We start from the raw sequence: 144,179 nt of genomic DNA on the forward strand, positions 1-144,179 counted from the left end.
ACAGCACATCGTTTATGTATTTCTTGTAGTGTTCGACATGCATGATGCAGGGCACCTGCACACCGTTCTGCGTGTATGGGGCGTAGTACCTATCAGAGAGCTTGAGCTTGGGTGTCACGCTTCTGTAATAGTCCAGCTGCTCGGGGCTCATGGGCTCGTACACAGACAAGAGCTGTTCCTCTTGAGTCGTGGGGGGCCTGATCACATCGTGGACTGCGTCCAAGGCATACTGCTTAACACAGGCACACACGGGCACATAGGGTGTGTATGTCTTCTGAACGTTATCCTCGTTAACACACTGCAGGGGCATATCCTCGATGCTGGTGTAAGCGATGACATTGTCAAAGCCGCCCGGCAAGATGTCCACTGGTAGATTCAGCGGTCTCACCAGGGCCCCGTACAACGGGCGCGCTGTCGTATTCTCGGGCTGCGGGCGGATCTCCTGGCACAGCTCTGGGTACGGGATGGCGCAACTCACTACCGTGTTGTAAGGTCCCACTACGGGTGTGTTGTCACGTAGTGTAGAAAAGATGGGAGATGTGTTGATCATGGGCTGGGGCACTGGTCGTTCCCAAGGGGGAGTCGCGCAGGGCTCCCCCCGGCGCACAGAGTGTTCGTTGAAGCTATCGATGTTGCACCGGCTCCGCTGCTCGTCGCAAGAGTCGTATAGGGCGCGCCGCTCGGCGCTCTTTTGCTCGTACAGCACATCACGGGCAATCTCCTGGAGGGGCCGGGATCCACCATCATAGTTGTAGACGAGCGGCAGCTTGTAAACACGCGCCCGCATCTTAATGGTCACGGGGCTCTCGGAGGACATCAACCGTTCTATCTCATCCATGCTGGGCCAAAGCCACGCATCACCCAGGTGTTTAACGTACAAGTCGTTGAGCTTGTCGGCAGAACGATACTCCATGTTACAGTCCCGCAAGGAAATATGTGCGGCTGCGCGCATTCTCTTCAGGTCCTCCAGAGTCTCGGTGCCGTACAGGGGTTCCTCAAATGACCTCTGTGAGACGCGTAGCTCCTCGGCTACCTGTTCGAGCAGCTCGTCACGCAGTTGTGCGACGCTATGGCGCTGCCCCGTCCTGGGATCATTGACCGGCACACCGCCTTCCAAACAACGGTTCAGCAACTCGCGCTCCGACATGATGGCGACCATATCGGTCCACTCCCGGAGGCTGCGTAGAGGAACAGGCGTGTGTGTGGGTTCGAACCGCACACGCTTCGCCAGAGGTGAAGCTTCGTTATCAAGGGGTCGCTTGGTAGACACCGGACTAGTAACGATGGAACATGACGGACCGGTGCCTATGGAGTAGGGACTGCTAGACGGGCTGTTATCGTAGTCCACCAATGGCCTAACGGGCCTCGTTGGACTTTCAGTCAGGGGCCGCTGCACCGGAGAGCCCGCAACGGGGCTGTTAGACCGGGGCCGTGTACTGTAGCTGTAGTCCGCCAGCGGACTGTCAGATGTCATCAGAGTCTCGGTCAGGGGCCTCGTCGGGCTTTGCCTGGCTCGCACCAGAGGGCTGTCTGGGCCGTCGGGTATCATCAGAGTCCTGGTCGGGGATCTCGACGGGCTTTGCCTGGCTCGCACCATAGGACTGTCTGGGCTGACGGGCGTCATTGGACCTTTGGTCAGTGGCCGTCGCACCGGGGAGCTGCCGTCTGTGTTGGGGCTTGCCATTAGAGGGCTGTCTTCATCCAGTGGCCCTCTCGAGCTGCCGTCCATGCTGGGGCTCGCCACCGGAGGGCTGTCGTCATTTAGTGGTCTTCTCGGACTTTCACACAGGGGCTGTTGCACCGGGGCGCTGTTGTCCGTGTTGGATCGTCTTTGGATCTCCATCTCAGCGCTCTCCTCAATCGCCAAGAGACTTTCCTCCAAGGGCCGCTGAGGCGACGGGCTACGCTGTGTGGGACTATGTACAGCCCTCACCAACAGCTGACACAATCTGTTCTTGTTACGCTTCATGCCCGTGGTAGGCGACATGGGGGATATTTCCAATTCATCACACTTGTTGCGAATGTCCTCTATGGGGATCTTCATGCACTTTGTAACGGTTTCGGGTGCCGTGATGGTGGGAGAACTGCCCGTTAGCTTCTTGCACAGCTCTGCGTGGGTGTACGGGCGCCCGGTATCTTCATTTCTCACATCGATGTTACGTTCTTTGCACATGGCGACCACTTGTCTCATAGACACTCACGCATACTTGGAATACTTTGGACGCTGCTGCTGCTGCTGCTGCTGCTGCTGCTGCTGCTGCTGCTGCTGCTGCTGCTGCTGCTGCTGCTGCTGCTGCTGCTGCTGCTGCTGCTGCTGCTGGCCACCGCGGGCCGATGCGAGGCTGATGTAACGGTACTGGTCTGCGGTGAGCCCGACCCAACCGGTTTGACACCGGACTGTACAAATGCACAATCACACTGATGAACAACCAGACGTACTCAGCCCAGCTGGCTATCCGTATCATAGACAGGGACATTAAGTACATGCTCACTAACGAGTAACGTCTATGTGCACCTCAACAGTACCCAGCTTGTACGTTGCCACGAACTTGATTAGGTCACCTACGTACATTCGCACACCCTCTTGGCCAATTTTAGGATGCGGTCGGAGGATACCTCAGCGTGGTACTCGGGGCGCTTGTGGCCGTACCAAAGCGGTACGTCTTTGTCTTGAAGCCCTCAATACACATGGACATGCTAACCTGCTTCTCCAGCACAGCGTCAATAGTCATAGTGCCCGGCTTGAAACCCCGGCACATGGCGGAAAAGTCGGCAGTGGGTAGAATGAAGCAGCCGTGGTACCGAACGTCACGAGGGCGCTCAAACTCCGGGGCATACGTCTCCACGGCCGTGATAAAGGTGACACTGCTACCACCCTGCGCGCCCACCTGCACCTCAAATTGCATGGGCTCCGCTCCATGAAGCTTGAAACAAACGCGTGAACCCTTACGCACTGTCTTAAAGTCACGTGCTGTGTGCTGCCCCAGGCCCACGTAGAGCGCGTCAGTGGGCGCGTCGTACTTGTACGTATCGAAGCCCTCGGCGTGTAGATTGGCCGAGATGTCAAAGTCAAAGTCAAAGTCAGCTTTATTGTCAATTTCTCCACATGCCAAAGACACACAAAGAAACCGAAATTTCGTTCCCCCCTATCCCACGGTGACAAGACATGGCTCACAACAGACAAACAAGTAAACAAGTATAACAAAAGTGTGCTGAATAAATAATGAATAAATAACACAACAATAAATAAATAAATAAATAAGAGGAGCAGAAAAAAAGGAGCAAGTGCGCGTACAGCAGACATTCCCGAAAATAGCGCAACAGTGCCGCACGCTACGCAGAAGGGGGTAGCGAGTGGGGGGGAGTGGACTTCAGCGGGCAAGTGCTGTTCTGGGCGTCGAAGCGAGCAAAGAAGCGGTTCAGATCGTTCAGCAGACGGACGTCGCCCTCACAGCTCCTCGGCGCGGGCTTGTAGTCCGTGATGGTCTGAATGCCCCGCCAAAGGCTACGTGTGTCCTTGCTGTCCTTGAAGTGGGTGGAGACCTTGCACGAGAACGCCTTCTTCGCTTCTTTGATGCCTCGGGACAGGTCGGCCCTCGCTGTCCTCAAGCCAGCCTCATCCCCCGCGCTGAAAGCCTTGTCCCTGGCCCTCAACAGTCTGAGGACAGCCCCCGTCAGCCACGGCTTCCAGTTCGCACGAGTGACGACGGATTTCGAGCAAGTCACATCATCGATGCACTTCGTGATGTAAGAGGTAACAGAGTCAGTATACTCCTCTATGTCCGTCCAATCGTTGTAGGTGGCTGCCTGCTTAAACAAGTCCCAGTCAGTGGTGTCGAAGCAGTCACGAAGTGCATCGGAGGCACCCTCTGGCCACACTCGAACCTGCCTCCGAATCGGCCTGGATGCCTTTACCAATTGTCTGTATGCGGGCAAAAGCAAAACGGTGAGATATTCAGAAAGCCCCAGATGGGGAAGGGGGGTGGCTTTGAAAGCTCCCTTTTGCGCCGAGTAGACTAGGTCCAGGAAGCTGTCTCCACGTGTCGGAAAGGGAACATGCTGGTGAAGCCTCGGGAAAACAGACTTCAGGTTGGCATGATTGAAGTCTCCAGCGAAGATGGTGAAACCGTCAGGGTGCGCTGTTTGCTGTTCACTGACAGCCTGGTACAGTTCACCAAGCGCCGCGATCCTGTCTCCTTCGATGTTGGAAGGCGGGATGTATACCGCGACTAGCAGAATCGCGGTAAATTCCCTCGGCAGATAAAAAGGACGGCACTTAATGATCACAAACTCCACAAGCGGCGAGCAGTGCTTACATACCACCACAGAGTCCCGGCACCATTCTTCTCGGATGTAGACGCATATTCCACCTCCACGCAACTTTCCCCCTCGTACAATGGCACGGTCCGCCCGATAGCACGCTAGCCGCTCCAGATGCACTGCAGAGTCCGGAATGTTGTCACTCAACCAGGTCTCGGTGAACACGAGCACACAGCAGTTCCGCACCGTCCGGTTCGTAGACCTCAGCAGGCGAACGTAATCCATTTTGTTGTCCAGCGATCGAACATTCGCCAGAAGAATGGAGGGCACCGCCGGTCGCGCTGGGTTGGCCGCCAGCCTGGCCCGGACGTCGTTCATGACGTGCACAAACCGCATACCCGTTTCCGAGATACGAAAGTACACTGTGTCGGCGTTGGCGTACAACAGTTCGATCAGGGATTTGATTCTGTTGGGGTGAGTGCTCTCTGCATAAAACAGCATTTTTTAAAGGCATGGAGTTGTGCGTTATACCCAAGGCAAGGCACATGTGTGCCAAGTGCCGCAACGTACTCCAGCGGCCCATACAACTGGGATGCGGACATCGCGTGTGTGAAGAGTACATGGACGAGGCCATGTGTCCTACGTGCGGTTGTGCAGTGGAGGAGCAGTTTCCCAACATAGCTATGGGCATGGAGGTCACAGCCATGCCGGCTAAATGCAAGCACAGCGGGTGTGACTGGGTCGGCACAGTGGACGACTACCACCGGGACCATGAGAACCGGTGCAATCACGAACTCATATCGTGCTCGCACTGCAACGCCGCCGCGGTCAAGAGAGCGCACTGGTGCGTTAACCGGGAGTCTATGGTGGAGGCTCAGAGGCTGACAGGCCTGTTGTTGCCCTTCCTGTCCGAAGAAGTGCAGAAGCTAAAGGGCCTGCTCGAAGACCAGATGGCCGTTAACAGATCCCTGGCCACACACCTGTGCGAACTTCAGGCCACTGTGTACTCAGGCACCATGGTGTGGATCGTGGAAGACCTTGACACGCGCAGGAGGCTGGGGCCTGAGCACATAACGTTGCACCCGTTCTACTCCAGTCGCATGGGCTACAAGATGTGCCTGCGCTTGTACCCGAACGGCGAAGGGCCTGGCAACGGCACGCACATATCCCTCTTTCTCGTCATGCTCCAGGGGCCCTATGACACGCTGCTGATATGGCCATGCCGATTGAGGGTCTGGTTTGAAGTACTGGGCAACGGAGGGGTGCTTCTCGGAGCGACCTCATTTACACCCAGCCCCAATGACCAGGCGGTCCAGAGGCCCACGGGCCACTCCAACACACCCATCGGATGCGCACGTATGTGCCCCCTTAATTCCCGGTACCTCGTCGGAGGCCGCCTGTACATCAGGGTGACCACCGAATAACGTTTGATTCCTAATAAAAGGCACCTGTTTGGTTGGTTATGTGTCATCAAACAATGTCTTTGAGTGTGTTTCTGGCTCCCGATAGACAGCAGTTTGGTGACTCCGGGGGCAGTACCCATGTACTCCTCACCGGTGGGGCATACATAATAGATGACCACAAGGTGTCGGAGCTGTGGCACTTTCTAGAGCGCACTAGCGAACCCATACACTGGGCAGAATGCAGGCCCCACGATACAATGCTCACTATAGATGTGGACCTCAGAGCGTCCGAAACAGAAGAACACCTATACACGCTAGACTCCCATGTTATGCCTGTGCATAGAGAGGTTGTGCACTTGCTCGGGCAATGCGTGATGGGGGGCATCAGGTCCGAGGACTGCTCGTTTGTGCTGCTGGAGAAACTGGACCACGCCGGGGAGGTGGCCCGACCGATCCGGTGTGACTCACAGGGCAACGTGAAGCAGGGGTTCCACATGCAGTACACAAAGATATTTGCCGACACACACGCTCTAACCGAATACATAATAAAGCCCCTGGCTACAAAGTTTCCTGACGTAGACACCCTCAGCTGTAGCAATGCTTGGTTGCTGTACGGTGCGTGCAAGCCCAACGGCACGGCGTACACCGTTACAGGCCAGTATGAGGCCAACGGGCGACCCGTCGAGGGAGCGCCATGGGATGGCTACCGCTTCCCGAGCTCGGGCAACCTGGCCGTCGGCCCTGACGAGGCGCCCGTTACGCTGTTGGGCAAGATGCTGTCGGTCGTGCCGTACGGTCGCTTCAGGTACAAGCGTAGGCTCGTGTGCACCGTGTCCCAAGCCCCGCAGCAGCAACAGCGGCTCTTGCAGCAGCCCATGGAAATAGAGACGCCCGCCCCTCAGGACAGAACGAGGTTTACGGACATCGAGCGTTTGGTGAATATGCTGCCCGAGCGCGCGGCTGAAGACCGTAACGTGTGGCTCAAGGTAGGCTTCTGCCTCCACCAGCTCACTGAGGGCAGCCAGGACGGCCTGCGGCTGTGGATGTCCTTCAGCGCTAGATGTGCTCGAAAGTTTGATGCGGGTACGTGCCATGACATGTGGGAGCGTCAGATGAGGCCCAATATGTACATAATAGGCACACTGCGGTACCTGGCCAAGCAGTACAGTTCCCAGGAGTACGACGAGTGGACGCACCAGAGATGGATGGCCACCGACAGGCTCAAGCTGACACACGTGGGGCTGGCAAATATCATGTACAGTGCTCTGGCCACACACTATGTGTGTGCCAACATCAAAACCGAAGTGTGGTACAAGTTCCAGGGCTCTGTGTGGAACGAAAAGGGTATGAACGTGGTGCGTAGCCTAATATCGTCTGAGACAGGCCCCATACACACGGTGCTTAACAAGTACCTGTCCATGGTGGCGGCTGAGTTGGTGCCGCAGCCCGACGAGGGGTACCTCAAAGCGCTTCACCGCACCACTGCACAGCTGGGTTCGTCACCGTTCAAGTCGAGCGTGATGCGCGAGTGCGCTGAACTGTTTTACGTCGAAGCGCCTCAACACAAATCCCAACATCATAGCCTTCTGTAACGGCGTGTTTGACTTCAAGAACAGGGTGTTCAGGCAGGGTGAACCCGAGGACATGCTGTCGCACACCCTGCCCGTGCCTTACACTCAAGTGGGATACGGTCGGTACGTGGACGAGATCCTGGCCGCGGCCACCCTGGACCCCACCACCAACACGTACAACGTGTGCGAGCTACTGGATGCTATAGTCGATGTGGCCAATACCATGACAGTTAATGTTAGGTTCAAAATCAGCAAAAGGATCAGCAGACAAAACCAGTGAGGCAGAATATTGAGTCTTTTCTCGCGGGGAGTGCATTCAGACTTACAGCAACCCGACTACACTAAAAATCTGTTTTACACTCCTCGCTCTTTTTATTTGGAATGCCCTACCCACAGTGTGAGACGATTAGCCCTTAAGGGGGGGCTTCGTCTCGTAAGAAAAGAAACAAAAAGTAACGCACAAATTGTTGCGTGCAGATATGGCTATATCAGCAAAACAGTTTAAGCGATATTCCGAGAGATAAAAAGAGAAAGTGACATTCTTTAAGGAAGCTCAGAAGGTTCATGACGCATTGTTTGACGTGTTGTTTTCACGATCTGTTCTGGTGGACGCTGAGCTGTCAGCAGCATCTTGTTTGACACAACCGTCATCTCGCCCCTGACCCAGCCGTAATCCTTCTGTTCTGTTGTACAAGATAAGAATAAGAAAGGCAAAGCAGCAAGCATACTGAACAGTAATATTGTGAATAAGTACTCATTAGAGAACGCATGATAACATATATATATATATACAATTTTTCTAACAATTCCCCCCTGTTTATCATAAGTTCTCGGGGACTAACTTATCACCCATATGGCCACTTCAAAAGATTTTCAGCCAAGAGATCACATTTCGCAAGAACTAACTTACACTTGGGAGGAAATTGAGTCTTAATCATCAAAGCCAGAGTCACGAAACAAATCGGACAGGTTTACCACAATGGATTCGCTGACAGAGTCGTCACTAGAGAAAGAACTCCCGTCGATCGAAAGGTCATCCCTTTGGAGTAACGGAAAAGTCTCAGCTGGTGGAGAGATAGCAGTTGTAATTAGCTTAATAATTAAGGATCGGAGACAAGGAATGCAGCAACATCCACACAGGGTCAAAATGGCAGAGAAAACGGCAATGGAGACCAGGACCGAGGAAACCAGGGTGCGGTACTTTCCGAACACATTCAACCAGTCGGTCCAAACCTCTGTGTTCACCCCACTGTGTTCCTTCATCCTCCCATTCAAGGTCCTCAGACCCTCAAAGGCCCGGGACAGGCTTCCGTCGGCTGCAGTATTATTTGGAATAAATGTGCAACATTGCTCACCAAACATGGCGCAGACACCGCCCTCTTTTGAGAGTAGCATGTCAAGGGCCATTCGATTCTGGAAAGCCATGAGGGAAGTAGCGGCCAGTTGGGAGTGGACCGCCTTGAAACTCGCCTCGGTCCAGTTTCCAAGCCTCTGCACGTTGTAGTGGATGTAGTTAATCCTGTCAACATTTTTGTTAAGAGTACACCACCAACACAGGGCGGATTCAAAACCAGCTGCTATCTGATTCACCAGCTTATACTCATCCGGTACTCCTCTAGGAACACCAATGGCGTCTATGTAAGTTGGATTAACTGCGCCCTGCCATTCGGCGTTTCGCTTCGTTCTCGGCCAGTATTCGGGCACTACAGACTTAGCAAAAGATGTTAGATCATAAGACATTGGTATCAAATGAACAGGAAACAATAGGCCTACCAAAGCGCAAATTCCAGAGCTGTTTAAAGGCAACCTATCATAAAGTTTTTTACTATTACACCAAAACCAAATATCACTACGAGCAATGGGCAAAAAGGGGCAGTGACATTGGTCATGGACCCACACCATGGAGTAGGTAGGGCGCCGAGCTTCTCACCGGTACCAGGTAATCTAATGCATGTAAAATTACCCTTATCTACATCGGACGAAAAAAGGGGTTTATATTTTGTCATAGAGGCAACAGGGTAAACCTTATCCCATTTAAAACAATCATGAGTGGGTGAAATGGATGAGTTTAACATTAAAACAACAGCACACTTAGGAACTATATTTGCAAGTATTTTCAAAAGAGGTCTTGGACCCATACATGCAATGCAACTGGTGTTAGCCATTTTTGCGGCTTGCTCAGCCATAAGAAGCCAGTTGTTGATTTGACCGCTTATTCCTGTGGAAGCTACAAAATAGCCTTTTCATAGGTAAAATAATAGAAGAAGATGTATTAGGAGCCACAGTAAACATTAATGAGTTATTGTAAGTCCAAGACAAAAGCCATGGTGCGCAAGTTGGAACGCGGACGGTTTCTGGTGTACAAACAACATGATCAAAAGGGGATTTTGTGTTGCCCTTATGTCTAGCAATTTTTCCCCATGAGCCATATTGATTAGAATCAGCGTTGGTAGTTGCCCGAGAGAAGAATGTTCGAGGCTCATGGTACTCCATCCCTCCAAATAAAATAACCCCCGAAAAAAAATACAATGGTAACACAAACCAGCAAAAGCAACCAAAAACACATGGCAGACTTTGCACAGGCCACAGCCGGATTAAAGTACTCACCAAATGGCTCTCTAATGCTCATGTTTTTGGATCTCCTCAGAGTCAACACCCTGAGCTTCGGGTTGGTGTCTTGGAAATTGGCTTCTGCTAGCTTTCGTGTCAACCCTGGATCTTGGCACCAGGATCAGGCACTATTACCAGACTTTGCTCACCTTCCGTACTTAGGTTGGGTCTGCGGAGATCACCTTTTTACAATAAGATAAATGCAGAAAACAAATAAATGCAGAAAAAAAACAATATTTTTCCCTTCACATTTATGTAATTGGATATAAACAATATGTATTGTCTGAAGCGGATACAATGGAGTCGGGAACTTTCCTCTCTGAGGTCTTAAATTGCCTCGTGAAAAAGCTGCAAAACCGTATGTCGTATAAATAGCTTCAACTTGTTTCACCATACCCCCCGTCGAGACATGGGTGACCCCATGACTCGAAATAGCAGCCCATTTGATACGAGGCAAGACAGGTTTGCCCAAAGGTCACACAAAAAGACCATCAGTGTTTTTAGTTGCACCCCGTTTTTTCCAAGAGAGTCGTTCCTGGGAGGGGCTCTGAGACTGCATGTCAAGCAACACATCAGGGGAGATGTGTGACATCGAATCATGATCAGTGAGAGACGAGAGGACATGGAGCAGGCCTTCTGCAGCGGCCTTAGCGGATTTGTCAGCAAAAGCATTACCAAGAGAAACAGGATCAGATCTTGCAGTGTGAGCAGCACATTTGCAAACCGCCACCTTTAAAGGTAGCTGGACAGCGTCCAAAAGTTGAGTTAGTAATGTGGAATGGGTGACGGGCTTCCCTGTAGAAGTTATCATGCCACGGTTGCTCCACTGCTGAGCAAAAACGTGCACTGTAGCAAAACCATACTGACTATCAGTCCAGATAGTGACGGACTTGTTTGCAAACAATTTGCAGGCCCCAGTCAAAGCAATGAGCTCAGCGGCCTGTGCTGACATATAGGATGGCAGTTTAGCAGCCTCCAAGACTTCGTCGGCAGTAACAATGGCATACCCAGTAAGGGTCACACCAGATTCATTTGCTTAGAAGACCCATCAACAAAACCCACATGACCATCTGGCAGAGGCGTATCTTCCAAATCAGGCCGAGCCTTTGCAATCTGTTGGGCAGCATCGACACAATCATGGAATCCGCCGTCGTCAGGAAGGGGAATGAGAGTGGCAGGATTGAGAGCAGCTGAGACAGCAACGTAGCCATGCAAGAAAGATGACATGCAGGCGACAGAAAAGTCACTCACTCACTCACTCACTCACTCACTCACTCACTCACTCACTCACTCACTCACTCACTCACTCACTCACTCACTCACTCACTCACTCACTCACTCACTCACTCACTCACTCACTCACTCAATCTGACAATCAATTAATCAATCAATCAATCACACAGGTGTTAACTAATTTGTAATTATATTGCAAGCAATTCCTAATCCTACTTTACCTTTGTATAAGGCACAGGTGTCAAATTGTGCTTCATATTCATGTCATTACTCGAATTGCAAATTATCTTCCCTCTTAATAATGTTGTAAGTTTAAATATTAGACCAGTTTGTATTTGTCTGATTTGAAAGCGAGTTACTCGTCAGCTTGTTTTGCAACTCCCACAATATGAGGCGCTCACACATCTACTCGGGTATGACAGTCATACCGGCCCTCCAAAAGAAGCCATGACTACACCGCGGCCCTTGAACAAATGAGTTTGACACCCCTGGCACAAGGGATAGCCTTCTCATTGATCAATCGCGTATCTTAAATCATGCTTTTCCTCCTTTGAAGCGACTATGTACTTCAAACCCAAACGGCACCATTTTATAGGGAAAAATTTGTCGAATTTATTCGTTGTCGACATAATACTGGTCGCAAATTTTCATGTACTTCAAACCCAAACGGCACCATTTTATAGGGAAAAATTTGTCGAATTTATTCGTTGTCGACATAATACTGGTCGCAAATTTGCATGTAGAGCATTTTTCAGTTGTTGATCATAGACATCAGTTGAACACTCTTTCTGGTCTGTGTCTAAAGTCTTCAAACAACTTATCTTGTTTTTGTTTAGTTCGGCCAATGTCTGTGTAATTTGCTCTACGTTGGAATTTTATTTTTATCCTGCCCAATAGTTGGTCAATTTGTATTTGTAATGGCACCCTGTTATATTCCAATGGACGGCCCTGGAGATCAAAAGGACTCCAGGCGCCTTTAACGCTTGCCCAATGTTTGGTTAAGGATACCATGAAAACCTGTTGTACTTCATCACCTCTCAAATTATAGGAAGCAATGAGTTGTTTAATTTGGAGTACAAAGACGGAAAGGATGGTTCGCTTTGCCGTGCCACAACATCTGTCTTTGTAATTTGATAATTTTTCTCATCTTCATTCATCACATTCTTAGCTGCGATTCTTAAGCGAGCTCACGCTGACACTGTGTCATCATCTTCCTGTCTGTGCAACAGCAAGTTCTTTTTTATCTTTTCTTCGTCTTCCTTATCTTTCAATTTTCCTCTCATCTGGGAAAATGAGAATGTAATTTTGCTTTTTAATTTTTAATTTTAAGTCTTGCAAAATTGCTATATCCTTACTGCACCGAGATAAACTATTAAACATATCTTTAAACAAAAACAATCTACGCTCCTGCAGAGACTCTTCAAAATGGGACCCAAATGTCAGATTACAAATCAAACCTCCTCCTTCACTCTCACATTTTTTGATAGAACAGTCTAATTAGCTAGACACTGTCATATCGTACTAAATAATGGCCTGCAAATTAAATATAATGTTGTTGCTGTGGTCCCTCAAAACATGTGACTAGAATTTGGACAATTACTAACCCCCATCAATTGATAAATTATCTCCTCACTAAAGTCCTAGCCTGTTAACCTATCTGCATCAAGAAGACATTTGCAATGTAGGGGATTAGAGAATAATAATAACACCATTGATTTCTAATCATTAATCTAATTTTATCCAGTTCTACAATGTATGTTTTCTCTTACTCTCACATTTTTATAAGGGTTGGGCACTCTCCTCGTCGGATGAGTTTCTGCCCACAACCGTCATATTATTCTATAATTTCTAATTTTTACATTTAACAATGCAAATCTGATAAACCATTGTCTAGCACACCGTTTTCGTGCACCAATTTAGCGCAATTCCAACCTTTATAACGAACTGATACACAAAGACAAACATACACAGAAACAAACACACGGGCCCACAACATAGACATGACAATCTTCCCAGCTGATAACAAGGGTGGGGGGAGCAACTGAAGTGCGGAGAGCCTCGCCACCGCCACGTCGCATAATGCAACCACCTCTGTCCAAAATATGCATTTGTCAAGATATTTTATATTTTCGGTGTCGACCCCTTGCATTTTAATTCATGTCGGGGTAGCGGCTTTTGTTTGCTCGTTGATTTTCCCATGGTTTATTTCTCTAAATTTCGGAGTTGGCAATTCGAATGGCACCTACAGTGTCCGAAAGCCAATTTAATTCACAGGACAGTGGTAAAATATTCAGTGGTAAGTCTCCTTTCCTCTGCTTCCACACAAAGCCACTGTCTACAATCCTGTTTTATATAAAGGAGAGCTCAAATGAGATCACTCTCAGTCAAACCATACACACACACACACAATGCACACTCTTATCGTCTCACAGGCAAGCAGGGGAGTCCGCCCTCCCGTGGATTTTAACAAACTCTTTAACCTTCCTATTGTGTAATAAAAAACTTATTTTTTATTTTCTGTCATGGATAAAGAAGCCAAACCAGCTAAACAAGAGTTAAGAAAAACACCACAGATGGCAGCAGAAAGCTAACACATTAGGAAGGTTAAGTTAGGAGGCCCCACGACACCTCAGCGGAATTTAACTGCTCCAAATTACCTGTACTTCTTTAGAAAACAGATGGGTCCGCTCTCCCATGGAATTTAACTGATTTATCAGTCAGGGGACTCCGTCATCCCAGCGGAATTTACTGTTTCTAATTGCATTTGATAGGGTCTAGAATTGTCAAGGTTTTAAGTGACCTCTTGTCACTGCACTTTCATTACTTTCAACAGAATCAAGATTCGTACTCACAGTCTGCTGGGCCTTCTCCTCGGATGATCTCGTCAACCACTCCGGCATCCAGCTGACTGATCGAGTCAGCCCCGTGAAAAGGGTTTCCTCTATATGCCTTGGCCAAGGACTTGTCCTGGGTCGAAAAGTCAGCTGGAATCCCGAAATAGGTCTATTGAGACCCCGGAACGAGCCCCCAAAAATCTGTTAGGTTCAAAATCAGCAAAAGGATCAGCAGACAAAACCAGTGAGGCAGAATATTGAGTCTTTTCTCGCGAGGAGTGCATTCAGACTTACAGCAATCCGACTACACAAAAAATCTGTTTTACACTCCTCGCTCTTTTTATTTGGAATGCCCTACCCACAGTGTGAGACGATTAGCCCTTAAGGGGGGGGAAAGAGATTGTGGCTTCGTCTCGTAAGAAAAGAAACAAAAAGTAACGCACAAATTGTTGCGTGCAGATATGGCTATATCAGCAAAACAGTTTAAGCGATATTCCGAGAGATAAAAAGAGAAAGTGACATTCTTTAAGGAAGATCAGAAGGTTCATGACGCATTGTTTGACGTGTTGTTTTCACGATCTGTTCTGGTGGACGCTGAGCTGTCAGCAGCATCTTGTTTGACACAACCGTCATCTCGCCCCTGACCCAGCCGTAATCCTTCTGTTCTGTTGTACAAGATAAGAATAAGCAAGGCAAAGCAGCAAGCATACTGAACAGTAATATTGTGAATAAGTACTCATTAGAGAACGCATGATAACATATATATACAATTTTTCTAACAGTTAAGCAGCCACTGTATGAGGTCATAAGGTTCTACAACACCACGTTCCCTGATATGAAGGTGCGTGAATATTTCCTCAGACAGGTGTGCCAAGTGTTTGTTGGTGGCAACCATGACAAAGTGTGCCTATTCTGGACGGGCAGCGGAAACAACGGCAAAACAGTCACGCAGACGCTATTCGAGAAAATGCTAGGAAGTTTTGCAGTCAAGTTGAGCACCACAGTGCTCACGGGCCGCAAGCCATGCGTCACGAGCACAAGCCCTGAACTGGCGCGACTAAGGAGCGGTGTGCGTTGGGCCGTCATGGAGGAGCCCAACAACGACGAGACCATACACCCGGGCCCCCTCAAGAGCATGACAGGCAATGACACGTTCTTCGCCCGCGACCTGTGGTGCTCAGGCAAAGAGACGACCGAAATCGTGCCCATGTTCAAGCTGCACTGCATCTGCAACACACTGCCTGACATTAAGATGGCCAATATGGCCACATGGAACAGAGTGCGCGTGGTTCCATTTGAGGCCGTGTTTGTGAGTGGCGAACGGCTGGAAGAGGTGCGCCGCGAGGTGCCCATAGAGCAGCGTGACTATGTCCAGGTTATGGACAAGCATTTTGTGGACAAGATCCCCCTGCTGACTGCGCCCATGGCGTGGCTGCTGGTACAGATCTGGGGTGTGCTACAGGGCGAGCCTGTCGATGCGTATAAAACGCCCTGCAAGGTGTTGCAGGTGACCAAGGACTACGAGGAATCCAATAACTACGTACGCACGTTTGCCGACACCATGATAATCAGGGAGCCCGGGGCGTCCGTGACTGACTTAGACCTGTACCGAGAGTTTAAGACCTACATGACCACATACGGCATGGCCATGACTGCGGGCTACTCCATAGTTAAAGTCATCAAAGACATTACCTTGTACCTGAAGTGCCGGTACGATAAAAGGAGTGGTCGGCTCCTGGACGTGACCATACGAGACATGGCCAGAGGCTAAAGATTCGAATTACAATGTTTAACAACATGCCTTGTACAATCATGCGCATTATGGACAAGATCACCTTGCTGACTACACTGATGCTGCTTGTGCCCAGCTCGGTGTGTTACAACCACACAGAGGGGATGCCAATTGTCCACGGCCATGTCGTGTGCATGTGCGTCTACATTGAAATGTGTGGAGCGAGGCCACCACACATGCATGCAGTCCGGTATCGTTCACTCATATCAGGTGTACGCCATGTGGCCTGTGATGGTGAGCTGTGTTCTAGGAGTGACTGCCTGTGCGGCCGGGATCCTGGCGTACGTCTACTGCTGCCGTCCACCGTTACCGGGTGCGTTGCGTGATTACGAGTTTGATTATGAGTCTGACGAGTCTCTTGGTTAACATCCTTAATGAGAAAAATATGTTGTGTTATCCTGTATGAATAAATATGTAAACCACATGTTTGACACTGTGACATCTTTTCCCACATGCTAGAACAAGGACACAACATAGTCACTGTAATATATTTATTGAACATCCATCCATCCATCCATCCATCTTCTTCCGCTTATCCGGGGTCGGGTCGCGGGGGCAACAGCTTCAGGAGGGACTCCCAGACTTCCCTCTCCTCAGCCACTTCATCCAGCTCATCCCGGGGGATCCCAAGGCGTTCCCAGGCCAGCTGAGAGACATAGTCTCTCCAGCGCGTCCTGGGTCGTCCCCGGGGTCTCCTACCGGTGGGACATGTATTTATTGAACATTGCAACAATATTTGTTACGGTTTTTGGGTGTGAGAACAATCTGGGGCATGCCACACAGGGACTCATCTATGGTGATGTCATGTTTATTCAGCCAGTCAAGCCAAGTGTACATGGCTGGGGTATCCATAAGTCTCACAGTAGAGTCGATGAGCTGTTGACGTTGATCAGGGTAATGCGTGTGATACCACACGATCAGTCCGAGGACCCGTCCAAGTGCGCCAATGTTTGGTTCTTCCTGTAGATGGTCCAGGAGGTGATCAGTTAGGTCCACCAGTATAAAGTTTGGATCACCCGGCACACCCGGGGCAGTCGCATTTACCACAGTCGTCACAAGTTGTCGCCACATGCTGTACGAAAATGGAAACGTCACAATGTCATGTGCAGGGGTTGGGTTCTTGTTGCAATACACCCCATGTTAACAGAGGCACGTAAGATGACATTCTGTCTACCCCTGAGGTATCCTCATAGCCATGGTAGACACGAGATAAAATACAACACCCTCTTGGCAAGGCTACAGCCGCGGGGCTCGGTGCAATCGGGCAATGTTGTTGAGTACTATGAACATGGTAGCGCAGTACCAGCAGATCCGATTCCTCTCTAAGGGAATCATGTGCTGCAGCAGGTCGTTGGCGTGGCCCAGTGACACAAACAACCCAGGCATCTAATTAAAACAACAAGGCTATAGATAAAAAGTCATGTACCGCAACGAGTTGTTCTCATGTACGTACACACCTGTCACAATTAATACTGCGCAGATGCCCGACCACTCACCCACCAGCTACACCGCAGTCAACGCTAACAGGTTCGCAACGCCACACAGTGAGGACCAACGCCTCACAAGTGTTGGCCAGGAGATAATACTGGATGGTATGGATGATTTCCGCATTTATAATCCACTGGAAAAAGGTGACAACGTTCTGAACATGATCAAAGCTGTGATCAAGACCAATTCGGACGATATGAAAATCAAAATTCTGCTCAGGGACAACGACAGGGCCACTGAGGTAATTATAACAGAGTTTGGCACCACACGCATCAGCAACGACTATGTATTTGTCGATGGAACCAACCTGTGGAGGGTTGAGAGCGCCACTACCGACGGCGCCGTGTTCGATGTGATGCTGGTTGGTGGGAATGACACTACCCACACCTACCAGGTCCACTCCCTGGAGCATTCGTACATTGTATCCCGTAACATGATTGTATGATATGGGTAATATTTGAATGTGCACTATGTCGCCTACTCGACTCAATATTAAAAGGATGTCTGTCACAAAGTCTTTCTACACCCTCGGTCTGATGTCAGCTGATGGACACTTGGTGCCTTACCGAGATGGGGCTTTCGGACTACAGCATAGGGAGAGTTACAGTGTCGTTGTAACCAATGGACACCTAACACTCCAAGCAAATGCAGACATATATATAGACGACAAGCACATAGGTTGCTTTCGGATCAAGGCAGCAAACATGATTACGGTTACACGTCCTGTGTATAAGCAACGCATGTTGACCTTCTACCAGACCGGCAGCGCCGAGGCGATGGCGGCTGGGCTCAGCACGACTCACGTGGGAAGGGTGAAGGTGGTGGTGCACCAGGAGCGCAAATACGGCACGTGCCTTGAGAGGGACGACTCTGAGAGCGACGCCCTTGTGAGCGATGGCTGTGGTGGTACGGGCCTGGGCGCCCACTCTAGCCAGAACTTCAGCCAGGTGGGGTCCATCACATGGGATGTGCAACCGCACGTTTTGGAGGCGCGCATGTGCCTCCGTGACGCCCCGGTTCACCGGGCAGTGGTGCCCTTGTAGATACAGGCCCAGCAACTGCCATGTTGGATTGCTGTATCTGCCCGGTTACAGTATTTGCTATTATGTAGTGCTGTGACCATACGGTCTGTATAGTGAGGTCCATCACATGTCGATGGCATATCGTAATAAAAGCATATTCCCTATACTCTTGTCTGTCATTTATTATACCTGGTGCCCCCATGACGTATATGTGAAAAAAAATGCCATTGGTTCGACGAACGATTAACGTGCCCTTGAGCGTATTGTCCCGGCGGTATGGTGACGACCACATGTCCAGGTCTCTGATTACCAAGCACATAATGGTCACGCAGTACAACAAATACTGCGAGGGTGTGCCTCATAGCATAGTGTCAACCATCCGGGACATTAACATAGTCAGTGTCACGGGCTGCGCTATAAATGGCCGGGGTGTCCAGGTGCCGGTCGAGTACACCGTGGACGTCCAGGTGCCCATGGAGGATGGCACGGCTGTCATGCGGTCGCGTCTATTTTTCCGGTTTTCTGTCTCGTCGGTGTCGTAACTTTACTTCCTGTTTTATTTTGTCATCCCTTCCGTTTCAGTTCGTGTTTCCTTCCTCGGTGTTTGGTTGTCTTGTCTTCCCCGATCCCGATTGTGGCACCGGCGTGATTGGCGCTAATTGTCAGCACCTGCCTCCCAGCCCTTTTGTGTGTATTTAGTCCGCGTCTTCCCCTTGTCTTGTGCCAGTGTGTCTTGCCTCGTCCCGACCACCAGCGATTCTTTGACGTCCGAGCTCTCAGTAAGATTCCTCCTTTTTGTCTCGCCACAGAGCGACGTTTTTTGTTAGTGCCTTGATCCCCATAGCCTTTTTGTCTCGCCACAGAGCGACGCCTTTTGTTAGTGCCTTGATCCCCATAGCCTTTTTGTCTCGCCCCAGTGCGACGCTTTTGTTTGAACTTTTTGCCACGTGTTTCCCTCGCAAGAGGCGTTTTGAGTTGTACTTTTGATCAGTGTGTGTGCTGGAATAAATCAGAGAAAGAAACGACTCTGCATCCGAGTCCTCCGCCTTGTTCCCTGCATGACAACGGCCACGGTGGCCTACATCTTTGACACGGGCGTGTACGCCGTGTCCCAGCTCAAGCATATCCTGGTGGTGCACGAGGCGACCGAGGACGGCAAGCTCGGGTGCTGCGGAATCCCGTGCCGTGTCGGCCAGCCCATAGACTACAGTCCGATACACTGGAAACTGGGCCGCGACAACCAGGATTTCGTTTTCCTCATAGTGTCCAAACACAGGTGTATTTAAAAGATGTTACCTCAGGTTGGTTCCTCCTACGCTAACCCAGCTATCGCCGGCCAACCGGCCTATGCCCTGGTCTCTTTCTTGGCCGCGGGTTTTAACGAGAGCATGTCTCTCGAGCTGGACGCCCTGTCTGCTGAGGTCCCGGCCGCGGCGGACAGGCTGGCGGCCATGGCTGCGCGCCTCAGGTCGCAGAGCGTTTTTGCGGTGTGCAAAGTACGGGGTGTGGCTGAGTCAGCAGACGCGGCCGCGGCCATCGCCAGGGATATTGTACGTAACACAGACAACAGTCTGCCCGTGTACACCGTAAGGATGGGACACCCGTTCCCCATCACCACAAAGGCCGGAATGCCCACCGAAGTGGCGAAGGTGTCCATGGACTGGGAGTGTTCCGAGACGTTAGAGGCGGCCCGGCGCCGCGTGGAGGAGACGCAGAGGAGGGAGAAGCGTGAGATCGCTGAGCGCGAGGAAGAGCTCAGGGCCAGCGCAGCGTCTACAGATCCGCCTCCCGAGAAGGTGCCTGGTACCAAAGAACATTACGTGAGCCTCAGGTACTCATATGCTTATTACAGGCAGCAGGAGGACACGTACCAGCGCAAGGCCGATGAAATGAAGGTCATACACACAAACATCCTGGCTGACATTAAGGCCCTGGGCGATTCGCCTCACAAGTCTGGGTTCATGGCCGAGTTTAATGAGAAACTGGCAGCCCACGTGGACGTGGACCCCATGTTCAGGTATCTGGGCATGGATTTGTAAAAAGATGGACGTGTCCGTAGCCACGCTCAGGGCAAGGAACGACCCCACGCTAAACAGGTTGATCGAAGAGTACCCGGCGTCCTTTACGCTCAAGGTCTTGCAACGCTCCGACGCCACGGACCAGCCTCTGGCCGTGGTGTTCAGGGAGCTGGAAACGGCCAACGCGGAGAAGCTGGCAGCCGCTAAACTAAAGTGGCAGGCACGCGTAACACCCACTGCGGCGGCCGCTCTGGTCACGGCCGTTCCCTGGTACCCGGAGGCTGGCGACATGGGTGTGCTGTCCACGCGCGACCACGAGACATGCGGCGAGCGTAGCGGGCACGCAGGTGGAACGTACTACTTGCTGCAGCCCACAACGCAACGACGCTATGACCCGGAAAATCCCGTGTACTACATCCTGAGAGACAAAAGAGTGGTTTTGGAGACCGAGGCCATGTACAAGGCAGCTGCCAGGTACCTGGGCTACCCAGTGCATCGTCCGCGCGTCTCGGCCCTAGCGGCAGCCAAGCTCATGTTCAACGCCTTGTTTGTTGACGTAGACCTGAGCGCGTACGTATCGCGCCTAGTGGACCAGGGCTGCGGGGTGCGCAACCTGCCCGCGGCCTGGGCCAATCTATATCCTCTACTGGAAGCCGACCACACTCATAGGGCTGGGTTCATACGTCAGGAATACGCTGGACCGCAGGACGCATTTATAACATCGGGGGCTCATGGAGAGTACGCTGCGCTGACCGACGCCTCAGCGCAGGCCCAGTTAGAGCAGAAGTTGGCTAGCCTTCGGGAAATGGCTCGGCAGCTCTACCCGGCCATAGAGGATGATGTAGCCAATGGCCGCATACCCAAGCGAATACCACTCACCATGGCACGTAGTGTGCCATGGCCGGGTCCGCTGCCAAGCGTACCAGGTACAACCAGCCCCATGCCGTACCGCGCCGAGGAGCCCACTGAGCGGCAGATGGACGGTCCCGAGGAGGTTATAGAGTCTCTAAGGAGGATCATATTTACCAGGCTGTACCTCGGTAATGGCGTAGTCTGCGTTGGGTGTCGCGCTGCCATCACAGAGGGGCGGCCCGTGATTTCGGCCGGACGTAGCTACTGTTCGGTGGACTGCTGCGTGAGGCGCACACCGCCCACCTAATTCTAAATGGACAATGACCGACGTAAACAAGACACGCAGTATTGTGTTGTGCTCAGGTTTAGCTAGGCCGTGGCCCTTGTCAACGGCGACCCGGCTATTCCGCCAGGGTCATGGACCGCCGACATCAACGTGGCCGCGTGTGTTTACTCGGGGCCCATGTGCCGCTGCATCACCGTGTGGGAGCGGCCCGCTGTGTGGTGGAACTGAGGAGGCTGTGCTTTAGATGTATAATCTTTGAACGGGGCTCGCATATGTACGCATATGTGAGAGCCGTCACATGAAAACAAGATGATGATATCTGGTGCCCTGCTCGCCACCAAAACGAGCTTCAGGCACGAAACACCCAGGATCCCCAAGGTGACAAGGGGCCCCCGGCCCAGGCCCACCTCAACTCTAAAGACGCAGCGGGTTTTTGTGGATGTGGCCAAAGAAGCCTGGCGCGTAGCCAACAATGATTACGTCTCTCTCAAACACCCCAACTATGCCGCATCGTCGGTGCACACTGTGGCTATGCCCGATGTGACCTTGGCGCTCGTGGCAAGGAGTCCCATAGACCCAGGCGGTGCCCACGCTGTAGTGCTGGGCCGTTCCCCGGTACGCGGCTCCATTAATGTCACGTCCCACGGCAACAAGCCCTTTATCGACGGTGTCAAGTTCACAGACATCTCTCACCAGCAGACGGAAGGACACGAGGCAAGCGACAAGCAGCTGTACTCACGTCAGGCTATCACCGGGGGCATGCCTCTAGTGCCAGAGTCGGTGGGGCCCGGCAGTCGTATTGTACCGTTGGCCGACACTCACGTGTACGGGGTGCCTGACATGGCGAGTCGCAGATTCCACAGGCCCACACTGGGCGTAGGACACTACATACAGGAGCGTGTGTCGGTTGATGGCGCCTATGCGCCCCCGGGCATCGTAGCCAAGAGGCAGTTGTATAGGCCTACCACCGTGCAGAAGGCCATTAGCCAGTTGGAGAGCGTTAGTGTGAGTCGCACTGCCACACCCACCGACGTGGTGGCGCAGAGGGCGTATTCACATGTCATGGCGCACACCTTCATTGTGGAGGCACAGGTCCACGCTTCGGCCAATGCCAACCCCGCTACAGCCGCTGTGCACATTTACAAGGAGCCTCCCATGCTGGCGGCATGCAGAGTCAATAAACAAACGATGACCCATGGCCAGTCGTTCCTTGACAGGGGTGTGATGTCCTAGGCGGTGCAGTCATCGCACCCCTCTATGTCGTCCTCTCTAGCTTTGTTTTTGCTGTTCTCTACGTACCTTATGAGCGTACGCTGGTTGGACCACATGATGTAACACCATACAATCAGCATAATAAAACCCAGTGTAACTAAAACTGTTTTCATGACTGCTATTTTAAAGCGTGTCGGGTCTTTAAAAGATGGCGTCAACTGTAACCCTGTTTCGCACTCAGATAGACCGCGATGGTGCAGCCGTGCCCACCGACGCGCCGTGCGCATGCGGCTGGTGCAGCGCATTTACAGGACGTAGGGAGTGTCCCATGCACAACCGGGTGCGCGACTGGGAATTGGGGCAAGCCTCGTGCTGCAGCGGCTTCTGCACTTCCCAGCCCACGTGCATGGCAGCCAGCACCAGGGACGGCCAGATTGGCCTGAGCTCAAAGGGCATCAACCCTGTGATAGGTGCACAGTTCCATGGAAGGGCCCCCCAGCTTGCACTCACGTACAAGATGGAGTATGTAGACACAGAGAATCAATTGAGTCGCTCCACTGACCTGTTTGGCTCTCGTAGTGACAATGCCACTTCAATGCTCACACTCAACACAAACTACTGTAGCGTGGCCACACGCACCGCTGATGGTACCATCACATCTAAGATAACTGGTCCCGGTTCAAACTGGTGCAGCAAATGGTACAACAACCTACACCCGCCCAACAATGATGCCTTCATCCAGGGCTACTGCGTGCGCAACCCGACCTCGGCGGACTGCAAGTGCGCCATGCGGACACGCGATCCCGCCTACGCAAAAGTCAAAGCCATGAAGGTGTTTAACGACGGTTGTTGGTATGCCCCATGCGCAGACTCCGTCAACCAGCTGCTGCCTAGTGCGGTGCGCAAGCCCACGTGCCCGGCAAATGTATGTGAAGTTGCCCATCAGATGGTGGATACTGGTGCTGTAACCATCGAAGACGTAAAGAACATTATCAACTGCAACTTTGACGGCCACGGGCCCAAGCCGCTGCCCCCACCTCCACCAACACCCCCGTCCCCACCCCCACCTCCACCTCCGGCGCCAGCGCCAGCACCAGTGCCGGCGCCTGTGCCTGCGCCTGCGCCTCCAATTCAGCCCATGTCCATGCTGATACCCTTGATAATTGGGACCGTGACTATTGTGCTGGTACTGGTAGCCTTCTCGTGAGATAGCGATCACATAGGTACTGAGCAAAAGAGAGCAAGGTGTCTGACGCGGGACCCATGTGTATCCACACGGCCATAATGGCGCCAAAGATATCACAGCGGCAGCCCTCGCTCGCGAGAACATACTCCTCGTAGACTGTGAGCGGCCTGGGGCCCACCACCCTGACTAATCACGCGTTGTGTGAGATGTTGTTTCACCCGGCCAAACGCACGCTCCAAGAGACAGTTCAGCCTAATGAAAACGGCTGCACCATGAGTCACCCACTCCACGATGAGGCTGTGGATCGCGTCCTGGTAAAATACAACACTACTCAACTCCAGTTTATGTGCAGCGATCCGGATATTGTGATCATGGACAGGGGCAGAGCCGTTGACAAAGCGGCCATAGTGGCCAGACTCTCGGGCTCACCGCAGACCACTACCGTTACATCAGCCTCGCATCGGCCCGCGGTGGCCAGCACCAGCAGCAGCAGCAGCAGCAGCAGCAGCAGCAGCAGCAGCAGCAGCAGCAGCAGCAGCAGCAGCAGCAGCAGCAGCAGCAGCAGCAGCAGCAGCAGCAGCAGCAGCAGCAGCAGCAGCAGCAGCAGCAGCAGCAGCAGCAGCAGCAGCAGCAGCAGCAGCAGCAGCAGCAGCAGCAGCAGCAGCAGCAGCAGCAGCGTCCAACGTATTCCAAGTATGCGTGAGTGCATGAGAACGATGTCTATGAGACAAGTGGTCGCCATGTGCAAAGAACGTAACATCGATGTGAGAAATGAAGATACCGGGCGCCCGTACACCCACGCAGAGCTGTGCAAAAAGCTAACGGGCAGTTCTCCCACCATCACGGTACCCGAAACGGGACTGGTGGTGGACCCGGCGCCCGCAAACAGTCTAGTGTACATTAAGATGCCTATGCTGCATAACACAGTTCGCGCAGCCCACGGTGTCACGTACAGCTTTGTGGCCGTGCAAGACTCTGTTCCGGGCACTTACAAGCCTGTGGATCCGGAGCACTATGTCGTCTGTCACACCCCTCCGAAGGACATTGCAGTGCAGCTGTCGCCCATCGACGGTTGGGGCCCGGACATCAAGTGGACACTGTTTGTGTCGCTGTCCGCGTACAGCACCACAAACACACCGGTGTTTTGCTCATGACGAGAGACTGTATTCGAATCTCCCCGATCGACAGTGCGCATACGAGATGTACAAAGGCCTCGGGGCATCGCCTGTACAAGTTGAGTCTCCCCAATCGACAGTGCGCATATGCGATGTACAAAGGCCTTGGGACATCGCCTGTACAAGTTGAATCTCCCCAATCGACAGTGCGCATGTGTGATGTACAAAGGCCTCGCTACATCGTATAGGCACTACCATGGCAACACCCAAGAGGAACCGATCCAACCTCTATAAGACATACACCACGTGCATGCGGAATACGCGGCACGACATAGCGGAGTATGCCCGAAGAAAAGGATTGGAGACCACTATTAACGGTCGGGATATGACAAAGTCCGAGATGTGCGCCATGCTGTTTACGGATCGGGTACCGCAACAACGGGTGAGCATAGACAATGCCGTTAGGACTCACAGTCTGGGGCAATTGCAGAACATCCATCCATCCATCCATCCATCTTCTTCCGCTTATCCGGGGTCGGGTCGCGGGGGCAGCAGCTTTAGGAGGGACTCCCAGACTTCCCTCTCCCCAGCGATTTCATCCAGCTCATCCCGGGGGATCCCAAGGCGTTCCCAGGCCAGCTGAGAGACATAGTCTCTCCAGCGCGTCCTGGGTCGTCCCCGGGGTCTCCTACCGGTGGGACATGCCCGGAACACCTCCCCAGGGAGGCGTCCAGGAGGCATCCTGATAAGATGACCGAGCCACCTCATCTGGCTCCTCTCAACGTGGATGAGTAGCGACTCTACTCCGAGTCTCTCCCGGATGACCGAGCTTCTCACCCTATCTCTAAGGGAGAGCCCGGACATCCTGCGGAGAAAACTCATTTCGGCCGCTTGTATCCGAGATCTCGTTCTTTCGGTCACGACCCATAGCTCGTGACCATAGGTGAGGGTAGGAGCGTAAATCGACCGGTAAATTGAGAGCTTTGCCTTTTGGCTCAGCTCTCTCTTCACCACAACGGACCGGTACAGGGTCCGCATTACTGCCGACGCTGCACCGATCCGCCTGTCGATCTCACGCTCCATCCTCCGCTCACTCGTGAACAAGACTCCAAGATACTTGAACTCCTCCACTTGGGTCAGGATCTCATCCCCGATCCGGAGAGGGCATTCCACCCTTTTCCAATCGAGGACCATGGACTCGGATTTGGAGGTGCTGACCCTCATCCCGACCGCTTCACACTCGGCTGCGAACCGTTCCAGCGAGAGCTGGAGATCACGGCCTGACGAAGCCAACAGCACCACGTCATCTGCAAAAAGCAGAGATGCGATGCTGAGGTCCCCAAACCGGACCCCCTCAACGCCTCGGCTGCGCCTAGAAATTCTGTCCATAAAAATTATGAACAGAATCGGTGACAAAGGGCAGCCTTGGCGGAGTCCAACCCTCACTGGGAACGAATCCGACTTACTGCCGGAAATGCGGACCAGACTCTGGCATCTGTGATACAGGGACCGAACCGCCCTTATCAGTTGGCTCGGCACCCCGTACTCCCGAAGCACCCTCCACAGAAGCTCCCGAGGGACACGGTCGAACGCCTTCTCCAAGTCCACAAAACACATGTGGACTGGTTGGGCGAACTCCCATGCACCCTCGAGGATCCTGCCGAGGGTGTAGAGCTGGTCCACTGTTCCACGGCCAGGACGAAAGCCACACTGCTCCTCCTGAATCCGAGGTTCGACCTCCCGACGGACCCTCCTCTAAAGCACCCCTGAATAGACCTTACCAGGGAGGCTGAGGAGTGTGATTCCCCTGTAATTGGAACACACCCTCCGGTCCCCCTTCTTAAAGAGGGGAACCACCACCCCAGTCTGCCAATCCAGAGGCACTGTCCCCGATGTCCACGCAACGTTGTAGAGGCGTGTCAGCCATGACAGCCCCACAACATCCAGAGCCTTTAAGAACTCTGGGCGGATCTCATCCACCCCCGGGGCCTTGCCACCGAGGAGTTTTTTAACTACCTCAGTGACTTCGACCCCAGAGATTGGAGAATCCGCCTCAGAGTCTCCAGGCCCTGCTTCCTCAATGGAAGGCGTGTAGGTGGAATTGAGGAGGTCTTCGAAGTATTCTCCCCACCGACTCACGACGTCCCGAGTCGAGGTCAGCAGCACGCCATCCCCACTGTAAACAGTGTTGACGTTGCACTGCTTCCCCCTCCTGAGTCGCCAGATGGTGGACCAGAATTTCCTCGAAGCCGTCCGAAAGTCATTCTCCATGGCCTCACCGAACTCCTCCCACGCCCGGGTTTTTGCCTCAGCAACCGCCGAAGCCGCGTTCCCCTTGGCCATCCGGTACCTGTCAGCTGCCTCCGGAGTCCCGCAGGCCAAAACGGCCCGATAGGACTCCTTCTTCAGCTTGACGGCATCCCTTACCGCCGGTGTCCACCAGCGGGATCGGGGATTGCCGCCACGACAGGCACCAACGACCTTACGGCCACAGCTCCGGACGGCCGCCTCAACAATGGAGGCGCGGAACATGGTCCACTCAGACTCAATGTCCCCCGCCTCCCCCGGGACGTAGGAAAAGCTCTGCCGGAGGTGGGAGTTGAAGCTCTTCCTGACAGGAGATTCTGCCAGACGTTCCCAGCAGACCCTCACAGAGCATTTGGGTCTGCCAGGTCGGACCGGCATCTTTTCCCACCATCGGAGCCAACCCACCACCAGGTGGTGATCAGTTTACAGCTCCGCCCCTCTCTTCACCCGAGTGTCCAAAACATGCGGCCGCAAATCCGATGACACGACTACAAAATCGATCATCGAACTGCGGCCTAGGGTGTCCTGGTGCCAAGTGCACACATGGACACCCTTATGTTTGAACATGGTGTTCATTATTGAAAATCCGTGTCGAGCACAGAAGTCCAACAATAGAACACCGCTCGGGTTCAGATCAGGGGGGCCGTTCCTCCCAATCACGCCCTTCCAGGTCTCACTGTCATTGCCCACGTGAGCATTGAAGTCACCCAGTAGAACGATAGAGTCCCCAGAAGGAGCGCTCTCCAGCACTTCCTCCAGGGACCCCAAGAAGGGTGGGTACTCTGAGCTGCCGTTTGGTGCATAGACACAAACAACAGTCAGGACCCGTCCCCCCACCCAAAGGCGGAGGGAGGCTACCCTCTCGTTCACCGGGGTGAACCCCAATGTGCAGGCGCCCAGCCGGGGGGCAATAAGTATACCCACACCTGCTCGACGCCTCTCACCGTGAGCAACTCCAGAGTGGAAGAGAGTCGAGCCCCTCTCGAGAGGGCTTGTACCGGAACCCAAACTGTGCGTGGAGGCTAGTCCGACTATATCTAGTCGGAATCTTTCTGCCTCGCACACCAGCTCGGGCTCCTTTCCAGCCAGAGGGGTGACACTCCATGTCCCAAGAGCCAGCTTCTGCAGCCGGGGATCAGACCGCCAAGGTCCCTGCCTTTGGCTGCCGCCCAGCTCACATTGCACCCGACCCCTTCGGCCCCTCCCACAGGTGGTGAGCCCATGGGAAGTGGGACCCACGTTTCCATTTCGGGCTATGCCCGGCCGGGCCCCATGGGCGAAGGCCCGGCCACCAGACGCTCGCCTTCGAGCCCCGCCTCCAGGCCTGGCTCCAGAGGGAGGCCCCGGTGACCCGCGTCCGGGCGAGGGAAAACAAAGTCCATTTATGTTTTTCATCATAAGGGGCTTGGGTGAGCCGTGCTTTGTCTGACCCCTCACCTAGGACCCGTTTGCCATGGGTGACCCTACCAGGGGCATGAAGCCCCCGACAACATGGCTCCTAGGATCATAGGAGCACGCAAACCCCTCCACCACGATAAGGTGACGACTCGCGGAGGGGAACATGTTGCAGAACATGTGCACGGAAAAGGGCATCCCTTACCTGAATGAGCGAGGCATGCCCCTGACTAAGCACGCGTTGTGTGAGATGTTGTTTCACCCGGCCGAACGCACGCTCCAAGAGACAGTTCAGCCTAATGAAAACGGCTGCACCATGAGTCACCCACTCCACGATGAGGCTGTGGATCGCGTCCTGGTAAAATACAACACTACTCAACTCCAGTTTATGTGCAGCGATACGGATATTGTGATCATGGACAGGGGCAGAGCCGTTGACAAAGCTGCCATGGTGGCCAGACTCTCGGGCTCACCGCAGACCAGTACCGTTACATCAGCCTCGCATCGGCCCGCGGTGGCCAGCACCAGCAGCAGCAGCAGCAGCAGCAGCAGCAGCAGCAGCAGCAGCAGCAGCAGCAGCAGCAGCAGCAGCAGCAGCAGCAGCAGCAGCAGCAGCAGCAGCAGCAGCAGCAGCAGCAGCAGCAGCAGCAGCAGCAGCAGCAGCAGCAGCAGCAGCAGCAGCAGCAGCAGCAGCAGCAGCAGCAGCAGCGTCCAACGTATTCCAAGTATGCGTGAGTGCATGAGAACGATGTCTATGAGACAAGTGGTCGCCATGTGCAAAGAACGTAACGTCGATGTGAGAAATGAAGATACCGGGCGCCCGTACACCCACACAGAGCTGTGCAAGAAGCTAACGGGCAGTTCTCCCACCATCACGGTACACGAAACGGGACTGGTGGTGGACCCGGCGCCCGCAAACAGTCTAGTGTACATTAAGATGCCCCACACTATGCTGCATAACACAGTTCGCGCAGCCCACGGTGTCACGTACAGCTTTGTGGCACATGCTCTGCAATTGCCCCAGACTGTGAGTCCTAACGGCATTGTCTATGCTCACCCGTTGTTGCGGTACCCGATCCGTAAACAGCATGGCGCACATCTCGGACTTTGTCATATCCCGACCGTTAATAGTGGTCTCCAATCCTGTTCTTCGGGCATACTCGGGTATGTCGTGCCGCGTATTCCGCATGCACGTGGTGTATGTCGTATAGAGGTTGGATCGGTTCCTCTTGGGTGTTGCCATGGTAGTGCCTATACGATGTAGCGAGGCCTTTGTACATCACACATGCGCACTGTCGATTGGGGAGATTCAACTTGTACAGGCGATGCCCCGAGGCCTTTGTACATCGCATATGCGCACTGTCGATTGGGGAGACTCAACTTGTACAGGCGATGCCCCGAGGCCTTTGTACATCTCGTATGCGCACTGTCGATCGGGGAGATTCGAATACAGTCTCTCGTCATGAGCAAAACACCGGTGTGTTTGTGGTGCTGTACGCGGACAGCGACACAAACAGTGTCCAGTTGATGTCCGGGCCCCAACCGTCGATGGGCGACAGCTGCACTGCAATGTCCTTCGGAGGGGTGTGACAGACGACATAACGCTCCGGATCCACAGGCTTGTAAGTGCCCGGAACAGAGTCTTGCACGGCCACAAAGCTGTACGTGACACCTTGGGCTGCGCAAACTGTGTTATGCAGCATAGTGTGGGGCATCTTAATGTACACTAGACTGTTTGCGGGCGCCGGGTCCACCACCAGTCCCGTTTCGGGTACCGTGATGGTGGGAGAACTGCCCGTTAGCTTCTTGCACAGCTCTGCGTGGGTGTACGGGCGCCCGGTATCTTCATTTCTCACATCGATGTTACGTTCTTTGCACATGGCGACCACTTGTCTCATAGACATCGTTCTCATGTGAGAAAAAATGTGTGTTTCGTGTTAAATGTACCGTCCAAATCGTCTCCGAGAATCGCATACGACAGAAGTACACTATTGGGACTTAGAAGCAACAACTGCACAAAGGATATATCCGGAGTTAACTTTGCCATGGATCGCGAAACTCTTCGCGTTCTTGGAATAACGTCCCGAGACAAAGGAACCTCCGAGGCAGCGGGCTCCCCCTCCCCCACCAGCCGACACTGGAAGCAGCTGAAGCGGCGGTGGAGTCTGAGCACACGCCGGAGGAGAAGGCGAGGTTCCCGAGCCGGCATCACACACCGACTGAAGAGAAACCCTCACAAAACAGCACTTCCATCTATTCTCCTTTCAAACGTGCGGTCGTTGGAAAATAAAATGGACTATCTCAAGCTGGACTTAACTACAGAACGAAAGGTGAGAGAATGCAACGCGATCATCCTCACAGAGACGTGGCTTCACAACAACGTTCTGGACAGCGCCATTAAATTGGATGGGTTTACAACTTTCCGCGCGGACAGAAACCACGCCAGCACGGGTAAATCTCGAGGAGGTGGTGTGTGCATTTACATTAACAACAACTGGTGTACAAACGCTGTAGTTACTACAAGTCACTGCTCAGAGAACATTGAGTTTTTAACCCTCAACTGCCGTCCATTCTACCTACCGCGTGAATTCAATACCGTCAACATCACAGCTGTTTACGTCCCCCCCAGCGCTAACACAAAGGACGCACTCTCCATACTGTACAAGTCTGTGAGTACACTACAGAACACACACCCGGATTTGGTCTGCATAATCGCTGGCGATTTCAACCAGGCCAAATTGAAAACAGTAATGCCACACTTCCACAAGTGTGTGAACTTTGCAACAAGGGGAGAAAACACACTTGACCAGGTCTACACAAACATCAGACAGGCCTTCAGAGCGGTTCCCCACCCCCACCTGGGTTCATCAGACCATCTCTCTGTTATGCTAATTCCAGCCTACAGACCTCTGTTGACGAGAAGCAAACCAACTGTGAAGCAGATCAGGGCCTGGCCAGAGGGCTCCACAGCAGCTCTACAGGACTGTTTTGAACGCACAGACTGGTCTGTCTTCAGGGAGGCGGCCACCACCAACCAGGACGTCAACCTCACCGAATACACAGACTCTGTAACTGGATACATAACGAAGTGCATGGAAGATGTAACCGTCACCAAAGACATTACAGTGAGAGCAAATGAAAAACCCTGGTTCACCAGGGAGGTACGTGAGCTCCTGAGGGCACGCAATGCTGCTTTCAAGTCTGGGGACAAGGAGGCCCTCAAGACTGCTAGGGCCAACTTGCACCGGGGTGTGAGAGTAGCCAAGCGTGCATATGGTCAAAAAATCAACTCACACTTCACAGACACAAAAAACCCAAGACGCCTGTGGCAAGGCATCCAGTCAGTCACAGACTACAAACCATCCCCCCCACCGTGTGAGGACAACATAGACTTCCTCAACTCTCTCAACACCTTCTTCAGCCGGTTTGAAGAAAACAACACCACAACACCCACAAAAACCCCAGTACACCCAGACAGCACAACACTTCAACTGGACCCAGCGGAAGTGAAGAGGACCCTACTCAAGGTGAACCCCAGGAAAGCTGCAGATCCAGACAACATACCCGGGCGCGTGCTCAGAGACTGTGCAGACTCACTCACTGACGTCCTCACAGACATCTACAACACCTCTCTGAACCAAGCCATCATACCAGCAATTTTCAAAGCTACCACCATCGTACCACTACCCAAGAAGTCACCAGCATCATCACTGAATGACTACAGACCCATAGCACTCACTTCCATCATGATGAAGTGCTTTGAGAGACTGGTGAAGGCCCACTTAACATCCACCCTCCCCACTACTCTGGACCCATACCAATTTGCCTACCGCCCCAAGCGCTCCACTGATGACGCCATAGCAACAGCACTCCACCTCTGCCTGGCTCATCTGGAGAACAAAAACAGTCACGCGCGGATGCTGTTCATTGACTTCAGCTCTGCGTTCAACACAGTCATCCCCCAACATCTGGTGAATAAGCTGAGTACAATAGGCGTCAGCACTTCACTGTGCAACTGGCTGCTGGACTTTCTAACGAACAGACCGCAGACAGTCAGAGTCGGAAACAACTCCTCAGCGACCACCGTCATAAACACCGGGGTGCCACAAGGATGTGTGCTATCCCCCCTGCTGTTCACGCTGATGACCCACGACTGCTCTGCCAGATTTGAAACGAATCACATCATCAAATTTGCAGATGACACAACAGTGGTGGGCCTCATCAAAGACAACGATGACTCAGCATACAGAGAGGAGGTACAGCAACTCATCACCTGGTGTGATAGGAACAATCTGCTTCTCAACGTAAACAAAACGAAAGAAATCACTGTGGACTTCAGAAAGAAACAACCAACACACATCCCACTCATCATCAACGGCAGTCCAGTAGAGTCTGTGAAAAGCACAAAGTTCCTGGGAGTGCACATCACTGATGACCTCTCATGGACTACCAACATCACTGCGCTGGTCAAGAAGGCACAGACACGACTCCGCTTCCTGAGAAGGATGAGAAGAGCCGACCTCCCCACCTCTGCTCTCACCACCTTCTACAGAGGTGCTATTGAGAGCATCCTGACCAGCAGCGTCTCTCTTTGGCATGGCAGCTGCCTAGCTGCAGACAAAAAGGCGGTGCAGAGGGTGGTGAGGACAGCAGAAAAGATCATCAGGTCACCCCTTCCAGCCATTCAGGAACTGTACACTTCACACTGTACCAAGAGGGCAATGAACATCATCAAAGACACTACTCATCCTGCACACAGACTGTTCTCCCTTCTACCATCAGGGAAGCGGTACCGCAACCTGCGGTCCCGCACAAGCAGACTGAGTAACAGCTTCTTTCCTCAAGCCATCAGACTCATGAACACACTGAGGAAAACCACTTGAACATTCCAAAGTCACCATGCCACTTGGCACTTTACTCTTGCACCTTATATACAGTTATACACTTTTTCACTTTACTTCTATGACCACTGATTGTACTTCTGCTGCTGTGTATGTATGTGTGTGTGTGTGGGTCTGTATTGTCAATACTCTTATTACACACCGTGTGTGTGTGTGTGCGTGTGTGTGAATGTGTGAGAGAGTATTTTATTGTATAGTACTGCACATGTTTATCAGCATGTTAGTGTTTGAATGACTGCAATGTGTAAGTGTGCATTGTCTATGTTTATGTTGTGAATGAATATGTCAGAGAAAGAAATTGTAAATTCAGTATGAGTAAGTTAGCTGTGTGTGTGTGTGTTGTGTGTATGTGTGTGTGAGAAAGAAAGAGATTTATGTCAATGTCTTATTTAAATGTTTTTAGTTAAACTGCACATTGGAGACTGGTCAAACGCAATTTCAAACTTCTGTGGTAACCCTGTTACACAGGATTTTTGACAATAAAGTAAACTTGAACTTGAACTTGAACTTGAACTCATGCACTCACGCATACTTGGAATACGTTGGACGCTGCTGCTGCTGCTGCTGCTGCTGCTGCTGCTGCTGCTGCTGCTGCTGCTGCTGCTGCTGCTGCTGCTGCTGCTGCTGCTGCTGCTGCTGCTGCTGCTGCTGCTGCTGCTGCTGCTGCTGCTGCTGCTGCTGCTGCTGCTGCTGCTGCTGGCCACCGCGGGCCGATGCGAGGCTGATGTAACGATACTGGTTTGCGGTGAGCCCAAGAGTCTGGCCACTATGGCCGCTTTGTCAACGGCTCTGCCCCTGTCCATGATCACAATATCCGGATCGCTGCACATAAACTGGAGTTGAGTAGTGTTGTATTTTACCAGGACGCGATCCACAGCCTCATCGTGGAGTGGGTGACTCATGGTGCAGTCGTTTTCATTAGGCTGAACTGTCTCTTGGAGCGTGCGTTCGGCCGGGTGAAACAACATCTCACACGACGCGTGCTTAGTCAGGGGCATGCCTCGCTCATTCAGGTAAGGGATGCCCTTTTCCGTGCACATGTTCTGCAATTGCCCCAGACTGTGAGTCCTTACGGCATTGTCTATGCTCACCCGTTGTCGCGGTACCCGATCCGTAAACAGCATGGCGCACATCTCGGACTTTGTCATATCCCGACCGTTAATAGTGGTCTCCAATCCTTTTCTTCGGGCATACTCTGCTATGTTGTGCCGCGTATTCCGCATGCACGTGGTGTATGTCGTATAGAGGTTGGATCGGTTCCTCTTGGGTGTTGCCATGGTAGTGCCTATACGATGTACCGAGGCCTTTGTACATCACACATGCGCACTGTCGATTGGGGAGATTCAACTTGCACAGGCGATGCCCCGAGGCCTTTGTACATCGCATATGCGCACTGTCGATTGGGGAGACTCAACTTGTACAGGCGATGCCCCGAGGCCTTTGTACATCTCGTATGCGCACTGTCGATCGGGGAGATTCGAATACAGTCTCTCGTCATGAGCAAAACACCGGTGTGTTTGTGGTGCTGTACGCGGACAGCGACACAAACAGTGTCCACTTGATGTCCGGGCCCCAACCGTCGATGGGCGACAGCTGCACTGCAATGTCCTTCGGAGGGGTGTGACAGACGACATAGTGCTCCGGATCCACAGGCTTGTAAGTGTCCGGAACAGAGTCTTGCACGGCCACAAAGCTGTACGTGACACCGTGGGCTGCGCGAACTGTGTTATGCAGCATAGTGTGGGGCATCTTAATGTACATTAGACTGTTTGCGGGCGCCGGGTCCACCACCAGTCCCGTTTCGGGTACCGTGATGGTGGGAGAACTGCCCGTTAGCTTCTTGCACAGCTCTGCGTGGGTGTACGGGCGCCCGGTATCTTCATTTCTCACATCGATGTCACGTTCTTTGCACATGGCGACCACTTGTCTCATAGACATCGTTCTCATGCACTCACGCATACTTGGAATACGTTGGACGCTGCTGCTGCTGCTGCTGCTGCTGCTGCTGCTGCTGCTGCTGCTGCTGCTGCTGCTGCTGGCCACCGCGGGCCGATGCGAGGCTGATGTAACGGTACTGGTCTGCGGTGAGCCCGAGAGTCTGGCCACTATGGCCGCTTTGTCAACGGCTCTGCCCCTGTCCATGATCACAATATCCGGATCGCTGCACATAAACTGGAGTTGAGTAGTGTTGTATTTTACCAGGACGCGATCCACAGCCTCATCGTGGAGTGGGTGACTCATGGTGCAGTCGTTTTCATTAGGCTGAACTGTCTCTTGGAGCGTGCGTTCGGCCGGGTGAAACAACATCTCACACAATGCGTGCTTAGTCAGGGGCATGCCTCGCTCATTCAGGTAAGGGATGCCCTTTTCCGTGCACATGTTCTGCAATTGCCCCAGACTGTGAGTCCTAACGGCATTGTCTATGCTCACCCGTTGTTGCGGTACCCGATCCGTAAACAGCATGGCGCACATCTCGGACTTTGTCATATCCCGACCGTTAATAGTGGTCTCCAATCCTTTTCTTCGGGCATACTCCGCTATGTCGTGCCGCGTATTCCGCATGCACGTGGTGTATGTCGTATAGAGGTTGGATCGGTTCCTCTTGGGTGTTGCCATGGTAGTGCCTATACGATGTACCGAGGCCTTTGTACATCACACATGCGCACTGTCGATTGGGGAGATTCAACTTGTACAGGCGATGCCCCGAGGCCTTTGTACATCGCATATGCGCACTGTCGATTGGGGAGATTCAACTTGTACAGGCGATGCCCCGAGGCCTTTGTACATCTCGTATGCGCACTGTCGATCGGGGAGATTCGAATACAGTCTCTCGTCATGAGCTAAACACCGGTGTGTTTGTGGTGCTGTACGCGGACAGCGACACAAACAGTGTCCACTTGATGTCCGGGCCCCAACCGTCGATGGGCGACAGCTGCACTGCAATGTCCTTCGGAGGGGTGTAACAGACGACATAGTGCTCCGGATCCACAGGCTTGTAAGTGCCCGGAACAGAGTCTTGCACGGCCACAAAGCTGTACGTGACACCGTGGGCTGCGTGAACTGTGTTATGCAGCATAGTGTGGGGCATCTTAATGTACACTAGACTGTTTGCGGGCGCCGGGTCCACCACCAGTCCCTTGAACACAATTGCGATGCAGCTGTGCCCCTGCATCATTTGTGGTAGGTGCATGGTTGCTCTGTCTGATGTGCCGACCAAAGCTAACAGCATGTTGTTTTCTTACTCACACCCTCTGCTTGAAAGAGTGTCCACAGTCAAAATTGGCCTCCATGAGGTTGTTAGCTATCATCCACCGTTTGATGACCGCACACAGTTGCTCTCTGGACATGTCTAGGAAGTGCAGGAACCGTATGGCGTCTTCGCGGGTGGTTGTGACAAAGTTAGCCATGAGGTTCAAAGGGCGCATGCTGCTGACCCACTTGGCGCACTGCCTCATCAGGCTCTCCGTAGTACGTGTGGAATCCGGCACGTGTGGCTTGAGCCGAGTCACCAGCAACTTGATGAGCACCCACTCTTCCATATCCACGCAACGCTGGCCCACCTTGAGCCTCCTCAAGTCCCCGGCCGGGCCCAAACTCACATCCCTGAGACAGAAGTCACCGCGCGCCGGGTTATACATGCCGTAGTAGCCCACCGGCGACGCCATAAACCGCCGCTTACGCTCGGCCCCGCGGTCGGCCGGATCACTGCCCCACTGCAGCATGTGTGTGGCGTTGCTGCGCTGTAGAATCAGGTTGGCGTCGTACAGCCACACCTGGTACGTGTCGCGGTCCCAGAAGCCCTCATAAAGGTCCAGCACCCCAGCCTGGTGATCGCTCAAGGTAGCACCCTCGGCATACATCTGGATAAGACGCTTCAATACCTTCAGCTGCACAGGACGCGGCATGCGCACCATCTCCGTGGCTTCCCGGTGACCCGACAGGATGTCATTCAGTAGCGCTGGCGCGGCCCTAGTATCTCGCCGGGTGCATATGGCGGCCACGCTCAGGTAATGTTCTTTGGCACACACCAAGTTGTTAGAGTAATACTCGTCGTCCACCAGCTTGCCCGTGGCGTGGGGATCCGTGGTTACCAGCATGCTGTTCCCGATATCCGAGGGGACCACGTAGGCAACGTGGTCCGAAAAATTGCGCACGGGCACTCGGTGCGCCCACATGTACCAGAGCTCGGGTACCACGTCGACGCCCCACCCCACCAGGTTGGAGCCCATAAGCGCTTTGGCCTTCACCTTGGCCGACGGTGCTACGTACTGGCGGCGCTGTACCACCGGCCACTCGCCCCTGCACGTGTACTCACAGTCGGTATACTGGCACTTGCGGGAGCCGTCCACCTGGCGGCGATTGCGGGCCTTCATAAATACACAGCGGCCACCTTGAACAGGTACTCCACATGTTTGATCTCCACGTCTTTGTCCATGGCCGTGCGCAGCATGTCCAGGTCCAGAGACTCATCGTCTGTGCGGCCCACGGCCACCACCATGTGCACGTGGACCACAAGCCGTGCCTCACCCAGTATCAGGCGTGTGTAATCATGGGACCGGGCGCGCACGGCCCGGTAGATGGCCTGGAAGGTTTCGGTAAAGTTCCAGTGGGGTGTGAGTATGAACAGGTCCGTGACATCGCGCATGGTGAAGCCCTCGGCCACGGCCCGGCTGCCCAGCACCAGCGCTACGTCAGAGCCGTCCACGTTACGCTCGTGGTTGAACCGATCTAGCATCTTCTGGGCGCGCGCCGAGTCGGCGCCCGTTAGCACCATGAAGCGCGTGGGCCGTTTGACGCCACCGTACGTGGCGCCTGTCACCATAGTCCAACCGCCGTTCCGCAGCAACTGAGAAAACAGCGCCACGCCCGTGCCGCGCACCACGTCACAGTACACAAAGCTCTTCCTAGCAACCCCCAGTTGCGACATCACATAGTCGAACTTGACGCTGTAGTTGGCCAGGTTGCCCTGGGTGGGCAGGGCCGCCAGTGACGCTTTGCGCGTGCTGGTGAAGATGGTGTTGGTGCGCTGGTCTTCGGCCACCGCGCTCAGGTATACGCCCCGCTGGTACGCCGACATCTTCAGCTTGACCACCTTGAAGGGCAGACCGTCTATACGTCGGCCGCGGTAGCGCACCCTGATGCCGCTGCTCTTGCCTAGCACATATGACACACGCCCCTTGGCCGTCCTCATAAAGTCCTTCTCTGCACCCCGGACAAAGTTGCCCGCGCCCGTAAAGAATCGCGACTTGTCCACGGGCTCTGGCAAAATCAGGTTCATGACATCCACGATCTCGTCGGCGCGGTCCGCCATGGGCGTGCCCGACAGAGGCACCTTCTTGGCCCCACGCACCAACTTCATGAACATCAGCAGCGAGCGGTACGCCGCATTGTCCTCCCTCAGGTTGTGCACCTCGTCCACGATGATGAGGTACCGCTCGTACGTGGTGGCCAGTAGGCCCCGCGACACGCGGTTACACCACGCGGCGAAGCGGTCGTATGTGGTGAAGCGGAAGAACTGCTCCACAGACCGCCGCTCCCGACGCCACGAGCTGTTGCACTTATCGAGCAGCTCGGACCGGAAGTTGCGCATTAGGCCCTCGCCGCGCGTGATCACCAGCACCCCTCTGAGGTACTTGGCGGCGCACTGGGCTATGGCCACGGCTGTGCACGTCTTACCGGTGCCCATTTCGTGAAAGAGCAGCAGCTCGTTATAGGGCGTCTCGGGACTCAGGAAGCGCGCCAGGTACTCCTGCTGCACAAAGTCATCCTCGGGGTCCAGGCCGCCCTCTAGCCTAATGTCCCCATGGACCCCAAAGCGCCGCTCCTCGATATCCGGGTACAGCGACAGGAAAACCTCCATTTTGTTTTGATCATTCGCAGATGAGATCCCTGAACCGGCCAAAGTCCACCGGCTCCCGAATGCTGTCGTAGATGCGCAGTGCCGTGAAGTACGTGTTAGTTTGGGTCTTGTCGGAACGCACACGCAGCACACGCCACGCGCCGTCCGCAAAGGCGCACTCGACCACGCAGCCGGCCATGCCCGGGTCCCACGCCAACACCTGAGCAAAAGGCTCCGTGGCTGCGTGCAGGTACAGCCCCGCGCACTGGGCGTCGATGGGCACCAGCTTGAAGTCCACCGTGTTCTTTTCGGGAGGCTTGTACTTTACCACGGACACGTCACGCCCACCGTAGTAGGGCTCCTCGTTGGACTGGAACAGAAAGCCGTCGCAGTCGGACCGGTCGGCATACGCCTCGTAGAGTGCTTCAAACTCCGACAATGGCACAAACACTTTAACCGTGACACGCAGGGGCCCGTGGTGACAACGCGCCACCACACGTGCAGCCTCAAGCCCGCTGTCCAAAGTGTAGTCAGCCACGTGGGTACCGCACACATACACCGCATCAAAGATGTACAGGTCCTGGCCGCAGTGCTCACAATCTACCAGGGTGTCCGTCAGGTGCAGGCCGCAGGGCCTCTCAAACCGCTCCTCGGTCAGTTGCCATATGGTCGCGCAACGGTCCATGACGTACACGTGGTCACGCCCATCTATGTACAGCATATACCGGGTGCCGTCAGCCTTCCATGTGGCGCGCCCGTCAGCGCCCAGCCTCACCACCTCGGAATAATTATGTCTGCTCATCGATACGGGCATGCAGCCGGGAAACTGGTCACGGTAGCGATAGCCCACGGCTCCTGTGATGACGCGTGTTATCTCAGCGCACAGCTCCACGTCGTGCACGGCCCCTAGGCCCAGCTTGTGTGTGGACGTCTCACAGTGGGCCGGTACGCATGTCACAGGCAGCTCAGGCAGCCATGCCGGCAAGTCGGCCGCCACTAACAGTGTGCGGGCGTTGTACTTGATGCACAGGGTCTTAACATACTCCTCCCTGTAGATGCCCGGAGGTCTGGCCTCTGCAAAGAGGCGGATGGCGTCATGCACCGACATCTTGCGGCACTCCACCAGGTAGCAGCACACCAGGTAACCAGTGCGATTGAAGCCGTATGTGCAGTGCACATACACCGGGCCTTGAGCGGCCTGACACAGGCCCAAGAAAGTGCGCTCCGCTCTGGGGCTGGGGCACTGGTTGTGTCCCTTGCAGCGTATCTTGTGATAGCACGAGCCCAGGGCTTTGCCATTGTAATAGCGTGTGGTGTTGGTTAGGTCTATCACGGCCCCATATGTGTAAGGCCTTGTAGTGGTTCGCGAGGGGAATGTGCTTGTCGTAGCGACTGTCAAGAAATGTTTTACCTGGGGTTATGAACCCGCAGATTGTGAAACCTTGGGCTGGACACTTGGCCCAGCCATGTGGAGGCAACATACCAGACATTGTTCATACCCTAGTAGTTACCACTTTTGTCTTGCACCTCTAAACACAACCCTTCAGACATCCAGTGTTGCATTTCGCTTAATCAAAATATGTGCCCAGACTCAAAGAGGGTGCACATCAGAAGTATCTTTATTTATTGTTCAAATCAGTAGCAAATGTTTCAGCAGTCATTCAAAGTATCGCGAAACAAGGACACATTCCTTTTCATGCGGCAGTCTTTCTCCATTATGTCGGTCATCCGGGCCCGCACATCGGACAAGTCAGCGAAAAAGTGGGTATCGGTCAGATTGTCGCAGAAAGCCGCGGCAGACGTTTTCAGGAGATTGTGTTTTGCCTGTAGCTCGGCAAGCTGGGCCTGGACCCGGCGAAGTTTGGTGGAGCTGTTGTCCGCCGTCCGATGCCGCTTCAGCTTGATACGAAGGCTCTCTTTGGTCAAATGCTCGTATGCCAACTCAACCTGAAGCTCGTCCCGCTGCTTGATGGCTGTTTCGGCCTCAGCGCAAGCCAGGGCTGTCACGCCCGTGCCACAGCACGCTCGGCCTGCACTTTGCTCGGCCACACCCCTTTCGTTACCATAATGTCTGTCACCTGCTTCCTATTGTTACCCTGTGTATTTAAGCCCTGCCCGTGTGTTTCTCCCTGTCGGTGTCTACTGTTGTGTCCATTCCTGTTCGTGCCCAGTGTTCCTGTTCGTGTCATCTGGTTTTCCCTCGGTCTGTCTGAAGGCTCACGGTCAGAATTTTAATCTTGTCCAAGGGGACTTCATGTCGGTCAGTCTGTCTGTTTTGCTGGCCGTGAGTCTTCCTCCCGTCTGTGTCGTTCGTTCCCCACCTGCCTCCCTTCCAACTCCTTTTCCCTGCAATAAATCCTGGTTCAAGCTGCATTTGGTCGCCCTGGCTCAACTCATTCCTGACAGAAGACACCGACCATCACAGCGACCAGCGCTTGGACCAACCCTTTGCCGGCTCCCGCAACTGTTGCATGGTCGCCAAGGAGATGAGTTCAAGCGACGCAAGATGCACGGTTGCCCCCCCCCAAAACAGATCCGACGGCGCGGATGTTGCGGCCGCCACTTGTTCCGGCGGCGCGGATCCAGCGGCTGTCACCGTCGGCCTTCAACGGTGCATGACGCACGGCCGCCCCCCGACCCAGTCCCGACGGCGCGGATGCTGCGGCCGCCACCAGTTCCGGCGGCGCGGATCCAGCGGCCGTCACCCCGTCGGCTTCAACGGCGCATGACGCACGGCCGCCCCCCGATCCAATCCCGACGGCGCGGATGCTGCGGCCGCCACCAGTTCCGGCGGCGTGGATCCAGCGGCCGTCACCCAGTCGGCCTTCGGCGGTGTGTGACATGCGGCCACCTCCCCATTTCCTCCCGGCTCTTGTTGGACAGTCTTGGACTTTTTCTTTTTTGGGACGTCGGGAGCCGTCCCTTGTGGGAGGGGTACTGTCACGCCCGTGCCACAGCACGCTCGGCCTGCACTTTGCTCGGCCACACCCCTTTCGTTACCATAATGTCTGTCACCTGCTTCCTATTGTTACCCTGTGTATTTAAGCCCTGCCCGTGTGTTTCTCCCTGTCGGTGTCTACTGTTGTGTCCATTCCTGTTCGTGCCCAGTGTTCCTGTTCGTGTCATCTGGTTTTCCCTCGGTCTGTCTGAAGGCTCACGGTCAGAATTTTAATCTTGTCCAAGGGGACTTCATGTCGGTCAGTCTGTCTGTTTTGCTGGCCGTGAGTCTTCCTCCCGTCTGTGTCGTTCGTTCCCCACCTGCCTCCCTTCCAACTCCTTTTCCCTGCAATAAATCCTGGTTCAAGCTGCATTTGGTCGCCCTGGCTCAACTCATTCCTGACAAGGGCATGTCGCCGCTCAAGAACCAGTTTCTCCGCACATACCTTGGCCATCTGGTTACCGGTGCCGTGCAACTGCAACATTAGCTGCTGTTTCCCCTTGTAGTGTTCGGCCTGCAGCCGTTGCTCCAGGTTACACAGGTCCCGACTGTGACGCAGCGCGCATCGCTCCTCGGTTTCACAGATGGCATCGGCTACCCGTCGCTCAGACTCGGCGAGGCACTCCTTCACCATGCGATCCGGATCATACACCTTCTGTACGTCCCCGAGGTACATTGTGGTCCGGCACACCGGACAACGGTAGTCGGTGTTGCAGATAGCAACGTCGGTTTCAATGCACTGCTGGCAAAATAGATGGCTGCACGGAGTAACAACAATAGATGTCATGGTCTCCAAACAAATGCTGCAGGGAAAAGGCGTAGACTCCATGGTGAAAGGAATGTTTCCCCTACCCATGTATTCACTCCACAACCAGCCGATTGGCAATATTCAAATATTGTTACCCCACAATTGGATGTTGATCAACATTCAATTGTTGTTGTGTTATTGTTTACCCTAACGCTCCAGACATTATTTACACCCCGAGTTAATATGTAGTGTTAATCGACATTTGTACTCGCACTCAAAGCAGACGTACATCAGAATCATTTTCCATGTTTATTGTTTAAAGCAGCAGCAGCAAATGTTTCAGTAGTTATTCAAAGTATTGTGAAACAAGGCATGTGCCTGTGCCGGCAGTAGGCTAACACCGCCATGATTAAGAGGAACACCTCGGCCGCTAACATGTAAGGGATCAGGTACTGTAGGGACCTACTTTCCGGGGGGTCCTTACATGTGATGACAGAACGATCCACCTCTTCCTCTTGGTTACGCTGCCCCACGGGTGTAGTGCGACTGACTGGAGGGTCCTTACATGGGATGACAAAAAGGTCCACCTCTTCATCTTGGCCACGATGCCCCACAGGTGCAGTGCGACTGCATGTGTAAGTCCCGTTGTCAGAGCATGTTATGGGATCCCGGAAAAGCAGGCTGTCATCCTCACGTAGTGCAGTAGTGTTGGCCCATCTACCGTAGCAATTCACTCTGCCGGAGCCGCAACGCTTCAGAATAACGGCGGCCCCGTTATGCAGCCCTCTGTACCAGGTTAAGAACAAGTACTTGACATTAGCCACCTTGTCCGCCATGCATGGTATCATCACATTACGTGTGCCCTGCAGGACATGGACCGCGGGGAGAGCACTTGTTCCTGAGAGGATAGTCAGAAATAACACAACCACCTTCATTGTAGCTAGGGTGTTTTATTCCCAAAACAGTCAGAACATTCATGTTATTCAAATAATCAGAGAGAGTATATAGCTGCCCACGCCACACACCAATCCCACGACAAACATACGGGATATTGCGGTCACAGATATAACCGGTCTGCAACTAACGAGAGAGAGTATACAGACACCGCCCACACCAGACACCAATCCCGCGACAAAGACTCGGGCTACCGTGGTCATAGACATGGGTGGTCTACGACCACGCTCCAACTGTGTCCAGTCCAGGTCCGCTGGTAGCTTGTCCACGAGCATGGTTATTATATCAGGGCAACATTCAGGTTGCGCAGACAGACACTGCACATATATCTCCACACTGGCGTAAACCAAAGCCACCACACGTCCTATGTTGGGATCATCGGCCAGCACAAAGTCGATGATGCTGGCTACGACACTGACGTTGCCTGTGTTCAACACATCACTCACTACCCCAGAGAACATGTGTGTCCCGTTGAGCATTTTGGCCACCTCTTCGCAGCTGTGTATCAGAGCGGCCTTAAGTGTAGGGCTGACTAGCGACGGTCTGTAGTCCTCCCGAGTCACCCCGTGGATAAGAGGCGCCAGGCCACGGGTCCTGAGCACATGATCCGCATAGCCATACACTACATCCTTTGTGACAGACATTTTACCTGTAGTCCTACGGTACACCGGTAGTATATATTCATATTTTATTTCAAGCAACATTATGTGGGATAGCTTTCTTGTATCGGTGTATGGCCACCCCACTGTATATCGCCAATACAATAACGGTAGACGTTTCAATAGATACAATATATGGCAGTGGCCCAGGACATGGTCCTGATGTGTGCACACCATATGGTGTGCACACAGACTATGCATAGTGTTCATCACGCCCATACCATATAATAACAGTGTTATGGCCACACCATGGGCAGAATGTCGTCTCTGTGACCGCATATCGGGCATGGGTATCATGTTGTGACTAAGCCTGACAATATAGGTGTAATGACTGTCCTGCTAGTCACACCATGGGCATATTGTATACATCGGTCGCATTATGGATGGGCATACTAGTCGTTCAATAGCTGGGTGTACTCAGGATGTTTGACCACGTGCTCCTGCAGCTCTCTTAGATACTGCCTCATGACAATTTGCTTCAAACTGTTTTCAAAGATCTCGGCTAGCAGTGACTCGGACCGCACCACAGAAAAGTACTCAGGACCCGGTCTGACGCCCAGCCCGGCCATAACGTGCAGACACTTCTTGATCTCGTGCTGTGTCTCTGACACGTATGAGAGATAGAGCGAATAGTCCCACGGTAAGGTCCTGACCTCGTGCACGACGTTGGGCAGGTGGGGAGCCCGGGCGTAAAGGGTGGCCAAGATGTCAGACAATCCCTTAAAGTCGTTAGCCCTAAAGTGCGCCTCTAGGTCCTGATCCCGGGCAGGCATGGGCACCCTGAGCGTGTTCACCCTGTACGACAAGTACGTGAGCAGGTACGCCAGATCCACAGCCAGCGATCCTGGTGGCTTATAGTCCGCTGCCATGATTACGTACCACAGGCAGCTTACGCAATTATAGGTGGTGTACAAGCCATCCGTTACGTTGAACCGGGCCACTAGGTTAGCCATGGCCGTAACCATGGATTCCGTGTTCCAGTAGGTCTGCGGGATGTACACCTGGAGCACCTCTAAGGGTACCCAACCAGTGTTTACAAAGTCAGCCATGGACATACTGTCGTAGCTCAAGACAGTGTTCAGTGTCTCCAGACTGTAGTTACCGAGCACGGCGTGGTAGTCCGGTGACCACGACATGATAATGTAATGTAGCAGGTACTGGTTGTCCACTTGGGTGGTTGTCACATCGTAGTGTCTCGCGAACGCCACTACGGCCAGGCTCATGCCAGCGTGAATCAGAAACATCATGTCCTCTGCGCTGATAAGAGGCATTTCGTGGGATGCCACGTGCACCAGGGCGTGTTCAGGCCACGTGTTAACCATGTGCCGCGACAGGGTGCTGGCGCCCACTTGTGCACCCGTGTCCATGTGCATTAGGAAAAAGTTTACCACCTCAGGATCGTAGCCCCTGGGCGCCAGGGCGAGGTTGGCCAGGGTCATGCCGTTTCCCGTTACCATGTACCAGTCGAACGGCGCCATGTGCGTGAGGGCCTCTAACATGTTGGCTTGTGCTGCGGCCTGCACCACGTTGAATCCGTGAGGGTCAAACGTGGTACTGAGCGATGACTAATCGAGTATGCCGTGCTGCACGCAGTATTGGAACGTGTCGGGTTTAGTCCTCAACAGGGTAAATACGTCCCCGGGCACAGCGCCCATTTCGATGGCCCTAACGGCTGCCATGTCGTCTGGCAGAAGAGGCAGCAGTAGTTGCAGACACTCAACGGTGCTCATACCGTGCTGTGCGCACAGCTGCGGCACCAGGTCCTCGGCCAGGCCGGACATCAGGCTGTCGTAGACCTCCTCTATGTCTATCATCACTTTTAAGAACCACAAAGGTATTTGAATTCCCCCACAGCGAACCTAGATGTGTGAACACACTGAACATGGGGGTGGAAAAGAGCTAGACGTGGTTGTAGAATTATCCGGGTACATGGGTACCAATAGGAAAAGTGTAACAATGAATAGCGGAACTATACTGCAGTGTGTTGTTTTGTGGTCAGTGGCCTGTGGAGTGCAGCCATCGGAGGGAGCCAATATGGGACAAACAAAGGTGGATTATGGCATGGACGCTTTCTGCAAGTGCGAGCTGGACGAGAATGCGGCGATGTCGAATGTGGTGCAGGTGTCATGGCAAAAGCGTATGTGGAAGGAATCATATGTTAATATAGGGTCATACAGCCGGGACCATGGACAGCACATCAACGAGCCTTACCAAGGCAAGGCGATCCTCAGCGACACGTCCCTCAACTCAACATCTCTAACCCTACGAAACGTCACATGGACAGATGCAGGTTGTTATACCTGCATCTTTAACATGTTTCCGATGGCCTCCAAACGCAAAGAGACCTGCTGCATCAATGTGGAAGGTAAGACTAACGCTCTAATGACCTGTGCAGTTTGTTAATGGCTGTTGCATCCCGTAGGAATCTCTGACGTGGACGCAATGACATATCAACCAGCCAGCGGGCCCAATGAAACCACAACGGTTGTGTTCAGCTGCTCCGCCACCGGGAAACCGGCACCCGCCATCACCATGTTATTATACAAGGCCACTTTGCTAAACAGGAGTATGTCCACCACAGTATATAACAAGGACAGCACTGTCAGCATAGCTAAGAATGTCACCATACTGGTGGAGAGGGGAAAACACAACTATGTAGGGTGTGCGGCGCGAAGCAGCAATCAAAGGAGGACAGTGAGGGTCCCCATCCCCTGGGATGTCAGCAACCAAGAGGAGGAAGACACAGGTATGTACACATTACAGTCACGACGTTTCATTGAAATGGTAATTAAACATTCCACTTTCTTAGTACAGGCATGTCTGCCCATTACACTAAAGTCAAGATATAAGTATGGGTTAAACCAACCCTCTAAATACAGGTTGCCCGGAACAAGAGCCATTTCTATTATAATCATAGCGTGACTGAGCCTTGACGGTATGGTTGTGGTTACTGTCAGCCTAGTCACACTATGGGCATATTATGAACATCAACACAATGGGCATAATGTTATGGCTCACACTGACTTATGAATGCCTGAGTCTGGGTTGTTATGTTTAATTGTAAACATATTACATCTCATGTGTCGATTTGAAGTAGCCTGTGCTGTGTTTGGTAGATGCTTTTCTTTTTTTCCAGGGTAAGGACCGCCCAATACAGGAGTCATTCCTATTGTGATCATTGTGTGACTAGACCATAATAGTATGGTTGTAGTAGCTACTCTGCCTAGTCACACCATGGGCATAGTACGGGCATCCGACTTAGTATAGGCTTCATATCACATCTCATGTTTGAATTTATAGTACACAATGCAGTGTTTGGTAGATGAGTAAACGTTATTGTTCTTCTTCTTCAAAGCAGGAGGAACACCACCCAGAACAGGAAACATTCCTATTGCGATCGTCGTGCTTGGTGTAATGGTCTTTATAGTCTAGGGGTCTGCATACCTATGTCTGAATGTGTTTCTGGCATCGGTGTGAGGCAACAGGTGGTTCAAGAGAGGGGCCCACATCGTGCCCACTATCAACAGCCAGTTATTACTAAGGGCACAGCTGATGAATGGTGATTTAATGTACATGTGTGACAATAACAATAAAGATCTTTATTGTCTTGGGACATAGCCATTGTATCTATCGAAACACCATACTACGGGTATTGCATACATTGGGACATGACAGCCGTCTGTTATATCCATATCCGTGGTGTATGTGGAGACCCGTTTTAGGCCACCAGTTGCATCACGCCAGTGGGCTTAGTTCTGTCATGTATCATTGACACGTATAGGGTTATGTTCCCGCCGAGCATGGTCACGGTGCCATCCCCGTTGGACGTGAGGACAAATTGTATGTTGTAGCTGGCAGGTAGGTCCTGGTTCACTCTGAGGATGTGGAAGCCGTTAAATATGCACACGGGCCCCAAGGTGACGACCGGGGAGAGCAACGTGTTTCTCGACAGGCCATTCTCCAGAGCCATGATAACCAGCTTGTGTTCATTAGCCACATCAGACGTCTTCACAACGAGCATCTACGACACCAAGACCTGGTCCGTGGTGTACATGGGGCCCATCGCAACTGTGCTATGCTCGCCCTCAAGCAGCACCGTGGTAAACATGTTATTGTCTATGGATAGTGTGTCATTGGTGAACGCGGGCGCAAACGTGTGCATGCGCCACTGACTGATCATGATGTTTTATATACCCCAAAGTCAATATGCCGTTTGCCCACCGATGTGGCCACTTCAGGCCTAAGGGCTCCCACAGCTAGGTTGCGTAGTGTGAGCATGTGCTGATACGCCTGCCCCATGCGCCCCTTGTACATGATGGACGGGGTTACATCCGACATCTGTGACACGCCCTGCCGCGGAGTGAAGTGGTAGATAAAGTTTACGACAAAGTCCTCGTTCACGTCTGACAAGGTCGACACCAGCCAGTCCAGGGGAGAGCGCCCGTTCACGGGGCTCACCATGTTCAAGTTGTACTTGCGGACCACTGCCTTGAGGAGCTCCATGTCCTGCAGACTCATGAGGGCCATAACCACGGCGCCACGCACACCCCCGGTCAATTCGACATCGCGTACCATAGTCAGGTAGCGTACCGCCGCTCTGTTACCCACGTCGGCCGCTAGCCAGATCAGGTCGACATCAATATCCATGCCATGCTCCTCCACCAAGGCCGTCAGCATGACCGCGTCGTCGGTTGCGACGGCTACACGGGCCAGCCTGTTGACATCATAGTCCATCAGCCTGATGAGATGTGAGGCCAGGGGCAACAGGTTCAGCGCCACCGCCAAGGCCACCGCGTCCAGACCTGTGGTCGGAGAAAAGCCCAGGTCGACTCTGTCCAGGGTCGACACCACATGCACCGCGACAGGGTGCCCCACATGCTCCTTAGCCATGAGGGCCTGGAAGGCCTGGCTGGTCATGGACAGAGTGTGCTCGGTGGCCGCCTGAAAGATGGGCATGGCCACAAATTCCTTGTCCTCGGCCGTTAGCACATTGTCAAACACATCTACCATAAATGTGTGGTCCGCGCGGTCGACGTGATTGACGTCCGAGCCGGCCCGCAGCAAGACCCGTGCCATCTCCACATCACGCACGGCCGAGAACAGTGGCGTTCTGCCGGTGCGGTCTTCAGCCGTCATGTCAGCGCCGGCGGCCAATAGGGCGTGCACGGCCTGAACATCACGCGCGCAGTGCAGAGCCGTTTCACCGCTGGTGTTGATGGCATTCACTCTGATGTCTGCAGTCCTGAGAAGATGTTCCAACACGTCCCAGGACTCTTCGGCAGCCGAGAGCAGGGGCAGGTGATGCCCGTGCACATGTCCAGTGTTGGGATCAGCACCCATGTCTAACAGAGCTGCCACTGCTGCGGTATTGCCCGTGTCCACAGCCACCTGCAGGGGCGTTACACCATCGGGCCCAAACTCGTTCACCAGGTCAGTGTACGAACTGTCAGGCACACCACCCTCTTCAATGAGGTCAAGCAGTGAGTCCATCCTTTTTCTAACATTTATCAGGCTTTCTATGTACTGTTTCTCATCGCGGTCTCAGTACAACAGGGCGCTATAATCCATTATACAGCCAACATAAAATGCTGGCCATAGATTTGGTGTGGAACGGCACACCACAGCAGGCCCACTTGCACGCTATGCAGACGTACGATGAGTTTGTCCTAGAGACGGCGCGGCGGAACAACACCCACCCCCGTTTTATGGTTATGGAGGGGGTCCGCAACATGCAGGAGCTGCTGGTCAACAGGGGGTCGATAACAGTATATGACGCCCTGCCGTATGCGTGGCGGGTTAACGGCTTCGAACCGCTGCCGGACTTTACGCGCATACAGGCCGAGGATACGCGTCTCCTGCTGAAGGAACTACTCGTTGTAACTAACCAGATGTGGTTAGGCATGCCCAACAGGTTCTATGCCATCACGGTGCCCCAGGGCCTGGTGACTAACGTTGATGACGTGTTAAGGAGGACGGCAGAGATCACGGGCAGGCTCCAGCGGTTGCTGGACATAGCGCCGTGGGTGCCCGTGCCTGAGGCCGTTACCACGGTGCGCTACGGGGACACGGAAGAGCTGCACGTGCAGATGGGTGTGGAGCTAGTAACCCAGCTCCAGGACAAGCGCGTAACCAGACTGTTGGACCTGGCCACAGCGAGCCAACACACCCCTCACCTGCAGTGTAAAGACTTTTTCAAATCTATGCCGGGCTTTAGGCCCAGTGAACAATGGATCACCACGGCGGCCGACAAGTATCCCCCCGACATGCTGGTCAACAAGTACAACCCGGAGCGCGAGGGCCTACGCGGGCTGGCCAACCCGTACAACAGCTATTACGAGGCGGCCATACAGTACGATGGCACCAGGCGTGTGTCTAGCATAGACATACCTAAAGAGAGTCAGAGGCACGTGGACAAGGATGAGTGCATATGGAGGGCGTACGGCTGTCTGAGGGCTTACATGTCGGTTGACATGGCCAGCCCTACTGACCTGATTGCGCGCATCCCGGTGGAGCTCGGACAGCCAGCAGAGGTTAGCACGTTTGTGGACTTTGTGCTCAACGACCGTGTAACCAGGGCTACTTTTGCCGTGGACGAGTCCAACGTGCCTCACAGGGCTAGGCCTATCATCTATATGCACCTAGTGGGCTCGAGTCGGGTCATGAGCCTGTCTCTTATCTCGGGCGACCGGGCCGTGCTCAAGTTCAGGGTGCGGGACAATTCGATCATGATGTTCCTCAGGGACTGTTTTGACATCATGTGGCAGCGCTATGAGAGTTACCGGCACGAGTGCCTGGCCTTCTACACGCTGTATGGGGACGGTACAGTGCAGTGGGGAGCCTTGTCCCAGGCCGCGACGACCGCGGCGCCTAGGCGCGCTACCGGCCGCATCGGATCACTGAGGAGTGCCGAGCCCGAAGTCTTTGTCAACACGTACAGCAGACACTGCGTGAACCTACCGCGTATCGTGGACGACCAGGAAGCCCAGAATATAGTCCAGGACAACACGCCCGCGCATGTTATGGAATGGCCCCTGTACGGCGAGACGACAAAGCGTAAGTACGCGTGCACGCACAATGCCAGGAACCCATTCCCGGGCGTTCACGAGAATAAGATCGAAGCCAACAAGGCCAGGTTCCCGTTCGTACCATGTTGCTACGCTGTAGACCAGATGAATAAGACGGGTGGTGGCTGGAAGCGGTACGCCCAGTCCCGCCCTCAGCCCGCAGCGGTGGCCGGGCCGCCCTTCGCCACGGATGTGCCCGACAACGTCAAGAGGCTGCTGGGTGACGACGTCAAACTGGGTGAACACAGGGCCCCGCTGTTCCAGCTACTGAGCCTACCCCTGTCTGATGTGCGGCGGGTGCTGCTGGATGACAGACTGCGCGCTATGTGCTACCAGGAGTTCAGCGCCATATGCCCGGACGATTCGTACATGGAGGAGCCGGCACAATTCCTGCAGAGAACCATCGGCTACGAGGGTGTGTTTAAGGCCGAGGTGTTTTACAGGGTCGTCGAGTACCTCAAGAACACGTTGGTGTACGTGTTAGACAAAGGTGGGTTTGTCGTGCCGCCCAACAAACGTGGGCATCTCAAGTACATGCCCGAAAACGACCGCATCACGCTATTGTTTGCCCACGACAATGACACATACAGTTTGCTAGAGCGCACTTCAGAGATGGCAGCGTCCATCCATGCCATGTTCATGGACACGTGTAACGTGTTTGCAAACGGCAAGCGCGCCGCGCCTATGAAACGGCTTACGGGGGTGATAGGCCAAATTGTGGACCGGTACGGCAAGTGCAGGCACGTGAGGCTGGCGCAGGGGCGCGACCAGTATGTTAAGCCGTGTCCGCCATACGCTGTGTACATCGACGCCACTATGGCCACGGAGCACCGGGTGCGTACCTTTGATAACGAGCACCGTGAGGCCCGCAAGCACCTCAACATCCTTAGGCACATGTACGCTAAAGCAGGTGCGCCGGCCGACCTGAACACATTCATGTCACAGTGGCCCAGAAACCATGATTAGGAACGGTAGGTTCTACAGCCCGCACCTGGACACCTTTATAGCAAAACTCAGGGTGGAGGTGACAAACGGCACGTTTCGGGATCCCGGGCCCGAGCCGCACGTGTACGAACAGCCCAATGATTTTGTCGAGTCCACTGTGTTCTCCACACACACCTTCAAAGGGTCAGATTACGACCACAGCAAACTAGAAATACATAACAGCCTGGACAACACCACCCGGGACACCCCCCCCCCTTCATGTTCATGTTGAGCGACGACACCATGTGCCTGGTGCAGAACTGTGGCACCAACATGGCCACGTGCGCCCGTGTGTGTGCAGAGTGGCGGGCAACACACCGCAACGTGGCCGCAACCGACAACCCCGCGGACACCGTGGCCATGCAGGCCCAGACGGATTACATGTGGAGTAACAGACAGCTGCTGCAGATGGACACGCGCGGCGTGTTCCAGGGTACCTTCTCTACCGGGGTGGCTGTAGTCTCAGATATAGCGGGAAACCAATATCTGGCTCTCCTGGAGGTGTGATATGCCCCCTCCCCCAGTGAGATGTCGCGGAAGCCGCACTGGAGGGCACGGTACCGCACCAACACGATCGTATAGGCTATCACGGTCATTGGAACCTTTATCTCGCCGGGCGACCGGGGCCTTGTAGCTACCGTTAGTCAGCGCCGAGGCCGTGTATTTACAACATTGCTAGGAAAAAAATGGAGAAGGCCTTAGCAGACATAGTGGCGGGCCGCTTCGTACCGCAGCCCTGGATGGAGTCGCACGCCAATGAGCTCCTCAACGCTATAGTGGTGTCACCCTACGGCGAGGAGCAGCTACAGGACTGGTGCGTACGTTTCAACACCACACCGGACCTGGCGCTTGCCGAGATTGATGTGCCTCTGGATGTACCTGATCACTTAGTGGTGCAGGCCGTGCGCCTGGGCTGTCGTGCATCTAACCTGTTTGACATGATTAGGGAGCGTCCGGGCGCTTTCGACACGTGTATTTGCGAGAATAGCATAGACAGCGTTCAATGGTACTGTAGACGAGCAGGGATATAACATCCTGTGGCACCTGGCCACCAGGCAGATGCTGGCTACTCTTGAGACGGTGCATGGGATAGACTGGTACGCTCTGGACCCAGACGACCTCACCCTTATGGATGCCACTCTGCTGGCCGACGGACGCCCTTCCACTGTTGTGCCTTTTTTCCTCAGGTATGTAGACATGTATGCGGTGGTGCCCGGCCTGGGCATCACCACGGTGGAGCAGGCGGCGCGCCGCTGGCCGGACCAAGCCCTGGTATACCTGGCGAGCACAGCCGTCGCCATGTCCGTAGATATGTTTGGCCACATGCTGGAGAGGAAAGACGTGCCGTTGGCCGTGGTTACATGGGTGGGATGGTTCAACCTTCTCAGAGATGTGTACAAGGATCTCTCACTGATGCACGTAATGGCCACACACTGGGACCCTACTTACACGACAATCTTTGATGCGGTCGACCTGCATACGCTCAACACGGTCAATAGCGGCCGGGGTACATACATGGTTAATGTGGTAGCCTCGGGCCAGGTGCCCGTCTTTGTGTTTAAGCGCTATGTGCCAAAGACGTACTGGGAGGTTGTGGATGCGCATGGCCAAAGTCTACTAGTGACACTCATGTACAACCTGATTCAGGCCAGCAGCCTCTATGAAATAGACACCATGACCAACCTGGTCAACGTACTGAATGTCATTTGCCGAGAAGCCTTCGACCTGGTGGAGCAAGAGGCCAGTGGGGTGTACGTGGTGGATGCCGTCACAGGCCTGTTGACGTTTTTGTCCTTCAGAGTCAACACACACGCCGCACCCATGCCTCCTGTGCACCCGGATCTCAACGAAGACGCTGTCGCGTTGGCCGCCCACTTTGAAGAGGTAGACATGCCCGGGGTGTCCACAATCCTGAGCAACTTGGAACAACAGCTTATTGGCAGAGTGGACCAGATCCCTCTTACCTTGCGCAGCCAGCACAGGCTAACCTACCATGCCTTCCTGTCTTCAGTAGCACGATTGCAAAATGCAATGGTAGAATGCCTCAACACACTGGGTGCAGCTGGTGTCACTATGGACTTTAAGTACCTACATAATGTGAGCCCCATACTGGCAGATTGGTTCCATCGACAAATACATAGTCGTTGCTGATGCGTGTGGTGCCAAACTCTGTTATAATTACCTCAGTGGCCCTGTCGTTGTCCCTGAGCAGAATTTTGATTTTCATATCGTCCGAATTGGTCTTGATCACAGCTTTGATCATGTTCAGAACGTTGTCACCTTTTTCCAGTGGATTATAAATGCGGAAATCATCCATACCATCCAATATTATCTCCTGGCCAACACTTGTGAGGCGTTGGTCCTCACTGTGTGGCGTTGCGAACCTGTTAGCGTTGACTGCGGTGTAGCTGGTGGGTGAGTGGTCGGGCATCTGCGCAGTATTAATTGTGACAGGTGTGTACGTACATGAGAACAACTCGTTGCGGTACATGACTTTTTATCTATAGCCTTGTTGTTTTAATTAGATGCCTGGGTTGTTTGTGTCACTGGGCCACGCCAACGACCTGCTGCAGCACATGATTCCCTTAGAGAGGAATCGGATCTGCTGGTACTGCGCTACCATGTTTATAGTACTCAACAACATTGCCCGATTGCACCGAGCCCCGCGGCTGTAGCCTTGCCAAGAGGGTGTTGTATTTTATCTCGTGTCTACCACGGCTATGAGGATACCTCAGGGGTAGACAGAATGTCATCTTACGTGCCTCTGTTAACATGGGGTGTATTGCAACAAGAACCCAACCCCTGCACATGACATTGTGACGTTTCCATTTTCGTACAGCATGTGGCGACAACTTGTGACGACTGTGGTAAATGCGACTGCCCCGGGTGTGCCGGGTGATCCAAACTTTATACTGGTGGACCTAACTGATCACCTCCTGGACCATCTACAGGAAGAACCAAACATTGGCGCACTTGGACGGGTCCTCGGACTGATCGTGTGGTATCACACGCATTACCCTGATCAACGTCAACAGCTCATCGACTCTACTGTGAGACTTATGGATACCCCAGCCATGTACACTTGGCTTGACTGGCTGAATAAACATGACATCACCATAGATGAGTCCCTGTGTGGCATGCCCCAGATTGTTCTCACACCCAAAAACCGTAACAAATATTGTTGCAATGTTCAATAAATACATGTCCCACCGGTAGGAGACCCCGGGGACAACCCAGGACGCGCTGGAGAGACTATGTCTCTCAGCTGGCCTGGGAACGCCTTGGGATCCCCCGGGATGAGCTGGATGAAGTGGCTGAGGAGAGGGAAGTCTGGGAGTCCCTCCTGAAGCTGTTGCCCCCGCGACCCGACCCCGGATAAGCGGAAGAAGATGGATGGATGGATGGATGGATGTTCAATAAATATATTACAGTGACTATGTTGTGTCCTTGTTCTAGCATGTGGGAAAAGATGTCACAGTGTCAAACATGTGGTTTACATATTTATTCATACAGGATAACACAACATATTTTTCTCATTAAGGATGTTAACCAAGAGACTCGTCAGACTCATAATCAAACTCGTAATCACGCAACGCACCCGGTAACGGTGGACGGCAGCAGTAGACGTACGCCAGGATCCCGGCCGCACAGGCAGTCACTCCTAGAACACAGCTCACCATCACAGGCCACATGGCGTACACCTGATATGAGTGAACGATACCGGACTGCATGCATGTGTGGTGGCCCAGAGGCCACCACACAGTCGCTCCACACATTTCAATGTAGACGCACATGCACACGACATGGCCGTGGACAATTGGCATCCCCTCTGTGTGGTTGTAACACACCGAGCTGGGCACAAGCAGCATCAGTGTAGTCAGCAAGGTGATCTTGTCCATAATGCGCATGATTGTACAAGGCATGTTGTTCAACATTGTAATTCGAATCTTTAGCCTCTGGCCATGTCTCGTATGGTCACGTCCAGGAGCCGACCACTCCTTTTATCGTACCGGCACTTCAGGTACAAGGTAATGTCTTTGATGACTTTAACTATGGAGTAGCCCACAGTCATGGCCATGCCGTATGTGGTCATGTAGGTCTTAAACTCTCGGTACAGGTCTAAGTCAGTCACGGACGCCCCGGGCTCCCTGATTATCATGGTGTCGGCAAACGTGCGTACGTAGTTATTGGATTCCTCGTAGTCCTTGGTCACCTGCAACACCTTGCAGGGCGTTTTATACGCATCGGCAGGCTCGCCCTGTAGCACACCCCAGATCTGTACCAGCAGCCACGCCATGGGCGCAGTCAGCAGGGGGATCTTGTCCACAAAATGCTTGTCCATAACCTGGACATAGTCACGCTGCTCTATGGGCACCTCGCGGCGCACCTCTTCCAGCCGTTCGCCACTCACAAACACGGCCTCAAATGGAACCACGCGCACTCTGTTCCATGTGGCCATATCGGCCATCTTAATGTCAGGCAGTGTGTTGCAGATGCAGTGCAGCTTGAACATGGGCACGATTTCGGTTGTCTCTTTGCCTGAGCACCACAGGTCGCGGGCGAAGAACGTGTCATTGCCTGTCATGCTCTTGAGGGGGCCCGGGTGTATGGTCTCGTCGTTGTTGGGCTCCTCCATGACGGCCCAACGCACACCGCTCCTTAGTCGCGCCAGTTCAGGGTTTGTGCTCGTGACGCATGGCTTGCGGCCCGTGAGCACTGTGGTGCTCAACTTGACTGCAAAACTTCCTAGCATTTTCTCGAATAGCGTCTGCGTGACTGTTTTGCCGTTGTTTCCGCTGCCCGTCCAGAATAGGCACACTTTGTCATGGTTGCCACCAACAAACACTTGGCACACCTGTCTGAGGAAATATTCACGCACCTTCATATCAGGGAACGTGGTGTTGTAGAACCTTATGACCTCATACAGTGGCTGCTTAACTGTTAGAAAAATTGTATATATATGTTATCATGCGTTCTCTAATGAGTACTTATTCACAATATTACTGTTCAGTATGCTTGCTGCTTTGCCTTGCTTATTCTTATCTTGTACAACAGAACAGAAGGATTACGGCTGGGTCAGGGGCGAGATGACGGTTGTGTCAAACAAGATGCTGCTGACAGCTCAGCGTCCACCAGAACAGATCGTGAAAACAACACGTCAAACAATGCGTCATGAACCTTCTGATCTTCCTTAAAGAACGTCACTTTCTCTTTTTATCTCTCGGAATATCGCTTAAACTGTTTTGCTGATATAGCCATATCTGCACGCAACAATTTGTGCGTTACTTTTTGTTTCTTTTCTTACGAGACGAAGCCACAATCTCTTTCCCCCCCCTTAAGGGCTAATCGTCTCACACTGTGGGTAGGGCATTCCAAATAAAAAGAGCGAGGAGTGTAAAACAGATTTTTTGTGTAGTCGGATTGCTGTAAGTCTGAATGCACTCCTCGCGAGAAAAGACTCAATATTCTGCCTCACTGGTTTTGTCTGCTGATCCTTTTGCTGATTTTGAACCTAACAGATTTTTGGGGGCTCGTTCCGGGGTCTCAATAGACCTATTTCGGGATTCCAGCTGACTTTTCGACCCAGGACAAGTCCTTGGCCAAGGCATATAGAGGAAACCCTTTTCACGGGGCTGACTCGATCAGTCAGCTGGATGCCGGAGTGGTTGACGAGATCATCCGAGGAGAAGGCCCAGCAGACTGTGAGTACGAATCTTGATTCTGTTGAAAGTAATGAAAGTGCAGTGACAAGAGGTCACTTAAAACCTTGACAATTCTAGACCCTATCAAATGCAATTAGAAACAGTAAATTCCGCTGGGATGACGGAGTCCCCTGACTGATAAGTCAGTTAAATTCCATGGGAGAGCGGACCCATCTGTTCTCTAAAGAAGTACAGGTAATTTGGAGCAGTTAAATTCCGCTGAGGTGTCGTGGGGCCTCCTAACTTAACCTTCCTAATGTGTTAGCTTTCTGCTGCCATCTGTGGTGTTTTTCTTAACTCTTGTTTAGCTGGTTTGGCTTCTTTATCCATGACAGATAGGTTTTATATCTACTTTAAGAATAAGGCAAAAATAAGTTTTTTATTACACAATAGGAAGGTTAAAGAGTTTGTTAAAATCCACGGGAGGGCGGACTCCCCTGCTTGCCTGTGAGACGATAAGAGTGTGCATTGTGTGTGTGTGTGTGTATGGTTTGACTGAGAGTGATCTCATTTGAGCTCTCCTTTATATAAAACAGGATTGTAGACAGTGGCTTTGTGTGGAAGCAGAGGAAAGGAGACTTACCACTGAATATTTTACCACTGTCCTGTGAATTAAATTGGCTTTCGGACACTGTAGGTGCCATTCGAATTGCCAACTCCGAAATTTAGAGAAATAAACCATGGGAAAATCAACGAGCAAACAAAAGCCGCTACCCCGACATGAATTAAAATGCAAGGGGTCGACACCGAAAATATAAAATATCTTGACAAATGCATATTTTGGACAGAGGTGGTTGCATTATGCGACGTGGCGGTGGCGAGGCTCTCCGCACTTCAGTTGCTCCCCCCACCCTTGTTATCAGCTGGGAAGATTGTCATGTCTATGTTGTGGGCCCGTGTGTTTGTTTCTGTGTATGTTTGTCTTTGTGTATCAGTTCGTTATAAAGGTTGGAATTGCGCTAAATTGGTGCACGAAAACGGTGTGCTAGACAATGGTTTATCAGATTTGCATTGTTAAATGTAAAAATTAGAAATTATAGAATAATATGACGGTTGTGGGCAGAAACTCATCCGACGAGGAGAGTGCCCAACCCTTATAAAAATGTGAGAGTAAGAGAAAACATACATTGTAGAACTGGATAAAATTAGATTAATGATTAGAAATCAATGGTGTTATTATTATTCTCTAATCCCCTACATTGCAAATGTCTTCTTGATGCAGATAGGTTAACAGGCTAGGACTTTAGTGAGGAGATAATTTATCAATTGATGGGGGTTAGTAATTGTCCAAATTCTAGACTATACAAGGACACATGTAAGGACAAGTCAAAGATTTGGATCACTTAGAGTGAAAAACAACATTGCAAGGGGGGCACTTTTTATCAAAAGAACACCAAGTATTAAGTAGTGGGCATTCGTGATTGGGATTGAATTAAGGATAAAATTAGGTCAATGATTAGAAATCAATGGTGCTCTACACAAAAAGGCTTAAATTTTAATGGGGAAATATTTGGAGTACTGACCCCCTCTCTGCACGTTGTTGGTCTACATAGGTCATGGGCCTAGTTTATTTGGTTTTGATTGTGGTTTGGGTTTATTTTGTTTATTGTTAAGGTGTTCCTTGTTATTCTCTTATCCCCTGCATTGCAAATGTCTTCTTGATGCAGATAGGTTAACAGGCTGGGACTTTAGTGAGGAGATAATTTGTCGATTGATGGGGGTTAGTAATTGTCCAAATTCTAGTCACATGTTTTGAGGGACCACAGCAACAACATTATATTTAATTTCCAGGCCATTATTTAGTACGATATGACAGTGTCTAGCTAATTAGACTGTTCTATCAAAAAATGTGAGAGTGAAGGAGGAGGTTTGATTTGTAATCTGACATTTGGGTCCCATTTTCAAGAGTCTCTGCAGGAGCGTAGATTGTTTTTGTTTAAAGATATGTTTAACAGTTTATCTCGGTGCAGTAAGGATATAGCAATTTTGCAAGACTTAAAATTAAAAATTAAAAAGCAAAATTACATTCTCATTTTCCCAGATGAGAGGAAAATTGAAAGATAAGGAAGACGAAGAAAAGATAAAAAAGAACTTGCTGTTGCACAGACAGGAAGATGATGACACAGTGTCAGCGTGAGCTCGCTTAAGAATCGCAGCTAAGAATGTGATGAATGAAGATGAGAAAAATTATCAAATTACAAAGACAGATGTTGTGGCACGGCAAAGCGAACCATCCTTTCCGTCTTTGTACTCCAAATTAAACAACTCATTGCTTCCTATAATTTGAGAGGTGATGAAGTACAACAGGTTTTCATGGTATCCTTAACCAAACATTGGGCAAGCGTTAAAGGCGCCTGGAGTCCTTTTGATCTCCAGGGCCGTCCATTGGAATATAACAGGGTGCCATTACAAATACAAATTGACCAACTATTGGGCAGGATAAAAATAAAATTCCAACGTAGAGCAAATTACACAGACATTGGCCGAACTAAACAAAAACAAGATAAGTTGTTTGAAGACTTTAGACACAGACCAGAAAGAGTGTTCAACTGATGTCTATGATCAACAACTGAAAAATGCTCTACATGCAAATTTGCGACCAGTATTATGTCGACAACGAATAAATTCGACAAATTTTTCCCTATAAAATGGTGCCGTTTGGGTTTGAAGTACATGAAAATTTGCGACCAGTATTATGTCGACAACGACTAAATTAGACAAATTTTTCCCTATAAAATGGTGCCGTTTGGGTTTGAAGTACATAGTCGCTTCAAAGGAGGAAAAGCATGATTTAAGATACACGATTGATCAATGAGAAGGCTATCCCTTGTGCCAGGGGTGTCAAACTCATTTGTTCAAGGGCCGCGGTGTAGTCATGGCTTCTTTTGGAGGGCCGGTATGACTGTCATACCCGAGTAGATGTGTGAGCGCCTCATATTGTGGGAGTTGCAAAACAAGCTGACGAGTAACTCGCTTTCAAATCAGACAAATACAAACTGGTCTAATATTTAAACTTACAACATTATTAAGAGGGAAGATAATTTGCAATTCGAGTAATGACATGAATATGAAGCACAATTTGACACCTGTGCCTTATACAAAGGTAAAGTAGGATTAGGAATTGCTTGCAATATAATTACAAATTAGTTAACACCTGTGTGATTGATTGATTGATTAATTGATTGTCAGATTGAGTGAGTGAGTGAGTGAGTGAGTGAGTGAGTGAGTGAGTGAGTGAGTGAGTGAGTGAGTGAGTGAGTGAGTGAGTGAGTGAGTGACTTTTCTGTCGCCTGCATGTCATCTTTCTTGCATGGCTACGTTGCTGTCTCAGCTGCTCTCAATCCTGCCACTCTCATTCCCCTTCCTGACGACGGCGGATTCCATGATTGTGTCGATGCTGCCCAACAGATTGCACAGGCTCGGCCTGATTTGGAAGATACGCCTCTGCCAGATGGTCATGTGGGTTTTGTTGATGGGTCTTCTAAGAAAATGAATCTGGTGTGACCCTTACTGGGTATGCCATTGTTACTGCCGACGAAGTCTTGGAGGCTGCTAAACTGCCATCCTATATGTCAGCACAGGCCGCTGAGCTCATTGCTTTGACTGGGGCCTGCAAATTGTTTGCAAACAAGTCCGTCACTATCTGGACTGATAGTCAGTATGGTTTTGCTACAGTGCACGTTTTTGCTCAGCAGTGGAGCAACCGTGGCATGATAACTTCTACAGGGAAGCCCGTCACCCATTCCACATTACTAACTCAACTTTTGGACGCTGTCCAGCTACCTTTAAAGGTGGCGGTTTGCAAATGTGCTGCTCACACTGCAAGATCTGATCCTGTTTCTCTTGGTAATGCTTTTGCTGACAAATCCGCTAAGGCCGCTGCAGAAGGCCTGCTCCATGTCCTCTCGTCTCTCACTGATCATGATTCGATGTCACACATCTCCCCTGATGTGTTGCTTGACATGCAGTCTCAGAGCCCCTCCCAGGAACGACTCTCTTGGAAAAAACGGGGTGCAACTAAAAACACTGATGGTCTTTTTGTGTGACCTTTGGGCAAACCTGTCTTGCCTCGTAACTTGTTCAAATGGGCTGCTATTTCGAGTCATGGGGTCACCCATGTCTCGACGGGGGGTATGGTGAAACAAGTTGAAGCTATTTATACGACATACGGTTTTTCAGCTTTTTCACGAGGCAATTTAAGACCTCAGAGAGGAAAGTTCCCGACTCCATTGTATCCGCTTCAGACAATACATATTGTTTATATCCAATTACATAAATGTGAAGGGAAAAATATTGTTTTTTTTCTGCATTTATTTGTTTTCTGCATTTATCTTATTGTAAAAAGGTGATCTCCGCAGACCCAACCTAAGTACGGAAGGTGAGCAAAGTCTGGTAATAGTGCCTGATCCTGGTGCCAAGATCCAGGGTTGACACGAAAGCTAGCAGAAGCCAATTTCCAAGACACCAACCCGAAGCTCAGGGTGTTGACTCTGAGGAGATCCAAAAACATGAGCATTAGAGAGCCATTTGGTGAGTACTTTAATCCGGCTGTGGCCTGTGCAAAGTCTGCCATGTGTTTTTGGTTGCTTTTGCTGGTTTGTGTTACCATTGTATTTTTTTTCGGGGGTTATTTTATTTGGAGGGATGGAGTACCATGAGCCTCGAACATTCTTCTCTCGGGCAACTACCAACGCTGATTCTAATCAATATGGCTCATGGGGAAAAATTGCTAGACATAAGGGCAACACAAAATCCCCTTTTGATCATGTTGTTTGTACACCAGAAACCGTCCGCGTTCCAACTTGCGCACCATGGCTTTTGTCTTGGACTTACAATAACTCATTAATGTTTACTGTGGCTCCTAATACATCTTCTTCTATTATTTTACCTATGAAAAGGCTATTTTGTAGCTTCCACAGGAATAAGCGGTCAAATCAACAACTGGCTTCTTATGGCTGAGCAAGCCGCAAAAATGGCTAACACCAGTTGCATTGCATGTATGGGTCCAAGACCTCTTTTGAAAATACTTGCAAATATAGTTCCTAAGTGTGCTGTTGTTTTAATGTTAAACTCATCCATTTCACCCACTCATGATTGTTTTAAATGGGATAAGGTTTACCCTGTTGCCTCTATGACAAAATATAAACCCCTTTTTTTGTCCGATGTAGATAAGGGTAATTTTACATGCATTAGATTACCTGGTACCGGTGAGAAGCTCGGCGCCCTACCTACTCCATGGTGTGGGTCCATGACCAATGTCACTGCCCCTTTTTGCCCATTGCTCGTAGTGATATTTGGTTTTGGTGTAATAGTAAAAAACTTTATGATAGGTTGCCTTTAAACAGCTCTGGAATTTGCGCTTTGGTAGGCCTATTGTTTCCTGTTCATTTGATACCAATGTCTTATGATCTAACATCTTTTGCTAAGTCCGTAGTGCCCGAATACTGTCCGAGAACGAAGCGAAACGCCGAATGGCAGGGCGCAGTTAATCCAACTTACATAGACGCCATTGGTGTTCCTAGAGGAGTACCGGATGAGTATAAGCTGGTGAATCAGATAGCAGCTGGTTTTGAATCCGCCCTGTGTTGGTGGTGTACTCTTAACAAAAATGTTGACAGGATTAACTACATCCACTACAACGTGCAGAGGCTTGGAAACTGGACCGAGGCGAGTTTCAAGGCGGTCCACTCCCAACTGGCCGCTACTTCCCTCATGGCTTTCCAGAATCGAATGGCCCTTGACATGCTACTCTCAAAAGAGGGCGGTGTCTGCGCCATGTTTGGTGAGCAATGTTGCACATTTATTCCAAATAATACTGCAGCCGGCGGAAGCCTGTCCCGGGCCTTTGAGGGTCTGAGGACCTTGAATGGGAGGATGAAGGAACACAGTGGGGTGAACACAGAGGTTTGGACCGACTGGTTGAATGTGTTCGGAAAGTACCGCACCCTGGTTTCCTCGGTCCTGGTCTCCATTGCCGTTTTCTCTGCCATTTTGACCCTGTGTGGATGTTGCTGCATTCCTTGTCTCCGATCCTTAATTATTAAGCTAATTACAACTGCTATCTCTCCACCAGCTGAGACTTTTCCGTTACTCCAAAGGGATGACCTTTCGATCGACGGGAGTTCTTTCTCTAGTGACGACTCTGTCAGCGAATCCATTGTGGTAAACCTGTCCGATTTGTTTCGTGACTCTGGCTTTGATGATTAAGACTCAATTTCCTCCCAAGTGTAAGTTAGTTCTTGCGAAATGTGATCTCTTGGCTGAAAATCTTTTGAAGTGGCCATATGGGTGATAAGTTAGTCCCCGAGAACTTATGATAAACAGGGGGGAATTGTTAGAAAAATTGTATATATATATGTTATCATGCGTTCTCTAATGAGTACTTATTCACAATATTACTGTTCAGTATGCTTGCTGCTTTGCCTTTCTTATTCTTATCTTGTACAACAGAACAGAAGGATTACGGCTGGGTCAGGGGCGAGATGACGGTTGTGTCAAACAAGATGCTGCTGACAGCTCAGCGTCCACCAGAACAGATTGTGAAAACAACACGTCAAACAATGCGTCATGAACCTTCTGATCGTCCTTAAAGAATGTCACTTTCTCTTTTTATCTCTCGGAATATCGCTTAAACTGTTTTGCTGATATAGCCATATCTGCACGCAACAATTTGTGCGTTACTTTTTGTTTCTTTTCTTACGAGACGAAGCCCCCCCTTAAGGGCTAATCGTCTCACACTGTGGGTAGGGCATTCCAAATAAAAAGAGCGAGGAGTGTAAAACAGATTTTTAGTGTAGTCGGATTGCTGTAAGTCTGAATGCACTCCCCGCGAGAAAAGACTCAATATTCTGCCTCACTGGTTTTGTCTGCTGATCCTTTTGCTGATTTTGAACCTAACATTAACTGTCATGGTATTGGCCACATCGACTATAGCATCCAGTAGCTCGCACACGTTGTACGTGTTGGTGGTGGGGTCCAGGGTGGCCGCGGCCAGGATCTCGTCCACGTACCGACCGTATCCCACTTGAGTGTAAGGCACGGGCAGGGTGTGCGACAGCATGTCCTCGGGTTCACCCTGCCTGAACACCCTGTTCTTGAAGTCAAACACGCCGTTACAGAAGGCTATGATGTTGGGATTTGTGTCGAGGCGCTTCGACGTAAAACAGTTCAGCGCACTCGCGCATCACGCTCGACTTGAACGGTGACGAACCCAGCTGTGCAGTGGTGCGGTGAAGCGCTTTGAGGTACCCCTCGTCGGGCTGCTGCACCAACTCGGCCGCCACCATGGACAGGTACTTGTTAAGCACCGTGTGTATGGGGCCTGTCTCAGACGATATTAGGCTACGCACCACGTTCATACCCTTTTCGTTCCACACAGAGCCCTGGAACTTGTACCACACTTCGGTTTTGATGTTGGCACACACATAGTGTGTGGCCAGAGCACTGTACATGATATTTGCCAGCCCCACGTGTGTCAGCTTGAGCCTGTCGGTGGCCATCCATGTCTGGTGCGTCCACTCGTCGTACTCCTGGGAACTGTACTGCTTGGCCAGGTACCGCAGTGTGCCTATTGTGTACATATTGGGCCTCATCTGACGCTCCCACATGTCATGGCACGTACCCGCATCAAACTTTCGAGCACATCTAGCGCTGAAGGACATCCACAGCCGCAGGCCGTCCTGGCTGCCCTCAGTGAGCTGGTGGAGGCAGAAGCCTACCTTGAGCCACACGTTACGGTCTTCAGCCGCGCGCTCGGGCAGCATATTCACCAAACGCTCGATGTCCGTAAACCTCGTTCTGTCCTGAGGGGCGGGCGTCTCTATTTTCATGGGCTGCTGCAAGAGCCGCTGTTGCTGCTGCGGGGCTTGGGACACGGTGCACACGAGCCTACGCTTGTACCTGAAGCGACCGTACGGCACGACCGACAGCATCTTGCCCAACAGCGTAACGGGCGCCTCGTCAGGGCCGACGGCCAGGTTGCCAGAGCTCGGGAAGCGGTAGCCATCCCATGGCGCTCCCTCGACGGGTCGCCCGTTGGCCTCATACTGGCCCGTAACGGTGTACGCCGTGCCGTTGGGCTTGCACGCACCGTACAGCAACCAAGCATTGCTACAGCTGAGGGTGTCTACGTCAGGAAACTTTGTAGCCAGGGGCTTTATTATGTATTCGGTTAGAGCGTGTGTGTCGGCAAATATCTTTGTGTACTGCATGTGGAACCCCTGCTTCACGTTGCCCTGTGAGTCACACCGGATCGGTCGGGCCACCTCCCCGGCGTGGTCCAGTTTCTCCAGCAGCACAAACGAGCAGTCCTCGGACCTGATGCCCCCCATCACGCATTGCCCGAGCAAGTGCACAACCTCTCTATGCACAGGCATAACATGGGAGTCTAGCGTGTATAGGTGTTCTTCTGTTTCGGACGCTCTGAGGTCCACATCTATAGTGAGCATTGTATCGTGGGGCCTGCATTCTGCCCAGTGTATGGGTTCGCTAGTGCGCTCTAGAAAGTGCCACAGCTCCGACACCTTGTGGTCATCTATTATGTATGCCCCACCGGTGAGGAGTACATGGGTACTGCCCCCGGAGTCACCAAACTGCTGTCTATCGGGAGCCAGAAACACACTCAAAGACATTGTTTTATGACACATAACCAACCAAACAGGTGCCTTTTATTAGGAATCAAACGTTATTCGGTGGTCACCCTGATGTACAGGCGGCCTCCGACGAGGTACCGGGAATTCAGGGGGCACATACGTGCGCATCCGATGGGTGTGTTGGAGTGGCCCGTGGGCCTCTGGACCGCCTGGTCATTGGGGCTGGGTGTAAATGAGGTCGCTCCGAGAAGCACCCCTCCGTTGCCCAGTACTTCAAACCAGACCCTCAATCGGCATGGCCATATCAGCAGCGTGTCATAGGGCCCCTGGAGCATGACGAGAAAGAGGGATATGTGCGTGCCGTTGCCAGGCCCTTCGCCGTTCGGGTACAAGCGCAGGCACATCTTGTAGCCCATGCGACTGGAGTAGAACGGGAGCAACGTTATGTGCTCAGGCCCCAGCCTCCTGCGCGTGTCAAGGTCTTCCACGATCCACACCATGGTGCCTGAGTACACAGTGGCCTGAAGTTCGCACAGGTGTGTGGCCAGGGATCTGTTAACGGCCATCTGGTCTTCGAGCAGGCCCTTTTGCTTCTGCACTTCTTCGGACAGGAAGGGCAACAACAGGCCTGTCAGCCTCTGAGCCTCCACCATAGACTCCCGGTTAACGCACCAGTGCGCTCTCTTGACCGCGGCGGCGTTGCAGTGCGAGCACGATATGAGTTCGTGATTGCACCGGTTCTCATGGTCCCGGTGGTAGTCGTCCACTGTGCCGACCCAGTCACACCCGCTGTGCTTGCATTTAGCCGGCATGGCTGTGACCTCCATGCCCATAGCTATGTTGGGAAACTGCTCCTCCACTGCACAACCGCACGTAGGACACATGGCCTCGTCCATGCACTCTTCACACACGCGATGTCCGCATCCCAGTTGTATGGGCCGCTGGAGTACGTTGCGGCACTTGGCACACATGTGCCTTGCCTTGGGTATAACGCACAACTCCATGCCTTTAAAAAATGCTGTTTTATGCAGAGAGCACTCACCCCAACAGAATCAAATCCCTGATCGAACTGTTGTACGCCAACGCCGACACAGTGTACTTTCGTATCTCGGAAACGGGTATGCGGTTTGTGCACGTCATGAACGACGTCCGGGCCAGGCTGGCGGCCAACCCAGCGCGACCGGCGGTGCCCTCCATTCTTCTGGCGAATGTTCGATCGCTGGACAACAAAATGGATTACGTTCGCCTGCTGAGGTCTACGAACCGGACGGTGCGGAACTGCTGTGTGCTCGTGTTCACCGAGACCTGGTTGAGTGACAACATTCCGGACTCTGCAGTGCATCTGGAGCGGCTAGCGTGCTATCGGGCGGACCGTGCCATTGTACGAGGGGGAAAGTCGCGTGGAGGTGGAATATGCGTCTACATCCGAGAAGAATGGTGCCGGGACTCTGTGGTGGTATGTAAGCACTGCTCGCCGCTTGTGGAGTTTGTGATCATTAAGTGCCGTCCTTTTTATCTGCCGAGGGAATTTACCGCGATTCTGCTAGTCGCGGTATACATCCCGCCTTCCAACATCGAAGGAGACAGGATCGCGGCGCTTGGTGAACTGTACCAGGCTGTCAGTGAACAGCAAACAGCGCACCCTGACGGTTTCACCATCTTCGCTGGAGACTTCAATCATGCCAACCTGAAGTCTGTTTTCCCGAGGCTTCACCAGCATGTTCCCTTTCCGACACGTGGAGACAGCTTCCTGGACCTAGTCTACTCGGCGCAAAAGGGAGCTTTCAAAGCCACCCCCCTTCCCCATCTGGGGCTTTCTGAATATCTCACCGTTTTGCTTTTGCCCGCATACAGACAATTGGTAAAGGCATCCAGGCCGATTCGGAGGCAGGTTCGAGTGTGGCCAGAGGGTGCCTCCGATGCACTTCGTGACTACTTCGACACCACTGACTGGGACTTGTTTAAGCAGGCAGCCACCTACAACGATTGGACGGACATAGAGGAGTATACTGACTCTGTTACCTCTTACATCACGAAGTGCATCGATGATGTGACTTGCTCGAAATCCGTCGTCACTCGTGCGAACTGGAAGCCGTGGCTGACGGGGGCTGTCCTCAGACTGTTGAGGGCCAGGGACAAGGCTTTCAGCGCGGGGGATGAGGCTGGCTTGAGGACAGCGAGGGCCGACCTGTCCCGAGGCATCAAAGAAGCGAAGAAGGCGTTCTCGTGCAAGGTCTCCACCCACTTCAAGGACAGCAAGGACACACGTAGCCTTTGGCGGGGCATTCAGACCATCACGGACTACAAGCCCGCGCCGAGGAGCTGTGAGGGCGACGTCCGTCTGCTGAACGATCTGAACCGCTTCTTTGCTCGCTTCGACGCCCAGAACAGCACTTGCCCGCTGAAGTCCACTCCCCCCCCCACTCGCTACCCCCTTCTGCGTAGCGTGCGGCACTGTTGCGCTATTTTCGGGAATGTCTGCTGTACGCGCACTTGCTCCTTTTTTTCTGCTCCTCTTATTTATTTATTTATTGTTGTGTTATTTATTCATTATTTATTCAGCACACTTTTGTTATACTTGTTTACTTGTTTGTCTGTTGTGAGCCATGTCTTGTCACCGTGGGATAGGGGGGAACGAAATTTCGGTTTCTTTGTGTGTCTTTGGCATGTGGAGAAATTGACAATAAAGCTGACTTTGACTTTGACTTTGACATCTCGGCCAATCTACACGCCGAGGGCTTCGATACGTACAAGTACGACGCGCCCACTGACGCGCTCTACGTGGGCCTGGGGCAGCACACAGCACGTGACTTTAAGACAGTGCGTAAGGGTTCACGCGTTTGTTTCAAGCTTCATGGAGCGGAGCCCATGCAATTTGAGGTGCAGGTGGGCGCGCAGGGTGGTAGCAGTGTCACCTTTATCACGGCCGTGGAGACGTATGCCCCGGAGTTTGAGCGCCCTCGTGACGTTCGGTACCACGGCTGCTTCATTCTACCCACTGCCGACTTTTCCGCCATGTGCCGGGGTTTCAAGCCGGGCACTATGACTATTGACGCTGTGCTGGAGAAGCAGGTTAGCATGTCCATGTGTATTGAGGGCTTCAAGACAAAGACGTACCGCTTTGGTACGGCCACAAGCGCCCCGAGTACCACGCTGAGGTATCCTCCGACCGCATCCTAAAATTGGCCAAGAGGGTGTGCGAATGTACGTAGGTGACCTAATCAAGTTCGTGGCAACGTACAAGCTGGGTACTGTTGAGGTGCACATAGACGTTACTCGTTAGTGAGCATGTACTTAATGTCCCTGTCTATGATACGGATAGCCAGCTGGGCTGAGTACGTCTGGTTGTTCATCAGTGTGATTGTGCATTTGTACAGTCCGGTGTCAAACCGGTTGGGTCGGGCTCACCGCAGACCAGTACCGTTACATCAGCCTCGCATCGGCCCGCGGTGGCCAGCAGCAGCAGGAGCAGCAGCAGCAGCAGCAGCAGCAGCAGCAGCAGCAGCAGCAGCAGCAGCAGCAGCAGCAGCGTCCAAAGTATTCCAAGTATGCGTGAGTGTCTATGAGACAAGTGGTCGCCATGTGCAAAGAACGTAACATCGATGTGAGAAATGAAGATACCGGGCGCCCGTACACCCACGCAGAGCTGTGCAAGAAGCTAACGGGCAGTTCTCCCACCATCACGGCACCCGAAACCGTTACAAAGTGCATGAAGATCCCCATAGAGGACATTCGCAACAAGTGTGATGAATTGGAAATATCCCCCATGTCGCCTACCACGGGCATGAAGCGTAACAAGAACAGATTGTGTCAGCTGTTGGTGAGGGCTGTACATAGTCCCACACAGCGTAGCCCGTCGCCTCAGCGGCCCTTGGAGGAAAGTCTCTTGGCGATTGAGGAGAGCGCTGAGATGGAGATCCAAAGATGATCCAACACGGACAACAGCGCCCCGGTGCAACAGCCCCTGTGTGAAAGTCCGAGAAGACCACTAAATGACGACAGCCCTCCGGTGGCGAGCCCCAGCATGGACGGCAGCTCGAGAGGGCCACTGGATGAAGACAGCCCTCTAATGGCAAGCCCCAACACGGACGGCAGCTCCCCGGTGCGACGGCCACTGACCAAAGGTCCAATGACGCCCGTCAGCCCAGACAGTCCTATGGTGCGAGCCAGGCAAAGCCCGTCGAGATCCCCGACCAGGACTCTGATGATACCCGACGGCCCAGACAGCCCTCTGGTGCGAGCCAGGCAAAGCCCGACGAGGCCCCTGACCGAGACTCTGATGACATCTGACAGTCCGCTGGCGGACTACAGCTACAGTACACGGCCCCGGTCTAACAGCCCCGTTGCGGGCTCTCCGGTGCAGCGGCCCCTGACTGAAAGTCCAACGAGGCCCGTTAGGCCATTGGTGGACTACGATAACAGCCCGTCTAGCAGTCCCTACTCCATAGGCACCGGTCCGTCATGTTCCATCGTTACTAGTCCGGTGTCTACCAAGCGACCCCTTGATAACGAAGCTTCACCTCTGGCGAAGCGTGTGCGGTTCGAACCCACGCACACGCCTGTTCCTCTACGCAGCCTCCGGGAGTGGACCGATATGGTCGCCATCATGTCGGAGCGCGAGTTGCTGAACCGTTGTTTGGAAGGCGGTGTGCCGGTCAATGATCCCAGGACGGGGCAGCGCCATAGCGTCGCACAACTGCGTGACGAGCTGCTCGAACAGGTAGCCGAGGAGCTACGCGTCTCACAGAGGTCATTTGAGGAACCCCTGTACGGCACCGAGACTCTGGAGGACCTGAAGAGAATGCGCGCAGCCGCACATATTTCCTTGCGGGACTGTAACATGGAGTATCGTTCTGCCGACAAGCTCAACGACTTGTACGTTAAACACCTGGGTGATGCGTGGCTTTGGCCCAGCATGGATGAGATAGAACGGTTGATGTCCTCCGAGAGCCCCGTGACCATTAAGATGCGGGCGCGTGTTTACAAGCTGCCGCTCGTCTACAACTATGATGGTGGATCCCGGCCCCTCCAGGAGATTGCCCGTGATGTGCTGTACGAGCAAAAGAGCGCCGAGCGGCGCGCCCTATACGACTCTTGCGACGAGCAGCGGAGCCGGTGCAACATCGATAGCTTCAACGAACACTCTGTGCGCCGGGGGGAGCCCTGCGCGACTCCCCCTTGGGAACGACCAGTGCCCCAGCCCATGATCAACACATCTCCCATCTTTTCTACACTACGTGACAACACACCCGTAGTGGGACCTTACAACACGGTAGTGAGTTGCGCCATCCCGTACCCAGAGCTGTGCCAGGAGATCCGCCCGCAGCCCGAGAATACGACAGCGCGCCCGTTGTACGGGGCCCTGGTGAGGCCGCTGAATCTACCAGTGGACATCTTGCCGGGCGGCTTTGACAATGTCATCGCTTACACCAGCATCGAGGATATGCCCCTGCAGTGTGTTAACGAGGATAACGTTCAGAAGACATACACACCCTATGTGCCCGTGTGTGCCTGTGTTAAGCAGTATGCCTTGGACGCAGTCCACGATGTGATCAGGCCCCCCACGACTCAAGAGGAACAGCTCTTGTCTGTGTACGAGCCCATGAGCCCCGAGCAGCTGGACTATTACAGAAGCGTGACACCCAAGCTCAAGCTCTCTGATAGGTACTACGCCCCATACACGCAGAATGGTGTCCAGGTGCCCTGCATCATGCATGTCGAACACTACAAGAAATACATAAACGATGTGCTGTACACTTACGATAAGCGTTGTGGTGCAGACTGGCGAGTGCTACTGGCCCACGGCAGTGTGGGGCAAAATCAGGACTGTGTGCCCGCATCCCCCGTGCCCCCACCCCTGACGCCACGCGGCTCTCCCAGACCAATGTCTCTCGAGTCCTCGCCATTATCCCCTGTGCCAATGTCCCCTCCTATATCCACGGTGCCCATGACCCCGGGCCATTCTCCCAACTACTCGCTGCCGATCGACGGGCTCATAGACGTCGCCCACTCGCCATCGATCGACGATCTGACGCCGCTACCGCCCTTGCTGTCGCCCCTGCGGGAGCCGGACATCGACGTCACCGTTGCGGACTTCTTTAACTGGACTGAACGGGACAACGATGTCCACACCGAGTGGCTGGCCGACGGGCAAAAGGCACACACGGCTCATGCCCTGCTAACGGCGCTGGGCTATGATGTGCCAGCGGGTATCTCGGTCAAGGATTACTTGCGCCGGTTCACCATCAGAGACTTTAACGAGTTGTTTCTCAAACTGGACTCCAACGGCCGCGTGTTCCAGCGGCCGTTGGATCTCAAAGTGTACGACAGTTACTTCTTTATGTTGGAGACCATGCTGGATTATATGGATACTGAGACGGGCACTGTGCGGACCACGGAGCAGTTTCAGGCGTACGTGCGCCTCAACCCCCGCCGTAACATCAGGATGCGTGACTGCCCAGAGTTCAGTGCCGTTATGGACATGTTGGAACGCGACCTGGAGGAGCGCATCTTCCAGCCGCGAATGGCCTCCCTGGACTGTTATGAAAATGGCGACACCGCCCAGGCGGTGTCTGTTGACCTCAGCGTGAACCTGAGTGACCTGTTTACCCCTGCGCAGCACGCGCTCAACGAGGCAGACTTTCTGGCTGACTACCGGGCCCCGACCCTAACGCAGTGGGATTAGAAAAAATGCGTCCCTCGCTGTTGTCATGTCACAATTACGTCATATCAAAACTCAAACGTGTATCTGATGCCCAGGTGTACATGTTTATCCTAGAGACAGCCGCTGTGATAATTGAGTTCACGACTGCTGGGCACACTACTCATCTCGAAAAGTATAAAAGTATTGTACATTGTGTTTATGAAACTAATAAATGGACATATGAAGAGGAATTCCGTGTGGCTCTCTTTAATGACGAGGTGTGGTACAGTAGGCAGGATGTTCAGCCGCAGCTGCAGCAAAAGCAACCGGGTGATGCAAGACGCATAGTCCGGTTTGTGGATCAGCTGCACAGCTATGTGTACCTGTATCAGGGCATAGGTGACAGCAGGTTCCCGGTGCACATCCCCAACACAGTGTTATCGGGCATAAAGGGCCACCTCGAACGATACCGCATAGCGCATGATGCAGTTACGTTACAGCAGGTACTGTCCGTCCTCAAGATGCAGAATCACGTCAAGTATTACAACTGCGCCGCGGTTATCTACCGGATGTTGACGGGTCGCTCAGAGACGCTGCCCCAGTCCGTGGTCGAGGGCGTGCAGGCGGACATCGGCAGCCTGGCCGCTGAGCTCTCGTGCCGCGCGGACGTATGGCAGCTATGCTCCCAGGCCGGTGCCACATATGTATTTTTCCAGCTGTTGCGGCACAACGGCCACGAGTACAACAGCCACACGTTTGTGCCGGCCAAGACGCTGTCCAAGAAGCAGAAGCAGGACGCAGCATGCCATGCTCTGTGCAAGCACATGTCGTGGACCTTCTGGCCGTTGTGACAACTCTGCGTGTAATAGTGTACGTCCGGTAAGGATGACACTGCGTACATGATTGTTGCCACCCATTGGCCAAGACAAACCGCCAGTATTCCTTTCAGCTACACATCGGTATTCCACAGCCACCCCGATGACACTCTGGATAGTGTTCTGAATGTGTCGACTGTGGAAAACAATGTACCTCTAAATAAAAAGGATGTTGTGTGTGTCATTATTATCAGTGCCTACATTATGCCAAATAGACGCCATACAGGAGTGAAATATATATATACTTGTACACACTGAGTCAATACAATAACCAATGAATATTGTGACAATATTACAACCGACAACAATAACCAGCTGGAATATGTGTTGCACAACTAGGGTAATTGATCCACGTTCGGCGGATATGCACAGCAAGTGGTACACACCACCTATAGCGATGCGCCCATCCGACGCTACCGTGGGCACAATCCCACCTTGGCCAACCGCAGGTGTGTCGCCAAAGCAAAAGCCATGAAGGTGTGGTAGTACTTTGGTGCTCATGGCGTATTAACCGGGAGTATATTAAAAGCGATGAAGACCCCGTTGTTGTTAATACTGTCCATATTGGTGGTCTGCAATGGGGTGCTAGTGTCTGGCATCACTGGGTGTGAAACTGTCCACAAAGATGTAACAGATGCTCTGATGTGCATGAAAAACGCATATGATGACGGCCTGGGGTTACATTATAAGAGTCTGACGCCAAACCCGTCTAATCCCTTTACTGAAGAATATGTCTACATGATTGCAGCCAATAATCCCTATTATTGCTATCTGTTGAGAGAAACGGTTAACAGACTGTTGGGCTATACCTACGGTTATGTGACTGCACCAGATGACAAGGACAAGTTGTCCATGGGTAAGATGTCTATGTGTACAGGACAGCTTTCTCTGCTCCTGGATGCATGCGCCGAAGAGCTGGGTTGCAAGCATGCACCCTATGATCTTGAGGAGCTGGTACACAACCAACCCGATGACACCATGGCCACTCTGGACAGAGCCCTGGATCTCGGTAACAGCTTTTAAAAGTGCAGTGTCCTGCTTGCGGGCTGAAATGTAAAAGGGTGCGATGTGGACGCACATGTCAGGTTGCGTTTCCTTCACATTGGCGTTATCGTCAACTATGACCACACGAGACATCCCTCCAAAGTGGTCTACCAGGGGCTTACCCCCAGTCTCGTCGTGGATGTCAAACATGAGATAGGAAAGGGGCATTCTGTCGAGTCCCAGCACCTTGACTACGTCTCGAGCGTAGGCTCCACATGCCGCGGTCCACACACCCGCGCGGTAGCCGCTGGCAAAAAGCCATGCTATGAATGTATGGGTGTGTGGACGAACGCACACCACAAAGCCTGGGATCTTATGCCACTCATATCGCGCTATATCGTGTGCCAGACGTGCGGCTGAGGCTGCGTGACTGGGCACATTATCAACATCTCTGGACACTCTCTTGACACCGAGATCTGGGATGGCCACACTCTCTATCAGAGTGTGGTCCAGATCTAGGATAACAATTGACATTCTTTTTAACAGGCCATTGCACTTGCAATCGTTTCTTAGTGAGTCACGTTATGATCCCAGTGGTGCGTGAGAGTGCACATAATGCATATGGACAGGCCATCGCACGTGGCACACACATAGTAATTGGGGATGGTGTGCACGGAGCACATAACATCGGGGGAACCCGTCTCCAGCAGAGACCGCAATGAGTAGTTGACTGACTTGCTGGTAATGGCACAACGGCACACGCAGCATTTGTCGTCCAGCATGGCCACACAGGCTTTGCACACGCTATGCCCGCAGTTGAGCACATACGGCTGGGTCATTGTTGGAAATAATATACTTTTTATCATTGGATTCTATGTAACTACTTTTGTGTGCAAGATTCTCCGCAGTATGTGACCAATCTGGCCTCGTGAAAATGACTTGGGGGCATATGGCAGTCATTAGCCGCGCTATACAATAAGCCCCACAGTTAGCTAGACATGTGCAGATCATGAGATTGTCATGGGACGGCTGAAGCGGACAAAGGTCATGAGTACGGCACAGCAATGTATTCCCAGAGGCACTAAAGACTACGTCTTTGTTGAGCTAATGGTCATGAGACGTCCATACTGCCCACTCCATAAGAGTACCCACTGTGTTCTGTGGTAATGGGATATAACTATGGAATGTTCTTCCTGTCTGGAAACCTACTCGACCATGTACACTTCCCCCTTTGTTTCTCTCTCAATAAAAGGCACGGCTAAATTCGAGCAGAGCGCGTATTCTCAGCCACACTTGCTGCGTGTGTTTGGGGTGCGCCCTTCTGCGCAGAAGAAAACGCTAAGCCAAAAAGACCTACCGCCTCTGAGATTGATTTCAGATAAATGTTGTAAACCCAACAGTCATAGTGGTGAGACACACAGGACAGTCCATGGCGATGACTGGGATGCACATACACGCACCGGGCGGTGCATTTCAAATATTCCGGTGGCACGGGGCCGTGTCCACACCATGGAATGTGTGTACGTTCCATGATGTGGACACGACCCCGTGCCTATTTACGTACGTGCTACGGTGTTGTGGCCATTTACAGGATGGGGAAGCCTGCTGCGCCGTCGGCAATCTTCATAATGTTGTGGTTGACTGCGATAACTACAAGCTCAAACTTCTGTGCAACGCTGTAGCCGGAGGTGTTGGGTCCGTTACCCACAGCTGTGGTGCGGGCGTTGTCCGACACTTTACAGGCCAGAGTGACGTTGGACAGGCGTCCGTAGTTAGTGGAGCCCATGGGATTGACGCTGCCCATATCAAGGGTGTAGCAGTAGACCATGACGCCGTCGATCTCGGGCATACTGGGTGCAAAGTAGTAGGGGTTCACCGAGGTAAAGTAGTCCACTCCCATTTGGTACAGCCTGGCGGTGTTCTCGTAGATGAGAGACACCTCGGACAAGGGGTTCGTGGCCAGGGCTGGTAGCACTACCCTGTTGTCTGCGATTATAGTGATAAAAGTGTCTTGACCGGGTGGCTGAATCTCAGGTCCAGGTGGACCAAGGAGTTGTCCTGGGGGTTCACCAGCACTCGGGGGGCCACCTGGCACTGCTCGATGAGCATGGTGCGGCTGGACCGGGCCACGCTCTCACGCTCCTCGCTAGTCAGAATGGCGTAGGTGCCCATTACGGACACTTCGGACAGGGATGGGGTGACGTTGCTCAGGTCGGCGGCTACTACGGGCCCGATGGCCATGGTGTTATTATCCTGGGCGATGAGCAGGTCCTCCCACTTCCCCAGCTTGAAGTGGATGCGCACCTCGTTGTAGGGTAGTGCCACGGTTGGTAGCGCAAGCCCAGTGTCCCTGGTGAAGAACAGAGGGATGGGTAGGTTCAGATAATGACCAGGTAGTATGGCATTATTTTGGATGCCTCCGACCAGGTCGCTCCTCATGCCAATCATCTTATAGTACCCAGACGACTTGGACCCGGGCATCATGCACGAGCTCCAAAAGTCCAGAAATTCACTGGTCAGTGTCTGGGCAACCAGGTCATTGAAGGAGACTGATACCTCCTCCACTAAGTTGTGCATCAGGTTGTCCGTCCAGCGGATCCTGCTGTTCTGCTTGCTAACTGTCAGGGCTGGTAGCTTAACGCGCAGCCACACGTTGAGCAGGTAGACCCCACCGCGGGCCACTGTCACGCTGAACTCCTGGCCAAAGTTGGCCATACCGGTTTGCTTGGACAGTGTAACAGGTAGTTTGCTGTACCACGAGCAACGCACAGTCTCCCGGGCAAAATAGGTGACGGCGTTGTCGCCGCCATAGAGCAGAGTCTCCATGGCATCGTAGGCGGCGATGTCGATGAAACCGCTGGTCACATTTGCGCCCGAGATTGCTGACATTATATTTTTATATTACGGTGGTTCCGTTTTTCCTGCCTTGTCTTTCTGGAAGCTGGCGCTGAGCAACAACAACAGTCCCACCCCGGCCACCGCCGCGCCCGTACCCATGGTCGCTTGGGTGGGCATCACGTCACATGGCTTGCCCATGACCACGATAGTGTTGGGGTTGCTGGGTATGTACACAGTGTCCACGTTGAGCCTGCCAGGTAAACTCTGCCAGTTGCCGTCTGCATCTTTGACACGGATAGTGTGGTTAAGACGGGACCTATTAAGGTAGAACATGATCCAGACGTCGTAGCCGGCCATAGCCGCACCGTGGCCCCATCCGAACTTGGTGGCCTCGCGGAGCTTGTTGGGGTCAACGTCCTGCACTTTACCCCGCCTGTTCCAGTCCTGCTCGTCCAGCACGTAGTACGTGCCGCTAGTGCTGTGCAGGTAGGCGTCACCGGGCCTCATGCTGCTCGTGGTGTGGGACGCCTTAGGGTCCTCCTTGTCGTCGGTGGCCAAGTTCAGTTTGTAACGGATCATGGGCCTGACAGCGGCAGGCCCGCCCGCGGGCATCATGTACGCTTCAGCCTTGGGCATGAGCACGGGCTCACCGTTTACGTCGGCCGTGTAGCGTTGGTGGTACACCATCTGGCCCTCGTTGAGCATAGCCACGGCGGCGGGTAGGGTGATACCTGTGACCTTTTGCGCTTGGCCCAGGTTAGCAGGATCACTCCGCAGCGTCCCAGCACGGCTCCCGTGGCCACGGGCACACCCACTAGGAGGGCGGCCAAGGCGGCCGCCAGCTGCCACAGGTCGAATCCCTCGGCTTTGGCGGTGGCCAGCTGCTCTAGTTTGTTGACCACGTCCTGAACACTGCTGCTTGTGGCTGTGGCGTCCTGTAGGCACGTGACCAGGGCATTGACAAAAATACTCAGCACAGAGTCTTCAATAACCACATTCCCAGTCACGTTGTTTACAGATATGGTCTGTGTACTGTTCACTTCTCCCTTGCATGTCTGGGTCATGGTGTTGAGGATGCGTGACGACACATCTACAAACTGCTTAACCGCGTTGGTAGCAGATGCGTACTGCCCGAAGTTGAGGCCACTGACAACGGCGGCCGCCTGCTGCGCCACATCGTTCAGAATCCTCTGCTGCGTCTGTTGGTCGGTTAGGGCGGTCATGACTGTGTTTAGATTCACAGTCACCGTCTGTTGCATGGTTAGGCCCTTGATGAGTACATCCCCCCTAACGTGCGAAATGTTGATCATCTGAGAAGCGTCCACGGACACGTTGCTAGTGTTTGCTATGTCGGACGCCGCAGTGGCCACGGCCTTCAGGATGGTGTCAACCCCATTAAAAGACTGCACCGCTCCCATTTTATGGTTGTGTTGTTTTGAATGTAAACACATCACAATACTACAGCTACAGAACAAGCATGCGGTCGCTAGTGCTTGCTGTTGTGCTGTCGGTAGCGGTGGCTACCGACAGCTACACCCCTAATGTAACCTTGTCTCTGATCAATAATACCCTGATGATGGCGTGTACTATGGATTACAGGTTATCAACGGAAGGGCTGTCCCTCATGTGGGTCGATACCAACACATTGGAGCCTACCCACAACGTCACGGGACCCAAGGAGCTCACAGAATCTGAGGCTGTCAACGGTACGGGCTGCTGCCTGGCGCTCAATGGGTCCTGTGCTGCTGGGGTGTCAACCGCGGAGACAGGGCCGGTGGAATACGTCGTACACGCGGGCATGTACATGTTGGGCAACACGTCCATATATGTGTCATGTCGACGTCGCGAGGGCTACACGTACAACTGGACCGTGTCGGAAACGCGCTGGAGCCACGGCGTTCTGCAGAACAACTTGAACCAGTATGACGATCCCAGCACCGAGACACCACCCGAAGACACAGAGTGCTACACCTATCACAGGGAGTACGTTTTACTGCAGACCAGTTGCCTGTTAGACCATGTGTTTATCATGCGTGGGTACGCGGGCACCGCTCTCCGATACATGTGCTTCCAATGGATGCATGGCTCAGAGCACCAATTGCCCGTGGGGTCTGTAACATGTGGCCACACGATGGAGGACTGCCACATACTGTGTAAAGAGTCCACGCACGCCAAGGTTCCTATGGTAAGAGTCGATGGACATTGGTCCGAGGGCCTGGAGGGTGTGGGCCCTTACAAGGAAGGCAACTATCTGGCGTGCGGTCACCGCAATACTAACGGCAGCATGTACATCACCACACACAGACGTACCATGTGCACGTACAATCAGATGTTGTCGTTGGCCAGGTCGCCCGGGTGCCAGGGAACATGTAAGTACACATGTAAGTACACATGCTCGGCCGACGGCTCTAATTGCCCTGGAGATTACACGGCCATGCTGAAAGTAACAGGGACAGCCAATGTCACGTACGAGAGAGACGATCAACACTCTACCAGCGCGTACATTGACCACCCCGTTGGTGAGGTATACGTTAACTGTACCTACGGTCCCTTTAGTACGCACCTGGTTATAGACGGCACCGAGGACCCGACTTCCGTCGTCACGACGGATGAGCCCGCGGCGCTGTCCTGTCCACACGAGAGCCTGCTGCGTATGCTACTGAAGCAGTTCATGACTATGCTTGTGTGGTGTATGGCAGACTGTGTACAGTGTCAGTTGCCGTTTCTAGGAAAGACCCAGCATTGTACGTGCTCCTACGACATACAGCCCCTCACAAAGTGTTGTGTAGGAACGTGTGAGTGTACCGGCGATTACGTGACCCACGTAATAGGAGAGTACTGCCAGATGAAGGACCCACCGGAGCAAGCCGCATCTACATTGTGCCCGGTTTCTTTTGCCCATAGTAACCGTAAACCAGTTGGGCCAAGATCACCAAGGAAGCGCCAGACAGAGATAACCACAGCATGGGCTCCATGGCGCAGGGAGGCGCCCCCGAGCGGTACACCCTGACGACAGCCAGGGCAATAACGCCCAGGGCCACACCACCAACAAGCATAGACGTTTGTTTGCTAGCAATGATCTGATCCATGTTTTTAAAGAATTAAAGTTGTTAAAAAAATGTCTGCTCCGTCTCTGGATATGTTGGCCGCCCTCTAGGGCGCTCCTGTGTTTGACCCGCGCGACCGCAGCCCAGTGTGTTACATTCCCAGCAACAGGAACCTGTTAAATCAGTATGCATACAATATTGTGCGCAACGGTGGTTGTCACCCCGTGGTGGAGGTAGCGCGCAATGAAAACAAGTATTACAGGCCCAGGTCGCTCAACAAGTCCATTAGCCGCTGTCCGTTTGCGGCGTGCTACTAACAAAGTCGACCCGGTAACCTGGGGGCATAACCTGTTGCCACCTAAAGACTGGCTCATATTCGGGGGTGACGTCTCTGTCAGTGGCAATGTGCACAATGCACAGGGGTCGGGGGTCCCGCTTAAGTACCACCTTGCAGCGGGTGTAACGACCCACAGCGTCGACGTAGATCTGGTTACCAGAGTGCAGGGCGTAGACGACCATTTGCTTGTTGTAGTTGAGCCACATCATTTGGGCCTTGGTGGGTATCATGAAAAATGCAATGGTCATGCACATGCGAAGATTGCGCGTGATGGCACGGTAGTTGTAACATACGATGGCCCACACCAGCGAGCACATCACAAGATAAAACATTGCGTCTTTTATAATACTTTCGAAAGGGCAGCCTCGGCCAGCAACGCCACAACAAATACGCCGATGCGCAGCGACTGTTGTTCCGAGGGTACGAGCTCTGAGGCCATGTAGGCCAGGCACGGCACGACGATGAGCTGCACGACCACCGCACAGTCTCCGTGCGGACCCACCTTGGCCATGCTATCCAGAAATTTGAACACGCGCTTCTCGATATTACTCGGCTTAGCTGAGGTGTCAGGCAGCTGGCTGATGGGGTCCATGATGTTTTAATAAAATGGAGTGCGCCATTTGTTTTGAGTGTATTACAAGCAAGCCAGACAATCGTTTTTCAGTGGTGGCTACGTGCGCGCATTCCTTCTGCTACACGTGCCTGTGCAGGTGGGCCAGGTCCTCGAAGAAGGTGGGCAGTGAACGGCACTGTCCCGTGTGCCGAGTACCGTTTGCACACGTGGTGCCCAGCTCTCAGTGGCCCAGGGACCCAGACCATCGCAGACGCATTATACAAAACTACTTTGCATGGTGTCGAGACAGGTCCTGCTACTTCTGGAATACATGTCATAATCCCTACTGCCTGTACCGACACCCGGCGTAAGGAAAATGTTCTCCCAACTAGCATCCCAGGGCACCAGCTCGGTGGTGGGCGTAGTGCATGTTGCGGGCGTAAAGAAAGTACTCAAGGTACTTGTCAAATGGGATTCCGAGAACCAGCAGTACGTACGCAGTGCCCTGGGCAACGAGGGCCGGCATGAACATCGGGTGGGCGAACTGGCTCACAGCAAGATGCCCTGGTGCTGCCCGGGCAGCACATACGTGCCTGACGTGACCGAACTCGGCGTGGGGATAGGTAAGGAGGGCATCTTGTTTGACTACATTGACTGTTAGGGTTTTCCAGGTTATCTTTATCGTAGGATTATGTTGGAATGTAGACTATAATGATTAACCAATCTTGTCTTGCTCTCACAACGTAGTAAAGTAAAGTGATTGCTTCCTCTGCTTGAGTGACCAGCTGCAGAGGAAGCAATCAAAGTTGTTCTGTTTCCCACAACATCGTAAAACACCCCCTGCTCTGATCTTACCAGAGGCCGGGGGTTCACCAAACCTGTCCACTCTCACCCCCACTCTGTTCCTCCTAATAAATATGCCCTTGCAGGAAGGAGACTTTTCAGACCTCCATTTCGATCATCGCTGCACGCACAGCGACGAATGGACTCTCCACCTGCAGGTGTCCAAAAGGACTTACTTGTCTCCCGTGTGGTTCTTGCAAAATAAGTTGGAGTGAGCAAATCTCTAACATTTTGGTGCCGAAACCCGGGATCCTCATACCCACCATCTGACCGGCGAAGGAGGACGTGCTGCATTGTCGACAAGCCAGCGTCCATTAAGAGGACCTGGAGGAGAAAGTCCTGGGAAGAGAATTCTTCGCTGGGCCAGCATCTTAGGTCTGCCTTCGTCTGACAGAGGTGGATTGACGGGACCCGGCAGTGCAACGAACCAGGGGACAAGTAAGTTAAAGGCCTGAAGTTGTGTGATTGTGTTGTTGCTTGTGAAACGCGTAAAAAGGAAGAAGTGCACAGGAATAAGTTTTGTGGAAGGAGGGGGTGTTGTAGAGTCCCCCTCTGGATGAGGTGTCTCTTTTGGAGCAGTGGGTCTCAAACTGTTTTAAAATCTCAGTACCTCCGTGAATCATTATTTGACGACCACTGTTCTAGGGAGTACAACCTCGCGTTGGCAGGGCTGGGGACAAGGACTTTTGTCTTTAGTTCCCAGGGAAGGTGAGGGGTGTTGTAGAGTCCCCTCACTGGATGAAGCAGCTCCTTTTTTTAAAAAAAGGAGGACTTCGCCGTTGGCAGGGCTGGGGACAAGGACTTTTGTCTTTAGTTCCCAGGGAAGGTGGGGGGTGTTGTAGAGTCCCCTCACTGGATGAAGCAGCTCCTTTTTTTTAAAAGGAGGACTTCGCGTAGGCAGGGATAACTTGTGTGATTGAGTGTGTGACTGGTAGGATAAATTGACTAAGAAGCAGTTCTAGCGTTGATCCACGGCAATAAAACAGGCTAGTAATCTGTCGAAAGGTCAATTTAAACCTGCATTGAGGATCCTCAAAGAAAAAAAATTGAAAAAAAAATTGTAAAACCTTAAGCTACTAAAATTAAGATGGGAAATAAGAACGGTAAATCTCTTGCTCTGCTCTTCTTTAAAACGAGAAGTTCATGGCAAGTAGATTTCTTAATTGTATGTAATACATGCTGAAGTGGTAGAAGTGCTAGAGTGTGGTTGAAATCTTCACAAAGAGATGAGAACGAATTCAAGAGACAAAAGCTAGAAAGATGAAAACTGATGCGGTCACAAGTGTTTGTCAGACCAGGAGACAATAAGGCCCCTGTGAGCAGGTGCAAGGCCGCAGCTCAAGCCGCGGCTCAAGCAAGGGGCAAGAGGAGTTTCCGGTCCTATGCAAATCATGTATCGAAATTTAAAAGATCTGAAACCTCTCCCATATGACAGCAAAACATGTCATTGTCAGGTTATCGCAAATCGTTTTAGATTGTTAGAGCCCCTGTCCACACAAGAAGTATGACAATGCTGTTTATAGGCCCAATTACAAATGAATAGGGATCAAATTGTGTTACACTGAAGTTAAAATATGCAAATCAAGTGGTAAAGAAATGCAACTTGCTTCTAGAAGATGAATAAATAAAATTAGAATGTGCTGTCCTCGTGTGCATGGGAGGGAGCAGCTCATGATCGACCACTGGAAATGGCCAGCCTGTGACGAATCATTGTTGCTGAGACCTACCTTCCGCACGCGAGAGCTGTGCATGTGTGTGCGTATATGTTAAAATGATGAACATTGGCTAAAGTTTTAGTAAAAATAAAATTTGCTAGACTGTGGTCTATCCAATTTGCACCGCAGAACAGAAATGATTTTGAAAGATAAAAATGAGAGGAAAAAGAGAGAAATCTGTTTGCAAGCAGAAACTAATCCACACTAGTGCATGTTAGTGTCAAGCCCTCATGAGAAATTCGGAGTTAACAAAACAACAGAACATGCTTTCAGGAATTGGGAGAAGCTAAATTGTGAATTTAAGATTTTGCAATGCTACATTTAATAGGAATAATTGATTGGTTGTGTTATAAGATTATACAAAATTCTAAATGCAAGCTAAATCTGAGAGATTGAGTTCTTCAAATGTAAAAACAAAGAAAAAATTCAGATTAATTTGCCAATTGTTTGTTTTAGTTAAGTTTTTTTGAATTGGTGGATTATTCTACCAGGAAACCTGAGTTGAAAATGATATATGAATGTTGTGTGGTGAGCTTGGATGAATTGGGACCAATGTGATAGAAAGACTCCTTTTTTGAGACTGCGTGTGAGATGCAAATGAACATTGATGAATGATAGCCTGAATGAAAAGAAATTACAGGTTGAATGGTTGAAGTCGTTGGCGACTACTATGGAAAATTAGTAGAGCGACTTTGATGAAAGAATGATTTTGAGCAGGTTGAATGTTAGAAAGAAACACGTAGCTTTTGGATTGATAATTAACTGGAGAAAAAAACTGGAGAACCAGTAACACATGTAGAAGATGTGTGAACTGAGAAATTGAGAAGCGTTTTGGAAAGAAAGTCAAATTAAATGATGATGGAATCGTATGTAGTAAAGAACGCATTCTCCCAAAAAGTTTGTCAAGGTGTGAGGCATGGGCGTTGCCAAGCCTCATAAGGGGGGGAGTGAGTAGGACAGATAGTGGAAGATAGTAATAATACAACACTTTATGACAATGAATTTTCGAATACATTTGGTGTTATATTGTGGTAAATTTTTTGTTCTGGTGTAGATAGGTTAGCAACACGAGAGATTTAGAGGTTCAAAAGAAAGACAGTTAAAAGAAAACATTTTTGATTTGGACAATTGCAGGCTAACAGGAACATGAGAACGATAAGAACTACGAGGTGGGATACAATTTCATTGGGGAGATTGAGAATTCACAGCACCATACTCTAAGTCACATTTTTGAGCAAGCATGACAATAACACGTGAGAGGTCAAGACATACAGATCAGGGCTTGATGTGGAACGCAGACCTCGATGAGTTGATTTTCAATAATGATACTGAAGACAACATACTGTCCGATTAAATTGGAACTATAGATAAAATGTAGCTCAAAAATAGGATGAGTTGCAGGATTTACGATATAAAAACGAGACCGCTGTTATTAGGAGAATTTGAAGTTTGGTAAATAAATGTTACCAGCAAATTGATGGAAGCAGCTACATTTGGAGATAGTCTTACAAGTTTGACGTCCCAGCCTGTCATTCTCAGTGTCAGGGCCCCTGAAACCCAATCCGAGTCTTCGCCTGCAGCCGTGAACAACTACAAAATGGTGTCTGGCTCTGAAGCACCTTTGACCTTTGGCGAAGGACAAGAAAAGACTGCTGTTGTGCTTGGAGGAGGACAAGTACACTCCGGAGGAAATACAACATCCTCGGGGACGGAAAAGACAGTGAAAAGCGGAGGAACTCACAATGATGAAAATTGACTCATTTGAACAATGGACTCATTCAAGAGTGATGGATGGGGTCGCTCTGAAGCAACAACAAAAGAACACCAACGTGAGAGGGTGAAGTGCGGCAAAAAGAAATGGACTTGGAGTGTCCGACGACCAAATCGCACTCCTTGCTACGGCGTTCCCAAATTTGGTGAAGCTTGGTTCAAAGTGGAAGGGAGGTTCATTGTGCACTTAGTTTGACAGAACTGAGGAGATTTGATAAATAAATAAATACAAATTTGAAAAATACGTAGGGCTACAGAGAAAAGCATTATAATCAGAGATTGAATGGATTTGGATAAAACAAATAGGCTAAAACGGTAGGAAACAAGAGCAAGATCTTATATTTTGGCTCATCAAGCTTAAGACGTAGAGGTCGAGTTATATAAATTTTAGAACAGGACATTTGGCAGTCAGGAGGAAGCTAGGTTGCTCAATGTACCTACTCAATACAATAGTAAGGGTTTTTATACCACAGTGGAGGTTGGATGGTCAGAAAGTTAGGTACGTTCAATTTTTGACATTCACACAATCATGCATAGGAGTCACAAGGCAACAGTTAACAAGACAATGACTGCAATAGGGGCCACCTACGACTGCACCGACATGGAAAAGTAGAAGTGAGAGAGCAGAGTATGGGATTATATGCTAAAACGTCTGCTATACAGTTACCAATAGGAGATTCTATCAAGAGAAGCTACATGAGAGATGGATTAGAATCTCTTTGTCTGCGTGGGTGCGTGTGTGTGTGTGTGTGTGTGTGTGTGTGTGTGTGTTCACACCCTGTGTGGGTGCGAGCGTGTGAGGAGAAAGAAGGCATGGGTAAGACAATCTCTTTTAAACCAGGAGGCAATAAATGGGAACGCCCCTGTCATAAATAGTTTTTGATTAAAGGGAATCATTAGGCCCCTCCGCGAGTCGTCACCTTATCGTGGTGGAGGGGTTTGCGTGCCCCTATGATCCTAGGAGCCATGTTGTCGGGGGCTTCATGCCCCTGGTAGGGTCACCCATGGCAAACGGGTCCTAGGTGAGGGGCCAGACAAAGCATGGCTCACAAGCCCCTTATGATGAGTAATATAAATGGACTTAGTTTTCCCTCGCCCGGACGCGGGTCACCGGGGCCTCCCTCTGGAGCCAGGCCTGGAGGCGGGGCTCGAAGGCGAGCGTCTGGTGGCCGGGCCTTCGCCCATGGGGCCCGGCCGGGCATAGCCCGAAATGGAAACGTGGGTCCCCCTTCCCATGGGCTCACCACCTGTGGGAGGGGCCGAAGGGGTCGGGTGCAATGTGAGCTGGGCGGCAGCCAAAGGCGGGGACCTTGGCGGTCTGATCCCCGGCTGCAGAAGCTGGCTCTTGGGACATGGAATGTCACCTCTCTGGCTGGAAAGGAGCCCGAGCTGGTGTGCGAGGCAGAAAGATTCCGACTAGATATAGTCGGACTAGCCTCCACACACAGTTTGGGTTCCGGTACAAGCCCTCTCGAGAGGGGCTGGACTCTCTTCCACTCTGGAGTTGCCCACGGTGAGAGGCGTCGAGCAGGTGTGGGTATACTTATTGCCCCCCGGCTGGGCGCCTGCACATTGGGGTTCACCCCGGTGAACGAGAGGGTAGCCTCCCTCCGCCTTCGGGTGGGGGGACGGGTCCTGACTGTTGTTTGTGTCTATGCACCAAACAGCAGCTCAGAGTACCCACCCTTCTTGGGGTCCCTGGAGGAAGTGCTGGAGAGCGCTCCTTCTGGGGACTCTATCGTTCTACTGGGTGACTTCAATGCTCACGTGGGCAATGACAGTGAGACCTGGAAGGGCGTGATTGGGAGGAACGGCCCCCCTGATCTGAACCCGAGCGGTGTTCTATTGTTGGACTTCTGTGCTCGACACGGATTTTCAATAATGAACACCATGTTCAAACATAAGGGTGTCCATGTGTGCACTTGGCACCAGGACACCCTAGGCCGCAGTTCGATGATCGACTTTGTAGTCGTGTCATCGGATTTGCGGCCGCATGTTTTGGACACTCGGGTGAAGAGAGGGGCGGAGCTGTCAACTGATCACCACCTGGTGGTGGGTTGGCTCCGATGGTGGGGGAAGATGCCGGTCCGACCTGGCAGACCCAAACGCTCTGTGAGGGTCTGCTGGGAACGTCTGGCAGAATCTCCTGTCAGGAAGAGCTTCAACTCCCACCTCCGGCAGAGCTTTTCCCACGTCCCGGGGGAGGCGGGGGACATTGAGTCTGAGTGGACCATGTTCCGCGCCTCCATTGTTGAGGCGGCCGACCGGAGCTGTGGCCGTAAGGTCGTTGGTGCCTGTCGTGGCGGCAACCCCCGAACCCGCTGGTGGACACCGGCGGTAAGGGATGCCGTCAAGCTGAAGAAGGAGTCCTATCGGGCCGTTTTGGCCTGCGGGACTCCGGAGGCAGCTGACGGGTACCGGATGGCCAAGCGGAACGCGGCTTCGGCGGTTGCTGAGGCAAAAACCCGGGCATGGGAGGAGTTCGGTGAGGCCATGGAGAATGACTTTCGGACGGCTTCGAGGAAATTCTGGTCCACCATCCGGCGTCTCAGGAGGGGGAAGCAGTGCAACGTCAACACTGTTTACAGTGGGGATGGCGTGCTGCTGACCTCGACTCGGGACGTCGTGAGTCGGTGGGGAGAATACTTCGAAGACCTCCTCAATTCCACCTACACGCCTTCCATTGAGGAAGCAGGGCCTAGAGACTCTGAGGCGGATTCTCCAATCTCTGGGGTCGAAGTCACTGAGGTAGTTAAAAAACTCCTCGGTGGCAAGGCCCCGGGGGTGGATGAGATCCGCCCAGAGTTCTTAAAGGCTCTGGATGTTGTGGGGCTGTCATGGCTGACACACCTCTACAACGTTGCGTGGACATCGGGGACAGTGCCTCTGGATTGGCAGACTGGGGTGGTGGTTCCCCTCTTTAAGAAGGGGGACCGGAGGGTGTGTTCCAATTACAGGGGAATCACACTCCTCAGCCTCCCTGGTAAGGTCTATTCAGGGGTGCTGGAGAGGAGGGTCCGTCGGGAGGTCGAACCTCGGATTCAGGAGGAGCAGTGTGGCTTTCGTCCTGGCCGTGGAACAGTGGACCAGCTCTACACCCTCGGCAGGATCCTCGAGGGTGCATGGGAGTTTGCCCAACCAGTCCACATGTGTTTTGTGGACTTGGAGAAGGCGTTCGACCGTGTCCCTCGGGAGGTTCTGTGGAGGGTGCTTCGGGAGTACGGGGTGCCGAGCCAACTGATAAGGGCGGTTCGGTCCCTGTATCACCGATGCCAGAGTCTGGTCCGCATTTCCGGCAGTAAGTCGGATTCGTTCCCAGTGAGGGTTGGACTCCGCCAAGGCTGCCCTTTGTCACCGATTCTGTTCATAATTTTTATGGACAGAATTTCTAGGCGCAGCCGAGGCGTTGAGGGGGTCCGGTTTGGGGACCTCAGCATCGCGTCTCTGCTTTTTGCAGATGACGTGGTGCTGTTGGCTTCTTCAGGCCGTGATCTCCAGCTCTCGCTGGAACGGTTCGCAGCCGAGTGCGAAGCGGTCGGGATGAGGGTCAGCACCTCCAAATCCGAGTCCATGGTCCTCGATCGGAAAAGGGTGGAATGCCCTCTCCGGATCGGGGATGAGATCCTGCCCCAAGTGGAGGAGTTCAAGTATCTTGGAGTCTTGTTCACGAGTGAGGGGAGGATGGAGCGTGAGATCGACAGGCGGATCGGTGCAGCGTCGGCAGTAATGCGGACCCTGTACCGGTCCGTTGTGGTGAAGAGAGAGCTGAGCCAAAAGGCAAAGCTCTCAATTTACCGGTCGATTTACGCTCCTACCCTCACCTATGGTCACGAGCTATGGGTCGTGACCGAAAGAACGAGATCTCGGATACAAGCGGCCGAAATGAGTTTTCTCCGCAGGATGTCCGGGCTCTCCCTTAGAGATAGGGTGAGAAGCTCGGTCATCCGGGAGAGACTCGGAGTAGAGTCGCTACTCCTCCACGTTGAGAGGAGCCAGATGAGGTGGCTCGGGCATCTTATCAGGATGCCTCCTGGACGCCTCCCTGGGGAGGTGTTCCGGGCATGTCCCACCGGTAGGAGACCCCGGGGACGACCCAGGACGCGCTGGAGAGACTATGTCTCTCAGCTGGCCTGGGAACGCCTTGGGATCCCCCGGGATGAGCTGGATGAAGTGGCTGGGGAGAGGGAAGTCTGGGAGTCCCTCCTGAAGCTGTTGCCCCCGCGACCCGACCCCGGATAAGCGGAAGAAGATGGATGGATGGATGGATGGATGGAATCATTAGGAAGTGTTCAAACTCTTCCCGCAAACATTCCTATTTGCCAGTTAAATGGGCACTACAATTGACTACGAGAGTTGCAAACAACAGATGAAGAGCAGTCCTTGGCAGATTATATGATCAGGACGCTCAAACTGTGTCAAAGACAAATTTACTGCCGCTTGATCTTTCCTCCTCACAGGTCGACAACCCCATCAATCCAGGAGACTGGGTCTACATCGAGGTCATCAACGGAAGGAACTAGGCCAGCCACGACGGGAGGGACCATTTCAAGTCTTGCTGACTACACATGTTGCACCCAAGGTTGCAGGACCCACAAATGCATTAACGACGACTGCTCTCCAGGAGGAAACTGGATGGGAGCTTTGGACATCACCGCTGTGTGCCAGGATGAGAGAGCCGTTTTCAAGGTGTAAGGGCTCTACTGCCAACATGGCTGCACCATCGGACGGGACCTACTTCATCCAGAAGTTCAGAGGCACTGCCTCACCTGCATCCTATGAGTGCACGTGCCTGTTCAGTACGGATCATGGTTTTGTGGTCACGAGAGTTGTCCGATGCTGCCTGCCAACTGGACACGAGTGTGTGCGCCAGTGTGCGTGACAGACCTCACCTACAGACTAGAACATCATCAGCTGACGAAAACGCGAGCACATATACAACTTCGACGGCCACAGCCGACCGGAGCTGTGGCCGTAAGGTCGTCGGTGCCTGTCGTGGCGGCAACCCCCGAACCCGCTGGTGGACACCGGCGGTAAGGGATGCCGTCAAGCTGAAGAAGGAGTCCTATCGGGCCGTTTTGGCCTGCGGGACTCCGGAGGCAGCTGACATGTACCGGATGGCCAAGCGGAACGCGGCTTCGGCGGTTGCTGAGGCAAAAACCCGGGCGTGGGAGGAGTTCGGTGAGGCCATGGAGAATGACTTTCGGACGGCTTCGAGGAAATTCTGGTCCACCATCCGGCGTCTCAGGAGGGGGAAGCAGTGCAACGTCAACACTGTTTACAGTGGGGATGGCGTGCTGCTGACCTCGACTCGGGACGTCGTGAGTCGGTGGGAAGAATACTTCGAAGACCTCCTCAATTCCACCTACACGCCTTCCATTGAGGAAGCAGGGCCTGGAGACTCTGAGGCGGATTCTCCAATCTCTGGGGTCGAAGTCACTGAGGTAGTTAAAAAACTCCTCGGTGGCAAGGCCCCGGGGGTGGATGAGATCCGCTCAGAGTTCTTAAAGGCTCTGGATGTTGTGGGGCTGTCATGGCTGACACGCCTCTACAACGTTGCGTGGACATCGGGGACAGTGCCTCTGGATTGGCAGACTGGGGTGGTGGTTCCCCTCTTTAAGAAGGGGGACCGGAGGGTGTGTTCCAATTACAGGGGAATCACACTCCTCAGCCTCCCTGGTAAGGTCTATTCAGGGGTGCTGGAGAGGAGGGTCCGTCGGGAGGTCGAACCTCGGATTCAGGAGGAGCAGTGTGGCTTTCGTCCTGGCCGTGGAACAGTGGACCAGCTCTACACCCTCGGCAGGATCCTCGAGGGTGCATGGGAGTTCGCCCAACCAGTCCACATGTGTTTTGTGGACTTGGAGAAGGCGTTCGACCGTGTCCCTCGGGAGGTTCTGTGGAGGGTGCTTCGGGAGTACGGGGTGCCGAGCCAACTGATAAGGGCGGTTCGGTCCCTGTATCACCGATGCCAGAGTCTGGTCCGCATTTCCGGCAGTAAGTCGGATTCGTTCCCAGTGAGGGTTGGACTCAGCCAAGGCTGCCCTTTGTCACCGATTCTGTTCATAATTTTTATGGACAGAATTTCTAGGCGCAGCCGAGGCATTGAGGGGGTCCGGTTTGGGGACCTCAGCATCGCGTCTCTGCTTTTTGCAGATGACGTGGTGCTGTTGGCTTCTTCAGGCCGTGATCTCCAGCTCTTGCTGGAACGGTTCGCAGCCGAGTGTGAAGCGGTCGGGATGAGGGTCAGCACCTCCAAATCCGAGTCCATGGTCCTCGATCGGAAAAGGGTGGAATGCCCTCTCCGGATCGGGGATGAGATCCTGCCCCAAGTGGAGGAGTTCAAGTATCTTGGAGTCTTGTTCACGAGTGAGGGGAGGATGGAGCGTGAGATCGACAGGCGGATCGGTGCAGCGTCGGCAGTAATGCGGACCCTGTACCGGTCCGTTGTGGTGAAGAGAGAGCTGAGCCAAAAGGCAAAGCTCTCAATTTACCGGTCGATTTACGCTCCTACCCTCACCTATGGTCACGAGCTATGGGTCGTGACCGAAAGAACGAGATCTCGGATACAAGCGGCCGAAATGAGTTTTCTCCGCAGGATGTCCGGGCTCTCCCTTAGAGATAGGGTGAGAAGCTCGGTCATCCGGGAGAGACTCGGAGTAGAGTCGCTACTCCTCCACGTTGAGAGGAGCCAGATGAGGTGGCTCGGGCATCTTATCAGGATGCCTCCTGGACGCCTCCCTGGGGAGGTGTTCCGGGCATGTCCCACCGGTAGGAGACCCCGGGGACGACCCAGGACGCGCTGGAGAGACTATGTCTCTCAGCTGGCCTGGGAACGCCTTGGGATCCCCCAGGATGAGCTGGATGAAGTGGCTGGGGAGAGGAAAGTCTGGGAGTCCCTCCTAAAGCTGCTGCCCCCGCGACCCGACCCCGGATAAGCGGAAGAAGATGGATGGATGGATGGATGGATATACAACTTCTTAGACGTGACAGATGTGATAATGATAATGAGACGTGGATTGCGTAGATGCTGTTCTGTTGAGCATGTATTACGGAAACTTGTTGATTTGACCATCAAAAATGCTTCACAAGTGATGGATACAATGATGTACTGTTTCTGTGTTTTTCTTTTTATTTTTTATTGATAGCATTCTGGTCGCCTGTGGCAACGGGGCCATGTAAGAATTTTCCTGCTAATAACATCTGGCCAGCAGGTTTTTCGCCTACACAATAAATTTGATCTGGGGTGTTGAGGTAATGCCTCATCTTCACTGGAAAGTGTTGCTATCATTGTTTGTTGTTTTTATTTTTACTATTCTTCTTTCTTCATTATACATATATATATGTTTTTTTCTTGCTTGTCTTTGTTGTTTGGGGTGACATAATCATATGATAAAACAGGAGGGAGATGTTAGGGTTTTCCAGGTTATCTTTATCGTAGGATTATGTTGGAATGTAGACTATAATGATTAACCAATCTTGTCTTGCTCTCACAACGTAGTAAAGTGGTTGCTTCCTCTGCTTGAGTGACCAGCTGCAGAGGAAGCAATCAAAGTTGTTCTGTTTCCCACAACATCGTAAAACACCCCCTGCTCTGATCTTACCAGAGGCCGGGAGTTCACCAAACCTGTCCACTCTCACCCCCACTCTGTTCCTCCTAATAAATATGCCCTTGCAGGAAGGAGACTTTTCAGACCTCCATTTCGATCATCGCTGCACGCACAGCGACGAATGGACTCTCCACCTGCAGGTGTCCAAAAGGACTTACTTGTCTCCCGTGTGGTTCTTGCAAAATAAGTTGGAGTGAGCAAATCTCTAACATTTACCCACCAAACACGCAGTACCACAGTATGTTCAAGTACGTCGCATGCGAAGATGTACCCAATGATCACATAAGCGCCATGATACTCCAGACGCTAGGATGCATGTGTGCGATGGATGCGCACGGCATAGGGCACAATGATCTACATGTGGCTAACATCCTTATCAGGCGCACGTCCCATGACTTTGTGGTGTACGTGAGCGGCCCTGATGTGCTGGCGTCCACCCCCACCCATGGCCTGGAACCTGTGATCATAGACTTTGGGTTGTCGCGTATGCCCTCCCACGACCGGCGGTACCTGGGCGCAGACTACTTCACGGAGATCGGCATATCGTCCACTACCCACCGCCCTGACCGGCGCTACGACGTGGCGGTATTTCTCATGGGCCTGGATTACGTGTTGCGCCAGATGCAATCCCGCAGCGGAGTGGTCGACTATCAACCGTTAATAAACAGTATCCCCACCACCAAGGACAGCAGACCTCATCACAGGAATCTCAGGAGTCTGTGCCATTTGCTAACCGAGATATTGCCCACAAGCAATGTCTGTGACACCGACACCATGCTCGCCATGCTGTTCATCATGCGCTCGGTAGTGTCCATAGGCCCACAGCCATTGGCGGGCGACGTCCGTGCGGCCTGGTGTACCGTTATCGAGCACTTTGGCTATAGTCTGGAGAGACTGCGGGTGGCCTGTGCGAATCTTGTGGCGTGCCCGTGCGCTGAGAGCATCCTAGTTCTGGCCAGGATAACGGCGCATATTACACACCGTGTCAATTCACACAACAGCCGTGTACTGGTTAGACACGTCTACAAGAGCACTGCTTGGAAGCGTCCCGCTGATGCGCTACTGCTGGTGGCGGCCCAAATGGAGTGTCAGCCCCCGCAGTCCTCCGAAGGTACTGTGCGTGTGGTGGACGTAGGCACAGGAGAACAGCGCGTTGAGCCATTGGTAGACTGGGCCACGGTCCTGGCTGTGCGTGGGGTTACCGGAGGCTCCATCAGGGCCATATTGGACAACATCGAGAGGACCAACGGCACCGTGGACAGGATGGTGGATGACATGCTGATGCGCTGTGCCTACATACACAGGAGCAGGAGACACCGCTAAATGGTGTGCCCCTTGGCCTTCAGGGCCGTGGTGATGACACTCGGTATAGACCTGGCCACGGAAGTGCTGTCTGGCATCCTGTGGTCGGTGTCACGCCGTAGTGCCATCTGAGACTTGGCCTCGCGCACTGCGAGACGATTTAGGTATGCACAGGCGATGTTCTCGGAGCCCGTGAGCACGTAGGCATTCTCGATGGTAGCGGCTGTAAACACCCGGCCGTAGCGCTCGGTCAACCTGTCAAACACGGCCTTCGGAGGGTGGGGATCGGTGCGCTTAAAGTATGCCTCCATTTTACATTAAAATATACAGTATATTGGAAATTGGGACTGTGTTGGTAGTGGGCCGCGAAAACAACCTGGTGACATTTATGCACGACCACGATAATTCGGTGTTCCTAACGGTTAAAGTGACGCATGGTTGTGTAAAGGTTGTGGACGTGGGGAGCTCCGAGTTCAGCACTTATATGGCGGCCTGCCTCTATACAGCAGGACATATATATGGCTCCAGGCTCACGATCCCCAGAGACCTGGCTAGACCATACATGGCTCAAATGGGCTTTGTCAACTGTGGCAACGTCGGCCAAGTGGGCCTGTGCCCTGCGTATCTCAACTATAACCACCACAAGCTCGTCATACACATGGCCTATAACAGCCTCGAGACACAACACTCAATGGTGCTGCTTGTAGTGGGCATGTCCTACTTCCAAGTACAACACTTTAAGGAGATGGTGGACATGAAGATAGCGGGTGCGGGCGCCCTGCACACTGTGGAGTACATCGATAAGATCATACAGCTCGTGTCGATCATGTCCATGCCCGAGTACGGTTCCATGCCACCCTCTGAAAACACTATGTTTGAGTACATCGTATTACCGGGGAATAGCATGCAACACGTCAAAGATAGGTTGGTCAACTGGAACCTGTCATTCCTTGTCGTGGCACACCAGAAGGGACTTGACATGTACAGAACGTCTAATGAGGGACAACCAGAGGTCATGCATGCATCATGGGATGAGATCACCGGCCACGTGACAGTCAGAACATACATGCAATACGCACCCAGGCTCATGGGGTCCACGTGCGGGGACCTGGCCACATATGTTTCTCAACGGACCAAGACCGCGGCGCAGTTTAACCACATGCCCGTACCGGTGATGGGGGATGATATCGAGTGGGATGATGATTAAAGAAAATGTTCACACTGGAGCAGCGGAAGAAGCTGCAGGAGGTGGAGGAACAGGTGAAGTACTACACCAACGCTAAGACCCTGGATGGACTGCCCATGGCCACGAGTCAGCAGTCTGTGTACATCGACAAGATTGTAGGTATGCTGGGTCTGAATAGAGACCCGAGCAAGGGCACACGCCTGGTGGACGTGGCCATTGCCATGCTTTCGGGACCTGAGGCCCAGCCACCCCCTCCTCACGGCTGGGCTAGAGTGTCGAAGCTGTCGGAGGACCAGGCCCTCAAAATGCACGAAACTACCCTCGAGGAATATATGGCCCCGAGGCTAGACTATGCCCAGGAACAGCTGTGTGACCTGGTGTTTGACAACAGTACGGCTGGGTCGGTGTCCGCACGCATCAAGAGGTTCGTACGCACGTGTGACGCCACGGCCAAGTATGCTGACGATGACGACAAGGCCAAGATAGACCGGGTCTTGGATGAGCACATGCTTAGAGTTAATTACGAACTGTACGCTGAGGACTTCAACAGGTGCCGGTACGTCCGCAGGCTCAAGAGAGATGGTCGTATACGCCTCGCGGCCATCCCAGGCGTGGAGCCCATAATTAGGGTGCACGGTCGCTACTTTCTCCTCCGGAGCAGGGACACACACTACAGGTACTGGAAGGAATGCAGGTGCCTGAGGAGGCTGGGCCCATGTTATGGTGGCTGCAGTCCTGACAGTGGTCTTGGCCGTCGTGGTAGTCTGCCACGTTAGCGGCACCCTTGAGCTTGTGTAGAGTGTAGTACGAATGGGGTTTACTGGTAGGCATTTTTTAAGGTATGTTTTAGGAAAAAATGACATTTGTGTTTATCTACACCATCGTAGCTGCCGCACTCATAGCCAGCGGGTCGCCCGTGTTTGTCAGGTTGCTAGTGGCTGTCAGTGTGGTCGCCATGCTGCTCTCCGTCAACCGAGAAAGGCACGAGTGTGCCACACGGCTCGGGAAGAGCCCCTTTCAACGGCACCATGGGGTAACCCTATACCGCGACCACCTCAAACTGCTGAGGGATGTGCGCCTCAAGAATGTTGTTATTTAACGGCGTCCGGTGGAAGAGCGCCGTCTGGGGGATGATCGGCGTCTACTGGGGGAGCGGCGTCTAGCAGGAGAGCGTCGTGTGGCGGGGGACTTTCTCCTGCGGGGGGACATGCGTCTCTTGGGGCTGGCTATCCGGCGCAGGGACCGTGGGCTGGCAGTGCACCTGAAGACATTTGGCTGAGGCATTTTATATATAAAAAAATTGTATTTGTGAAACAGCACAAAGTGCATCAGATACTTAAGCATGCACAATGGACACAGTATACATTTACCAGTGGCTGTATTCAAATTATGAGATTAGAGGGTACGGCCTAACGCGTACATCTAAGGTAGCGTGCGTTAGGATACCCAATTTCAGGCAGGTGGTGTACGTAGAGTGTCTGGGCGAGCCTGTCGAAGTCAAAAAGCTGTTTATCGACCACGGGTTCAAAGTGTACGAAACACCGCTGGCCTGCAACCTGCATGGCGGTAAGGGTAAAGGCACTTTCTTTGGGGCGCGGGTGTCTGGATACATGGCACTGCGTGCCATACAAGAGCACGTAGAGGCACACACATTTAAGTTGCACGAAACAAAGGTGAGTAAGACCCTAGAGTTAACTGCACGCGCAGGCCTACCCTCAGTGGGGTGGGTGGCCGTACAGCAGCGGTGCGCCGTAGCCAGAACAAAGACCATGGTCGACCACGAGTATCTTGTGGCAAACTGGCAGTCGGACTGTTAGGTTCAAAATCAGCAAAAGGATCAGCAGACAAAACCAGTGAGGCAGAATATTGAGTCTTTTCTCGCGAGGAGTGCATTTAGACTTACAGCAATCCGACTACACTAAAAATCTGTTTTACACTCCTCGCTCTTTTTATTTGGAATGCCCTACCCACAGTGTGAGACGATTAGCCCTTAAGGGGGGGGGGGGGGAAGAGATTGTGGCTTCGTCTCGTAAGAAAAGAAACAAAAAGTAACGCACAAAGTGTTGCGTGCAGATATGGCTATATCAGCAAAACAGTTTAAGCGATATTCCGAGAGATAAAAAGAGAAAGTGACGTTCTTTAAGGAAGATCAGAAGGTTCATGACGCATTGTTTGACGTGTTGTTTTCACGATCTGTTCTGGTGGACGCTGAGCTGTCAGCAGCATCTTGTTTGACACAACTGTCATCTCGCCCCTGACCCAGCCGTAATCCTTCTGTTCTATTGTACAAGATAAGAATAAGCAAGGCAAAGCAGCAAGCATACTGAACAGTAATATTGTGAATAAGTACTCATTAGAGAACGCATGATAACATATATATACAATTTTTCTAACACGGACATTGAGGCCGCCCCCCACATAGAGGGCGTGCCGCCGCCCACCATTTGCTACTTTGACATAGAGGTCAAGTCAGAGTTTGCCAATGTGTTCCCCAGTGACAAGGACGACGAGGTGGTCTTTCAGATAGGTATGGTGCTATGCAAGGGTAGTCAGGTACTCAAGACCGACCTGCTCTCGCTCAGGGGTAACAACTATGACAGCACAGTGTACCAGTATGACACAGAGGCCGACCTCCTGCAGGCGTTTGTTGCGTACCTCAAGGATCACCAGGTGGTTGCAGTGTGCGGCTACAACATAATGGGCTTCGATATACCCTACATGATCAAGAGGTACAGCCGGCTGTCGGCCCTGGGCACACTTAGGCGTGTAGGCTGGGATCCCACCAGACTGGCCCTGGAAAAGACCGTGGGTATGGGGCATGCGAGGATAGCCTACATACAGTGGGAAGGCGTGCTCACCATAGACCTGTTGCCCATAGTGACCATGGATCATAAGCTCGACTCGTATAGTCTCAACTTTGTGGCCAACCACTTTCTTAAGACGGGCAAGGACCCTGTCAAGCCCAAAGACATCTTCAACGCGTACGTCACGGGCAACATGGCCACGGTTGGTAGGTACTGTGTCAAAGACACGTTGCTGTGCCACCAGCTCGCCTGCTACTTCAATACGTGGCTGGCCCTATGTGAGATGGCCTCGGTGTGCAACACGTCCATCATGCAATTATTCACCCAGGGTCAACAGGTGCGCGTGTACTCTCAGATATACAAGCACTGTACGCCGCGCTCGGTGACAGACAAGGTATACGTCATACCCGACGGCAACGAAGCCGAAGCGGTCGGCTCGTACACGGGGGCCTACGTCTACGAGCCCGTGCCGGGTGTGTACAAGAACGTCATACCCCTAGACTTCTCTAGCCTGTATCCAAACATCATCATCAGCAAAAACATATGCTACACCACCATAGTAGAGCACGGCGGCGAGGAGTATGCCTGGGAGGAGCACGAGGGCTGCGAGCATGCCCCGCGGTACGCCGAGAAGGAGGCTTTGGGTCGGGAGATAGGGGCGCAGCAGTGCTCGCTCGCAGCGTTGCCGGCCAAAGCTAAGCAAGAGCGCGCCCGTCTCAGGGATCGCATACAACAGCTCAAAGTACGGTACGCAGCCATGGTGCCCGGCAGCACAAAGTGCAACACGTTCAGCTACAGGTTCACTCGAGAGTTTGAGGGCGTGCTGCCCAAGGTGCTCAGGGGACTGTTGGACAGCAGAGCGACCATACGCCGTCGCATGAAGGACATCAAGGACAGGGACCTGTACATGGTGTTGGAGAAGAGACAGCTGGCGTACAAGATCAGCGCAAACTCCGTGTACGGCACCATGGGCACACAGAGGGGATATCTACCGTTCATGGCCGGGGCTATGACCGTCACGTATTGTGGGCGCAAGCTCATCGAGAGAGCCGCCGAGCTTCTCAGGACCGTGGTGGGGGCCACCATGGTTTACGGCGACACGGACTCGTGCTACGTACAGCCTCCCTCGAGGAGCTGTGGGACCTGGCCATCGACGCCAGCGACACGGTGTCGTCGTTCTTCGATAAGCCCGTGCGTCTCGAGTTCGAGCAGTGCATCTATACAAAGTTCATCATCTTCACAAAGAAGAGGTACGTGTATGTAGCCGCGGCCAGGGACGGCACGACCCGCACAGGCAGCAAGGGCGTCATGCTGTCCAGGCGGGACAGTGCCATGTGCGCCCGTAACATATATGCAGCCGTCATGACCGCCATCCTCCAAGAAGACCCCCGGGCCCACGTCACGGCCAGCGACATGATGACGGCCATCATGGTGCCCGGGGCGCTGCCCGACAATGACTTTGTGCTCACCAAGAGCGTACAGGGCATAGGCGGTGAGTGCAATGACCAGGGCTCGTACCGCATACGCAACCCCAAGAAGGCGCAGGAGGTGGCGCAGCAGAGGTGCCGTTATGGCACAGGGGATGCATACCGTGCCGCCCTCAGAGAGGAGCTTGTCAAACAGATGCCTGCCCAGGCCCAACTCGCTGAGCGCATGAGGCTTCAGGGGCGCGCGGTCGTGTGCGGGGCGCGCGTCGAGTACGTCGTGCTCAGGCACCAGCATGGGGTGCCTGAAGCGCCCCTCGGCGGCAGGATCCTAGACTATGACCACTGGAGCGACACCAAGGATGTGTACCCGTTGGACCGCCTGTACTACATGAAGAGCGTCATAAATGCGTGTGATCAGCTCTTTGTCACGGCCGGCTATGGCGCCGTGTGTAGCAAAGTGTACGCTGCGCATCTGCAGGCTGCGTATGTGCGTAAAGAGCTGCTCAGGCAACAGAGCGTTATATAATAAAATGGCAGACACCGAGCAGCCACTGCGCAAAGAGGCCACACTGTCGTGCAACTCAGTAAAAGAGCAACTACTCAGCGCCATGGGCACTGAGTATAGACTGTCCAACAGTGTGCTGCAAGAGGTCATCGCCCACATAAAGAACCAGTACATTGTGGACCTGTGCGCCCGTATCACCATGGGCCTCGACTATAACAACAGTAAAACTGTTACCGAGAAGCTGCTCAAAGTGATCGGCATCTCAGGGTGGCCAGAGGTCCAGCTACCCATGTACTACGTTAAGTCGGGCACTATCATCAGGCTCATGAAGGACAAGATGCCTGGAGTGCGCATCCAGCAGCAGCACATTTGTGTGTACCTGCATATTGTGGGAGTGCTGCTGAGTCAGCATACCAAGGCCTGCGGCACTATGCTCATCAAGCCCGAGCACATGGCATACGTGCTCAAGAACAACAGGATCGACCCGAGCGCTCTGGTGTAGGCCAACTATGGAAAGTACTGCGCGTACACCTCCTGGTACACCTGCAGGTCGGCCGCACTGTATGGGCAGAATGTGATCCAATCGAACGCGTGTGGGTGTTGCCTTACAAAGGCCCGCACACTGTTCATGGCCACTCGCACAGCGTCCCATATGGGATAGTTGTACACACCTGTAGAGATGGACGGGAACGCTATTGTGCGTAAGTGGTTGTTCATGGCCTCGTACAAAGACTGCACGTAGCAGCCCATCAGTTGCCGGGTTTGCTGCGTGGTTGGGACACTGCCGCGTTTCAGCACAGGGCCTACGGTGTGGATGACAAAATCGGCCGGAAGGTTATAGCCTCTGGTTATTTTTGCCTCCCCAACTCGAATATCATCCAGCTGCTGGCATTCTCTTAGCAGCCCAGAGCCCGCTGCACTATGTATGCACACAATGGCCGCTATGCGCAATGTGGATATGTCACACTGCCTAACTGTAACCCGTGTCGGTTCAATGGGCCAACTGGGGGCGTCGATGACGGTGCTCTCGTAACGTGTGGGCGTCTCGATCATGGTGGTATCTAGTTCAGTCGGGCAACCGTAATAGGGCTCTGGGCAATTGCAGAACATGTGCACGGAAAAGGGCATCCCTTACCTGAATGAGCGAGACATGCCCCTGACCAAGCACGCGTTGTGTGAGATGTTGTTTCACCCGGCCGAACGCACGCTCCAAGAGACAGTTCAGCCTAATGAAAACGACTGCACCATGAGTCACCCACTCCACGATGAGGCTGTGGATCGCGTCCTGGTAAAATACAACACTACTCATCTCCAGTTTATGTGCAGCGATCCGGATATTGTGATCATGGACAGGGGCAGAGCCGTTGACAAAGCGGCCATAGTGGCCAGACTCTCGGGCTCACCGCAGACCAGTACCGTTACATCAGCCTCGCATCGGCCCGCGGTGGCCAGCAGCAGCAGCAGCAGCAGCAGCAGCAGCAGCAGCAGCAGCAGCAGCAGCAGCAGCAGCGTCCAACGTATTCCAAGTATGCGTGAGTGCATGAGAACGATGTCTATGAGACAAGTGGTCGCCATGTGCAAAGAACGTAACATCGATGTGAGAAATGAAGATACCGGGCGCCCGTACACCCACGCAGAGCTGTGCAAGAAGCTAACGGGCAGTTCTCCCACCATCACGGTACCCGAAACGGGACTGGTGGTGGACCCGGCGCCCGCAAACAGTCTAGTGTACATTAAGATGCCCCACACTATGCTGCATAACACAGTTCGCGCAGCCCACGGTGTCACGTACAGCTTTGTGGCCGTGCAAGACTCTGTTCCGGGCACTTACAAGCCTGTGGATCCGGAGCACTATGTCGTCTGTCACACTCCTCCGAAGGACATAGCAGTGCAGCTGTCGCCCATCGACAGTTGGGGCCCGGACATCAAGTGGACCGTAAGGCGTCCCTCGCAACCCTAACCTTAACCCGAGGTCCCAGAACACTTTACATTGCTCCTTGCGCCTTTCCCCCGGACATCGTCATCAGTGATCTGATGAAGAAGCTGGACATCCTGGGCGATAACGCCGTAAGTGTATGCCGAACTCCTTATGTTCGCACTCCACGAGACTCGGCGGCTCAAATGTGACTTTTGGAAGGCTTTGCGCTGAAAGAAGCTTGTTGATGTTAGAGATTTGCTCACTCCAACTTATTTTGCAAGAACCACACGGGAGACAAGCAAGTTCTTTTAGACACCTGCAGGTGGAGAGATCACTCGCTACAGGAACGAAATCTAAAAGTCTCCTTCCTGCAAGGGCATATTTATTAGGAGGAACAGAGTGGGGGTGAGAGTGGACAGGTTTGGTGTACCCCCGGCCTCTGATAAGATCAGAGCAGGGGGTGTTTTACACTGTTGTGGGAAACAGAACAACTTTGATTGCTTCCCCTGCAGCTGGTCAATCAAGCAGAGGAAGCAACCACTTCATCTTACTCTGCATTGTGAGGGCAAGACAAGATTGATTTAATCATTATAGTTTACATTCCAACATAATCCTACGATAAAGATAACCTGGAAAACCCTAACATCTCCCTCCTGTTTTATCATATGATTATGTCACCCCAAACAACAAAGACAAGTAAGAAAAAACATATATATATATATATGTGTATAATGAAGAAAGAAGAATAGTAAAAATAAAAACAACAAACAATGATAGCAACACTTTCCAGTGAAGATGAGGCATTACCTCAATACCCCAGATCAAACTTATTGTGTAAGCGAAAAACCTGCTGGCCAGATGTTATTAGCAGGAAAATTCTTAAACGGCCCCTGTGCCACAGGCGACCAGAATGCTATCAATAAAAAATAAAAATAAAAACACAGAAACAGTACATCATTGTATCCATCACTTGCGAAGCATTTTCGATGGTTAAATCATCAAGTTTCTGTAAAACATGCCCAACAGAGCAGCATCTACGCAATCCACGTGTCATTATCGTCATCACATCCGTCATCTCTAAGAAGTTGTATATGAACTTGGGCTACAGTAGAGGACACAAACTTCGACACAGCAGACTTCAAACATGGGATAACGCAGGTCGTAAACGAGCACAACACCACCAGCACAACAAGCAGAGGAGACAGCAATTTCAACAGCAGTTGCCACCAGTTGCCAGAGAATAGCCATGAAAAGAAATCAAACTGATGTGGGACCTTGTCTTTAGACATGGCCTGCTGTAAGTTCTTCAGCGAATTCATGGCGTCGTTTATGTGGGTGTCATTTTCTCCAGGTATGTATGTGCAACAGGAAGTCCCAATGATGTGGCACACACCACCTTGTGCTGCCGTCAACAAGTCCAGAACCATCCTGTTTTGCAAGACCATCAGTCTAATAGCCTGAATCTCTCTATTTTGTCCATCGTTGACTTGCAGCGAGAGATTCACAAAGGATTGAAAACGATAGTTCAGTGTCTCGATGAAGAGCGATAGTTTCCCAACCCCAATCTGAGGGAAGAGCGCAAGGACAACTTTGTCTCCGGCAGACCACAGTTTATGGTCCCCTGGAACGTTCGCACCCCAGACAGGGTCATGAGGGTCAAAGATTGCAACTGCTCTGCGTCGACGTCCAGATGAGTTGTGTGCTCCTGTCAGCAGATGATGTCGTATCCTGTAGGTGTGGTCTGTCACCCACACTGGTGCACACACTCCTGTCCAGTTGGCGGGCAGCATCGGATAAACCTTGTGACCACAAAGCCACCAGCCCTTCTGTATGAAGTATGTTCCGTTCGATGGTGTAGCCATGTTGGTTGGAGAGCCCTCACCACCTGAAATGGCTCTCTTATCTTGACACTCATCGGTGATGTCCAAAGCTCCCATCCAGTTTCCTCCTGGAGAGCAGTCGTCGTTAATGCAGACGTGGGTCTTGTTACCTTGGATGTAACATGTGTAATTCACTCCAGCTGGTCTCTCTGTGTAGGCCACTTGTGGTATTGTCCGTCCTTTAACAGTCACATTGAGATTTGTCCAGAACAGCTGATCACAGGCACCGTCAGCAAGTCCAGGGCGGTAAGGGTCGGCATCTTTGACTGTGACGGCACGGTGCTGATATCCAACTCCTCCCATGGATGCCATACATTTTGCTTCAGTGACATTCATTGCTCTGGCCTCCAAGCGAACTTGCGTGGAGGAAGGGGGGAGTTTCGAACACACATAGCACGCCTCCCGTGTGTGAGCTCTCACAGTGAACCTGACATACCGGTACCAAGTGTTGGTTTCGTATGGGTTTCTGGGGTCCCATGACCAGTCTTCAAAGTTCTCATCATGTGACCATCGTTTACCACGGGCAACATTGTCATTTGGTCTGTTCAGATGAGTCAATAGACCATAGCACGCTCCAACCACAACGCAGCAGAGGATCCATCTGGCATATGGAGCCCCGTTGCTACTAGGATGGCAGAGACACCGGGACATCCCCTCGCCTAGCGGAGTGGGGATCGATGAATTCTTCACCAACATTGAGACGCCTCACCCTAAACGATGGGGCCCCTTTGTAGTCAGCCTTCCCCACCACTCCGAATTAGGGGTCCAGCACTCTCTGCAACTTGCAGTGGCTGTGGTGAATCCAGCCCGTTGAGAAATTTTCACCGCCGTGGGAGTAGCAAGCAAAACTTGGAACGGTCCCTCCCACCGCGGGCTGGCCCAGTTCTTTCTTTTGATGACCTTGATGTAGACCCAGTCTCCTGGATTGATGGGGTTGTCGACCTGTGAGGAGGAAAGATCAGGCGGCAGTAAATTTGTCTTTGACACAGTTTGAGCGTCCTGATCATATAATCTGCCAAGGACTGCTCTTCATCTGTTGTTTGCAACTCTCGTAGTTCTTATGGTTCTTATGTTCCTGTTAGCCTGCAATTGTCCAAATCAAAAATGTTTTCTTTTGACTGTCTTTCTTTTGAACCTCTAAATCTCTCGTGTTGCTAACCTATCTACACCAGAATAAAAAAAATTACCACAGTATAACACCAAATGTATTCGAAAATTCATTGTCATAAAGTGTTGTATTATTACTATCTTCCACTATCTGTCCTACTAACTCCCTCCTTTTGAGGCTTGGCAACGCCCATACCTCACACCTTGACAATCTTTTTGGGAGAATGCGTTCTTTACTACATACGATTCCATCATCATTTAATTTGACTTTCTGTCCAAAACGCTTCTCAATTTCCCAGTTCACACATCTTCTACATGTGTTACTGGTTCTCCAGTTTTTTTTCTGTAGTTAATTATCAATCCAAAAGCTACGTGTTTCTTTCTAACATTCAACCTGCTCAAAATCACTCTTTCATCAAAGTCGCTCTACTAATTTTCCATAGTAGTCGCTAACGACTTCAACCATTCAACCTGTACCTTTTCATTCAGGCTATCATTCATCAATGTTCATTTGCATCTCACACACAGTCTCCAAAAAGGAGTCTTTCTATCACATTGGTCCCAATTCATCCAAGCTCACCACACAACATTCATATATCATTTTCAACTCAGGTTTCCTGGTAGAACAATCCACCAACTCAAAAAAAAATTAACTAAAACAAACAATTGGCAAATTAATCTGAATTTTTTCTTTGTTTTTAAATTTGAAGAACTCAATCTCTCAGATTTAGCTTGCATTTAGAATTTTGTATAATCTTATAACACAACCAATCAATTATTCCTATTAAATGTAGCATTGCAAAATCTTAAATTCACAATTTAGCTTCTTCCAATTCCTGAAAGCATGTTCTGTCATTTTTATTTTCTTCGAATTTCTCATGTGGGCTCGACACTTAACATGCACTAGTGTGGATTAGTTTCTGCTTGCAAACAGATTTCTCTCTTTTTCCTCTCATTTTTATCTTTCAAAATAATTTCTGTTCTGCGGTGCAAATTGGATAGACCACAGTCTAGCAAATTTTTTTTTATACTAAAACTTTAGCCAATGTTCATCATTTTAACATATACACACACACATGCAGAGCTCTCGCACGCAAAAGGTAGTTCCCAGCACCAATGATTCGTCACAGGCTGGCCATTTCCTGTGGTCGATCATGAGCTGGTCCCTCCCATGCACACGAGGACAGCACATTCTTATTTTATTTATTTATCTTCTAGAAGCAAGTTGCATTTCTTTACCACTTGATTTCTCAACTTCCTTTCTACTCCATACTTTTTCTTCCACTTCGGCATATATTGCATACAATTAAGAAATCTACTCGCCATGTACTTCTCATCTCCGTCAAGAGGTAGAGATTTACCGTTTTTATTTCCCATCTTAATTCTAGTAATTTTAGGTTTTACAATCTCTTTGTCTCAAAAAATATTATTATTATTATTATAATAGGCGGCTCGGTAACGCACTGGGTAGCACGTCCGCCTCACAGTTAGGAGGGTGCGGGTTCGATTCCACCTCCTGTCACGTGCTGGTGCCACCTGCGACGGGACCACGCCCCCCTGTCAGTGGGATCACCGTCACCTGCCACGGGTTCATGGACAGCGCTATATCAGCGCCGCCAGCGCAGACCCGAGTGCCAGTCTGTCCCTTGATGCTGCTTCGCTCATCATTCCCGGAGAGAATTGACTCACTTGACTACTCGAAACCCTCGCAGAATCGTTGTCCTCTCCAGCCCGATCGCCGCTCCAGCGCCAGCTGTTCCCATCATCCCCTTCAAATAAAGTCCGTCGTTACGCACTTGGCTGTACTGTCCGATCCTTAACAGTACAGACTGGCCAACACGATGCAGTCAGCGAACGACGAGACGGCATTGGGCCGACTGGAGCGAGCCGAGACCGCCATCAGCAGCCTGTCCGCCGACATCCGGAACCTGATCGAGGTTGGTCAGCAACAACAGCTGCAGCAGCAGGAGATGGCCCAAGCCCTCCAGAGACTGTCGGTGGCTGCGTCCCCGGCTGTCACGGCACCCCCGCACCGCCCGTCTGCCGAGGCCAGGAGGCTCGTGGACGTCCCAGAGCCCCGCCTCGGCAACATTGAAAGGTTCAACGGCGATCCCAAGCACGTGAGGGCGTTTGTGACCAACTGTCGCATAATGTTCAGCCTCCAGCCCGTCACGTTTGCGTCAGAATCAGCCAAGGTCGGTTTCGTTCTAACCCACCTCACGGGCGAGGCGCGGCTATGGGGTTTGGCAGAGTATGAACGGATGGCCCCGGCATGCGATTCCTTCGACGCCTTCGCAGAGGAATTGCTCTTCCTGTTCGACCCGGGATCCGCCGCCGAAGACGCCGCCGAGGAACTGGCGACGCTGCGTCAGGGTAGCCGATCGGTCGCGGAGTACGCCCTTAAATTCCAGACGTTGGCCGGCAGCAGCGGATGGAACGCGCCAGCGCTCGTCAGCACGTTCCTAAACGGCCTCGCGGATTATATGAAGGACGAACTGGTGTCGTACGATCGCCCGCGAACCCTGAAGGGCGCGATGGACTTGGCGGCCCGAGTGGACCGGCGGATCCGGACGCGGCGGCGCGATCGGGAGAGGAGGTCCCCGCGGAATCCGCGTGGCCACATTCCTCCGTCTGCTGGGGGACCCGCCCACCACTCCACCCGCCGAGCCCATGGATCTGGGAGGGGCTCGGGTCTCCTCGGAGGAGCACCGTCGACGCCTCTCGCTGGGCTTGTGTTTTTACTGTGGGGAGGGGGGCCCATCGGGTGGCGGGGTGCCCGCTAAAAGGCCGGAGCTCACGCGGCGTCGGGGGATCCGCGTGAGCTCGACCAGCACCGGCTCTCCCAGTCCCAGCACGCTCACGCTGCAGGCACGTGTCCAGCTTGCGGGGGGCGACCAGAACGTGGCAGCCTTGGTGGATTCCGGCGCGGAGGGGAACATCATGGACATTAGCCTGGCGCGTCGGTGGGGTGTCGGCTTCCTCCCTCTGAGCCCGCCCATTCCCGCGCGTGCCATTGATGGCCGCCTGATTGGCGAGGTGGCGTTCGTGACAGAACCGGTTAAGGTACTGCTCTCCGGCAATCACCACGAGACCATCCAGTTTTTTCTTCTTTCCCTCCCAGGACAGCAGCTCATCCTGGGGCACCCTTGGTTGCGGTTGCACAACCCGGTGCTGGACTGGGAGGTGGGGGTTGTACGGCAGTGGAGCGAACGCTGCCATCGAGTGTGCCTGAAGGCGGCCACCAGCCCACTCGGCAGAGCCCCGCCCAGGTACAGTCCCGACATCTCCAATGTCCCAGCAGTTTATCACGAACTCAAGGAGGTTTTTAGTAAAGCCAGGGCCGCTTCTCTTCCTCCACACCGGTCCTACGATTGCGCCATCGACCTGTTGCCCGGCACCTTCCCTCCCAAGGGGCGCGTCTACTCTCTGTCCTCTCCTGAGCGCCGGGCTATGGAGGAGTACATCCGGGAGTCCCTGGCAGCCGGCATCATACAGCCGTCCTCTTCACCTGCGGGAGCGGGGTTTTTCTTCGTGAAGAAGAAGGAGGGCACGCTCCGTCCGTGTATCGACTACCGGGGAATAAACGCAATCACCGTAAAGAACCGATACCCTCTGCCTCTTCTTTCTTCCGCCTTTGAGAGCCTTCAGGGTGCCACCATCTTCACCAAGCTGGATCTTCGCAACGCCTACCACCTGATCCGCATCCGGGAGGGAGACGAGTGGAAGACGGCTTTCAACACCCCGAGCGGACACTACGAGTACTTGGTGGTTCCGTTTGGGCTCACCAACGCCCCAGCAGTTTTCCAGTCACTGATAAACGACGTGTTACGAGACATGCTGGACAAATTTGTGTTCGTTTATTTGGACGACATCCTCATCTTCTCCCGCTCGCTTCCTGAACACATCAAGCATGTTCGGGCGGTGCTGCGACGCCTCCTAGAGAATTCGCTCTACGTGAAGGCAGAGAAGTGCGAGTTCCACACCTCCTCTGTCAAATTCCTCGGCTACGTGGTGCGTGAGGGATCCATCGAAATGGACCCTGGGAAGGTGGAGGCGGTCACGTCATGGCCTGTTCCCGAGACACGCAAGCGGCTGCAACAATTCTTAGGTTTCGCGAACTTTTATCGCCGTTTTATCCGTGGATACAGCACGGCGGCCGCGCCACTCACCGCCCTTACCAGCCCCGCCTCTCCATACAAATGGACAGAACGGGCAGAACAAGCATTTCAGGAGCTTAAGAGGAGGTTCACATCCGCTCCCATCCTCAGAGTTCCCGATCCCGACAGACAGTTCGTGGTCGAAGTGGACGCCTCGAACGTGGGTGTCGGGGCGGTGTTGTCTCAACGCAGCCGCCAAGACGATCGTCTCCATCCGTGCGCCTTCTTTTCTCGCCGTTTGTCAGCCTCAGAACGGAACTATGACATCGGTAATCGGGAGCTCCTCGCCGTCAAGTTGGCTTTGGAGGAGTGGCGACATTGGCTGGAGGGCGCCACCACTCCGTTCATTGTCTGGACCGACCACCGCAACTTGGAGTATCTGAGATCGGCCAAGAGACTGAACGCGAGACAGGCACGGTGGGCTCTGTTCTTTGACCGGTTTGAGTTCTCTCTTTCCTACAGACCGGGTTCCCGTAACGCGAAGGCGGACGCCCTGTCACGTTTGTTTCCTGGTGGGGAGGAGGGACAGGGTCCGCCTCCCACTATCCTCCCGAGCTCGGTTCGGGTGGCGGCTCTTACATGGGAGATCGAACGCCAAGTGGAAGCCGCATCACGCGATCAACCCGGCCCCAGCAACTGCCCGGAGGGTCGCCTGTTCGTCCCTGAAGGCCTGCGATCGGCCGTGCTGCAATGGGCGCACGACTCACGCCTGGCCTGTCATCCCGGCGCTGCACGCACGAGGTACGTGGTGGCACAGCGTTTCTGGTGGCCCACCTGGCAAGTGGACACCAGCGACTACGTCAGAGCCTGCTCAATCTGTAACCGCTACAAGACGCCTACTCGTCCTCCGGCCGGGCTGCTTCAACCCTTGCCGGTTCCCCAGCGTCCCTGGTCTCACCTGTCGATCGACTTCGTCACGGGCCTCCCCCCCTCAGAGGGAAACACGGTGGTCCTCACGGTGGTAGACCGTTTTAGCAAGATGACGCATTTCATCCCTCTGCCTAGGCTCCCATCTGCAAAGCAGACAGCGTCCATCATGGTGCGGGAGGTGTTTCGTCACCACGGTCTCCCACGAGACATCGTGTCAGACCGAGGGCCTCAATTCGCTTCCACCTTCTGGACGGAGTTCTGCCGACTCCTCGGCGCCACGGCCAGCCTCTCCTCGGGGTTTCACCCTCAGTCCAACTGTCAAGCGGAGCGCCTGAACCAGGAACTGGGCAGGTCTCTCCGATGCATGGCCGCCGGAGACCAGCGCGGGTGGGTTCAACAGCTTCCCTGGGTAGAGTACGCTCACAATTCCCTTCCCAGCTCGGCCACGGGACTTTCGCCTTTCCACTGCGTCTTCGGGTACCAGCCACCCTTGTTCGCCCACCAGGAGCGTGGTGCGGCGTGCCCGTCGGCCCAGGCTTGTGTCCGCCGTTGTCATCGTGCCTGGGCGAGGGGCCGGGCCACTCTTCTCCGCTCTGTTTCAGGCTACGCCCGCCAGGCGAACAAGCACCGGACGCCGGCTCCGGAGTACAGAGTGGGGCAGCGTGTGTGGCTCTCGACGCGGGATTTGCCGCTGCGAGCGGGATCCCGCAAACTGGCGCCCCGCTTTGTTGGACCGTTCCCTATCCAGAAGGTGATTGGCCCGGCCGCAGTCCGTCTGCTCCTTCCAGACTCCATGAAGGTTCATCCCACGTTCCACGTGTCCCGTGTGCGGCCCATCCATGAAAGCGCGTTGGCGCCGGCGCCCGTTCCGCCGCCGCCGCCCCAGCTCGTCGATGGGGGCCCGGCTTACGCTGTCCGCTCCCTGCTCCGATCGCGGCGGCGTGGTCGGGGCCTACAATACCTCGTGGACTGGGAGGGTTATGACGACGCGCACCGCTCCTGGATTCCGAGCCGCTGGATACTCGACCGTTCGCTAATCACGGAGTTCCATCGCTGTCATCCGGACCAACCGGGTCCTCGGCGCGGGCGCCCGAGGAGGGACGGGGGGGACCAGGGGTGAGGGTCCAGGGTGGTCTTGCCCACTGGTACCGGGGTCTTCTGCCCCCGCGCCCGTCGATCCTGCGTCTGGCGAGGTGTCGGACGTTTCAGCGGTGTGCTGACCCCTCCACCTGGCCACCCGGGGTAGTGCCTTCCTTTTAGTTTTTTTTGTTTTGTTATTTTTGGTTCCTGGGGACGTCGGGAGCCGTCCCTTGTGGGGGGGGTTCTGTCACGTGCTGGTGCCACCTGCGACGGGACCACGCCCCCCTGTCAGTGGGATCACCGTCACCTGCCACGGGTTCATGGACAGCGCTATATCAGCGCCGCCAGCGCAGACCCGAGTGCCAGTCTGTCCCTTGATGCTGCTTCGCTCATCATTCCCGGAGAGAATTGACTCACTTGACTACTCGAAACCCTCGCAGAATCGTTGTCCTCTCCAGCCCGATCGCCGCTCCAGCGCCAGCTGTTCCCATCATCCCCTTCAAATAAAGTCCGTCGTTACGCACTTGGCTGTACTGTCCGATCCTTAACACCTCCGGCCCTCCCTGTGCGGAGTTTGCATGTTCTCCCCGAGCCCGCGTGGGTTTTCTCCGGGCACTCCGGTTTCCTCCCACATCCCAAAAACATGCTTGGTAGGCCGATTGATCACTCCAAATTGTCCCTAGGTGTGAGTGCGAGTGCGAATGGTTGTTTGTCTCTGTGTGCCCTGCAATTGGCTGGCAACCGGTTCAGGGTGTCCCCCGCCTACTGCCCGATGACAGCTGGGATAGGCTCCAGCACGCCCGCGACCCCCGTGGGGACTAAGCGGTTCAGAAAATGGATGGATAGATGGATGAATTATTATTACTATTATTACTTATTTATTTCTTTGAGGATCCTCAATGCAGGTTTAAATTGACTTTTCAACAAATTACTAGCCTGTATTATTGCCGTGGATCAATGCTAGAACTGCTATTTAGTCAATTTATCCTACCAGTCACACTCTCAATTACACAAACTCCAGCGCTTTGTATTTTTCTCATGGCTCGGACAAACCAAAGCCGTATCTCATAGCTCGGACAAACCAAAGCCGAATCTCATAGCTCGGACAAACCAAAGCCGAATCTCATAGCTCGGACAATCCAAAGCCGAATCTCATAGCTCGGACAAACCAAAGCCGAATCTTATAGCTCGGACAAACCAAAGCCGTATCTCATAGCTCGGACAAACCAAAGCCGTATCTCATAGCTCGGACAAACCAAAGCCGAATCTCACGTGCACCTGTGTTTTTTTTTTTTTTTTTTTTTTTTTTATAGGCGTTTCACAACAACACAATCACACAACTTCAGGCCTTTAACTTACTTGTCCCCTGGTTCGTTGCACTGCCGGGTCCCGTCAATCCACCTCTGTCAGACGAAGGCAGACCTAAGATGCTGGCCCAGCGAAGAATTTCCTTCCCAGGTCTTTCTTTACCAGGTCCGGCTAATGGACGCTGGCCCGTCGACGGTGTACAGCGCGTCGTCCTCTGTCAGCCAGATGATGGGTATGAGGGATCCCGGGTTTCGGCACCAAAACGTTAGAGATTTGCTCACTCCAACTTATTTTGCAAGAACCACACGGGAGACAAGCAAGTTCTTTTAGACACCTGCAGGTGGAGAGATCACTCGCTACAGGAATGAAATCTAAAAGTCTCCTTCCTGCAAGGGCATATTTATTAGGAGGAACAGAGTGGGGGTGAGAGTGGACAGGTTTGGTGTACCCCCGGCCTCTGATAAGATCAGAGCAGGGGGTGTTTTACACTGTTGTGGGAAACAGAACAACTTTGATTGCTTCCCCTGCAGCTGGTCAATCAAGCAGAGGAAGCAACCACTTCATCTTACTCTGCATTGTGAGGGCAAGACAAGATTGATTTAATCATTATAGTTTACATTCCAACATAATCCTACGATAAAGATAACCTGGAAAACCCTAACAGTTGACGCTGTGCCTTTGGGCTCTTGCAGAATCTCACCAACGAGGAGCAGGTGGTCATGATTCACGCCAGGACCCTTCTCACCCTAGCCGAGAAGGTAACGCGCACGTCCACGCACGCTCTCGCATTCTGCTTATGTGACAGCAGCCTTTCCTCAGTGGTTAGAATACATCAAAGTGACCAAGTCAGCACTTCAACAGTAGATGTTGGACATTGAAAGTGAGAAGGTAGACAGACACGCGACATCAGCCAAGGGGAACTCCGGCAATGTGCCCCAACAATTCTGACCTTGAGCTGTGCTAGGATATGTTCTGTAAGCAGAAGGGCTACCTGGATGAAGAGTTGGACTTCAGGAAGCGTTCCATGGACCAGGCTCATAAGGTAAGTCGCCCTCAAATCTCCCGCCGGACCACTGATGGACGAGGATTGCGGCCCAGAGGATCCTGGAGCTGGAGGCCATGTTGTACGAGGCGCTACCGCAGCGGGACTGCCCCGCCACGGACGGCGAAAAAGCCAGCCACGCTGGCGTGAATGACGTGCTGACGGCGGATCAGAGAGAAGAGCTTAGGAGCGCCGTGGACCAATGGAAGCGAGCCCTGATGTGCGAGTTGAGGGAGCGCGACGCTTGCATCCTCCAAGAGAGAATGGATCTGCTGCACAGCGCGCAACAGGTAAGGGCCCAAAGCCAGCCCGGCACTTACTTGCACGCTTACTGGCTTTTGAAGGCCACTTTCCATTTGTCCGTCCTAGAGGAACAAAGAGCTGAAAGAATTCATCGAAGCTCAGAAGAGACAAATCAAACAATTGGAGGAGAAGTTTCTGTTTCTCTTTCTATTCTTCTCCTTGGCCTTCATTCTGTGGCCCTAACACCAGCTGGTGAGTGAGCTCCAGCGGCACCGCACTCGACACCTCCGATAAACTGCCAGCCGGTCTCAGACGTTGGCAGACGCTCCGATGCCGACGTATACCCCCCGCCACGGTGACAGAGGCACCGCGTCACACCGGCGCTCATCCAATCAGAAGGCAGGAAAGGCAAATTCACATGCAGGGCACTCTTGAACCAGAAGAGAGCGCCACAAAAAACGGTTGTTGCCCCAAACGCGCACTAAAAAGGGTCAGAATAACAAGAGTCCCACCGGCCAGCCGGGGCCACCCGTCCATCCATTTCTTCAGGGGGGAAAAAAATTGGAGTCACCGGTGAGTACATTTTGCATTTAGCTCTGCTTTTCTGCTTCTGTCTTCAAGTGTGTGGAATCCTGCGACCAAAGATTCAAGCAACCCCAAAGCGGTTGACCTCAACGTCCCACCACCATGCCGACCAGAGCAGGTGACATGATGCTTTGGACATCCTTCCGTCTCAGATGCCCAAAAGTACTCTTTGCCACATCTGCGGCAATACGGTGTCTTTTCAAAGGTGCAAATAAATCCAGCGTGGGCGGAACACGCACGTCTTCGTTTTTTCCCGCTTTGTTTGTGTGACAGCTGTTGTGAAAATTTTATACAAATAAAGTTGTATAGTACAGGTTTGGCCAAGCCGCAATTCCTGAACCGCATGCGGCTCTTTGCTTGGATTCATGCGGCCCTTTTATGTTCATAGCAACATTTGTGTGTGTGTGTGTGTGGGGGGGGGGGTGGTTGTGCGTGTTGGCTTCACTTGAGTTCAATTTGGTATTTTGGTCAAAAGCGCATGTGGTGAAATTCCACAAAGTAGGATGGGCAAACACATTCCAGTAAACTATTAGTGTCAATTGGGCTCTCGAAATGGCAGAGAAAAGATGCACAGCAAAACGGAAATATGTAGATGAACACAGGACGTTTTTATCAGAGTGGGAAAGTTTATATTTTTTGTTGAACGTGATGGCAAACCATTCTGCCTGTTATGTCAGACCTCAGCGCATTTCAAAGATTCAAATCTTCAGCGCCATGCACTTCAGCTCACTCCATGGCTAACATTGATCAGGCGTCGAACCCGCAACATCATGCTTAAGAGGTGGACATGCTAACCAGTGCGCCATTAAAGTCAAAGTCAAAGTCAAAGTCAGCTTTATTGTCAATTTCTCCACATGCCAAAGACACACAAAGAAACCGAAATTTCGTTCCCCCCTATCCCACGGTGACAAGACATGGCTCACAACAGACAAACAAGTAAACAAGTATAACAAAAGCGTGCTGAATAAATAATGAATAAATAACACAACAATAAATAAATAAATAAATAAATAAATAAATAAATAGGAGGAGCAGAAAAAAAAAGGAGCAAGTGCGCGTACAGCAGACATTCCCGAAAATAGCGCAACAGTGCCGCACGCTATGCAGAAGGGGGTAGCGAGTTCAGGGCCCTAACAGCCTGGAGAAAGAAGCTGTTGGCGAGTCTGGTGGTGCGGGAGCGCAGGCTTCTGTACCTCTTCCCAGAGGGCAGAAGGTCAAACAAAGAGTGAGCCGGGTGACTCACATCTTTGGCAATCGAGGTTGCCTTGCGGGCGACATGGGAGGTGTAAATGTCCTTTATTATGTCAACGCATAATAACTAAGTCTACTGATCAAAACAGCGGTTACTATATGACGTCGCTACGTCGTGGTCAAGTGACGCAGACAAGACATCAATGGACGGACCTTCCTCCGAAATTAGAATCCGTGGGCAGAGTTAACTTGTTTAAAAGGGAGTGGGCAGAAGAAATATTTAATTTATTTAAATCTATTTTGAGTGCACACCATTATGCCAATGCATAACAACTGTAAATCTACTAAACAAAACAGCGGTTGCTATATGACATCTGCCACGTTGTGGTCACGTGACAGACGTGACGTCGATGGGCGAAACTTCCACCGGAATTCAAATCCGCGGGGAGAGTTAACTTGTTTAAAAGGGAGTGGGCAGAAGAATTATTTAATTTATTCAAATCCATTTGGAGTGTGCGCCATTATGTCAATGCATAACAACTGTAAGTCTACTAAACAAAACAGCGGTTGCTATATGACGTCTGCCACGTCGTGGTCACGTGACGCGGACGTGACGTCGACGCCTACTTTACATCCCACCGATCACAGGACCCCTCGGCTGCATAACCGCGCCCCCTTCCCAACCAATCGGATTTGCTATACGCGAAAACGACGCCAATGGGCGGGCTCTTCCGCCAGAATTTAAATCCGTGGGCGTGGCTTGCAACAGGAAGTAAGAAAATGGCGATGTTGACAAAGACACAGCGGATGGTAACTTACGACTAACGAGAGAAATATTTTTATTTTCTGCTTGCAACTGGACCGTCCAGAGCGTACACGGTAAGTACAACTCATCGTTTTTAAAAAGAAGTACTTTTGTTGCCCTGAAAAGCGAGTGAGTGTGGCGTTTGGGGGGAACGTCGAATTTCGGCGATTATTTCGACTGGTCAACGGTTGTAAATGATTGCGTTGATTAAAAACTTTATTTAACTCTACTCTTAACTTTGCCGTTTCAGATATGCGAGTATTACACCGCGGAAATGACGTCAATAGGCTGAACTGTCGCCAAAATTCAAATCTGTGGGCGCAATGGCCTTGAGCGAGACAACGGATACATAAACGACGACTATCAACAGAAATATCTTTATTTTCTGCTTGCAAGTGGACCGTCTAGAGCGTACACGGTAAGTACAACTCATTGTGTTTAAAAATATTTACGTTTGTGTAGTTTGCGTTGCGTTACATCTGTGAATGTTGGTTGAGGCTAAATGTTAATGTTTAATTTCCTTCCTTTAGGTTCCACGGTGTTTGTTGGCTGTAAGTTTTCCACTGCAAGAAGAGGCTCGTATCATTGACCAGGAGCGAGCTACAAGTATCATTGACCAGGAGCGAGCTACAATGGTGAGTAGCCATAACATTTATGTTAAACACTTCCTATTTCATGTCTAACAGTACTTGATTTAACAAATAACCATAAATAAATACAGTGTGGGCACTGAAGTTAACATATGTGATTATACTGCCTAATCCGTCACCGAGTATATTGTTGCAAAGTAATATAAGATCCAAAGTTGTAATTCAGAATAGTTTTCAAAAGAAGGCCATTAGAATTATATACAAGTCTGATTACCCTGAACATAATAACAAGCTATTAATTAAATCACAAATTCTTCAATTCAAAGATTTGGTAGATTATCAGACAAATAATGTCTAACAGTAATTGATTTAACACATCACGATAAGTAGATTGAGTGTGGGCACTCTCAAGTTACCATATGTGATTATACTGCCTAATCTGTTACAGAGTATGTTGTTGCCAAGTAATGTAGAATAGATCCAAAGTAGTAATCCAGAATAGTTTTGAAAAGGCCATTAGAATAATAAACAAATCTGATTACCTTGAACATAGTAACAAGCTAAGTGTTTAATATGTCCTATGAAGTCAAAATTGGGCACCATCATGTGGTGAAATTTGGAATTGCATCACATCCAATTTTGCCTGGGAACAAACAGATTAAATAAATCTTAGTTTTGAATAAGCCACTCCTTCTCAAACAAGTAAACTCTGCCCATTTTGCGCAGTAGATGTTCTGTTAATATCTAGTATTTATACAAAGTCATAATTTAAATTGCTTTCAACCTTCATTCATCGGTTCAACCAACATTACTCGCTCTTATTACCAATTTGTATTGATTTAACTAAGCGTTTAATACTTCCTATCAGGTCTCAAGTCAAGATTTGGCAAAATACAATTTCAGCAAATCCAATTTTGCCAGGGAACAAAAATAGATTAAATAAACTAAATAAGTCTTCTTCCCATTAAATACATCAGAAAAGTTTGTCTTGTAACCAGTCCTCTTCAAACAAGTAAAGTCTGCCCATTTTGTGCCGTAGATTTTGTGTCTATGCCTAGTATTTATAAAAAATCATAATTTAAACAACTTCTTTCCTTCATTCACTTTGGAAATTTGGAATTGCAGCAAATCGAATTTTGCCAGGGAACAAAAATAGATCAATTAAACTAAATAAGTCTTCTTCCCATTAAATAAATTATAAAAGTATGTCTTGTAACCAGTCCTTTTCAAACAAGTAAAGTCTGCCCATTTTGTGCCGTAGATTTTGTGTTTATGCCTAGTATTTATACAAAATCATAATTTAAAGGACTTCATTCCTTCATTCACTTTGGAAATTTGGAATTGCAGCACATAAAATTTTGCCTGGGAAGAAAAGTAGATTAAATAAATTTAATAAGTCTTACTACTTCCCATTAAATAAATTAAATATGTCTTACTTGTTCCCACTCCTTTTCAAAAAAGTAGTTTAAAACGAGGGCCCTTCACTCAACCTTTAACCTCAACCCCGCACGTCACATTGTGTTGTATCTGTGAATGTTGGTTGTGGCCAAATGATAGTTTTCTTTCATTCGTTTAGGTTCCAAGAAAACTTGATGTAACTCTACTTTTAACTGCCGTTTCAGATAAGCGGGTATTACGTCGCAGTCATGTGCCGCGGATATGACGTAATTGGCGGAACTTCCGCCAAAATTCAAATCTGTTGGCGCGATGGCCGTGAGCCACTGAGCAACGACGATTATCAACAGAAATATCTTTATTTTCTGCTTGCAACTGGACCGTCTAGAGCGTACACGGTAAGTAACACTCATTGTGTTTAAGGAGATTTACGTTTGTGTAGTTTGACTAAAGTTGTCGATGTAGCTAGCGTTCACGGTAATAGCAACGTGTAGCTGAGGCGCTAACCCTAGCAGAAAGGTAGCCGCGTTGCGTTGTACGTGTGAATATTGGTCGAGGCGAAGTGTTAATGTTTAATTTCATTCCTTTAGGTTCCACGGTGTTTGTTGGCTGCAAGTTTTCCACTGCAAGAAGAGGCTCGTATCATTGACCAGGAGCAATCTACAATTGTGAGTAACCATAACATTTATCTTAAACACTTCCTATTTCATGTCTAACAGTACTTGATTTAACAAATAACCATAAATAAATACAGTGTGGGCACTGAAGTTAACATATGTGATTATACTGCCTAATCTGTCACCGAGTATATTGTTGCAAAGTAATATAAGATCCAAAGTTGTAATTCAGAATAGTTTTCAAAAGAAGGCCATTAGAATTATATACAAGTCTGATTACCCTGAACATAATAGCAAGCCATTAATTAAATCACAAATTCTTCAATTCAAAGATTTGGTAGATTATCAAGGACTTCCGACTTCCGGCTTCCGGGTTGTTCTGACAGATCGTCGCTCTTCGGACACAAAGTATGGCAGCGGACCAAGAGGTATGTACGGCTTCGTGCACCAACTGCACCCTTCTCTTAGAGAGGTTGTCTCTGCTAGAGGGACGTGTCCGCCAGTTAGAGCAGAATAGTGCGATAACAGTAGTTGCGGCGGACACAGACGCGGGCTGTAGTCAGCCCGCTAGCCCGGTTAGCATTAGCCCCAAGCGGCTTGCTAATCGCGATGAGCCAGGTAAGACGCATAGCCGTCCAAAGTCATCTCGGTCTGCTGGCCCTCGCACTTTGGTCATAGGCGACTCCATTACCCGCAACATTACGCTTAAAAATCCAGCCACGGTAATGTGTATTCCTGGGGGCAGAGCACCCGACATAGAAGCTAATCTTAGGGAGCTGACTCGCAATAGGCCTAGTCAACAGCGTAGTTCCAACAACACTAGCTACTCGGACATAGTGATACACGTCGGCTCCAATGATGTTAGGATGAGACAGTCAGAGATCACAAAGAAAAACATAGCGAGGACTTGTGATCTTGCCAGAAAGATGAGTCGGCATCGAGTATTTGTCTCTGGCCCCCTGCCTGGGAGAGGCACTGATGAGAGGTTTAGTAGATTAGTCTCCCTTAATCGATGGATGGCTGGGTTCTGTAAAAAGCAGGGACTGTATTTTATAGATAACTGGTCCTCCTTCTGGGGCCGCCCCGACCTGCTGAGGAAGGACGGCCTTCACCCTAACCGTGAAGGCGCCTTCACTCTTTCTAGGAATATAGATTACTGTTTGAGCCACTCATGACAGGTCACTTTAGAGCAGGTCAGGGCACAGGTGATTAGACCTCCTGTGAGGATGGGTTTGGAGTCTGTTAAGTTAAAGTTAACTAGCGCTAGGCTAGACTTTCAGCATACACATAGCTCCTCGTGTAGACTAGAGTGCGACAGTTTAAATAGTGCTGCAGTACACATAAACACACTTTCTACTGGGGTAGTAGACAAATCCAATCACTCCGTCCCGACCGGTCTTGCTGATGAAACGGTGCCTGTTTTAGATAACTTCACATGTGTAACAAATACTCATCATCAAATTCCCACGGTCGTTTCATCCCACCGCCCTAATAAACTTTTGAGAGGTGATATTAGGCCTAGAGAACACAATTTTACTCGCATCCCGTTTAAAAATCCTTCGATAGATACGCACCCTGATCAACCAATTACACTTAAATTCGGTTTTATGAATATTAGATCACTTCATACGAAAGCAGTTCTCGTTAATGACCTTATCACGGAACATAATCTAAACGTTTTTGGTCTTTGCGAGACCTGGTTAAAACCTAATGAACTGCTGCCACTTAACGAGGCCTCGCCTCCAAATTTTGTGAGCTCGCATGTGGCTCGTCCTCGAAAAAAGGGTGGGGGTGTCGCCCTCATCTCAAATTCTGAGCTTAGATTTAGGCCTCGCTCAATTCACGTATTTAAAACATTTGAAGTTCTCATTGTGCGATCCACTGCGTTACCGTCATTCTATCTTGTTGTTATTTACCGCCCACCCGGGGCTTACTCTGGCTTCCTGGATGAATTTTCAGAAGTTGTGGCTGATCTAGTGACAAATGCAGATAATATAGTTATCATGGGTGATTTCAACATCCACATGAATTCACCGTCGGAACCACTGACTTCGGCATTTCAAACTTTAATCGATACGTTTGGTTTTACGCAAGCTGTACAGGCAGCAACGCATAAGAATGGAAATACCTTAGATCTGGTATTATCCCGAGGACTAGCAACCTCAAATATAACAGTACTGCCATACACTACTGTTCTGTCTGATCATTTTTTAATAAAATTTGAAATTTTAGTTCCTTGTCAAAGACAAGAGAGCAATCAGAATTATAGCAGCCGTAATTTAAACTCCATGACTGCAACTGCGCTATCTGAGTTACTGTCGCCGGCAACCGCCATGTTTCCCGCGTACAGTGGCTCTATCGATAATCTTACAAATGAATTCAATGCGACATTATTAAAAGCCATCGACTCTGTGGCACCGCTACGTCTGAAAACTCGCCGTAGATGGCCAACTCCGTGGTTCACAGATGAAACACGTACGTTTAAACAATTATGTAGAAAGCATGAGCGCAGATGGCGTTTAACCAAACTTGAGGTTTTCCATCAGGCATGGAAGGACAGCCTCCTGAAATATAAAGATGCGCTTATTTTAGCAAAAACTCGTTATTTTTCGCAAGTCATTAATCTTAATAAAAATAATCCTAAATACTTATTTGATACAGTGGCAAAGCTAACTCTGCGCCAGCCGACCCCCGATAGCTCCTTCCACTCAGCTGACGAGTTTATGAAATTTTTTGCTCAAAAGATTGAGTCCATTAGGGACGAGATCAAGAATACCATGCCAATCGCTCCGCCGGTTACTAGCGCTGGGGATCATGCAATAACCCTCTCAAATTTTAAAATCGTGTCCCTTGAAATGCTTACAAAATTGGTTAGTACGGCTAAACAAACAACATGTTTACTCGACCCGCTTCCAGCCAAACTACTTAAAGAATTATTTCCAATTTTAGGACCGTCCATCTTAAATATAATCAATCTGTCTGTTTCCTCTGGGATAGTGCCAATGGCCTTTAAAACCGCTATTATTAAACCACTACTTAAGCGAGCAAATCTTGACCCGGACTGTCTCAGTAATTATAGGCCAGTTTCAAACCTCCCATTCATAGCAAAACTTCTCGAAAAAGTAGTAGCACAGCAGCTTATTGATTACATGGTCGATAATAATCGATATGACTCTTTTCAGTCTGGTTTTAGAGCCAATCATTCTACAGAGACAGCACTTGCTAAAGTGACTAATGATCTCCTCATAGCTATGGATTCAAATACGGCGTCTGTATTGTTACTACTTGATCTTAGTGCTGCCTTTGACACTGTAGACTTCGATATTTTATTAGGGCGTCTTAAAAGTTGTGTTGGTATCTCAGGGTCAGCACTAAGCTGGTTCAATTCCTATCTATCAGGCAGGACGCACCGAGTGGTCCATGGTAATACGTCCTCTGAGCTTTATAATGTTACTTGTGGTGTCCCACAGGGATCGGTACTCGGACCGATTTTATTTAATATTTATATGATTCCGCTTGGGGGCATAATACGTAAATATAATATTAGTTTTCAATGCTACGCGGATGACACCCAATTATATATGCCGTTATCGATGACAGATCCACAGGACTGCTGTAATCTCGAGGCGTGCCTTGCGGAGATTAAGCAATGGATGTCTCTCAATTTCCTTCGTCTTAACCCGGATAAAACTGAGATGTTGATAATTGGTCCTACTCGTTATCAACATTTATTTAAGCAAACCACTATAACTATAGATAACCGTACTATCACTCAGAGTGATACAGCAACTAATCTCGGGGTAATATTTGACCAAACGCTCTCCTTTCAAAAACACATTAAGAATATAACCAGGATTGCGTTTTTTCACCTTCGTAATATTGCTAAGATTCGTCCTATCCTCTCGACTGGGGATGCGGAAACTATTATACATGCGTTCGTCACGTCGCGCCTGGACTACTGTAATGTATTGTTCTCTGGTCTTCCTAAATCCAGTATTAAAAGTCTACAGTTAGTCCAAAATGCCGCTGCGAGGCTGCTCTCACGGTCAAGAAAATTTGATCACATTACCCCAATATTAGCCGAATTACATTGGCTCCCGGTCCATTTAAGATGTGACTTCAAGGTTCTTCTACTAACCTATAAAGCACTGCATGGCTTAGCGCCTTCATATCTCGTCGACCTAGTCGTTCCTTATGTTCCGTCTCGTAACCTTCGTTCGCAAAACGCTAGTCTTTTAGTTATACCGAGGGCCAAGAAAATGTCTGCAGGGTCTAGAGCATTCTCTATTCGGGCTCCAGAGCTTTGGAATGCCCTACCAATGGATATTAGAACTACTACCTCAGTAGAAACATTTAAGACACGTTTAAAGACACATTTCTATGAGATGGCCTTTAACTAACTTGTGATGGCCGATTTGGCCGGAGTTTGTTCTGTTCTCTCTGCCCACCTTCTCCCCGGCTGGGGAGGGGGTTAGGTGGCTCGAAAGCGGTTAGCGGCTGGCTGGATTCTCGGGGACCAGTTCGGGATGGGGGAGCTGCGGCTCGGCCCCCTTGAGGACACTGCCAGGACAATCGAGGACACCTCCGACATCCATTTTTTTTCATTGATTTTCATATCATGTATTACTTGTGTACTCTCTGCATCCATTATAACCTGGTGATCCTGAAAGGGGGATCCTTCCATCTGTGGTCCCTTCTCAAGGTTTCTCATTTTCCCCTGGTAGGGGTTTTTTGAGTTTTTCCTTGCCCTTTTGGGAGCTTATGATCAGGGGATGCGTTGAGAATAATTGTCAATTTTGGCTATGTGAAGCCCTTTGAGACTGTTTGTGATTTAGGGCTATACAAATAAACTTGACTTGACTTGACTTGACTTATCAGACAAATAATGTCTAACAGTAATTGATTTAACACATCACGATAAGTAGATTGAGTGTGGGCACTCTCAAGTTAACATATGTGATTATACTGCCTAATCTGTTACAGAGTATGTTGTTGCCGAGTAATGTAGAATAGATCCAAAGTAGTAATCCAGAATAGTTTTGAAAAGGCCATTAGAATAATAAACAAATATGATTACCTTGAACATAATAACAAGCTAAGTGTTTAATATGTCCTATGAAGTCAAAATTGGGCACCATCATGTGGTGAAATTTGGAATTGCATCACATCCAATTTTGCCTGGGAACACACAGATTAAATAAATCTTAGTTTTGAATAAGCCACTCCTTCTCAAACAAGTAAACTCTGCCACTGGAGGCAGGCAGTGTCTGTCTGTTGAGGTTTTCACCTTGTTCTTCTCCTGCTGAAGTTCTAACTGGACGTCCATCAGTTTGGCTCTCAGCTCGTCATTGGCGGCCTGAAGGGTGCCCGTTCACTCCGCCTCAGCCCGCCCTGCCGGAGCTCGTTTGGACATCTCTTACTCGAGTCTCGCCCGGTCGTCAGTCAGAGATCACAACATTTGTACCTGGAGAGCACAAACGCAGTGCTGTTTTCCACTGGCTTCGGACTCAACTTCAATCGGTACCGTAACTTACAACATCGTAAACATAGATCTAGCTTGACTTATTCATTGAATAAATGCATTTAGTTCTTCAAAACTGCATCACGCAACATAGCGTGACCGAGACGGCCGTTATCCACCTGCGTGAAGTTATTTGGTGAAATGAATGAGATGTTTATGACACCATCGTTCTGTCTCTATGTAGATGAAGGGAAATAATCGATTGCTGAAGGTCCAAAGGTGTTGTGATAAACAAACATTTTAGTGATTAGTGACATATTTGTGATAAACATATTAGGCAGGATAATCACATATGTTAACTTGACTGCCCACACTGTATTTATTTATGGTTATTTGTTAAATCGAGTACTGTTAGACGTGAAATAGGAAGTGTTTCACATAAATGGACGACGAAAGGGGTACTCACCATTGTAGCTCCTGCTGGTCAATGATACGAGCCTCTTCTTGCAGTGGAAAACATACAGCCAACAAACACCATGGAACCTAAAGGAATGAAATTAAACATTAACATTTAGCCTCAACCAACATTCACAAACGTAAATATTTTTAAACACAATGAGTTGTACTTACCGTGTACGCTCTAGACGGTCCACTTGCAAGCAGAAAATAAAGATATTTTATAGATATTAAGATATTATCTGTCGTGTTTGTATCTGTTGTCTCGCTCAAGGCCATTGCGCCCACAGATTTGAATTTTGGCGAGAGTTCAGCCTATTGACGTCATTTCCGCGGTGTAATACTCGCATATCTGAAACGGCAAAGTTAAGAGTAGAGTTAACGTTTTTAATCAACGCAATCATTTACAACCGTTGACCAGAAAGAATCGTCGAAATTCGACGTCCCCCACAAACGCCACGCTCACTCGCTTTTCAGGGCAACAAAAGTACTTCTTTTTAAAAACGATGAGTTGTACTTACCGTGTACGCTCTGGACGGTCCAGTTGCAAGCAGAAAATAAAAATATTTCTCTTGTTAGTCGTATGTAATCGTCGAAATTTGGCGTCTGTGGCTGGAAGCAGACGCCGAGTTCGACGTTCCTCCCAAACGCCACACTCCCTCGCTTTTCAGGGCTACACAAAAAAAACATATTTTTCAAAACAATGAGTTGTAATTACCTGTACGCTCTAGACGGTCAAGTTGCAAGCTGAAAACAAAAATATTTGTCTTGTTAGTCGTCGTGTTACTAACCGCTGTGTCTTGTTTGCCAGCATTGCCGCTTTCCTACTTCCCGTTGCAAGTCACGCCCACGGATTATACTTTTGCCGTGAGTTCCGCCTATTGACGTCATGTCCGCGTCACATGACTGCGACATAATATTATCTAAAACTGTTTGTGCGGTATTGTGTTGTTTTGTGCGGTATTGTGTTATTCTGTGCGGCGTCGTGTTGTTCTGTGCGGCGTCGTGTTGTTCAGTGCGGCGTCGTGTTGTTCAGTACGGCATGGTGTAGTTCAGTGCTGCATGGTGTTGTTCAGTGCGGCATGGTGTTGTTCAGTGCGGCATGGTGTTGTTAAGTGCAGCATGGTGTTGTTCAGTGCGGCATGGTGTAGTTCAGTGCGGCATGGTGTTGTTCAGTGCGGCATGGTGTTGTTCAGTGCGGCATGGTGCTGTTCAGTGCGGCATGGTGTTGTTCAGTGCAGCATGGTGTTGTTAAGTGCGGCATGGTGTTGTTAAGTGCGGCATGGTGTAGTTCAGTGCGGCATGGTGTAATTCAGTGCGGCATGGTGTTGTTCAGTGCGGCATGGTGTTGTTCAGTGCGGGATGGTGTTGTTCCGTGCGGTATCATGTTGTTCAGTGCGGTATCGTGTTGTTCAGTGCAGTATCGTTGTGTTGTCCGTATTGTGTTGTGTTGTTAGTAATGTGTTGTGTTGTTCGTATTGTGTTGTGTTGTTCGTATTGTGTTGTGTTGTTCGTATTGTGTTGTGTTGTTCGTATTGTGTTGTGTTGTTCATATTGTGTTGTTCGTATTGTGTTGAGTTGTTCGTATTGTGTTGTGTTGTTCGGATTGTGTTGCCTTTAACACTTAGCCTCTAACACTTAGCCTCTAACACTTAGCCTCTAGCACCTAGAAGGTAAATAAATAGGAAGCAAGTGTCACGTGCTGGTGCCACCTGCGACGGGACCACGCCCCCCCTGTCAGTGGAATCACCGTCACCTGCCACGGGTTCATGGACAGCGCTATATCAGCGCCGCAAGCGCAGAACCGAGTGCCAGTCTGTCCCTTGATGCTGCTTCGCTCATCAGTCCCGGAGAAACTTGACTCGCTTGACTATTCGAAACCCCCGCAGAACCGTTTGTCCTCTCCAGCCCGATCGCCGCTCCAGCGCCGGCTGTTCCCATCATCCCCTTCCAATAAAGTCCGTCGTCACGCACTTGGCTGTACTGTCCGATCCTTAACAGTACAGACTGGCCAACACTATGCAGTCAGCGAACGACGAGACGGCATTGAGCCGACTGGAGCGAGCCGAGACCGCCATCAGCAGCCTGTCCGCCGACATCCGGAACCTGATCGAGGTTGGTCAGCAACAACAGCTGCAGCAGCAGGAGATGGCCCAAGCCCTCCAGAGACTGTCGGTGGCTGCGTCCCCGGCTGTCACAGCACCCCAGCACCGCCCGTCTGCCGAGGCCAGGAGGCTCGTGGACGTCCCGGAGCCCCGCCTCGGCAACATCGAGAAGTTCAACGGCGATCCCAAGCACGTGAGGGCGTTTGTGACCAACTGTCGCATAATGTTCAGCCTCCAGCCCATCACGTTTGCGTCAGAATCAGCCAAGGTCGGGTTCGTTCTAACCCACCTCACGGGCGAGGCGCGGCTATGGGGTTTGGCAGAGTATGAAAGGATGGCCCCGGCATGCGATTCCTTCGACGCCTTCGCAGAGGAATTGCTCTGCCTGTTCGACCTGGGATCCGCCGCCGAAGACGCCGCCGAGGAACTGGCGACGCTGCGTCAAGGTAGCCGATCGGTCGCGGAGTACGCCCTTAAGTTCCAGACGTTGGCCGGCAGCAGCGGATGGAACGCGCCAGCGCTCGTTAGCACATTCCTAAACGGCCTCGCCGAGTATATGAAAGACGAACTGGTGTCTTACGATCGCCTGCGAACCCTGAAGGGCGCGATGGACTTGGCGGCCCGAGTAGACCGGCGGATCCGGACGCGGCGGCGCGATCGGGAGAGGAGGTCCCCGCGGAATCCGCGTGGCCACATTCCTCCGTCTGCTGGGGACCCGTCAACCACACCACCCGCCGAGCCCATGGATCTGGGAGGGGCTTGGGTTCCCTCGGAGGAGCACCGTCGACGCCTCTCGCTGGGCTTGTGTTTTTACTGTGGGGAGGGGGGCCATCGGGTGGCGGGGTGCCCGTTAAAAGGCCGGAGCTCACGCGGCGTCGGGGGATCCGCGTGAGCTCGACCAGCACCGGCTCTCCCAGTCCCAGCACGCTCACGCTACAGGCACGTGTCCAGCTTGCGGCGGGCGACCAGAACGTGGCGGCCTTGGTGGATTCCGGCGCGGAGGGGAACATCATGGACATTAGCCTGGCGCGTCAGTGGGGTGTCGGCTTCCTCCCGCTGAGCCCGTCCATTCCCGCGCGTGCCATTGATGGCCGTCTGATTGGCGAGGTGGCTTTCGTGACGGAACCGGTTAAGGTAATGCTCTCCGGCAATCACCACGAGACCATCCAGTTTTTTCTTCTTTCCCTCCTAGGACAGCAGCTCATCCTGGGGCACCCTTGGTTGCGGCAGCACAACCCGGTGCTGGACTGGGAGGTGGGGGTGGTACGGCAGTGGAGCGAACGCTGCCATCGAGTGTGCCTGAAGGCGGCCACCAGCCCACTCGGCAGAGCCCTGCCCAGGTACAGTCCCGACATCTCCAATGTCCCAGCAGTTTATCACGAACTCAAGGAGGTTTTAAGTAAAGCCAGGGCCGCTTCTCTTCCTCCACACCGGTCCTACGATTGCGCCATCGACCTGTTGCCCGGCACCTTCCCTCCCAAGGGACGCGTCTAGTCCCTGTCCGCTCCTGAGCGCCGGGCTATGGAGGAATACATCCGGGAGTCCCTGGCAGCCGGTATCATACGGCCGTCCTCTTCACCTGCGGGAGCGGGGTTTTTCTTCGTGAAGAAGAAGGAGGGCACGCTCCGCCCGTGTATCGACTACCGGGGAATAAACGAGATCACCGTAAAGAACCGATACCCTCTGCCTCTTCTTTCTTCCGCCTTTGAGAGCCTTCAGGGTGCCACCATCTTCACAAAGCTGGATCTTCGCAACGCCTACCACCTGATCCGCATCCGGGAGGGAGACGAGTGGAAGACGGCTTTCAACACCCCGAGCGGACACTACGAGTACTTGGTGGTTCCGTTTGGGCTCACCAACGCCCCAGCAGTTTTCCAGTCCCTGATAAACGACGTGTTACGAGACATGCTGGACAAATTTGTGTTCGTTTATTTGGACGACATCCTCATCTTCTCCCGCTCGCTTCCTGAGCACATCAAGCATGTTTGGGCGGTGCTGCGACGCCTCCTAGAGAATTCGCTCTACGTGAAGGCAGAGAAGTGCGAGTTCCACGCCTCCTCTGTCAAATTCCTCGGCTACGTGGTGCGTGAGGGATCCATCGAAATGGACCCTGGGAAGGTGGAGGCGGTCACGTCATGGCCTGTTCCCGAGACACGCAAGCGGCTGCAACAATTCTTAGGTTTCGCGAACTTTTAGCGACGTTTTATCCGTGGATACAGCACGGTGGCCGCGCCACTCACCGCCCTTACCAGCCCCGCCTCCCCATACAAATGGACAGAACAGGGGGAACAGGCATTTCAGGAGCTTAAGAGGAGGTTCACATCCGCTCCCATCCTCAGAGTTCCCGATCCCGACAGACAGTTCGTGGTCGAAGTGGACGCCTCGGACGTGGGTGTCGAGGCGGTGTTGTCTCAACGTAGCCGCCAAGACGATCGTCTCCATCCGTGTGCCTTCTTTTCTCGCCGTTTGTCAGCCTCAGAAAGGAAGTATGACATCGGTAATCGTGAGCTCCTCGCCGTCAAGTTGGCTTTGGAGGAGTGGCGACATTGGCTGGAGGGCGCCACCACTCCGTTCATTGTCCGGACCGACCACCGCAACTTGGAGTATCTGAGATCGGCCAAGAGACTGAACGCGAGACAAGCACGGTGGGCTCTGTTCTTTGACCGGTTTGAGTTCTCTCTTTCCTACAGACCGGGTTCCCGTAACGCGAAGGCGGACGCCCTGTCGCGTTTGTTTCCTGGTGGGGAGGAGGGACAGGGTCCGCCTCCCACTATCCTCCCGAGCTCGGTTCGGGTGGCGGCTCTCACATGGGAGATCGAACGCCAAGTGGAAACCGCATCACGCGATCAACCCGGCCCCAGCAACTGCCCGGAGGGTCGCCTGTTCGTCCCTGAAGGCCTGCGATTGGCCGTGCTGCAATGGGCGCACGACTCACGCCTGGCCTGTCATCCCGGCGCTGCACGCACGAGGTACGTGGTGGCACAGCGTTTCTGGTGGCCCACCTGGCAAGTGGACACCAGCGATTACGTCAGAGCCTGCTCAATCTGTAACCGCTAAAAGACGTCTACTCGTCCTCCGGCCGGGCTGCTTCAACCCTTGCCGGTTCGCCAGCGTCCCTGGTCTCACCTGTCAATTGACTTTGTCACAGGCCTCCCCCCCTCAGAGGGAAACACGGTGGTCCTCACGGTGGTAGACCGTTTTAGCAAGATGACGCATTTCATCCCTCTGCCTAAGCTCCCATCTGCGAAGCAGACGGCGTCCATCATGGTGCGGGAGGTGTTTCGTCACCACGGTCTTCCACAAGACATCGTGTCAGACCGAGGACCTCAATTCGCGTCCACCTTCTGGATGGAGTTCTGCCGACTCCTCGACGCCACGGCCAGCCTCTCCTCGGGGTTTCACCCTCAGTCCAACGGTCAAGCGGAGCGCCTGAACCAGGAACTGGGCAGGGCTCTCCGATGCATGGCCGCCGGGGACCAGCGCGGGTGGGTTCAACAGCTTTCCTGGGTAGAGTATGCTCACAATTCCCTTCCCACCTCGGCCACGGGACTTTCGCCTTTCCACTGCGTCTTCGGGTACCAGCAACACTTGTTCGCCCACCAGGAGCGTGGTGCGGCGTGCCCGTCGGCCCAGGCTTGTGTCCGCCGTTGTCATCGTGCCTGGGCGAGGGGCCGGGTCACTCTTCTCCGCTCTGTTTCAGGCTACGCCCGCCAGGCGAACAAGCACCGGACGCCGGCTCCGGAGTACAGAGTGGGGCAGCGTGTGTGGCTCTCGACGCGGGATTTGCCGCTGCGAGCGGGATCCCGCAAACTGGCGCCCCGCTTTGTTGGACCGTTCCCTATCCAGAAGGTGATTGGCCCGGCCGCAGTCCGTCTGCTCCTTCCAGACTCCATGAAGGTTCATCCCACGTTCCACGTGTCCCGTGTGCGGCCCATCCATGAGAGCGCGTTGGCGCCGGCGCCCGTTCCGCCGCCGCCGCCCCAGCTCGTCGATGGGGGCCCGGCTTACGCTGTCCGCTCCCTGCTCCGATCGCGGCGGCGTGGTCGGGGCCTACAATATCTCGTGGACTGGGAGGGTTATGACGACGCGCACCGCTCCTGGGTTCCGAGCCGCTGGATACTCGACCGTTCGCTCATCACGGAGTTCCATCGCTGTCATCCGGACCAACCGGGTCCTCGGCGCGGGCGCCCGAGGAGGGACGAGGGGACCAGGGGTGAGGGTCCGGGGAGGTCTTGCCCACCGGTACCGGGTTCTTCTGCCCCCGCGCCCGTCGAGCCTGCGTCTGGCGAGGTGTCGGACGTTTCAGCGGTGTGCTGACCCCTCCACCTGGCCGCCCGGGGTATTGCCTTCCTTTTTTTTTTTGTTGTTGTTTTGTTGTTTTCGGTTCCTGGGGACGTCGGGAGCCGTCCCTTGTGGGGGGGGTTCTGTCACGTGCTGGTGCCACCTGCGACGGGACCACGCCCCCCCTGTCAGTGGAATCACCGTCACCTGCCACGGATTCATGGACAGCGCTATATCAGCGCTGCAAGCGCAGAACCGAGTGCCAGTCTGTCCCTTGATGCTGCTTCGCTCATCAGTCCCGGAGAAACTTGACTCGCTTGACTATTCGAAACCCCCGCAGAACCGTTTGTCCTCTCCAGCCCGATCGCCGCTCCAGCGCCGGCTGTTCCCCTCATCCCCTTCCAATAAAGTCCGTCGTCCCGCACTTGGCTGTACTGTCCGATCCTTAACAGGAAGGACTCACCGGTGACGTCTTTGCCCACGTCCAAGCGTTGTACTTTGTATTTTCATCCTTCTGACAGTGGAAAACATATAGCCAACAAACACCGTGGAACCTAAACGAATGAAAGAAAACTATCATTTGGCCACAACCAACATTCACAGATACAACACAATGTGACGTGCGGGGTTGAGGTTAAAGGTTGAGTGAAGGGCCCTCGTTTTAAACAACTTTTTTGAAAAGGATTGGGAACAAGTAAGACGTATTTAATTTGTTTAATGGGAAGTAGTAAGAGCTATTGAATTTAATCTATGTATTATATTCTATTGTATTGTATTCTGTTGTATTCTTTTGGATTGTATTCACACTAACCCTACTAAAACTTCAGCCCACAAAAACTCGCCTCTGGCGCCTAGCCTCTGGCACTTAGCCTCTAACACTTAGCCTTTAACATTTAGCCTTTAACACTTAGCCTAGAAGGTGAATAAATAGGGTTAAAGGTTGAGTGAAGGGCCCTCGTTTTAAACTACTTTTTTGAAAAGGAGTGGGAACAAGTAAGACGTATTTAATTTATTTAATGGGAAGTAGTAAGACTTATTAAATTTATTTAATCTACTTTTCTTCCCAGGCAAAATTTGATGTGCTGCAATTCCAAATTTCCAAAGTGAATGAAGGAATGAAATCCTTTAAATTATGATTTTGTATAAATACTAGGCATAAACACAAAATCTACGGCACAAAATGGGCAGACTTTACTTGTTTGAAAATGACTGGTTACAAGACAGACTTCTTTAATTTATTCAATGGGAAGAAGACTTATTTAGTTTAATTGATCTATTTTTGTTCCCTGGCAAAATTCGATTTGCTGCAATTCCAAATTTCCAAAGTGAATGAAGGAAAGAAGTCGTTTAAATTATGATTTTTTTATAAATACTAGGCATAGACACAAAATCTACGGCACAAAATGGGCAGACTTTACTTGTTTGAAGAGGACTGGTTACAAGACAAACTTTTCTGATGTATTTAATGGGAAGAAGACTTATTTAGTTTATTTAATCTATTTTTGTTCCCTGGCAAAATTGGATTTGCTGAAATTGTATTTTGCCAAATCTTGACTTGAGACCTGATAGGAAGTATTAAACGCTTAGTTAAATCGATACAAATTGGTAATAAGAGCGAGTAATGTTGGTTGAACCGATGAATGAAGGTTGAAAGCAATTTAAATTATGACTTTGTATAAATACTAGATATTAACAGAACATCTACTGCGCAAAATGGGCAGAGTTTACTTGTTTGAGAAGGAGTGGCTTATTCAAAACTAAGATTTATTTAATCTGTTTGTTCCCAGGCAAAATTGGATGTGATGCAATTCCAAATTTCACCACATGATGGTGCCCAATTTTGACTTCATAGGACATATTAAACACTTAGCTTGTTACTATGTTCAAGGTAATCAGATTTGTTTATTATTCTAATGGCCTTTTCAAAACTATTCTGGATTACTACTTTGGATCTATTCTACATTACTTGGCAACAACATACTCTGTAACAGATTAGGCAGTATAATCACATATGTTAACTTGAGAGTGCCCACACTCAATCTACTTATCGTGATGTGTTAAATCAATTACTGTTAGACATTATTTGTCTGATAATCTACCAAATCTTTGAGTTGAAGAATTTGTGATTTAATTAATAGCTTGTTATTATGTTCAGGGTAATCAGACTTGTATATAATTCTAATGGCCTTCTTTTGAAAACTATTCTGAATTACAACTTTGGATCTTTTATTACTTTGCAACAATATACTCGGTGACGGATTAGGCAGTATAATCACATATGTTAACTTCAGTGCCCACACTGTATTTATTTATGGTTATTTGTTAAATCAAGTACTGTTAGACATGAAATAGGAAGTGTTTAACATGAATGTTATGGCTACTCACCATTGTAGCTCGCTCCTGGTCAATGATACTTGTAGCTCGCTCCTGGTCAATGATACGAGCCTCTTCTTGCAGTGGAAAACTTACAGCCAACAAACACCGTGGAACCTAAAGGAAGGAAATTGAACATTAACATTTAGCCTCAACCAACATTCACAGATGTAACGCAACGCAAACTACACAAACGTAAATATTTTTAAACACAATGAGTTGTACTTACCGTGTACGCTCTAGACCAGGGGTGTCAAAGTCAAATGGACGGAGGGCCCAATAAAAAATTTAGCTACAAGCCGAGGGCCGGACTGATCGAATGTTCATTGAATTTTTTTTTTAAATGACGCATGTAGTCTAGTGAACCTAATTGAACCTACTGAAAACCTAACAAATATATTCCAATATGATCAGATAAATAAAGCAATATTTTCTTATGGCTTTGTCAATAATCTTTAATTTTCAACAGACAGAAAAGACAAATTTCCTTTATATAAAAATCCCCATAACATGAACATTAAATGAAAGAAACCTGTATTATTCAAGGCACCACCAGTAACCTATATTTTCTATTTTAGCAAAAGTGAGCTAAATTTACTTCAAAGAAAAAAATAATAGCAATTTTCTATTATCCACTCAACTGAAATATTTTAAAAATATAATTGGATTGAAATACAATAAAATAAAGTGCAGAAATCTGTTAATCAAAAACAACACTTTCCTCAAGGATAAGTAACATGCAGTGAAAAAAATATTAAACTTTAACTTTTAAACTTGAACTGAGTAAAAACACAAACTTTAATCAGACAGTTTTTGATGAAATCCCCCTCCTTAAATGGCCGGGCTAATTTAGCGATCTCTTCTGCCAAAATAAAACTGGCCTTGACAGCAGCCTAGCCTTGTGTTTTGGCTTTTTAGAACAGAGCCTGTCGAGATTTGAGGCCTCGTTTTAATTCCTCGGCCTTCTGTAGCCTTTGTTCCATGTCTATATTCTTGTTTTTGTCCGCGTGTTCCGTTTCATAATGTCTCAGATAATACTCTTTCAGTACCGCCACACTTTCTCCACACAGAAGACACACAGATTTTCCAGCTACCTCCGCGAACATATACTCCGACTCCCACCTTGTTTGAAACCCCCGGTTCTCAGTGTCCACCTTCCTTTTTGCCATTTATGATGGGTATCTGAGGGTTAATTTTACAGTTATGCTGACGACTGCTTTGCTAATAAACACTGAAATCAAGCAGCCTACTGCTCGGTGCTTCAGCGTTGCATTGTGGGAAAATATAGTATTGGTGCGTGTGAAAGATCTGCGGGCTGCCGGCTTGCTGCGGTCTGCGGGCCGGTTCTAATAATAAATCAAGATCATCCCAGGGGCCGTACAAAACCTTCTCGCGGGCCGGATGTGGCCCGCGGGCCTTGACTCTGACATATGTGCTCTAGACGGTCCACTTGCAAGCAGAAAATAAAGATATTTCTGTTGATAGTCGTCGTGTTTGTATCCGTTGTCTCGCTCAAGGCCATTGCGCCCACAGATTTGAATTTTGGTGACAGTTCAGCCTATTGACGTCATTTCCGCGGTGTAATACCCGCATATCTGAAACGGCAAAGTTAAGAGTAGAGTTAAATAAAGTTTTTAATCAACGCAATCATTTACAACCGTTGACCAGTCGAAATAATCGTCGAAATTCGACGTTCCCCCCAAACGCCACACTCACTCGCTTTTCAGGGCAACAAAAGTACTTCTTTTTAAAAACGATGAGTTGTACTTACCGTGTACACTCTGGACGGTCCAGTTGCAAGCAGAAAATAAAAATATTTCTCTCGTTAGTCGTATGTTACCATCCGCTGTGTCTTTGTCAACATTTTCCTACTTCCTGTTGCGAGCCACGCCCACGGATTTAAATTCTGGCGGAAGAGCCCGCCCATTGGCGTCGTTTTCGCGTATAGCAAATCCGATTGGTTGGGAAGGGGGCGCGGTTATGCAGCCGAGGGGTCCTGTGATCGGTGGGATGTAAAGTAGGCGTCGACGTCACATCCGCGTCACGTGACCACGACGTGGCAGACGTCATATAGCAACCGCTGTTTTGTTTAGTAGACTTACAGTTGTTATGCATTGACATAATGGCGCACACTCCAAATGGATTTGAATAAATTAAATAATTCTTCTGCCCACTCCCTTTTAAACAAGTTAACTCTCCCCGCGGATTTGAATTCCGGCGGAAGTTTCGCCCATCGACGTCACGTCTGTCACGTGACCACAACGTGGCAGATGTCATATAGCAACCGCTGTTTTGTTTTCAAAGTCAAAGTCAAAGTCAGCTTTATTGTCAATTTCTCCACATGCCAAAGACACATAAAGAAACCGAAATTTCGTTCCCCCCTATCCCACGGTGACAAGACATGAAGAACAATGAACAGACAAACAAGTAAACAAGTATAACAAAAGCGTGCTGAATAAATAATGAATAAATAACACAACAATAAATAAATAAGTAAGAGGAGCAGAAAAAAAAGGAGCAAGTGCGCGTACAGCAGACATTCCATTTAGTAGATTTACAGTTGTTATGCATTGGCATAATGGTGTGCACTCAAAATAGATTTAAATAAATTAAATATTTCTTCTGCCCACTCCCTTTTAAACAAGTTAACTCTGCCCACGGATTCTAATTTCGGAGGAAGGTCCGTCCATTGATGTCTTGTCTGCGTCACTTGACCACGACGTAGCGACGTCATATAGTAACCGCTGTTTTGATCAGTAGACTTAGTTATTATGCGTTGACATAATGGCGCACTGGTTAGCATGTCCACCTCTTAAGCATGATGTTGCGGGTTCGACGCCTGATCAATGTTAGCCATGGAGTGAGCTGAAGTGCATGGCGCTGAAGATTTGAATCTTTGAAATGCGCTGAGGTCTGACATATCAGGCAGAATGGTTTGCCATCACGTTCAACAAAAAATAGAAACTTTCCCACTCTGATAAAAACGTCCTGTGTTCATCTACATATTTCCGTTTTGCTGTGCATCTTTTCCCTGCCATTTCGAGAGCCCAATTGACACTAATAGTTTACTGGAATGTGTTTGCCCATCCTACTTTGTGGAATTTCACCACATGCGCTTTTGACCAAAATACCAAATTGAACTCAAGTGAAGCCAACACGCACAACCCCCCCCACACACACACACACACAAACAAAGCGGGAAAAAACGAAGACGTGCGTGTTAGGGTTTTCCAGGTTATCTTTATCGTAGGATTATGTTGGAATGTAGACTGTAATGATTAAATCAATCTTGTCTTGCCCTCACAATGTAATGATTAAATCAATCACGTCTTGCCCTCACAATGCAGAGTAAGATGAAGTGGTTGCTTCCTCTGCTTGATTGACCAGCTGCAGGGGAAGCAATCAAAGTTGTTCTGTTTCCCACAACAGTGTAAAACACCCCCTGCTCTGATCTTATCAGAGCCCGGGGGTTCACCAAACCTGTCCACTCACCCCCACTCTGTTCCTCCTAATAAATATGCCCTTGCAGGGAGGAGATTTTTAGACTTCATTCGATAATCGCTGTTCAGACAGCGACGAATGGACTCTCCACCTGCAGGTGTCTAAAAGAACTTGCTTGTCTTCTGTTTGGTTCTTGCAAAATAAGTTGGAGTGAGCAAATCTCTAACATTTTGGTACCGTGACCCGGGATCCTCATACCCACCATCTGACCGGCGAAGGAGGACGTGCTGCATTGTCGACAAGCCAGCGTCCATTAGGAGGACCTGGAAAAGAAAGTCCTGGGAAGAGAATTCTTCGCTGGGCCAGCATCTTAGGTCTGCCTTCGTCTGACAGAGGTGGATTGACGGGATCCGGCGGTGCAATGAACCAGGGGACAAGTAAGTTAAAGCGCTAAAGATACGGCTTTGGTTTGTCCGAGCTATGAGATTCGGCTTTGGTTTGTCCGAGCTATGAGATTCGGCTTTGGTTTGTCCGAGCTATGAGATTCGGCTTTGGTTTGTCCGAGCTATGAGATTCGGCTTTGGTTTATCCGAGCTATGAGATACGGCTTTGGTTTGTCCGAGCCATGAGGCCTAAAAAAGCGCTGGAGTTAGTGTGATTGAGTGTGTGACTGGTAGGATAAATTGACTAAGAAGCAGTTCTAGCGTTGATCCATGGCAAAAAAACAGGCTAGTAATTTGTTGAAAGGTCAATTTAAACCTGCATTGAGGATCCTCAAAGCAATAGTTAAAGAAATAAATAAGTAATAATAGTAATAATAATAATAATAATATTTTTGAGACAAAGAGATTGTATAACCTAAAACTACTAGAATTAATATGGGAAATAAAAACGGTAAATCTCTTGCTCTGCTCTTCTTTAAAACGAGAAGTTCATGGCAAGTAGATTTCTTAATTGTATACAATATATGCCGAAGTGGAAGAGAAAGTATGGAGTAGAAAGGAAGTTGAGAGTTCAAGTGGTAAAGAAATGCAACTTGCTTCTAGAAGATAAATAAATAAAATTAGAATGTGCTGTCCTCGTGTGCATGGGAGGGACCAGCTCATGATCGACCACAGGAAATGGCCAGCCTGTGACGAATCATTGGTGCTGGGAACTACCTTTTGCGTGCGAGAGCTGTGCATGTGTGTGCGTATGTTAAAATGATGAACATTGGCTAAAGTTTTAGTATAAAAAAAAAAAAAAAAAAAAAAAAAATTTGCTAGACTGTGGTCTATCCAATTTGCACCGCAGAACAGAAATGATTTTGAAAGATAAAAATGAGAGGAAAAAGAGAGAAATCTGTTTGCAAGCAGAAACTAATCCACATTAGTGCATGTTAAGTGTCGAGCCCACATGAGAAATTCGAAGAAAAAAAAAAAAAAAAAAAAAAAAATGACAGAACATGCTTTCAGGAATTGGAAGAAGCTAAATTGTGAATTTAAGATTTTGCAACGCTACATTTAATAGGAATAATTGATTGGTTGTGTTATAAGATTATGCAAAATTCTAATTGCAAGCTAAATCTGAGAGATTGAGTTCTTCAAATTTAAAAACAAAGAAAAAATTCTGATTAATTTGCCAATTGTTTGTTTTAGTTAAGTTTTTTTGAATTGGTGGATTGTTCTACCAGGAAACCTGAGTTGAAAATGATATATGAATGTTGTGTGGTGAGCTTGGATGAATTGGGACCAATGTGATAGGAAGACTCCTTTTTGGAGACTGTGTGAGATACATATGATGAGCATTGATGAATGATTGCCTGAATGAAAGGTTGAATGGTTGAAGTCGTTGGCGACTACTATGGAAAATTAGTAGAGCGACTTTGATGAAAGAATGATTTTGAGCAGGTTGAATGTTAGAAAGAAACACGTAACTTTTGGATTGATAATTAACTAGAAAAAAAATGGAGAACCAGTAACACATGTAGAAGATGTGTGAACTGAGAAATTAAGAAGCGTTTTGGAAAGAAAGTCAAACTAAATGATGATGAAATCATATGTAGTACTACAAAACTTTACTACATATGGATTCTCTAAATCATACAATTGAGTAAAATAAAACATACGTTTTGATTTGTATTCAAATTTCTAAGATTCTTGTGATAAACAATGAGAAAACGATTGAAAAGTAACTAAAGAAACTACAACAAAGTGAAAATGTCTAATCATTTGCTAGCTGAGTCGCTCCCCATTCGGGGAGGCCATCCATTTACTTGCTAAGCTAGTTGTCAAAACAGGGGCAAGATTAGAGAAGGGCATCTATAAATGACCTACCCTACCAAAGAACCTATGCAAATGGGCTGCAATATTGAGCCATGGTGCGCGTCACATGGCTCAAGAGGAGGGATAGTGGGGCAGGTCAGTCAGCTTTATACAACATATGGATTTGATTCATATTCAAAATATTTTCAAAACAAAACAAACATTTTTTTTTGTAGAGCTTGTTTCAAAAAAAAAAAAAAAAAAAAAAAAAAAAACAAACAAAAAAAAAAAAAAAAAAAAAAAAAAACTCCTGTTTGCCAGTTAAATGGGCACTACAATTGACTACGAGAGTTGCAAGCAACAGATGAAGAGCAGTCCTGGGCAGATTATCTAATCAGGACGCTCAAACTGAAAGATGTGTCCAATGCAAATTTACTGCCGCCTGATCTCTCCCCCTCACAGGTGGACAACCCTCAGGTTCACTGTGAGAGCTCACACACAGGAGGCGTGCTATGCGTGTTCGAAACTCCCCCCTTCCTCCACGCAAGTTCGCTTGGAGGCCAGAGCAATGAATGTCACTGAAGCGAAACGTATGGCATCCATGGGAGGAGTTGGATATCAACGCCGAGCAGTCACAATCAGTGATGCCGACCCATCCCACTCTGGACTTGCAGACGGTGCCTATGATGAACACTTCTGGGCAAATCTCAATGTGACTGTTAAAGGACGAACAATACCACAAGTGGCCTACACAGAGAGACCAGCTGGAGTGAATTACACATGTTACATCCAAGGTAACAAGACCCACGTCTGCATTAACGACGACTGCTCTCCAGGAGGAAACTGGATGGGAGCTCTGGACATCACCGATGAGTGTCAAGATAAGAGAGCCATTTCAGGTGGTCAGGGCTCTCCAACCAACATGGCTACACCATCGAACGGAACATACTTCATACAGAAGGGCTGGTGGCTTTGTGGTCACAAGGTTTATCCGATGCTGCCCGCCAACTGGACAGGAGTGTGTGCACCAGTGTGGGTGACAGACCACACCTACAGGATATGACATCATCAGCTGACAGGAGCACACAACTCTTCTGGACTCGACGCAGAGCAGTTGCAACCTTTGACCCTTCCGTGAAGCTCCTGAAGTATGCAGACGACACCACTCTCATCGGACTGATCCAGAACGGTGATGAGACTGCGTACAGACAGGAGGTGGAGCGGCTGGTCCACTGGTGCAGCCAAAACCACCTGGACCTGAACCCGCTCAAGACCGTGGAGATGACAGTGGACTTCAGGCGAGGCCCTTCACCACTTTCACCCCTCACTATCCGCAGTAATACTATTCTCTCCACAGACACCTTCAAGTTCCTGGGAACCACAATCTCTCGGGACCTGAAATGGACCGGCCACATAGACTCTGTCCGGAAGAAGGCCCAGCAGAGGCTGTACTTCCTGAGACAGCTCAAGAAGTTCAACCTGCCACGGGAGCTGCTGAAGACCTTCTACACTGCCATCATCCAGTCTGTCCTCTGCACCTCCATCACTGTCTGGTTTGGATCGGCCTCCAAACAAGACAAGCACAGACTGCAACGGACAATAAGGACTGCAGAAAAGATAATTGGAATCAACCTCCCATCTATCCAAGACTTGTACCTGTCCAGGACCAGGAAACGTGCAAGTAACATCTCAACAGACCCTTCGCACCCAGGTTGCAGCCTGTTTGAACTACTCCCCTCCGGACGCCGTTATAGAGCTCTGTACACTAAAACCAGCAGACACAGAGACAGCTTCTTCCCCCAGGCTGTCGCTCTGATGAACTCACACCACTCTTAGAGTCTCAGAGTCATTACTGTGCAATAACATCCCGCTTGCCACACCTTTTTTGTCTACACTGTTTGTACTATGTGTCCTCTCTGCATCCATTGCAGCCTGGTCATCCTAGAAGAGGGACCCTCCCATCTGTGGTCTCTTCTCAAGGTTTCTCATTTCCCCTAGCTGGAGTTTTGAGTTTTTCCTTGCCTTCTTGGGAGTTTAAGATCAGGGGGTGTTTGAGAATATCTTTCGTTCTTCACATGTCCTGAGTGTTGTTGTTAGTCACCTAAATGTTGAACAGAGGCTGTGATTTACCGAAGTCAAATTCCTTGTTTGGCACGCTCAAACATGGCGAATAAAAAACTCTTGAATCTTGAATCTTGAATGACCCTGTCTGGGGTGCGAACGTTCCAGATGACCATAAAGTATGGTCCGTCGGAGACAAAGTTGTCCTTGCGCTCTTCCCTCAGATGTACTGTTTCTGTGTTTTTCTTTTTCTTTTTTATTGATAGCATTCTGGTCGCCTGTGGCAACGGGGCCGTGTAAGAATTTTCCTGCTAATGACATCTGGCCAGCAGGTTTTTCGCTTACACAATAAGTTTGATCTGGGGTATTGAGGTAATGCCTCATCTTCACTGGAAAGTGTTGCTATCATTGTTTGTTGTTTTTATTTTTACCATTCTACTTTCTTCATTATACGTATATATATATATATATATATATATATATATATATATATATATATATATATATGTGTTTTTTTTTTCTTCTTGCTTATCGTTGTTGTTTGGGGTGGCATAATCATATGATAAAACAGGAGGGAGATGTTAGGGTTTTCCAGGTTATCTTTATCGTAGGATTATGTTGGAATGTAGACTGTAATGATTAAATCAATCTTGTCTTGCCCTCACAATGTAATGATTAAATCAATCACGTCTTGCCCTCACAATGCAGAGTAAGATGAAGTGGTTGCTTCCTCTGCTTGATTGACCAGCTGCAGGGGAAGCAATCAAAGTTGTTCTGTTTCCCACAACAGTGTAAAACACCCCCTGCTCTGATCTTATCAGAGCCCGGGGGTTCACCAAACCTGTCCACTCACCCCCACTCTGTTCCTCCTAATAAATATGCCCTTGCAGGGAGGAGATTTTTAGACTTCATTCGATAATCGCTGTTCAGACAGCGACGAATGGACTCTCCACCTGCAGGTGTCTAAAAGAACTTGCTTGTCTTCTGTTTGGTTCTTGCAAAATAAGTTGGAGTGAGCAAATCTCTAACAGTGCGTGTTCCGCCCACGCTGGATTTATTTGCACCTTTGAAAAGACACCGTATTGCCGCAGATGTGGCAAAGAGTACTTTTGGGCATCTGAGACGGAAGGATGTCCAAAGCATCACGTCACCTGCTCTGGTCGGCATGGTGGTGGGACGTTGAGGTCAACCGCTTTGGGGTTGGCTGAATCTTTGGTCGCAGGATGCCACACACTTGAAGACAGAAGCAGAAAAGCAGAGCTAAATGCAAAATGTACTCACCGGTGACTCCAATTTTTTTCCCCCCTGAAGAAATGGATGGACGGGTGGCCCCGGCTGGCCGGTGGGACTCTTGTTATTCTGACCCTTTTTAGTGCGCGTTTGGGGCAACAACCGTTTTTTGTGGCGCTCTCTTCTGGTTCAAGAGTGCCCTGCATGTGAATTTGCCTTTCCTGCCTTCTGATTGGATGAGCGCCGGTGTGACGCGGTGCCTCTGTCACTGTGGCGGGGGGTATACGTCGGCATCGGAGCGTCTGCCAACGTCTGAGACCGGCTGGCGGTGTATCGGAAGTGT

This window comes from Syngnathus scovelli, unplaced genomic scaffold, assembly GCF_024217435.2.
Source record: "Syngnathus scovelli strain Florida unplaced genomic scaffold, RoL_Ssco_1.2 HiC_scaffold_32, whole genome shotgun sequence".
In the NCBI taxonomy this organism is placed as follows: Eukaryota; Metazoa; Chordata; class Actinopteri; order Syngnathiformes; family Syngnathidae; genus Syngnathus; species Syngnathus scovelli.